General features: G+C 36.9%; 7 protein-coding genes across 8 annotated transcripts; 2 read left to right on the plus strand and 5 right to left on the minus strand.

Annotated features, from left to right (window-relative positions):
- Nucleotides 1-373: 373 nt before the first annotated feature.
- On the minus strand, nt 374-43,366 carry sec14l8 (SEC14-like lipid binding 8). Its single transcript, XM_022667297.2, has 12 exons — nt 43,208-43,366; nt 41,651-41,726; nt 28,803-28,846; nt 25,056-25,118; nt 23,739-23,927; nt 21,722-21,817; nt 21,428-21,488; nt 19,690-19,773; nt 18,016-18,122; nt 4,688-4,827; nt 3,624-3,793; nt 374-3,513 (listed from the first exon to the last, which is right to left on the minus strand). Exons 1-12 carry the CDS (start codon nt 43,259-43,261, stop codon nt 3,368-3,370), a joined length of 1,230 nt encoding a protein of 409 aa, XP_022523018.2. The 5' UTR covers nt 43,262-43,366; the 3' UTR covers nt 374-3,367.
- A 2,230-nt stretch (nt 43,367-45,596) lies between these two features.
- On the minus strand, nt 45,597-63,850 carry tctn2 (tectonic family member 2). The gene is made up of 18 exons (XM_022667292.2): nt 63,712-63,850; nt 58,806-58,919; nt 58,326-58,399; nt 57,069-57,261; nt 56,287-56,387; nt 55,589-55,788; nt 55,361-55,481; nt 54,491-54,629; nt 54,312-54,392; nt 52,533-52,673; nt 51,863-51,937; nt 50,991-51,080; nt 50,763-50,880; nt 49,060-49,163; nt 48,642-48,792; nt 48,338-48,481; nt 47,085-47,173; nt 45,597-46,063 (listed from the first exon to the last, which is right to left on the minus strand). The coding sequence occupies exons 1-18, from the start codon at nt 63,791-63,793 to the stop codon at nt 45,942-45,944; spliced, it is 2,139 nt and encodes a 712-aa protein (XP_022523013.2). The 5' UTR covers nt 63,794-63,850; the 3' UTR covers nt 45,597-45,941.
- A 975-nt stretch (nt 63,851-64,825) lies between these two features.
- Nucleotides 64,826-69,131, minus strand: ccl19a.1 (chemokine (C-C motif) ligand 19a, tandem duplicate 1). Its single transcript, XM_007229424.3, has 4 exons — nt 68,882-69,131; nt 66,274-66,397; nt 65,747-65,861; nt 64,826-65,167 (listed from the first exon to the last, which is right to left on the minus strand). Exons 1-4 carry the CDS (start codon nt 68,955-68,957, stop codon nt 65,129-65,131), a joined length of 354 nt encoding a protein of 117 aa, XP_007229486.1. The 5' UTR covers nt 68,958-69,131; the 3' UTR covers nt 64,826-65,128.
- A 2,819-nt stretch (nt 69,132-71,950) lies between these two features.
- LOC103044943 (C-C motif chemokine 14-like) lies at nt 71,951-74,910 on the minus strand. The gene is made up of 4 exons (XM_007229423.4): nt 74,715-74,910; nt 73,598-73,718; nt 72,772-72,868; nt 71,951-72,301 (listed from the first exon to the last, which is right to left on the minus strand). Exons 1-4 carry the CDS (start codon nt 74,773-74,775, stop codon nt 72,275-72,277), a joined length of 306 nt encoding a protein of 101 aa, XP_007229485.1. The 5' UTR covers nt 74,776-74,910; the 3' UTR covers nt 71,951-72,274.
- A 23,006-nt stretch (nt 74,911-97,916) lies between these two features.
- On the plus strand, nt 97,917-106,620 carry ube2l3b (ubiquitin-conjugating enzyme E2L 3b). The gene is made up of 4 exons (XM_007229422.4): nt 97,917-98,065; nt 101,939-102,034; nt 103,542-103,728; nt 104,762-106,620. The coding sequence occupies exons 1-4, from the start codon at nt 98,039-98,041 to the stop codon at nt 104,914-104,916; spliced, it is 465 nt and encodes a 154-aa protein (XP_007229484.2). The 5' UTR covers nt 97,917-98,038; the 3' UTR covers nt 104,917-106,620.
- A 1,593-nt stretch (nt 106,621-108,213) lies between these two features.
- ydjc (YdjC chitooligosaccharide deacetylase homolog) lies at nt 108,214-116,793 on the minus strand. 2 transcript variants are annotated; one of them, XM_007229421.4, is made up of 6 exons: nt 116,689-116,793; nt 115,192-115,370; nt 113,364-113,520; nt 111,520-111,619; nt 111,182-111,359; nt 108,214-110,034 (listed from the first exon to the last, which is right to left on the minus strand). In XM_007229421.4, the coding sequence occupies exons 2-6, from the start codon at nt 115,353-115,355 to the stop codon at nt 109,692-109,694; spliced, it is 942 nt and encodes a 313-aa protein (XP_007229483.2). In that variant the 5' UTR covers nt 115,356-115,370; nt 116,689-116,793; the 3' UTR covers nt 108,214-109,691. The 2 variants fall into 2 exon arrangements, with proteins under 2 accessions (XP_007229483.2, XP_007229482.2); XM_007229420.4 differs by having other exon boundaries at nt 115,192-115,367; nt 116,689-116,791.
- Nucleotides 116,794-118,455: 1,662 nt separating this feature from the next.
- sdf2l1 (stromal cell-derived factor 2-like 1) lies at nt 118,456-121,779 on the plus strand. Its single transcript, XM_007229419.3, has 3 exons — nt 118,456-118,775; nt 119,940-120,136; nt 120,960-121,779. Exons 1-3 carry the CDS (start codon nt 118,598-118,600, stop codon nt 121,236-121,238), a joined length of 654 nt encoding a protein of 217 aa, XP_007229481.1. The 5' UTR covers nt 118,456-118,597; the 3' UTR covers nt 121,239-121,779.
- Nucleotides 121,780-144,179: the final 22,400 nt, after the last annotated feature.

Consider the following 144,179-nt stretch of genomic DNA (forward strand, 5'->3'; position numbering starts at 1 on the left):
GTAATGTGAACAAATCTGTTCCTGAATCACCTCACATGCGCACATTGATATGTGTATAAACATCTTCTTCTTCATCACAACAACAAAAAACGTCATATTTGAGAGACGAGAGACGTGTAGCTTTATAAAGGGAAATGGATGCGTTTGTTAGCAGCTCATATGTGGAGCATCTTTTGCTGAAGTGGAGAAACAGTAAACAGCTGGTCTGAAGTTAATGCTCAGGTCGAGAAGGAGAAAAAAGGTCAGGTGGTTTGCTTTTGCTGTTTTTTTTCCGCAGCTATAGCTGCACAGCTGCACCAAGAGATGTGTGATGTGTACGAGAGAGAAGTCCGTAGCACTAATGCTAATGGGTAAAAGCAAAAATATGCATGAATTCAGATTTGACCGTTTATATTCATGTCACATGTTCATGGATCAGATACATTACCGATTTAGGACCACATATAAAAGTGACTCAAATCTAATTTGAAGAAAATCAGGCATGTTCACACAACCATGGAAAAATCAGATCTGAGCCACATTGAGCAAAACAAAAAACAAAAAACAGATTTGAATCACTTCAGTCTGACAATGTGAACATAGCCTAAGACACAAGGCTTTTGTATGTAAGTGACATGAACGAATCAGCTTTTTGTTACTTTTAAAACTTTGCTCTGCATTAAAGCTTTGAAAAAAAAAAAAAACACAACAAAAATCTAAAAATTTGCATAATAGAGCTGCAGCTGTGTTCCAAAGCCTAGGCTGCAGCCAACATACAGGGCAGATTCTACAAAGGACTGTTTTGTTAATGCAGCTTGTGTTATACTCCTATTGTATATTAGACATATTAGGCTTAAACTAAAAAGATTTTAGTCTATGTCACTTTTAAAAATGTTTTTTCCCAAATTGGGCTCATTAGGGCTCCCCTTATAATTAGCAATGCCCCCAACTTGGCCTGTCACTTTAATTACATTACTGACTTATCATACAATAAATGGACATTACCTCAATAACATTTTATATTGTGATATTGTCTACAGTGTCATGCATGATCAGTGCTTCAATAACTGCGACTCAACATACTGTACACAGTGTGCACAAACTACAGTAGTTCAAGAAAAAAGTATAAATTGTCCAAATTAGGATTAATTATGGCATTTAAACATTTTTAAAATTACAGCAATATTGTAGGGCTGGCCCGAATAGCGTTTTTTGAGCTCCGGATATTCGGCACTGATTCGAAGCGAATATTCGAATATTCGTTTTTAAAAAAAGAGGTAAAAAAAAAAATTAAAAAAAGCAAATCACGGCCCCTTTAATCCACTGAAAAATGTTCAATTTGCTCTGACCGACGAGACATATTCACCCCGGATTTTTGGTGTTTTTATCCCCCATATTTTTGTGTTTTCACCCCATATTTTTTCTGTGTTTTTAGCCCAGATTTCTTTGTGTTTTCATCCCGGAATTTCTGCTGCCCCACACCGCGGCTTATCCGCTGCGTAAGCAGGCTAGGAGGCTGCTGCTGCACGGTTTCTCCGCTGCGCAAGCCAGCCCAGTAAATTGCTGTTTGTGTTTTCACACTTAGGCTATTTGCTTAAAAAAACAAACAAAAAAAACGTTTGTTCAGGAAGTATTTTATATTCTTAAACATTGTTAATTATATTAGAGGACAGTCATTGTAAACTGTACTTGGTCTATTTCGGTTAAAGGATTGTGCAGGGCATATTACTGATTTTGTATTTTTGCACTTGGGCTATAAGCTCAATATTAAATATTTCGTTTGTTTAGAAATTATTTTATATTTTTAAACCATGTTAAATTATATTAGAGTAGAGGAAAGTCATTGTTAATGACGTTATTGTACTTGGTCTATTTCGGTTTAAGGATTGTGCAGGGCATAGCCGTATTACTGATTTTGTATTTTTGCACTTGGGCTATAAGCTCAATATTAAATATTTCGTTTGCTTAGAAATTATTTTATATTTTTAAACCATTTCAAATTATATTAGGTAAGAGGAAATTCGTTCAGACATCATTTTTGTAGGCCAGGCTTTTGTAACCGATTTAGCCCCTACTGTTGCCACATTACCCCTTACGTTTTATTATATAAATCAGTTTCGAAGAGCCTGCATTTTTTTTATCATGTATAATAGAGGTCTGTGCGAGACTGATTTTTAAACCCACTCTTCCACGCTCCGCGTTTCTGTCTCGTTACCGCTCCGCAAAAAAATAGCTTCTTTTAATCCCGCGGCCGCCCGCCACATACACATTTCTGCCGCTCCCGCCCCACGTTCCTAATATAAATTAAATAAACTACATTTAATGCTTCAAATTTACTTATATATTTATTAAAACAGCAGCGCTGAATAGTGCGGTCCCGTTCCTTACCCCAGTCCAAACACCATCGGTGTGTGCGTGTGTGTGTCGGTCCATCCTGCGCGTTGAGAGTTTTCTTTAGGTTTTTTTTTTTTTACAATTATTACAGTTTTCTTAACTATTTATTAATTTGCTCCCGCATCGTCTGGATTAAACTCCCGCTCCAGCCAATAACAGTTCAGTTCTGTCCCGCGCGCAAGATATTCTGACGGGACCCGCGAAAACAGAAGTGGTTAGAGTGAGGTGGAACTCTGGAAAGGAGAAAAAAAACGAATATCCGAATACCAAAATTAAAAACCGAATACCTACTCAACGAACGAATATCCGAAAACCCGAATATTCGGGTCCAGCCCTACAATATTGTTTATCGCAATCATTTCTGGGACGATATATCGTCCACAAAACTCGAAGAGGGTGAAGACCAGTGCATGCCTCCTTTGATACATGTGAAGTCAGACTCCGCCTCCTTTCCAACTGCCACTGATGCAGCATCACCTGGTAACCAGGGCGCTTAGAGGAAAGCTCAGCAACCCAGCTCTAATTCATCAGCTAACAGATGCCTGTGCTGACTGATGTCACACTAGGAGTGATAAATGATAAGTGAGAAACAGCGCCACCTACTGCACGCACCTAGAAACAGTGATATTTTTTTTTTTGGTCCATTTATCTTTCATTCTGTGCTAAATGTAAAGAACAACTGCCAAAACATGTATATATAGAATCATCAGCATTAGCATTAGTTGTATAGAAATCCCCTCATGTCTGAATAAACACCAGGTATATGGAATGTACTGATGGGAATCCTGTGCTACCAGGGTTTGTGCAGAATATTAATTTAAGCTGGATTTTACAAGAAATGGCTTCAGCTCATCCTCTTTCTTACAGCAGCATTTTTTTCTCAGTTCATCCACTCTGTAGTAAATACAGCTGTAGTAATAAATCTCCTTCCTGTGTTACGTTGAGTAAATGTCAGGCTGTTCAAGTGCTGGCAGGTAGTCTCTGAGCATAATTCCTACAGGCTGCAGGAGGACTCTTGTTCCGACGCTTTGCTCGTCTCGGGCTGTGGTTGGCCCTCAGCGCTGGGGAGAAGAACCTCCACAGTGAAGCTGACTTTTTTGGACTGAAAGATGCTGTAAGTGTTGTCAAATCGTAGAACATCTAGAGGATAAAACAATAATTATATAAGTAAAATATCTATTAGTAAAACTATTGATCTAATTCCATCAGTTCAGGCATCATCAATGTATCTGTTTTATCCTTCCACTCACACACTCCTGCTTCCGCACAGGTGAGGGTTCCATCCTCAGGTACCAGGTGTGCATTGTAGCGCTGACTCGGCACCACCTCCTGCATCTGACCCGCCTTCATCCACTCCCCCAGCCTCTTCTTCAGGAAGACCCCAAAGCCCACGTCTGCTCCCTCACAGCAGAACTGCCACCTGATGGAAGGATTAAAGAGAGAAATAGGCTCAACTCATTTCAACTCAAATTACCTCAGATAAATTCATCCCAGTTCAAATCAAGTCAACACAATTTATTTCAGCCCAAAACACTTCAGCTTAGCTCAGTTCAATTGAACTCAACTCAACTAAAGCAATGCAACTGAGCTCAACTCAATTCAGTACACCTCAGCTCAGTTCAACTAGCAAGTTCAGCTCAACAGCACAGCACAGCTCAACTCAACTCAACTCAACTCAGCTCAGCTCAGCTCAGCTCAGCTCAACTCAACTCAGCACAGTTTACCTCAACTCAACTCAATTTAACTCAGCACAGCTCAACTCAACTCAACTCAGCTCAGCTCAGCTCAGCTCAGCATAGTTTACCTCAACTCAACTCAATTTAACTCAGCACATGAGCGCTCAGCTCAACTCAACTCAGCTCAGCTCAGCTCAGCTCAGCTCAGCTCAGCTCAGCATAGTTTACCTCAACTCAACTCAATTTAACTCAGCACATGAGCGCTCAGCTCAACTCAACTCAGCTCAGCTCAGCTCAGCTCAGGTCATCTTGGTTAAACTCAGCTTAGCTCAACTCAGCTCAGCACAAAGCAATGCTACTGCTCTCAGTTGCGCTCTGCTCAACTTAGCTAAATTCAAATTAACTCAATTGGGCCATCTCAACTCAACTCAACAGTTCGACTTAATTCACTGAACCCCACTGAAGTTTGTCACATATACAGTCATTTAAAAAAGATACAGGGTAAAATGCGTTCAACTTTGGATTAACACAAACCAAAAACAACCCAAAAAATAGATATGACTCATACATTTAAAAATAAACTAAATAAATATATTTTTTTCTTTAAAAAAATTATTGGCATGCAGTGCCGTCCTCACCTGAGCACACAGCCAGGTGCCAGAATCTCGTACTCCATCTGGTGTGAGGAGCCACGGCTGATGGACACACTGTGGTCGTACTGCACCTTAATGAATTCCCGTGCGTAGTAAGACTGGGGCACCAGCCCTCCCTGTTTAATCTGTGCAGAGAAACAGGTTTTAGGTTTAATAAGGTGAACTTTAAGCTCAGATCAGACATAAGAACAAGTTCATGATAGGAAATGAAAGAAGAAGAGAAAAAAATGAAACTTACTGAGAAGACAGGAAGGTTAGTGGTAAGAGTGTGGTGATAAATGTGATAAATTGGAGATTTTGTAGCATTGTGGATGATTTTGTTTGCATAATGACTAAAGTTTACAGTCAAGCTGTACTGAGTCAAATTCATAGATCATGATGCCAGATCACCTTTGGTCTTCATTATGCTAATAAGGTCCTGCATCCAGTGGCCAAACCTTTTCTAAAGGCACAATATGGTGCTTTATTCCAACAAGACAATGCTCGTCCACATGCTGCTGCAGGTATATCAAGACCTTGCCCATATATACTATACCTCTACCAGAATATCTGTGTTACACATGCGTTACACACTACTTCTATAGGTGTGGCTCAATAAATATGACCAATTTATAAGCATTTAGTGTTCCGGTATCTTTTATTATCTTCCTTCTGAATAACATCTGAATCCGACACTTCCTACTGGGTGCAACCATATTTCTGCAACCATTTGTTTGAAAATCAGTTTATACAGTATTATAGTAGCATATACAGGTGCATCTCAAAAAATTAGAATATCATTGAAAAGTTACTTTGTTTCAGTAATTCAGTTCAAAATGTAAAACTCATATATTATATAGATCTATTAGACACAGAGTGATCTATTTTAAGTGTTTATTATTTTATTGTTGATGATTATGGCTTACAGTCAATGAAAAAACAAAAAACTCATATATTATATAGATCTATTAGACACAGAGTGATCTATTTTAAGTGTTTATTATTTTATTGTTGATGATTATGGCTTACGGTCAATGAAAAAACAAAACAAAAATCAGTTTCTCAGAAAATTAGAATATTATATAAGACCAATTGGTACTTTTTGGCAGTGTGGGCAGTGTGCCAAGTCCTGCTGGAAAATGAAATCCTCCTCTCCATAAAAGTTTTTCTGGGAAAACACTGCACTGACTTTGGACTTTATATAACACATAGGATCAACACCAGCAGATGACATGTCTCTCCAAACCATCACTGATTGGTGGAAACTTCACACTAGACCTCAAGCAGTTTGGACTGGGTGTCTCTCCACTCTTCCTTCAGACTCTGCTCCCTTGATTTACAAATGAAATGTAAAATTTACTGATGATCAGTGATGGTTTGGAGAGGCATGTCATCTGCTGGTGTTGATCCACTGTGTCAGTGCACAAAATCTTACAGCACTTCATGCTTCCCTCTGCTGACAACTTTTATGGAGATGCAGATTTCATTTTCCAGCAGGACTTGGCACACTGCCCACTCTGCCAAAAGTACCAATTGGTCTTATATAATAATCTAATTTTCTAAAACACTGATTTTTGGGTCTTAATTGGCTGTAAGCCATAATCATCAAAAATATATATATAAAAAAAACACATTTTGAACTTTATTACTGAAGTAAAGTAACTTTTCAATGATATTCTAATTCTTTTAAGATGCATCTGTCCTTACAGTCTATCTAAACAAAGCCTGGTGAAACAAGCATTTCTATTTCTGAAGAAAACAGCAGACCTTAGCCTTTGCATAACCTGAGAATTATATCAGAGTCCATAAATATCTAACACTGGATTAATTACAACATTTTTATCCACTAAAATCTCAGTCCAACAAAATTGGGCAATCCCAAAGAGTCCAGCAGGGCTTCATAAAGACTTCTGCTCCAGTCCTGCAGGCGGCAGCATCCTTACCTATGTACGTACGGACAGACAGCAGGTCAGATCATTACCAGGCCGTGACAGGCATGATGCTACTACTGCAGTGTCTAATAGCGGCTGAATAAGAAGCGGCAAGCTTTAAAAAACCACACAGCCTGAGAGCTCTAATGAAGCATTTGAGGCTGCAATTCTGGCCTAAAAAAAAGCTGGTATAATCAGGGATTATAACAAGTGAGTGATTACTAAACCCACACCAACCCATAATCCTGACTGTGTGCAGATTTTCTCCAGCTTTCTCATGTTTCTCAATACAGAATATCGTTCAACTGTAAGGCTTTCTGCATCTCCAAAAAATATATTATAAAATAAGCTGAACTGAAAAGAATGCCAACAGTGTCAACAGTTGGCACAGTTCAAAATACGTCAAAAGTAAAAACCCACAAAAAAAAAAAAATAGACGAAATAACAAGAAATAAGGCATATAAAGAACCAGTAAATAAATAAAGTAACTAGAAGTTCACTAATAACAAAACAAATTAATTAATTAATTATAAATAGAAATAGGGAGTATAAAACACCCAAATAAACAAATTACAAAACTAATAATTAATAGCAGAAAAAAATAATAAATCAATAAAAAGGAGTATAAAACACCAGTAAAAAAAAAACCATTAAATTAATAATTAATAACAAGTATTACTAACAGAAAAAAATACAAAAGAAAAAAGGAGCATAAAACAACAAAATAAATAAATTAATAAATGAATGAATGAATGAATGAATGACCCTATAAATAAGTAATGAAATGAAGAGTATACACTCACCAATTAATAAATGAATTAATTCATATGGGACAAGAACCTTGGGACTATAATAACTATACTATTTTTCAGTCTGTTTCTTTTCTCATCACATAATTTTTGCATTTACTGTGTGTACACTTCTCTTTATCTATTTATTTATTTATTTCTGTATTCCGTATCTCTTCCTTTGTATGATAATGAAGGGGTGTGTTTTTTTACTTTTAGGTTTAGCAACACAGACTAGAAAGGGAGCGGCGAGAGGAAGCTGCTGGGGTCAGTGATATGGAGCAATACAGCAATAAATCAAATGTATTTTGAGCAAGTATGACAGATGACAAAGTATGCCATAAATGGCACTGTTCTGTTATGATGAATTTCTTTAATTTTTTATGTTTCAGCTTTTATTAATGATAATTGTCAGTAACAATACACTGTATATTATAGAAACTGCCAGCAATAGAGTTTATCCAGAATCCCTAAAGAGTTTCCAGACTGTCTGGTATTGTAATACACTACCATCTGCATCTATTACAACCCCAAAAAGCATCAGCTTAGAGCACTTAATGGCTACTGCCCCCATTACAAAGACCCTCACATCCACAGCTTTATCTCCCAGCACTGACAACTGATAAGAATTCTTAATCACATTTCTTTGTATTTTATTGCTGGTTTGACATCATAAAATTACATAAAAAAAAATATATATATATATATATTCATTACTCATTTTGTTTGGTAATTTTCTTACGGTCCCTAAAGTAATGCATGATGCTGAACATGCTTTACTGTGCCCTAATCATGGTCATTATATAGTAATAATAGAAACAAGTTCAGTTTAGTAATATAAATGTCATGGTGTGCACAGAATACAGACACTCGCAGATGCAGTAAAACGGGTTGTTTATTAAAATAGCAGGTAGAAAAAAGGGTAGTCGTACAAACAAAGTTAGAGCACCGGTAAACAGAAGCAACGTAGGGATAACCATACCATGAGTGAGATACAGTCCAGAGTTCAAACACAAGCAGGCCAACATCAGAGGTAATCCAAAATCAAAAAACGTGAAACAGTCCAGGTCATACACAAAAATATCCACAATCAGAGATAATCCAAAAATCGGCGTCGAGAAAAAACAAAACAAGGTCATACACGAAGATAACAGAGACAATAGAGAGTAACGCTTAGTAATGAGGAAAATCCAACAATACCCGGCACAGAAGTGTGTGAGAGGTGTCCTTAAATAGTGCCAGACTAATATTCGGGGCTTCCTGGTTGGAGCAGGTGAGGTGACGTGTGACTGGGTGTGTGCGTGTCAGCGGGTGGTGCGTTCTGGGTAATGTAGTTGTTAGACTGAGAACCTCTGTCAGAGCTGGGTGCGTGAGAAACAGAGGAGCTAACAGCACCAGATGTGACAGTACCTCCCCCCGAGGGAGTCGGAACGGGAACGGAACGAGGACGACCACGACGACGACCACCCGACGGACAGGGAGTACCGGCGGGAGGAACAGGAGTAGCCACAGAGGTGCCGGACAGGCGGGGGTTGCGGAGCTGGGAACCCCGATGAACCGGAACCGACGAGGAAAGTGAGCGCTTGGGACGCCCACGGGGTCTAGGAGCAGGTTTGCCCGGATGACTAGCATGAAATTCAGCCAAAAGAGCCGGATCCAGCACATCACTGGCAGCAACCCAAGAGCGCTCCTCGGGGCCGTAGCCCTCCCACTCAATGAGATACTGGAGCCCACCGCCGCGCCTGCGAGAATCCAGCACCTCTTTCACCGCGTAGGTGGATGAAGCCTCCCCCTCCACAGCCGCGGGCGGTACGTCATCCGGAAGACCCTCTGCGAGTGGACCTGGGACAAGAGGTTTCAGGAGAGATACATGGAATGAATTATGGACTCTATACTGGGCTGGAAGTTCAATCTTATAAGTAACTTCGTTAATTTGAGACAAAACCTTGAAAGGCCCAATATACTTAGGCAGAAGTTTCCTGCACTCCCCCTCAAACCTCAAGTCCCGGGTGGACAACCACACTCGATCCCCGGGTTGATACTGGGGGGTACTGCCTCGGTGTCTGTCGGACTGCTCCTTGTATTTGCGTAACGCCTCCGAAACCTGCTGGTGAGTTTCCTCCCACACCTGCTCGCTCCGCTTCATCCAGTCGTCCACCGCAGGAACCTCAGAGGACACGGCTGTCCACGGAGCTAACGGAGGTTGGTAACCCAGAACGCACTGAAACGGTGTGAGACCAGAAGTGGAGTTAGTGAGAGAATTCTGCGCAATCTCAGCCCATATAAGGAACTGAGACCAGTCAGAGGGGTGCTTATAACAGTACAGACGGAGAAACTTGCCTAATTCTTGATTAACACGTTCACATTGACCGTTACTAGTGGGATGGAACCCTGAGGTTAAACTAACATGAACACCCAAATGTTCAAAAAATGCTTTCCAAACCCTGGAAGTAAACTGAGGGCCCCGATCAGAGAGAATATCCTCTGGAATACCATAATGTCTAAACACGTGTGTGTAAATGGCTTGTGCAGTTTGAAGTGCAGTGGGCAGGGCAGAGAAAGGAATAAACTTAACCCCCCTGGAAAATCTATCCACAACAGTAAGTACTGTGGTGTAACCCTCGGAGACAGGTAAATCGGTGACGAAATCTACAGCTATGTGAGACCAGGGTCTTTCTGGTACAGGTAGAGGAACAAGCTTACCGGCTGGAAGGGTTTTTGGGGTTTTGCATTGAGCACAAACGGAACAGGAGGAGACGAAAGCGTGTATGTCAGCTCGCATGGTTTCCCACCAATAGCGAGCTGATACTAGCTGCAGAGTGCGCGTAACGCCGGGATGGCCCGAGGTGAGAGCAGAGTGAGCCCAGCTAATAAGACGATCTCTGAATTGTTCAGGAACGAAAGTTTTGTGAGAGGGACACCCCTCAGGAGGTGGTGAGTGCGCTACACTCTGTTGAATGAGATCATCTAATTCCCAGCGAATAGCTGCAATTTTGACGGCCGGAGGAAGAATGCGTTCAGGTTCGGAAGACTGAGATGCGCTATCCGGAGCAGTATAGACTCGGGATAGCGCGTCTGCCTTAGTGTTACGGTTGCCAGGGCGAAACGAAATAGAGAAATCGAATCTAGAGAAAAATAATGACCAACGAGCTTGGCGAGGATTAAGACGTTTGGCAGAGCGTAAATACTCGAGATTCTTGTGATCAGTGATAACAGTAAATGGGTGCGCGGCCCCCTCCAGCCAGTGACGCCATTCTTCGAGAGCCAGTTTGACAGCAAGAAGCTCTCTATCCCCTATGCCGTAGTTGCGCTCCGCAGGAGACATTTTTCGTGAAAAGAAGGCTATGGGATGCATTTTAGGCGGAAACCCACTACGCTGTGACAAAACAGCCCCTACCCCAGTATCAGAAGCGTCGACCTCGACAACGAACGGGAGTTCGGGCTTAGGGTGAGCTAGTATAGGCGCGGACACAAATGCAGCTTTAAGCTTATTAAAAGCTTGCTCAGCTTCGGGGGACCAATTCAGGATCTTAGTGGCTTTCTTGGTCAGAGCAGTAAGAGGGGCAGCTATACCACTGAAATTGCGGATAAATCGCCTATAGAAATTTGCGAAACCTAAAAAGCGCTGGAGATCCTTAATAGACTGCGGAACGGGCCAGTCAGTGACAGCTGAAACTTTGGTGTCGTCCATCAGGACGCCTTGGGAGCTAATAACATAGCCGAGAAAGGAGACTTGTTGACGGTGAAATTCGCATTTCTCTGCTTTGGCATAAAGGCTATTCTCCAGTAAGCGTTGGAGAACGGAACGTACGTGGATCACGTGAGACTCAAAATCAGCTGAATAAATCAGAATGTCGTCTATAAATAGGACGACGTATTTCCCAATCATATCCCTAAATATGTCATTCATGAATGACTGGAAGACTGCCGGGGCGTTAGCGAGACCGAAACTCATCACTAAATATTCGTAGTGCCCATTAGTAGTGGTAAAGGCAGTCTTCCACTCGTCACCCTCACGGATACGAATTAAATTATACGCGCTGCGTAAGTCTAATTTCGTAAAAAAGGAAGCTTCACGAAGTTGCTCGAGAGCGCTGGGTATGAGGGGTAACGGATACGCAAATTTCTTAGTTATGTCATTAAGCCCACGGTAGTCTATACAGGGTCTCAACCCCCCGTCTTTCTTCTTGACAAAGAAGAACCCTGAACCAACCGGAGATTTAGACGGGCGGATGAAACCCTGAGCGAGTGCCTCCTCAACATAGTCTGCCATAGCCTTCTCTTCATCGAGGGTGAGGGGATAGACTCTAGCTTTGGGCAGCGTAGCTCCCTCCACTAGATCTATAGCACAGTCATAAGGACGGTGTGGAGGCAATTTAGTGGCATTGGCTTTGCTAAAGACATCAAGAAAATCAGAGTATTCAGAGGGGATAACAGGAGTATCTACTGCGTCAGGACTTTCTACCGAGGTAGACTGTAAAGCTAACTCATTAAGAGCTAAACAATGTTCATAACAAGAGGGAGACCAAACCGTAATATCACCATCAGTCCAGGAAACCACAGGATCATGAAACTTGAGCCATGGCATGCCCAAAATCACCGGGTGTTCAGAGCAGGGAAGCACAAACAGGGGCAGTTCCTCGTGATGCAGAGCGCTGGCTTGAAGAGCGACGGGAAGTGTCTGACGAGTGATAGCCTTGGAGCGTACAGTTTTCCCATCCACCGCGTGAATAGAAATGGGACGGCGCAGGTCACGGGTAGGGATGCCATGTTCCTTGACCAGGTCCCAACTGATGAAGTTCCCCTCCGACCCGGAATCTACAAGCGCTGGGACACAGAACATACCAGTGGGTGAAGAGATAATAACGGGTAACGTAAAACATTTAGCTTTGTGATTAGAGATAGAATTACGTACCACGTTAGCGCGTGGAGAGCCCCCCACGCGCTTTCCCAGGGCTGGAGCCTTCACGGATCGGGTCAGGAGACCACATGCAGCTTTGCGATGCCCAGCCTCTCCACAGTAGAGACAAAGATGGAACCGAATGCGGCGTTGGCGTTCCGCTGGAGATAATCTGGACTTTTGAACATCCATGGGTTCCACTGTGGAGTCTGATGAAGCGTGAGGTAGCTCTGCTGGAGTGGGTTGTACGTGGAGGTTGGTCTTGGTTTGGCGAGAGAGCAGCTGGTCTAACCGAATGGAGAGGGAAATCAGCTGATCCAAGGTAAGGGATTCATCCTTGCATGCTAACTCCTTCAAAACTTCAGGGTTAAGTCCATTCTTGAACACAGAGATGAGTGCAGCGTTGTTCCAGCCACTGCCAGCTGCCAGAGTGCGAAACTCCATGGCATATGAAGCAACAGTTTTTTGACCTTGTTTTAACGCCAGTAGAAGCTCTCCAGAGGATTGTCCGTAGCGTGAGTGATCAAAAACTGCTCGAAACAAAGTCAAAAACTCCGAATAGCTGGTTTCAGAAATGGTGTCCCAAACCGCCGTAGCCCAGTCGAGTGCTTTACCAGACAGCCTCGAAATAATAAAGCCGATCTTAGCTTTGTCTGAGGCGGGAGAAGCGTTACTAAAAAATACGGAGCATTGTAAGAGAAATCCGCTGCATTTCTCCGGGGAACCATCAAAATACTCCGGCTTGCACACCTGAAAGCCGGAGACAGGAGAGCTAATGGTGCTAGTGTTAGCTACAGGGCTAGCGTTAGCTACAGCTAAGCCCTTGAGGTGCTCGAGAATGCTAGAGAGCTGCTGCTGCTGGTTAGCTTGCTGGCTAGCTAACTCAGTAACAGCGTGGGTCACACCGGCGAGTGTTTGCTGGTGCTGACCGAGCAATCTGCCTTGATTAAACAACCCTGATCTTAGCATATCCGCATCTGCTGTCTGATCGAGAGAGGCCGGGTATTCTGTCATGGTGTGCACAGAATACAGACACTCGCAGATGCAGTAAAACGGGTTGTTTATTAAAATAGCAGGTAGAAAAAAGGGTAGTCGTACAAACAAAGTTAGAGCACCGGTAAACAGAAGCAACGTAGGGATAACCATACCATGAGTGAGATACAGTCCAGAGTTCAAACACAAGCAGGCCAACATCAGAGGTAATCCAAAATCAAAAAACGTGAAACAGTCCAGGTCATACACAAAAATATCCACAATCAGAGATAATCCAAAAATCGGCGTCGAGAAAAAACAAAACAAGGTCATACACGAAGATAACAGAGACAATAGAGAGTAACGCTTAGTAATGAGGAAAATCCAACAATACCCGGCACAGAAGTGTGTGAGAGGTGTCCTTAAATAGTGCCAGACTAATATTCGGGGCTTCCTGGTTGGAGCAGGTGAGGTGACGTGTGACTGGGTGTGTGCGTGTCAGCGGGTGGTGCGTTCTGGGTAATGTAGTTGTTAGACTGAGAACCTCTGTCAGAGCTGGGTGCGTGAGAAACAGAGGAGCTAACAGCACCAGATGTGACAATAAAAGCCAATTTCAGTATATACTGTCAAATATTTAGAATTCTACAAAGTGGTCACACAGTTTATATTTATATCAAAATATATATATAAATACAGATCTAGATGAGGGGTGTCCAAACTTTTTTTTGTTGGGGGCCAGAAGGAGAAATATATTTGAAGTCACGGGCCACAGACTCTGTAATCAAACAAATAATGAAATATACCACTTAAATAATAGATTTTCCTGATTATTTCATTTACACACCATTTTACTTGACTTGCTCTCTTTATCTATCTCTGACAGTGTTGTGTAAACTAAGATTTTTCAAACTGATGTTTCATTTCATGATGTCTCTTAATATTAAACTCCTATTTACGGCAACTTTAGACTCTTTGGCCCGTTTTTCTGCGCTACAACTTCACCCTCTCCGCTTTTATACTCTTTGGCCCGTTTTTCTGCACTAAAACTGCACACTCTCTCCGCTTTTATACTCTTTGGCCCGTTTTTCTGCACTAAAACTGCACACTCTCTCCGCTTTTAGACTCTTTGGCCTGGTTTTTTGCGCTACAACTGCGCAGCCTCTCCACTTTTAGACTCTTTGGCCCGTTTTTCTGCACTAAAACTGCACACTCTCTCCTCTTTTAGACTCTTTGCCCCGTTTTTCTGCACTAAAACTGCACACTCTCTCCGCTTTCAGACTCTTTGGCCCGTTTTTCTGCGCTACAACTGCGCAGCCTCTCCACTTTTAGACTCTTTGGCCCATTTTTCTGCGCTACAACTGCACAGCCTCTCTACTTTAAGACTCTTTGGCCGTTTTTTCTGCGCTAAAACTGGGCACCTACTCCGCTTTCAGACACTTTGGCCCATTTTTCTGCGCTTCAACTTCACTCTCGCCGCTTTTAGACTCTTTGGCCCGTTTCTGACACCTAGCATTAAAACTTTGAATCTCACATTATAAAAACCTGCTTAACAGCGGGCTAACTTTCATTCTATTTCTAAAATACCTCGCGGGCCGCTCCAAAAAAGGAAACGGTCCGCAAGTGGCCCGCGGGCCGTAGATTGGACACCCCTGATCTAGATGAATAGTTCTGTCTAGAGAATGTACCTTAATGATCTTATGCAATTGAATTTGAATTGCAAAGATTATGGTTCATACTGTTCAACAAATAGCCTCATACAAATGGAGCCCAGTCTGAGAAGATGTTCACAAACACCACTGCAGAGAGATAACTGATAAATCACCTGATCACTCCAGTGCATCAACGCCATCTATAACACACAGTGAAGCAACACACTGGGCTCTGCTCCAGGCAATACCGTAATGCTCTATCTCTCTATCTTCTATCTGAATTTCTGTCTAGAGATAACAATAATCGTATGCAATAGAAAAACATTTCAGAGACAGTTTATACAAGCTAGTCTTGCAAAAGGAAAGCTCAATCTGAGAAATGCTTGCCCACTAAATGCAACCTCAATCTCAAGCTAAGGAAGTGGTTGGTGTTGCAGAATCAGTTTGGTCTGTGAAACAAGGAAGTGTTACTTTATTACTTTACCAAAGGCAAATCAAACGCTCACAACACAATTTCACTAAATCTATTAGGACAGGAAATGCAGTCCTTAAACCTGTTAATTGATATCCTCTTATTTAAGGGTGCCAAAAAAATCATGCATTTATTCAGTATTTAAGTTTTTTTAAATGTATTTTTTAGGCATAAATATAAATGTGACTTTAGCTTAGGTGAAAATGCTTACATGTGGTTATAATAAGCCTACTTACCACTGTGTTAACTCTGTTACCTCAGGGTATTTTACTAAGGGCTTGTGGTAGGCCTGTTACAATAAGAATATATTGTCCTAAAAATGATTGCCATAAACTAAATTTTTATTGTACTATATTTTAAGACCATTAAATGCCACTGACATAATGACGGTATTGTAGAATAGTGTAACAAAGCAGTTATACACTTTTAAAGACAACAAATTTGTAATGAATTCTGCAGTCTGTGCACACTGTGTTCACAGAGTTGCAGTTATTGAAGCAACAACGCAACAGACAACAATATTAAAATTTTCCAATATTATTGAGGTAACGTATATTTATTGTACGATAAGTCGATAATGTAATTATCGTGACAGACCTAACTTGTGGTTAAACATATTGTGGAAATATGATGGTTAATGGCAGTATTACAGCCCACAGCAGCATGACCTAATTATCTAGCTAAAGCATTTTAACTAGAGTCTGGTATGGTTAGCATGGTTAGCTGTTAACCTAGTTCCCAGCCAGCTTCATAAAAAATATACTGTTTTTTTATTTTTTATTAAGGGCTTTAGAAACAAGAAAGACACATGCTATGCTTTTATTGACTGGTGTACTTTACCACAAGGGTCCACAGCAATAGCCTAGCCCTTTTTTTTGGTTAGCTAACTGAACAGACTTTACAAAGGTCTGGCTGGGTTAGCCTTTACCCATCCACCAATTAAATAGCACCCATCAAGCTCCACCAGCTTACCTAGTTTAGACTTTTCCTGGCTATCTATAGCACCCAGGCAAGCGTCATCAACTTTCCCCAAAGCACAACCTACCTGGTTATCTAGCATTAGCTTCTAGCCTATAAAGTAACTTTTGTATGTAACATCAAAGGCTTACACATGGCCGGATGTATGTCATTTTTGGGTCATAAATATAACAATACTGTTACATCATAGTTTTGGGGTTTTGTAAACAGACCAGGCTCAGATCTCTGTGAATGGGGAGAGACCAAAACACTTGAAGCTGAAGTTTAAATTGCTGTTTCAAAATCACAGTGAAATCTGATACAACATTTGGCTCAATAATACACAAAAGGAAGCAAATCTTTAGTTTTTTTCTGGCTACTTGCATCTGTCCCTTCTAGCACCACAATATTGACGTCTCTCAACACAGTAGTGTATCGCAACACTACTGCGACGGACCGTACACGCTTGCAGAGAGTGGTAAAGACTGCGGAGAAGATCATCAGGACTCCACTGCCCTCTCTGCAGAGCATCTACCACCAGAGAGTCCTCAGGAGAGCTGCCTCCATCCTCAAAGACTCTACCCACCCACAGCATGGACTGTTCACTCTTCTGCCTTCAGGACGGAGGTACAGAAGTGTGAAATGCAAAACCACCAGGCTAAAGAACTCCTTCTTCCCCACTACTACCAGACTCTTGAACCTACCTCAGAAATAACCATGCACCTTACTCTCTACACGTTTATATGTCAAGGACATTTTACAGAGGCACATGCTCACTTTACTGCAAAATGTTATAATTGCACTACTGAACCTTTTACACTTTTATCATATTCCACTGCTGTAGATAACATGTACTTACTTGTAAATAATATCCATACCCCATTACTGCTTTCATGTATATATTTCCATCCTGGATGTAAATTTAACACCAATTTAATATTTATATTTAGTTAGTTTATTTCTTTCTTTATTGTATATTTTTCTATTTTTATCTTTATGCGGCATACTTGGCGAGGGGCAAAGAAAGAATTTCATTGTACGAGGAAACTTGTTTCTTACTGTGCACATGACAATAAACTCTTTGAATCTTTGAATCTTTAAATTCTGAAGACATATGATAAAATACACCCTAAAGTAAACTAGTTAACCAGCAGCAGCTAGGTTACTGAACTTTAGCGATCCTGATGACGTATCGGGTGCTTGAAGAGTTGTCCCAATTCTTAGGGGGAGGATTTCACACTTTTCTTTTGTAACTATGTTGCAAGGGAAATGGTTACACTCAAAAACAAGGGGTAAGAGTTAGTGGTAGGGCCAAGGGGTGAAATGGGATTGGGCCTTAGTGACTGTTGTTCAAACGTTCAATCTTAGCTTCATATTTTGTCATGCCACAGGAGCTGTAGACTGGATTTAAGAACACATGTTACAGACTGAAACAGAAGACACTCAAAAGGAAGTAGGCTACCTGTTGCAACTTCAGCTGATTTTCAACACCATTCAACACCAGTAAAGAGTAGCTTTTTTAGCACAGGATAATGCATGTAGCACTTACTGTCAGTTACTTTTAGCATGCTGCCTATGCATGCACTGATACATCTAAGCACTATTTCACTAACAAGCTGAGGTCTCATAGGCCGGGATGTGATGTTTGAGACTTTCTTTACTCACCCTGGTTCTGCAGCGGGGGTCACCATCAGGGTCCGTCAGTTTCCCCCCGTAAACCGCCGGGAGCTCCTCAGGGTCGATATACTTTCGTAATACGTCCTGCCAATTTGCTAAGAAAAAAAAAATGATAAATTGATAAAGCGGATAAAATTGAAATGACAATATGTGATTAAACTGTGGGTACTGAATACTGAATTAAAGTAATACAACTGCTATTTAAAGTTACAAAGTTATACACAGATTTCTTTGAGTTAACTTAACTTAGTTTAGTCAAAAGTTCCACTAACTCACATCTTTCTAGTTGTGCATCTCACTTTCCCAGAAACATTAATATTCAGCTGGGAAAAAAAAATAAGACACCACTTTTTCAGTGATTTTTACCAAACTGAAAACTTCTGGAATATAATCAAGAGCCATCAAACCAAGCTGACCTGCTTGAATTTCTGCACCAGAAGTGAAATAAAGTTATCCAAAAGCAGTGTGTAAGACTGGTGGAGGAGAACATGCCAAGATGCATGAAAACTGTGATTAAAAACTGAACTCTTAAAACTTTATGAATATAAACTTGTTTTCTTTGCATTATTTAAAGTTTGAAAGCAATGTACCTTTTTCATTATTTTGAACAGTTCTCATTTTCTGCAAATAAATGCTCTAAATTACAATATTTTTATTTGGAATTTGGGAGAAATGTTGTCTGTAGTTTATAGAATAAAACAACAATGTTCATTTTACTCAAACATAAACCTATAAATAGCAAAATCAGAGATACTGATTCAGAAACTAAAGTGGTCTCTTCATTTTTTCCAGAGCTGTATGTGCTTTAGTTAAAACTGGTTAAATATTGTATTATATGAAATGTAGTTTGTGGCTCCTCCCCCTCAATTTGTGTACTAGCTACTTCTATCTGCATGTTAAAACCCATCCTATTTTATTGGGGAGTCCTGATCATGGAGTGCATTCAAATGTATTATCCTACTTGACAAGCAGATAGTTAGACAGTTGCTCCACTCAAGAGCTGTGAACCCAAGTCAAGTATATGGAGTAAAGGACACAGGCCACATTGCCAATTATTTAATGATCCTAAATGTAGTATAGTTACCTAATATTTCTCATTTTGAGATTATTAATGTGATGTTATAGAAATTAATAACTTAACTTAATTCAGGAAATTCTTAAAACAAGCAAATATATATGCCAGTGGAATGATACACTTTCAGTAGATTAAATTACTTAAAAAAAGGAAAAATAAAATATAAGTCAAATATTCTCATAGAATTCTGACAACAATGCAAAAATGAGAAAGGTAATTTTTTAAGTAGATTTGGAGGATATAACTTGCTAAGATGCTTGTTAAAATAAAAGTTCTTATGTTCTAAGCAGTGCAGTGTGAAACCAACTGAACCTAAACTCCAACCTTGGTGTGAACCGTGTTCCAGAAAACACCCTGAGATGCAGAAGTGAAAAATCTGAGTTAGGAGAACATGTGACTAAACTTCATAAGTTTAATAAGTAAATAAAAAAAAACATTCTGCAATAAAGTGTAAATTTATTTAAGTATTTTTAAAATGCTGCAGATGTACTGGTTGTGCTGTACTGGTAAGTACATTCATTCTTAGCCATAGTCATCTGAGCTCCAGGGTCAGTTTAGATATAGAGGGAAGTGTTTGTTTATCTTACATCCCAGAATCATAATCTTGTGTCTGGTGTCTTCGCTCAGAAAGTGCTTCACCAGATTATAGGCCACAGGAAACAACTTTGGTGCTGCAGAAACACAGAAAACGCAGCAGCATGTGAGAAATCACACCAACATGTTACAGTCTATCAGCAGAATATATTCTAATATATTACTTAATGATGCTGAGAATACTCTGTTCATTAGGAGTGGGTGATTTAGCCCTAGACTCTGTAATAAAACAAATAATGAAATATACCACTTTAAATAATACATTTTCCTGATTATTTCATTTACACACAATTTTACTTGACTTACTATCTTTGTCTTTGACAGTGTTGTGTAAACAAAGATTTTTCAAATTGATGTTTAATTTCATGATGTCTCTTAATATTAAACTCCTTAATTACGGAAACTTTTAGACTCTTTGGCCCGTTTTTCTTCACTAGAAATGCGCACTCTCTCCGGTTTTAGACTCTTTGGCCCGTTTTTCTGCACTAGAAATGCGCACTCTCTCCGCTTTTAGAATCTTTGGCCCGTTTTTCTGCGCTAGAAATGCGCACTCTATCTGCTTTTAGACTCTTTTGCCCCGTTTTTCTGCGCTAGAAATGAGCACCCTCTCCGCTTTTAGACTCTTTGGCCCGTTTTTCTGCGCTAGAAATGAGCACCCTCTCTGCTTTTAGACTTTTTTGCCCCGTTTTTCTGCACTAGAAATGCGCACTCTCTCCGCTTTTAGACTCTTTGGCCCGTTTTTCTACGCTAGAAATGCGCACTCTCTCCGCTTTTAGACTCTTTGGCCCGTTTTTCTACGCTAGAAATGCGCACTCTCTCCGCTTTTAGACTCTTTGGCCCGTTTTTCTTCACTAGAAATGCGCACTCTCTCCGGTTTTAGACTCTTGGCCCATTTTTCTTCACTAGAAATGCGCACTCTCTCCGCTTTTAGACTCTTTTGCCCTGTTTTTCTGTGCTAGAAATGAGCACCCTCTCCGCTTTTAGACTCTTTGCCCTGTTTTTCTGCGCTACAAATGCGCACCCTCTCCGCTTTTAGACTCTTTGGCCTGTTTCTGACACCTAGCGTTCAAACTTTGAATCTCACATTATAAAAACCTGCTTAACAGCGGGCCAACTTTCATTCTATTTCTAAAATACCTCGCTCTTGGAGATATGAGAAAACACTAATTAAAAAATATATATATATTTCAAGAATACACTACTGCAACAAAATGAAAATTACTTTTTATTATCGCAACCGATATGATATAGCACATCCCTAACTGAGATTAAAAAAAATATAAGAATTTTATCAGATTTGTAACATAAGTAAATGATCCAAAATGTCATGATACTAATAATAATGCACTCCAAATATCTCCATATATTCAGGATTAAAGTAAAATAAATGATACTCGACAGATATATCCAGTCTCTAGTGGATATATAATGGGAAATGAGAACAGTGTGAATTTTTGCTAAAAACAGTAAAAATAAATAAATAAATAAAAATAAATAAATAAAGTAGTAGTAACCTGATGTGATAATTAGGGTTGGGTGATATGGCATGACATTTTAGCATATAATATCATTCACAATATTAAAAAATGTTGGCGATATTATCGCATACAACACGATATGGCACACCCCTACTGTTCATATACGTTAGCTGTGTAGTAACATAATCATCATTTATGTATAACCTCTACATTTTGTTTTAATATTTAACAAATTGTAGATATTAGAACACACCTTTTATTATCAATAACCTCTTCAGACCTTCTGGATAGTTGTCTTCGAACATGGTGAGAACCTGAAAGAAACAAACGTCAGCTGATTATTGGCTAAGAGTTCTGTCCCATCCCGAAAAAAAGCTTTTTTTTTAAAGCCTTGTTCGAGAAAGAGGTCAAGACATGTAAATATTTACACATTTTACAAATCAACAGACACAAGACTGAGGCAAAGCAGAGAGCAAGGTCAATAGAGCATACACACACACACACACACACACACAAAGATATGCTAAACACACAAATACAACACTACCTCTCCATAGAGATCTATAGCAGGCTTCCATAAATGCTTCAGACCCAAACCCTCACAGTCGTAGATCATTGTAATGGACTCCACGTTCTTCCCCAGCTGATATAAAAGAGAAAGAAGGGCACTTTATATAAACAATAATATTAAGATATAATATAACCAAATAAAAACATGTAATTTGGCAGTTCTTGCTTTATTTACTTAATATAGACTGTGGGCCCAATCTTACACCCTGCAGAAGATGTGCCACAATGCTCATTGCAATCTTACACCCTGTCAACAGTCTATTTTCAAGACTTTTGCCTATACCGTTTAAATAGTAATCGAGTTTAGGAATAAACAGCTCTGAAAAACAAGGGTTTCTTTGATTTTACCAAACGGAAAACCTCTGGAATATAATCAAGAGGAAGATGGATGATCACACGCCCTCAAACCAAGCTGAACTGCTTAATTTTTTTGCACCAGGAGTGGCCTAAAGTTATCCAAAAGCAGAGTGCAAGACTGGTGGAGGAGAACATACCAAGATGCACTAATTGAGGTTTTTTTTTGTTATTTCAGCCATATCTCATTTTACTCAAACATATACCTATAAATAGCAAAATCAGAGAAACTCATATCTTCCTGGCAGAAAACACAGGTGTAGGTCAGTTTTCTCTGCTGAGAAGCGCAAAAGCGCTGCACTGTTAAAATCCGCCAAAGTCAGAGCTCACTGTTTAACATTACATCCAAAAGATAGCAAAGATACGCTGACACTATGTGCAGTTGTCAGCTTGCATATAGATCGCTAATATAGGGCCCTACATAAATATGGAGAAAGGATGTTTGAACACAAACACACACAAACCAATTTACCAGATTCAAAAACATCCATATATAGGAAAAATGATCAGGACCCTATAGCACCCCATAGGACTACAGAGCAGCTATTATTATAATTTGGGTGGTGGGTGGTTACGCTCAGCAATGCAGTGATTAGCGCTGATGAGCATGGTGGTGGTGTATGTGATGTTAGTGTGTGTTGTGATGGAACAGTGGATCAGATACAGCAGTGCTGCTGGAGTTTTTAAACACTGTGTTTAATCACTCACTGTCCTCCACTCCATTATACACTCCTACCAATAGCAGCTCCAACTTGTAGATAAAGTAAAGTCAGAGACTCAAACACAGAAAGTTCTTTTGAATCAGGGTGAACTTTTGTAGTAGATAATAGTATATCTTCCTATTATAAAGGTGCTGTCAGCACCTGTTCTGCTTGTGCAATCACTGATATTAGCCTGTTAACCACCTGCTGACCCACCCACTGAACCACACGTAGGACAGGTAAGCTTAGACGACTGTGTAGAGCAGTTTTTAACAGATCCGTCTCCTGAAATCTTCTCAGTTTATTTAGATAGATTTGCTCTATCCCTATGTGTTGCTATTTGAGCTGTGAAAAACCCTGGACCATCTGTATGTATATTATGTGGAAACACCTGGGGACACCTGGAATATAATTAAGAGGAAGATGGATGATCACAATCCATCAAACCAAACTGAACTGCTTGATTTTTTTTTTTTTTGCACCAGCAGTAAAGGCATAAAGTTTTCCAAAAGCAGTGTGTAAGACTGGTGGAGGAGAACATGATGCCAAGATGCATGAAAATTGTGATTAAAAACCAGGGTTATTCCACCAAATATTGATTTAAGTATTAAAAAGTATCAAAAGTATTAAAAATAGATTTTCCAGTCTCTATTATCCATTGAAGGCTTTCTACTAGATTTTGGAGCCCCATCTCTCAAAGCTCAACAGCTCAAAAGTCATGGTGCCAATCCAGTAGGTTCATTCTCATCTATTCTAAGAGTCATGTTCTACTGGCATTGTAATCCTTCTCCACAGGGACTAGGAAAGCTGTGTGTGTGTGTGTTTGCATTTGCACATCTGTGTCAGCAATGCAACAGGTGCAACTGAATGTAGCTGACTACATTAAAAAAAGTGTCCACAAACTGTTGGACATACAGTGAACTGTACTACAGAACGTACCCGCTGGCTCTGCTGTTCACACTCCTTCTGCAGCATCTCGCAGTCTCGAACTTTGCACTTGATGAAGTCTTGCTTAGAGGCCGACAGCAGGAGACCCTTGGGGTCCACAGGACCGATGACGTCGTACCACACAGGGCTGCCCTCTCGGTCATATCCACACATGCCTCCAGAGAGGTATTTATCTATCGCCTGCACAGAGAACCACAGCAACAGGTAGATTTAGTTATTAATGCTGTTAATGTTTAGCTATTCAACAGCAAATCAGGTCTGAAAGGTAGGCCGAATACAAATTGTATAGCAATAATAGGAAAAACAGGCTCATGTAACATTAATACATTTGACAGATTGGACAACATTGATAATGCAATATACAGCTCTAGAAAAAAATAAGAGACCACTTCAGTTTCTAAATTAGATTTTACTATTTATAGGTTTAGGTTTGAGTAAAATGAGCATTGTTGTTTTATTCTATAAACTACAGACAACATTTCTCCCAAATTCCAAGTAAAAATATTGTCATTTTAGAGCATTTATTTGCAGAGAATCAGAAATGGCTGAAATAATAAAATAAAGATGCAGAGCTTTCAGACCTCAAATAATGCAAAGAAAACCAATTCATATTCATAAAGTTTTCATAAAGAGTTCAGAAATCAATATTTGATGGAATAACCCTGGTTTTTAATCACAGTTTTCATGCATCTTGGCATCAGGTTCTCCTCCACCAGTCTTACACACTGCTTTTGGATGACTTTATGCCTGCACTCCTGGTGCAAAACTTCAAGCAGTTCAGTTTGGTTTGATGGCTTGTGATCATCCATATTCCTCTTGATTATATTCCAGAGGTTTTCAATTTGGTAAAATCAAAGAAACTCATCATTTTTAAGTGGTCTCTTTTTTTTTCCAGTGCTGTATATATACAAGTAATTATGAATTGAAAAGGAAACAATACATGGTTAATTTTGTATTTTTTTAGAAATAAAAGTTTCTCAAATAAACAAAACAAATCTATTTTTTAAGGCACTGTATTGGGACTTTCTCTCTCATTCCATTTGAAACCAATGATCCAACATATCACAATATTAATATAATAAGATTGGAGTAAAATAATTTATTGGATCTTATAAGATCTGTCAACATCTGACCCTAAAAGAATTATCATAGAAAATACTGTTAGCATGACGTGTTTGATTTAAGTTGCTGTACATGATCGTACTCAACCTGTGATGTAAATACTGGGCAGGAACACATTGTGATGATGAGGATAATGAAACGTGTGAACTGTGTAAACCTGGTGTCCATTAGGTGTGTGCATCATACCTCAGGAGGCTTCCAGTCAGCAGTGATGGTGTCGGCCTTCATGTGTTTCCGGAACTCCAAATGCTGCAAAGTAAAAGGAGACTGTTTCAAACCCTGTTTTACACTTAAATAGAAGCTTTTTACTGTGCAGTGCAGTGCACAGTAAACCATCTGCTGGATGTAAATGTAAATGTGAATAATCCTCCTAAACACCAGAGGACCTGTGTGTTAGCGGCACCACAAAGACTGTATTCAAATTTTAATGGAGGATGTTTAGAATAACGTCTCTTTTTACAACAGGAGCCGTGGAAAAACAACACAAGCTGTGTACTATTTCCCATTAAACTGTAATGGGTGTCTCTTCGAACAGGTGGAAGCGTTTTCTGCTATTCTGTGTGTGTGTGTGTGTTTTCACTGGTTGGAGTGGTTTTTCACAATTAGGCTGACATGCTAGGACTTGAGATCATTGCTGCCAACAGTGTCAGGCTTTACCTGTGTCATTTTTATCAGTTTAAAGTAGTAAAATTGTTGTTTCCATTGTGGATTTTACAATTAACACTTTATTTGAGCCCCTCCAACAAATAAAAAAACAGCTACTTCTCTTTATGGAAGAAAATCAGTTGTTTTATTTTAAGTTCCTTCATTAATGAACATTTAAGTCTAAATAAAGCACTTTTTATTTTTTTGTGTAAAAAAACTATTTTTTTCACAAAGGTTAGAAATGCCTGATATTTCTAGTTATTCACTAGAAAAGCTCATTTGTTGAGACCATAGGTTTTAAAAGCATTCACATTTATTACTCTGTAGGTAGTACTCTTTAGGTTACAGTGTTTTAAAAATTACTGGTTTTAAAACTAGTTAAAGTATAAAAATAAAAGTAGTGTAAGAGGAAAAAATTAAAGCCATTAAGAACAAAAACATTAAGGTTCTATAGTCCACTACCGCCCCTCCCCAAAACACATTTTTCTAAAAGCTATAATGACTATATTGTTATATTATTAAAATGTTAATTTTGATATAATACTTTGAGATGCACTAGGCTGCTTATATATGCCCATTGAAAATGAATGTATTTTACATACAGAAGAATGTAAATATATATTAAAGAAGTTTAGTTTGACTGGAGTTTGTCTGGAGTTCTCTTGAGTTTCTGTCATGGATCATCTTCATACTAGACTACATACTTCTGCTATGTTCTTGCTGGAGTGTGTGTGTGTGCGTGTGCAGGTGTGATGGATCACAGTATAAACCAATAGGGTGTCAGAATGCTATATGTTTATACTTCTCTACATCCAATCACCAATCAGATTCACTGGAGAGATCTGGATAAAGGAGAGATTTATCTGGATAGGGGTTTTAATTTTGAATGGTTAGAAGCCGGAATGAAAACGAGCTGAAATAAAATAGGAAAACAAAGTTATTTTGTAAATGTAAAGAGTAGAAAGTTCAGATAATTGTGTGAAAATGTAAGAAGTAGAAGTAAAAACTACAGTATTGTATAGATAACCAACATTTCTACTTTTTGAAATACGTGAGAATCACGCAGGGGTGAGATAATCCTGCCACCTTCTCTGACATTACAGGATGTGAGAATATGGGGTCAGTGGGTTATATAATCCACAGATACTCTGGAATCAGCAGAAACAAATCAGGAACAAGGTCATAAGAGCTGCCGACTTGTGACTGACTCATCTCTGACTCACTGAACAGATTGTGCTGCGTGAATCTCTACCCACAGTTCAGTTCACACCACACCCTCAGTGCCATCTCCCATCACAGGATTACATACTGAAAACACTCCTAACAGATCAGTTAAATTCTGTGCATTGTCACATTGTGATAATAGGTCACCAATTATTGGGTGTTAAAGCAGGTGCTGTTCAAAAGCAATCATACTGGAAACAGAAACAGTCACAGCAAAAGCAATATAGTATGTTTAAAGCCCTGTCTGGAAGGAATTAGTTTCTCAGGGGGTCCTTGGGTAATTTTCTCTTTTATTCCTGTCAGGAACTGCCATGTATGTGTTTTTTTCTCAGATGTCCTCTGACAAAATTACTTGCTGAACTCTTTTTGTGGTCCTCCAGAAATTTTTTTCTCATCCAGACTGACATCTCTGAGTTTCGTCACCTTGCGTTTAATAAAATAGCTATTTGTCCACTGCCGCGCATCGTAATTACACTTCAGGCAAGCGTTTCCACGGAGATCCGCGTAAAAACACAACAGCGAGTGGAAATGGAAATGGCCATTTAAAGAAACAGGAAACACACTATAATTAGAAACACCTGGGGAAGGGGCGGAGCTACAAATGAGACACAGGTGGAAAAGTACTGAGACGGGAGACACAGGGGAGCACAGGTCACGTGGGGAAGACACACAGAGACACGAGATGAGGCCAAGATGTGACACTGATTGGTTTGTAGAATGTTTGTCAGTTTGTTAAGTTGCCTTTTGGGGTGTTGTGCCAAATTCTAACTTATGTGAGAATTGGCAGCAAAAGGGCATTTTTTAGACCAGCACTATTTGGTCCAGTTAAAACAGACTCTGATTTATTTGTACACTTAGTGCGATTTGATTAAGCAGGTGTGAAACCAGTAATCACACTCAGTCTAGTCTTGGCCCAATCCCAAACAAACTCTGGAGCGGTTCGCTCGTGGTAAGAACGCGATCCGGTCTCAATCCGACCCAGCTACCAAATATACTTATTTGATTTGAGCTAAACTGCTGATAAGCCGCAGTTTAATTTGATATATTAGTCAGATAATGCTAATTACCACAGATATGAACTAACGCTTTCTCTGCTGCTCCACGCTGTTTACACTGTGCTGCGTTCACTACTCACAGCTGCACGACTCTGTTTACTACGTGTACATCTGCACTGCACGTTCTTGTGCATATCTTTACACTGCACAGATATACATGCTAGATGCATCACAGATTCTTCTCGCTATATTTACGAGTACTTTCTTGCTCCCGTGCAAGACAGCTCTGACCAATCAGAGGAGACAATGTGCTTGCGTGGTTTATTGGTGCGCATTTTGGTGTGTTTAGGTTTGTGCCTGTGTGAAACCAAACCAAACCAAACACAGGGAGTAAACGCTCCAATTAAACAAACTCATCAACTGATTCAGACCATACAAACAAACTACAGATGTGAAAACGCCCTAAGGCTTAATCTACAGTTACAGTAGATACAGGAATCACCAGTTTAAGTGTTTGCATCCATGCAGCTGCATAATGTACCTGCACAACATGGGCAGCCAGATTTCAACACAACAACAGTTCTTTTTCTTCTTCTATAGTTTAATGGCTGATAATAGCCTGCCTCAACTTCCAGTAATTGGTAAGAACGTTTGAACCATCTAGAAAAGTGTTTTCAAGCTGCAAAACAACATGTGGACCATAGTTCATTAGATTCCGGATCAAGAGCTTCTGGTTTCTGGTCACTTGGTTTATTATGGTTCATCATGGACCAAACTGAGGCAGGTACAAAAGCACCCCTTTAGAGCAGCTTTTTCAAATATTCCACATCACTAACCATAGAAAAACTTCCTTCTTTACGATACACAGTTTGTGTTTTGTTCATGAAATTCTTGCCCAGACTTAAGTGGGTGGGTGTAAATGAGGTGAGTAGCATTAGCAGTGAATTAGCAGTGACTGCTACTCTGCTTGCAGCATTTATACACAAACTGGACTAGCAGTAATCCCTCTAATGCAAGACCACATTCTGACATGTTTCATATGAAGAAATATAAAGAAAAGGAGCTTTACCTTTCGTAGCATTGCTTCAGATTTCTGAACGTTGAAATTTCTGGCTGAAACAGAGGAATGTAATAAAGAGAAGGTGAGCAGAGCAGAAAGGGAAAAGGAGATATAGGTCAATACTGAAACTAATCAAACAAAGATACAAAAGCTCTGATGAGATTTTAAAAATCCTTAAAACAAAAGCTTTAAATTAATTGTTTGGGTGAATCCTCTATCTCTCTGTTTTTGTGTTAAAGTGTAATGATAAACAGACCAATAGAAATGGCTCAAAAATATATAATTTCTATTGACAGTATTGCAAGATTTTCCAGTTCTGCTGCATTTTTTAAACCAGTGGTGACTATATGCACTGACATGCCAAAAGTCACGGGACAGCTTTACGCAGGGGATGGCTTGAGAACAGCAACACCTGTATAGGTTGTGAGGTGTTATCTGGTGAGGTTGTACATTGGCCAGCATGCTCATGGCAAGGCAGAATTTAGAAAAAAAAAAACTTGGAGTGAGGACTGAAAGTAGGTGAAGATGGATGGGTCATTCTATCTATAAGTGTACAAGGAATACATAATAGAAGGTTAATACTAGGGGTGTTAAGAATTATGACCAGCCGTGTCTGTCTAGATTTGTCCATACACACAGAAAAGCGATCAATATATACAGTAGTTATGTAGAGTTAAAGCATGGGTCCACATATGAATAAATGGATATAGTATAAATGCTGGATCACAGCAGATCATACATGAACTTGGTCAGGAATGCTTTGGTAACACATTAACCATCAGTTCTAGAAAAGAACTGAAGGAGTGAAGAGTTCACTCAGCCTTGTATTGATAAGAACTCTGTGCTCATGTTCTGCTGATAAGATTTTGCAGCAACCACTGATCACACCATACTGATGCAGAAAAAATCATTCAAATCAAGCCTTTACAGGAGAGCCAACTTACAGCAGCAATAATATAAACCACTGCATTCTTACATAGAACTTATTTAACTAGTATTTTATTAGTAAGTTGTCATTAAATACTGTATATGCTTTCTTAAAGAAGATAGGTCACTTCAGTTTCTGAATCAGTTTCTCTGATTTTGCTATTTATAGGTTTATGTTTGAGTAAAATAAACATTGTTGTTTTATTCTATAAACTACAGACAACATTTCTCCTAAATTCCAAATAAAAATATTGTCATTTAGAGCATTTATTTACAGAAAATGAGAAATGGCTGAAATAACAATAAAAGATGCAGAGCTTTCAGACCTCAAATAATGCAAAAAAAAAAAACAATTTCATATTCATAAAGTTTTAAGAGTGAAATAATCCTGCTTTTTAATCACAGCTTTCATGCATTTTGGCATGTTCTCCTCCACCAGTCTTACACACTGCTTTTGGATAACTTTATGCCACTCTTGGTGCAAAAATTCAAGCAGTTCAGCTTGGTTTGATGGCGTCTTCCTCTTGATTATATTCCAGAGGTTTTTAATTTGGTAAAATCAAAGAAACTTATAATTTTTTTAATGGTCTCTTATTTTTTTCCTAGAGCTATATATATATATTGACTTTTCTATAGCTGTTAGCCTTGTGCTAACATGCTAAAGTTAATTGTCAGGTTATCAGAGCATAAAACATTACAAAAGCACAATATTTAAGACGTGTTATTAGTTCTGCCTACTTAATATAGACTAGTTTCTTTCCAAAATATAAACAGTATAGCTACAAAACATGTGTTTTGTAGTTCCCCAACACCACCTAAGGTTAAAGAAAAAGAATTTTTCGGACGGTATTATAAGGCGCACTATTAAAGAAAGTCTATTTTCTGGCTAGCCAGTCGCAGTTAGCAGAGGTAGTCAGTCGTAGGTGGTTAGCGCTAATAAATGCCACCCGATAGCGGTAGATTAAGGTGTTCTGAGTGTTTCCGTAAGCTAGGGCACTATCAGCTAGTGGTTTGTTTTAGCTTGTTAGCTTGTTTTAACACTGTAAACACACAGACTACACCTCCGTTCACCTGTGAATGGCGAAAGAGCTAGTGCTGCGGTTAGCAGCTAATGCTAATACTGCTGCACGCTGGAGAACCTAACTAACAATCTATTATATTAGCCCAGAATCCATGCATTAGATATGATAACACAAACTGTTTCATTATGCCATTGTTCAATTTCCATTCATCCATCCATCCATCCATCCATATAAACAAATTGAATTCTGCCGTGATTTGATCAGTCGTGTTTTTAGGGCTTTTTCAGACAGCTTCCTCTTACAGCGTCCACAGTTAGTCCTGTTGGATGTGGTTGGTCCTTCTTGGTGGTATGCTGACATTACCCTGGATACCGTGGCTCTTGATACATCACAAAGACTTGCTGTCTTGGTCACAGATGCTCCAGCAAGACATGCACCAACAATTTGTCCTCTTTTGAACTCTGGTATGTCTCCCATAATGTTGTGTGCATTGCAATATTTAGAGCAGAACTGTGCTCTTACCCTGCTAATTGAACCTTCACACTCTGCTCTTACTGGTGCAATGTGCAATTAATGAAGATTGGCCACCAATTTATATATATATATATATATATATATATATATATATATATATCAAAATGCAGTTTTACTGTACCAATCAAACTCAATGCACAGGATTCCTCTCTTTCCTCCCATTTTGGCTCTTTGACATTGTTTATAATTATATTAAAGAGCTTCTTCTATCAGTACCCATTTTTCCAACCACAGAGGAAAACAATTTGGAGTAAAGCCTAGTAATGGGATACCCCTTTCCATGCAAATAACACTCAAATACTCAAGCAGTATTTGCACTAGCCCTGCGTGTGTAGCTGAGATTAATGTCACCTCTCTGTAACCCATTCACACATGACTGACCCGGTGACAGGTCTGATCCACAACCACTCACACACACTATGTCATACAGTAGTGTTTAAGAAGTGTTTAATACTCAGGGATTATATTTTACAGCTGACAGTAGCGGTCACTGGGCTGAGACGGATCTAAAGCCTGCCTCCAACCAATCTCAGCACACGTACAAGGGGTCAAACCGTGTCACAGACGAGTATAACGAAGCAATAAGCCACGGAGCATCATGAACATGTACAGTATGTGATTTTACCATAGTATAAAAAGAATGTAAATAGGAGTTACATAAAGCACAGACAAAATTACTATAAACTATATCAATATTTAATAAAATATGTATTTAAAAAGTTAGGACTGCCACAATCGTTACTTTGTCAACTAGTTATAAAATATGTAGACATGAAATTTCATTGAAAGTTCATTGTCTGTTAAATTGGTTTTATTGCATTATTATGACATCAGTAGCATTAAATTCATATAAAGTCAATATATATTGTTTAATACGAGTGTGCCATACCGTATCCTACACAATAATATCGCCAAGGTTTTTGAATATTATTAACGGTATTATACCCTGAAATATCGTTCCATATCACCATCCCTAATTATCACATCAGTGTTCTACTTTTTTGCTGTTTTCAGCAAAAGAGAAATTCACACTGTTCTCATTTCCCATTATATATCTACCAAAGACAGATTAGATCTGTCCAGTATCATTTATTTTACTTTAATCCTGGATACATAGAGATATTTGGAGATGCATTATTATTATCATAAAGTAACAGTAATCAATGCCATGCAACAATTGTTTGCAGTGTTGCTAAGCCAAAGCTATAAATAATTCCAGTGTTTCCATTAAATTCCTTTTGCAGTGCCGTCCCGCCACTTCGAAATGAATGCAGCCGCTGCTTCAGAATGTAATGAAGGTCATAAAATCGCAATACAAAACTCTGCAGAGGGGAGGTAGTGGATATGCCCACAGGCGCTCCAGCCTGTCATGCTGCATTTTAAAGCCGTATCGATAAAACAGAAAGCAACATTAGATCACATGTCTTTTGATAAACAAACAGATTTTAAGGCTAAGCTAAGTGTCATGCTGGCCAGACACACAATAGACACATATGGATGTCAAACACACTGTTTATTAATAAAGGGATAAAGTCAGGAACAAAAATGACAGCAATAGTAAACAAAATATCAGGGAGAGAGCAGGAAAAATTTATCATACACGGGAGATCCAAACAAGAAAAAGGCTAGGCAAAAAGAGTAGTCAAAAACAGAAAACAAGGGTCAGCCACGAGAAACAGAAACAGGGAGTTATTTAAACAAACAGTAACAGGTGTGGGCAATCAGAAGCTAGGTGAGATAGAAAACCGTAGCATCACTTGATCATCAAAGTCTGGAGGGTTTAGTGTAGGTGTATGCTGGCAGTTGGACTCTTTTACGTGCATATCAGAGGTTATGGCAGACAGACTGACAACGTCAGGACTTAGTTAGCTCAGTTAGCTCTGCTAATGTTACTATCCTAGTCCTGTACAGCTAGCATCTTTCAGCTGGAAAAAAGACAGTTTCTGAAGAAGTAGTAAACCATGGAGCAACATGGTTGTACAGTATGAGATTCTATAATAGTTCCAATAAAACCTTTAAACTTTATCAATATTTAATTAAACAGGTATTACCAATTACTGGTATAGGCCTGTATTGATCTTTTTTTGAGAGCGATATTTTGTCTCAGAAATAATTGCGATAAGCGATATTGTTGGCATTTTTAGACCACTAATTTGGCATCAATAAAACGATAACATAATATCGTAACAAAGGAATCAACCCTTTAAAAAAAAATCCGGAACCGTGTGTCTGCCCCACACCATGACGTACGTCCCCGGTCTGTCCCAGCTGGCATGCGTTGAACCAGCTTAAAGACCCTGCCTCAGCCTTCACTCGAGAGATATGCTGATTATTATTAAAATGATTGAGGTCATATCCATTTATTGTACGATAAGACAATAATGTAGTTATTGTGACAGGCCTAATTACATAAAAATGAATTTGGTCAATATTTTAGCAATTCGCAAATGACCAATGCATCAATAATGGCACCTCCGTATAAAGGGAGCTGACTCCCTTTTGTGTTAGGAGACAAAAAAAAACTGTGTTGGTCCTAAAATGACAATAGTATTTAATATTGTTATTATTTCTGGGTTAATATATATAGTCCAATAAAAAATAGCTATTTTGACAGGCCTAACTAGAATATACAGTGTACTTATACAGAGTATAACTGTAGCAACTGTAGATGCACTGATGTAACAGTAGATAATCAATGCAATACAACCATATATAAACTAGACATTTTCCTTTATCAAGTCCAATATTTTCTTTGGGTATGTTTTTCATTGTTGTGTGCCTTTGTTACTGATCAAGAATTATGTTTTTGAGAAGCCAAAGCTATGAATGATTCCACTAAACTGCTTCCACCCACTTCAAAATGAATGCAGCCACTGCTTCAGAATGTAATGAATGTCATAAAATCGCAATACAAAACTCTGCAGAGGGGAGGTAGTAGATATGCCCATATGGCCCCGAGCAATGCAAGCCTGCCAAGCTGCATTTTAAAGCCGTATCGATAGAACAGAAAGCCACATTAGATCACATGTGAGGGAAATTTACACAGAGAAGGGCAGTCAGTCCTTTAGTAAATAAACAAACGCTAAGGCTAAATTAGGTCACGTTACCATAATTTACCATCCCAGTCCTACACAGCTTAAATCCTTCAGCTGGAAAACAGATTTATGTAAGGAGAGTGCAAAAAACGTATTGTCTAAGTTAGCTCAGGTCAAGTTACTATCCTAGTCCTGTACAGCTTGTATTATTCAGTTGTATTATTTTAGTACAGTGTTTTTTATCGACTCTCCCTGTTGGCAATATATGTAGAATAGGAGTTTGGTGGGCCTGCCGCCACTGCTGAAAAAATCCTAGAGGAAACACTGCACAATACATCTCAAAGACAGTTTCGTAATATATTTTACACAGTACTAGTCAAAAGTTTGCACAACTTAAATTCAATGGTTTTTCATAATTTAAAAAAATTCAGCATTATAGCTTAATAATAAAGTCCTATTTAGAATAACCCAGTAATGTTCGAATCCACATTATGGCAAAACTACACAATTAAGTAAAGAAAAAGAAATGAAGGTCAGTCAACCTGAAACATTTCGAGAACTTCGACAGTGTCCTCAAGTGCAGTCGCGAAGACCATTAAAAATGCTATGATGAAACTGGCACTCATCAGGGCTGCTTTTAAAATTAGCAGCAGGGAGGACGCGAGGCAGACGCAAATGCAGGTAATAAGGTAAATTATTTATTAAACAAAGAGCGAAAACAAAGAAATAACCGAATAAACTAAGAAAAAACACCGGGAAACATAAACAAACAGGGAGGCTAACAAAACAACCAAGGAAACTAAAACTAAACTTAAAAACAAGGAACAAAACTAAAATAAACTAGGGAATTAAACAGGAGAGTAGCGCGAGAAAATAAACGAGACGTGAAAGAACATATAATCAACAAAGACAGACAAAGTAAATGCGGAATCACTGGAGTAACGAGGTAACACAGGTAACAAGGGGGACGGAGCTACAGATTAGAGTCATGTGAGGGTGGGAAACATAGGTGAGAACACTCAGAAAGAGTCACAGGGAAAACACAGAACACATGCAGGAACGCATGGGAAAACAAAACAGACAGGAGGGCCGAAATAAAAAAGACAGGCTAAAAAAAAAGACACAGAACAGGATCAGAACATGACAGACGCCACAGTTTAGGAGGAACAAGAGTCTCCTCTGTTGCACAGGATAAGTTCATCAGAGTTACCAGCCTCAGAAACTGCAAGAATACAGGAAATGTCAATATATATATAGGTATACGCCACAATAATCACCACTGTTTATCTTAACTCAACGTAATAATCACTGACACCAAACAATGATATCTGATATCTGCAATGCAAACTTAGCACAGTTTACCTCTGATCTGTCTGTCTGTGACACGGATGACCTGATTTATATAGAGCTTAATCTTATCTCGAATAAAGCGAGATGTAAGATAACTATTGGGAAAGCTCACTGGCACTGAGCATGAGCATGTGAAACTCACAGTAAATTACCCAAATCCACTCTGACAAATGCTACATCAGAAACACCATTAAAAAAATCAATATTACATCCATTCTAAACTCGTAAAGCTGTAAAGCAGCTCCTCAAACTGGATTTCAAACTCACAGTACATCCAGAGCGTCTAGATAAAAGCACTGCCATTAGATCTCCATGCCCTGTGCCAGGCATCTGCTTTACGGGTATAAAGTCCACAGCACTGGGCTGTGCAGCAGCAGTGTAACCTTATATTCTAGAGCGATGGAGCTCAATTCAACATCTTTTAACTGAGCTGGAATGGTCTTTGTGATCCAGACTAGAAGTCATTAGCCTTTGTCATCAGTACCTGATCTTACTAATGTAGTGTAACTTGTAGCTGAATTCAATCAAGTCCTCACAGCAATGTTCAATTGTGGTCTGATTAAATGCTGCATCTTGCCACAAGAAGACATAAAGAGCTTCCCTTACTGCCCTATAGGGGTGTGTCGTATCGTATCATACGCGATAATATCGCCAAAAATGTTGAATATCGTGAACGATATTATATCCTGAAATATCGTGACATATCACCCACCCCTAATTATCACATCAGGGTTCTACTTTTTGCCGTTTTTAGCAAAAGAAAAATTCACACTGTTCTCATTTACCATTATATATCTACTAGATACAGATTATATTTGTCCACTATCATTTATTTTACTTTAATCCTGGATATATGGAGATATTTGTGCATTACTAGTATCATGACATTCTGGATCATTGACATCTGTTACAAATCTAATAAAATATATATTTTTTAATCTTTCAGTTAGCCATATCATATTGCATGCAATTAGTGCTGGACGATATGGCCAAAATTTATATCACGATATATTCCTTAAATTTCGGTCGATACGATATAATTTCGATATCGATAAATACTTTGAAGGCCTCAGAAAAAGAATCCCTGCAATCTCTGCAGCTTGCACTGCAAATTTAAATTATTATTTAACTGTGTATTTGCACTTTTTGTATCAATCTATCTAATGGAAATCTGTACCTACTACTGTATGAAAATGTTTTTTAAGTCTTTGAAACCTCCTTTCACAAAAAAAAAAAGTAGTCAAAATAAATCAATGCTCAATTTTATTTGCATATAGCAAAATAATAACATGACATCCCTGTCAAACATAAGCCTATATAACTATTACAAATAAAAATAACTTTAAATGACAACAGAGGCAGAGCTTCTTATTCATTGTAAACAAATTTAACAGATTAAAACAAAAGTGTTTTAACTAGGATATATAATACAAGAAGCCTTTATATACATAAAAGCAACAAGATTTTCCCGTCAAATAAACAAACCTATAGGATTTTTCAACTATAAATAACTTAGTGACAACATAATCTATTAAAGTGCTTCAGCCAGAATACAAGAGGTATTCAACATGATATCAACGGCAAATAAACAAACCTAAAGGATTCATAAACTTTAAATAACTTAGTTTCAACATAATCTATTAAAGTGCTTTAGTCAGAATACAAGAGGTATTCAACATGATATCCACGTCAAATAAACAAACCTAAAGGATTCATAAACTTTAAATAACTTAGTTTCAACATAATCTATTAAAGTGCTTCAGTCAGTATAAGGAAAATATTGTATGTAGTGAAGATGCTTGAGGTGGTGGAACAGATTAGATGTATTAACGTTACGCTGCTTATCGGCTCCACTCACCGGCACAATTTGCAGCAAAGCGGCTGGGCGAGCGGACCCGCGGCTGGGCGAGCGGAGGCGCGGATGAGCGAGCGGAGGCGCGGATGAGCGAGCGGACCCGCTGCTGGGCCAGCGGAGCCGCGGATGAGCGAGCGGACGAGCGAGCGGACGCGCGAATGGGCGAGCGAAAAAGCGGCTGACCGAACCGAGCCTACCCTAGCCTTGGATCCGCTCGTCCCGGCTCCGTTTCGAGACATTTTAGATGCGTAGCGGAGCGGACCTGAACCTAACCTAGCCTAGCCTAGCCATTTTAACCTAGCCTAGCCTAGCCTATCTGGCTACGTGCCTGTGTGATTGCGTCATCACGCACTGAGGTAGCACAGCTATGGGGGCTGAATGTGTTTGGCTCTGCGGCGAGCTGACGCCAGTAAAAAACGCCTGTCCGTGACAGATTCTGTACATAATACATATCGATATACCACAAAAGTGATATCACCGTTATTGAAACATTTCTTATCGCGATAAATACCGATATCGAATTATTGTCCAGGCCTACATGCAATGATACAATTCTAAATCATTTTTCAAATTCAGTGTTTTGTCATATCGCCAAAGTATCGTTATCGTGAAAATACCTTGAAATATCGTGATATTATTTTAGAGTCATATCACCCACCCCTACTGCCCTACAAAAATGCTCTCAGAGGCTACTTTTGGGTAGTGTACCTCCTGGTGAGAGCTTGTTAACCCCAACCCTAACCCTAATCTGTTAACCCTAGAATGCTAACGTCAAGTGATTTTCACCTTTCATGTGTTTTTCATTGTGTTGCTGCTGTCTAAGTTAAATGGGACTTTGAGGAGTTTCAGGGTGCTCACTGATGTCATTAACCCTTTGAACCCTAGGCTGTTTTGGTGTGTTTTTTCTTCGTTTTTGTCAGTTCCTTTTTCAGGTCTTCTAACACAGTAATTATATCAGACAGCCACATGAGCCCTGAGCTCTTTTACTCCAGAAGCCATACGGTGTAAAAGAAAAAGAAAGCAGATTTGTTATATTTTCTGCTTTATGGTGCCTGTTTTTTTTTTAACTTATTTTTGAATGTGTAGGCTTTACATATATTCACACCTAAGATATCTTTTCAAAAATGGCTAGACTAGAGTATATATGAGTTGAATAAGACACACATAAGAATATTGATGATAGTTCATTACATGGCTTATTAATTATTACTTTGACAAAATACATGGAGAAACAGCATCAGGCGGAGTTATTTTTCTTGATAATCAATAATCACACCTCTAGGATACATGTAGATACTAAAAACCTGACACTCAGAGCAGCCTATGCCTTTCAGTATTTTGATCAAGAAACACACAAAGAAACACACAAAGAAAACTATAATATATACAAAAATGTAATCTTTTTTAGTCTAAATAAATAAAAATGTTTAGTGCAAAATAACTACTTAGTAAAAATGTGTGAGTAAAATAAAAACTATATAAAGTAGAGCCATACCTAGCTTTAGTTTGAGTAAAGCAGGTAGTTTCACACTTTTTCTGTGACTACTTTTACTGATATTATTTGGTTTGAAACATCATATAAATATATAAATCGAGAATCGAATCGAATCGTGACCCTAAAATCGGAAATAAAATCGAATCGAGGATTTTACTGTGAAGTCAGTCACACCTAGTAGTGGTATGAGGGACACTAACAGCTCAGTGAAATGTACATGACATCATGTGGCCACACAATCTTCTGGTATTTTTCAGCAGGATAATGCTCGTCCACACACTGCAAGGGTTTCCTACTTTTTCTTGATCTGTCGGGTCACTGAGTGTATTTTAGTAGAAATACTGCATAAGCCTAAGACATGTACTGACATACTGTATAGTGATAGTGTTATCTTAGAATGCTGATACTGTATATTGCTGGTCCTTCGCTCTCTAGTAATGCTGACCAATATATATTCAGAGATTTTAGGGCTGCTGGATCTGAACACAGACATCTTATGCCACAGGTCTGAGTCTTCTAGGAAAACGCCTTTTGTAGCTTTATTTAAATGATCCCTGAAGCAGGTTAAGGTGGAATTAATCTACTTTACTGTGTGTTTACATAACAGTTAACACCTTTAATGAAACAGATAGGATTTAAATGATTTACTATCATGTGTCGACTACTCTTAATACACATATATTCTTAATAATAGCACAACTACTACAGTCAGTAGTTTTGACAGCCATACCGTATAACCGTACTTAACTCAACACACAGGTTTTTGTTTGACAGTTACTAATCGGATTACAGCTGAGATTAATCTGGTTCATTCTGCTCGCTGCTGTGTTAGAACAGAACAATGGATCTAGTCACTGTATGAGTCTATGTGCTACTGTTTTAGAAATTTAATTTGTGTAACAATGCATGGGCCACACATTACCTTACAGAGTTCAGTGTACGGGTACTAGTCCTCTGGGCTACTAACATAGTAACTAAGCAACTCCCAGAGAAGAATATGCCAGTTATAACATGCTTATAAAACTATGAACATGAAAACACTGTAGTCCCACTGCTAACATAGTACACTCTCAATGTTATAAAGGCTTATAATACTCTAAACATGAGAAAACTGCGGTCCCCCTATGAACACAGTATACTATCACTGTAATAACATGTTCACAAAACCTTAAACATAAGCAATCTGTAGTCCCTCCCACTAAAACAGTGAACTATCACTGTCATAACATGCTTATAATACTCTACAAATGAGGATACTGCAGTCCCCCCACTAACACAGTGTACTATCACTGTTATAACATGCTTTTAATACTCTACACATGAGGATACTGCAGTCCCCCTACGAACACGGTGAAATTTCACTGTTATAACATGCTTATAATAATCTAAACATGAGGATACTGCAGTCCCCCCACTAACACAGTGAACAAACACTGTTATAACATGCTTATAATAATCTAAACATGAGGATACTGCAGTCCCCCTATGAACACAGTATACTATCACTGTTATAACATGTTTACAAAACCTTAAACATAAGCAATCTGTAGTCCCTCCCACTAAAACAGTGCAATAACACTATTATAACATTCTTATAATACTCTAAGCATGAAGACACAGCAGAGTCCCTACTAACACAGTGAACAATCACTGTTATAACACACTTATAATACTCTAAACATGAGGATACTGTAGTCCCGCCACTAACACAGTGCACTATCACTGTTTTAACATGTTTATAATACTCTAAACATGGTGATACTGCAGTCTCCCCACTAACACAGTGCACTGTCACTGTTATAACACGCTTATAATACTCTGAACATGAGGATACTGCGGTCCCCCTATGAACACAGTATACTATCACTGTTATAACATGTTTACAAAACCTTAAACATAAGCAATCTGTAGTCCTTCCCTACTAACACAGTGAACAATGACTGTTATAACATGTTTATAATACTCTACACATGAGAATACTGCAGTCTCCCCACTAACACAGTGTACTATCACTATTATAACACACTTATAATACTTTAAACATGAGGATACTGTAGTCTCCCCACTAACACAGTGCACTGTCACTGTTATAACACGCTTATAATACTCTGAACATGAGGATACTGCAGTCCCCCTACGAACACAGTGAACAAACACTGTTATAACATGCTTATAATGCTCTAAACATGAGGATACTGAAGTGTCCACATACTTCTGGGCTTTGCTGTTTATCTAGCACAGTTGTTACTATTTTGATGCTATTCTTATCTTCTTAATCTCCTTGTCGCCCTCAGCTATACTGAAAACAAGCTACCAAGACACAGATTACGCCAACACTGGTTCAAATGTGTCAGTCCCATGACTTTTGCCATGTCTCATGAAAGCTAAAGAATGCTGTCACACACTTTCAGGCCTCGCTGTAACTCCTATAATCCACACTGGTCAGTGTTTAGCCTCACTCACAAGATAGCACCTACAGTAGATAGCACACCCAAGCCATCCCTTGAGGTAACACCTTGTAATCAATTTTCATACTGCTGTCCCATGACTTTTAGTATGTCAGTGTATAATGAAACGTTTAAAGAAAACACTGATAACTTATAACAGCTTTAATTTTAAAAGTCCTGTTCTGTTCTTACCTCTAAGCCAGCGCAGTAAGAAGTGATCAGTCTGAGAAGGACACTGTGGGAGAACATCTTGAATCTTCTCACGAAACTGCCCAATAAAAAAAAGAGAGAAAAAGTCAACAAGGTGAAATCACTGGCATCATCTTACATAATTGTTGGATAAAATAAATAGTAAGCATCCCTAGATAGTAAGTCATAACTATGAGATAGTAAGTCACTATTATGATATAGTAAGTCATAACTATGAGATAGTAAGTCACTATTATGATATAGTAAGTCATAACTATGAGATAGTAAGTCACTATTATGATATAGTAAGTCATAACTATGAGATAGTAAGTCACTATTATGATATAGTAAGTCATAACTATGAGGTAGTAAGTCATTATTATGTGATAGTAAGTCATTATAAGAAAATAAGTCATAATAATGAGACAGAATGTAATTGTTTCCATAGCAAGTCATACTTAGGAGATAATAAGTCATAGTGAATCATTATTGGATATCATGAAATCATGATTCTGACTTACTTATCTCATAACAATGACTTACTATTGTAACAATGACTTACTATCTCATAATAACTTACTATCTTATAATAATGACTTTCTATCTCAAATTTATGACTGACTATGACTTAGTGTGTTATAACAATGACTTACTATCTCATATTTGACTTACTATTACTTAGTATCTCATAATAATGACTTAATATTTTAACAATGACTTACTATCTCATAATAACTTACTATCTTATAATAATGACTTACTATCTCATATTTATGACTTACTGTGACTTAGTGTCTCATAATAAAGATGTATTATTGTAACAATTACTGTCTTGTAGTAATTACTTATGTCATATTTATGACCTACTATCTTATATGTATGACTTACTATTGTAACAATGACTTACTATATCTTATTTATGACTTACTTTAACTTAGTGTCTCATTAATAATGACTTACTATTTCATATTTATGACTTACTATTTCATATTTATAACTTACTATGACTTATTATCTTAGAATTATGACCAAGTATCTCAATATTATGACTTAGTGGAGGACCCTAATTATCCTAATTCTCTAAAATCAGGTAAGCAGCAGGTGACCTGCTATAACTACCATATACATGTTTACAATTGTCTGCAACACACTAGGTTTCTGTAGTAACAACATGTGTATTTGTAACTTTCAGTATGTGCTAGTTCTGACAGCAGCTCCTGGTGGGACATGTATCTAATCCAACCCTAGCTACATGATTCAGCACAACACCTCATTATAAGCCTCATATACAGCAGATACAGCTTTATAACTTATAACAGATATAACAGCGTATAAACCCGGTATAACCCTGATATTACACCGGACTCAGGCCCAGCTCTGCTCATAAACACTGTTGCTTATCCTAAACTCGTGCATAACCCATCTCACACACGCAGCTCCAGCCTGCAGTTCACGCCCCGGAGAGAGACATTGAGAGTACCGGGGACCCGCGCGCGTTTCCCGGGTTAATAGCGGGATCTGCGCTTCTGAAACCCGGTATAACCCACTGAAATCACCCACCTGCGCTAAAGCCTCCGCCTGCCGGGCGCTCAGGTCTCCCACGCGGCCGCTCATCTCGCCTTCATCCGCTGAGCTCCGCTACAGGCCCGGAGAACAGAGCAGCGGGGGGATGATCTCACAAACACACGAGCTCAGCCGCTTCCTCATCCCTCCCCATCATCCTGCTTAACGGGGGCTGGAAGGGAGGGGCGTACTGCACAAGGCCCGCCCACCGAGATAGCCACGCCCTCCACAAACACGCCCAACACGCTTAAATTGAAAATAGAAAACTGGGTATAAAACTTCATATTGTTTCCATTCAGTATAGTGAAAATAAAATGGCTTTTCATTCAATATGTCAATTATTTTTAATATTTACTATTATGATTTTCCTTTCAGCCTGTCACAAACAGAACAGATATTTTCTTGATTTACAGATTTGTCCATTTTTGTGTCTTGTAACACATATCTGATGTTATAATCCAACTTGCAAAATGCAAAAATGAAAAAAATCAGAAAATAAAGAAAATATTTTTTTTTTTTTTCATTTTTCGTGAAATTTCAAAAGTCAAGAGGCTTTTATTGTCAGTACAACTGAGTACAGGTACACAGTGTATTGAAACTACGTTCCTCCGGAACCATGGTGCAACATGGAACAACTAGCAATAGACAACATAAAGTGCAGGAGTGACGACAGTGCAACATAACACTAAATACAACAAATACAATAAATACAAAAGACGAGACAATTTAAAAGACAGGACAGTGCAGTACCGATACGGTATAATAAAGTGTATAGTGAGGATAAGGTGCAGAGATGTGTAACATACTGTAACATATAGAACATATATAATCACAGCAGTTACTGAGGTAGAGAGCTTATAGTTATTAAGAGTGGCAGCAAATATTGCTGATAGGAGTAAAGACATGTCAGCCTCTGTGTGCTGAATGGGTGAAGTTCAGTCTTTGTGTGTGAAAGGGGGGGGGGTGGGGTTCAGTTTAGTTTGGTGTGAGTGTGTTGGGCGGGTGGTGGGTGGGGTGGGGTTCAGCTCTGTCTCTGTGCTCTTGAGGAGTCTGACTGCCTGGTGGATGAAGCTGTTGCAGAGTCTAGTAGTGGAGGCTTGGATGCTCCTGTATCTTCTGCCAGATGGCATCAGAGCGAGGAGTTCGTGTGAGGGATGGGTGGGGTCGTCCACAATGCTGGTGGCTTTGCGGATGCAGCGTGTGGTGTAGATCTCAGTGATGGAGGGAAGAGAGACTCCGATGATCTTCTCAGCTGTCCGCACTATCCGCTGTAGGGTCTTGCGATCTGAGGTGTTGCAGTTCCCAAACCAGACGGTGATGCAGGTGCTCAGGATGCTTTCTACAGTCCCTCTGTAGAACATGGTGAGGATGGGAGGTGGGACAGGTGCTTTCCTCAGTCTCCGCAGGAAGTAGAGGCGGGTAAGAGGAGCAGAGCTTAACAAACTAAAACTGGAAAAATGGATGAAGACTTATTTCTTGTACACTACACTACATTAAAAAATGTGTTTTTAAATCCAATTTTCAAATTTTGCATTGGGGGTGTAGAGGTTAGGTGAATGATAAGATTTCAGCTCTTGCTCATAATTATTTATACATGCAAACACATCGCCTCAGACTGGCTTATAAAACTGACACGAGGAGGCACAGACGAGACGGACAACAGTTGGAAACTATTTAAAATAGACATTTTTACACTAATAACTTTACAATGTCATATGTTACTTTGCAACATGTGTAATGCTCTGTAAAGTCTTAAGAGTGTCTGTAAAACGCAAAATCCACCGGAGATCCAATATAAACCTACAGTTACTTACACAGAGGTGGGTAGTCCAGGTCCAGAAAGTAAAAATCCACCCTGGATGTTAGCTCCTATCTGACTGACGACTTTAGCTCTGCCTGTGGTGCTTTTTGGGATAGATTCGTTTTTCTGAATATTTTCTTTTGTTAGCTACTGCAGACAATGCAGGTTTAGGAACAGTTTCATGTGCAGCATCATATACAACTCAGAAAGACCTATAGTATTTCACAAAGAACAAGAAAAAGTGGATTTTAGCGTAAGGAGACCCCAAACTATATTGATTTCCATTAATAGCTGAAATGTGTTTCTTTGAAGTAATGAAATGCTTTTACTGCAGTAATTTTCGCCTTTGCAGCGCCCTTTCAGGTTCAACCGTGCTATAGGTGAGGATGATGTGACCCTTTTCTTTTAGTACGCAGACACATCAAAATATGCAGATCAATCAACCTCCTGCCCTGCCCCTAAACCCATACATCACACAGTGCCCTTCCCCAAATACCCCAAACTACTAACCTGACTTTAAGGAATGGAGCATTTATGTAAAGCTGCCCCTCTATAGTAAATGGAATATACAGATCACAGACAGGATTTTATTTACAGTTTATTAACCAGTGTATTAGTAAACATAAACAAACAAAATAAATAATATATACATATATACACAATCCTTACCACACATCTCTTGATAAAACTTTGACAAGGTTATCAAAATAGAAATTTACAATAGATGAGAAAACCTCCATTTCTGTAGTAACACAGTTACAGCATGTCTGCACCTTATCAGCTCCATCAAGAAGCAGATTATTTTCTATCTCTTTTCATTCTTTTTTTAATATTCTTTCACACCATAAACTAACTGACCTATTTTCCCAGAGACAGTTACAGCATATTCTCACCCGAGCCTTATCTGTGTCTCACACACTCCCACCCTCATCAGAGTGAGGTGTTACTCCACGCCTGTCTGATCTGCCTCCACGGTCTTCCTAACACAGAAGCCATGATGAAGAAGAAGACGAGGATCAGTCCTTTAGCCAGAGCCTGAGAGTACGGCTCACCTGCACACAGACACATCAAACCTCCTATTAAATAATCCAGATATTATTGTATATAAAACCCTCACTATCCCTCACCTTATTACTCAATTATTAAATTCATACTCAATAATTTATAAGAATTAGGTAGTAACTCATTAGAAACATATGCAAAGAGAATGGAAATACTGGCTGTATTGGAGCATATATATATATATTTATATAATTGTCTTAGATCTCACCAGAATTTAATATGTCATGATTACATGTACCCAGGACTGGAGTAATAGAAATTAAACTGGGTAAATATAATCATTTAGTTTGATTCAGCGACTTTTTTTTTTCAGATTATAACTGAAAGACAAATATTTAATGAGGCATTTACTGAACTTCAGAACAGCAGAAAGCTAAAGTGATGCTGGGCTTGTACTGCATAAGTAGTAATTGTATTAGTGATAGTAATTACTAATTATTTGCAAGTTATTTTTATCTGTATTTTATCTGTATTGTACATATGTACAATATTTCCAGGAAAATACTAATACAGGAGGACGGCTGGAAAGAGGGGTAAAATACGGAAGTTTCCCAGCCAAAACAGGAGACTTGACAGGTATGTCACTGCTGCTGCTGCAGCTCAGTGAATTAGCTCTCCCTCCTGCCCCACCCCTAAACCCATACATCACCCAGTGCCCCATTCCAAACAACCCCTCCCATTTTTTAGCCTTGCTCAAATTTGAGCCTAGGGTGGAGTCAGCTAAAATCAGGGGGTTTAGTTACCCTTTAAGACATGTTTTAGGGTTAATTAATTTCTCAGTCAAAAGTTTGGACACACCTTAAATTTAATAAAAATAAAATCCATATTTATTTATGGAAATAACTCAAAAAAAACTTTAGGAAATAAAGGTCAAAAAGTCAATCGGAAATAAAACATTTGACGGATGTTCAAATCACACGTACACACAATATTACAGTCCCAAAATTCCCATATTTAGCACATCCCCCCTGATATGATCATACATTAACAGCTGAGAAAATGTTCCCTCACCAGTGTAGTAGGGCGTCAGAGGGAAGGCGAGTTCAGGCCAGCACACATCGTTCCTCTCACAGTCGAAATCAGTGAAGTTAATGCGGAACCTGCAGTGAGAAAGACATGATGAAAAAATAGTATCTATAACTGAAGATTCCACAATACGATATCTTGAGAATTTTTTTTTCAATGTTTTCAGTGACATTAACTGTATAATTCTGCAATAATATGTCAAGGTCTTTTATACACTGCAGAAAACAGAAAAGCAAGTGAAATTTTCACATTAACTCATATGTCAAGACAATACATATAATTTTTTTTTTCTAATAAGAATTTTTTGTCTTACCAATTACATTATTTTGCTTATTTTTGCACTCTAAATAAGACGAACTGGAGAGGGCTATTCTAATTACTCCACATTTTCAATATTAATTTTTATCATTGCTTTTTAGCTAACAATAAACACAGAAACTGGATTAACAGAAAGGTTTATTTATCCTCTATACAGAAAACCAGCCTATTATCTGAGGTCTGAGGATGAGGTGAATAACACATGGTGATACTTGATATCTCACAATATTGGTGAGGGATTCCATATCTTGCCTTATACTTAAAATCTATTTCTGTGTTGTTATTATTAATACTGTATAATTACAGTGTTATCCATTCTACACCTTTCCACACCATACCACACCTATCATTAAGTACACAGTGACAACAGTAAGAGCTATCAGCAGTAGTAAGAGCTGTGATAATGATAATTGGGAACACTAATATGTGTTTACCTGGCCCCTGCCAAAGCACTTTTATACTTCACTAAACATTATATATATCAATATACTGATTATAGTGTCAATTTAATGGTGTACTCACACTAGGCACGGTTTGGTTGAATAGTGCTGGAGCACAGTTCAGCCCCTCCCCACTCCCCCAGTGGCCTGCACTCACATTACGTTTAAACAATCCGTGCCCAAGCCCGCTTACATCATTTTACTTACTGTTCAGTGGGCAGTGCGTGAATTCAGCAACCCCGCCATGAAAAGTACCCTCTCTCGGAAGCGCGTCTTCTTCATAAAAGCGGAGATAATCTGTTTTAACCTTTTTAGAAATACGCTCCAAAAGTCATGGTATTTATATATAGCGCATGCTCCAGAGAGGGGATGATTTTTCTGACGGGGTGTTGAATTCGGCATAACACCGCCTTGTTTGTTAACAGGAACGTTGCTTTGCTAAAGTCATCCTGTTCTGTGCCACTGCATAAAAGGGCTCACCTGGGCTTAGGTGGTTGTGTACTGATGGGTATGTCAGTAAAGGTCACTGATGACATCACAGGGAAAGACTGGGTCAGGTCTGAAGTCACACAGGGGTTGCCATTGGTTGCTCCACACTCCAAAGTCCATGTGCTTTCTTTAAAACTAAAAGATAGTTTGATTAATTATACATAAAATGTTCATAACTGTACCTTTATCTTTATGAACTTTGGCCACATACTGTATTTATCATCATCCCAATCAAAGCATATGATAAAGCCAGGCATGCCCAAGCACAAGGTCCAATAACGTATATTGACTCTACCTCAACTCCACTGCTTGGATCATCTTCTGTGGCACACCTCCCACTGTCCCGAAGGAAAAGCTCCTGATGTGGATGTGCAGATGGGCTGGAATCCCAGAACACACTCCTGCGAAGCCCCCTGCAGGCTGCAGACTGGAGTTCTGCACTACAGCTGCAGAGAATACAGAACAGGACTGTTCATTAGAATAAAAAAACACTTTAAAAACACAACAAATAATAAATAGAATAAAAGATATTAAGACTGATTTAACTGTAAATTAATAGTGTCAAATACTGTATTTTATAGGTGTCAAAAATTAGTAACACTTTAGAACGTATACAGTATTTACACAATTAAAGATTTCAAAAATGCCAAAAGATTTAGAGATTTAGTGCATATAAATCAGTAAAGATCAAACCAAGAGAAGAGATTACTCACTGGTGATTTGGGTCCAGTTGGACAGCGAGAAGAAATCAGGCTTTCCTGACCAGGACACCAGTGTAGCGGGTACCAACCCAGACAAAACAGAACGCACAGTTTCTCTGTGGCAAAAGAAAAGTATCTGTTATATCATTTCAATCTTTCCTACAATTTATGACAGAGTGGTGACTTTTATTATAAATCAAAAAATACATTGTGACATAAATTCTGCTCATATTGCCCAATACTAACTACACCATATGAACATTTTTTCATTGTTTCCTTTGAAATCAAAGATTTTAAAAAGACTTTATGCTTGTTGGAGTAACTTAATCCCCAACACCATATTTAACTCAACCCAAAAGTGTTGAATAAAGAACCATCATTCAAGAGAACAGACTATATACTCTTTAAGCTTATGCCCAATATTAAGCATAGTGCTACAGGTCTGATGTTTATCTGCTCTAAAGTGTGCAGATAAACGTATTGTATTGTCAATACCTCTTTGTAGGGACTAGACATGTTGTGTTTATGTATTTTCACATCTGTGTCAGCATTGGTTGCAACTTAAATTAGCTAAACACATTTATTAGGATGGGTGTCTTTCAACATTTGCATACATAGTATATCTGAACAGACAGACAGACAGACAGACAGACAGACAGATAGATACTTAACTGATGCCAAATGAAATATTAGCAATATTCTGAAATGTTAATGATGTCATAAGATTTCTTTATTTTTCTGTGCCACAAACTACGATTTTGAGCGAGAAAAACTAGACATGATATTATTTTTTTTAATCAGTCCATTTCTTGCTACTCTAATGAAACAAATAATAATGATCCCTTAATTGTACACATGAATTTAATTAAATGAATGCGCTTAAAATATATGGTAAGTGCATACTCTGGGGATAAAGGTCATGCTTTACAGTTACACATTAATAAAATGCGTTATAAAAACACCATTACTGCTAAAAGAAGTGAAATGAAAGACAGCAGTTCAGTGTGTTTGTGGCCTGTGACCGTTGGACACTTCTGAATAATGCAAATTTAAATTATACTGTTGTGAAAATGCAAATATCAGTAATAGTCAAACTTGCACATTGGGGTGAATTCAATGTACACTTAAATTTGACACACACTTTGTGTGTCTTTGCTATCGTAACGACAGGAAAAGTATTTCATGCCCGATTTGAAGCACTGTACTAACAGTACTAACTGTCTTAACTAATCATGGGTGTGTTTTGGGCAGAACATGAAAAAAACCAGCAATCAGTATGTCACTTGCCATTCCCTTCAAAAGCCAGGACTTTGGTGGATTGGTATTTTGACGGTGCAGTGTTTCTGCGCTTCGCAGAAGAGAAAACAGAGCTGCTCATTCACACTATGCACAAGAATGTTAATTTATTGTGTATTCTGTTTATTATTAATGTAAAAGCTGCATTGGCAAGATAGCAATGAACATTTGACTGGTAACAAATCAGTCAGTGCTCCATGGAACACCTGTGTTTTCTGCTGCCAAGATAGCAATACTCCAGAAATTTTCCTGAACCAGTGTAGACATATAAGAATGAAAAAAAATGAGATAAATTGAAGATTGTTGGTGGGGTGTAAGATAGCAATGAGCATCACGACATACCTTGCACAGGGTATAAGATAGAGCCCTAAATGTGTAGAATACCACATGTACCTCAGTGTGGAGCCAGATGAGCTTACCTGAGCTGGCTGCACTGGGTGAGATTGAGCAGTCTGACAGGTATCAGACACCCAGATGTGGAGTTTAACCCATATAGAACTGGTCTCAGGCCTGCTGAGGAGCAAAGCCCATCTCCCACTGCAAAAAGGACAATAGATACAGTAATAAATTTTAAAAAGAGCTGCCGACAGTTTGATCAACATGATTAATAAGCAATTCCATCTGCTTGCAATATATCTCTACTTCACCTGCTTGCCAGAGGCTAAATGAAGCTCTCTCTATGACTCCAGTGGTAGAGTCCAAAATCCCACCAATCACAGGCCTTCCCTCTAGATAACCTGTTAAACAAACACAAAACACAGTACTTCATGAGACAAGTACAGCTCCTACATGCCAGGCATTAAAGATTATCCGCTCCAGAGAACAAAAACAAGACATGTGTGTGTGCATTTGTCCATCTGTGTCAGCAATAGATATAGTGGTGTGACATATTGTATCATACATGATAATATCGCCAACATTTTTAAATATCATGAACGATATTAAACCCTGAAATACTGTGCCATATCACCCACACCTAATTATCACATCAGCTGTTCTTTTTTGCTGTTTTTAGCAAAAGAAAAATTCACACTGTTCTCATTTCCCATTATATATCTACTAGAGACAGACTATATCTTCTAGTATCATTTATTTTTCTTTAATCCTGGATATATGGAGATATTTGGAGTGCATTATTAGTATCATGACATTCTGGATCATTTATTTCTGTTACAATTTTTTTTAAATAATATCTCAGTTAGAGGTGTGCTGTATAATATCATATGCAATAATAAAATTTAATTCTCATTTTGTTGCAGTAGTGTATTCTTATAATATGTTTTTTTTAATTCTGTGTTTTGTCATATTGCCAAAAGAATCGTTATGGAAATACTAAAAAATATTGGGATATTATTTTACAGACATACAGTTTAAATAAATTTCCAATGTAATTAATGAAAAAATTATCATGCAAATGTTTATTAATATTTGTGTACTGCAAATATTTACCAAACCAACAATAATAGCTGTATTCTAAAGTCTTATTGTGAGAATGTATGAAGTGAAGAGGTAGTCAGACCTGGGTTGCCAGAGTTGGGCTGAGATGTTACATTTCCATTTACAAACACTGCAGAATATCGGGTGCTCAGAGTCACTGAAAAAGAGAGAGAGAGAGAGAGAGAGAGAGAGAGAGAGAGAGAGAGAGAGAGAGAGAGAGAGAGAAAAGGAAATAGAAAAAAAGAGACAGAGAGAGAGAGAAAGAGAGAGGAGGAGTACAGAAATGAGGGGAAAGAGAGAGGGTAAGAGATACAGAGAGAAAGAAAGAGAGACACAGAGAGAGTGGGTGGGAAAGAAAGAGATTGAGAAAAAAAAAGAAAAAGGGAAAGAGAGAAAAAGAAAAGAGAGAGAAATAGAAGAGAGTAAGAGAGACAGTGAGAGAGAGAGAGAGAGAAAGAGAGAGAAGGAGTACAGAAATGAGGGGAAAGAGAGAGGGTAAGAGATACAGAGAGAGAGAAAGAGAGACAGAGAGAGAGAGTGGGTGGGAAAGAAAGAGATTGAGAAAAAAAAGAAAAAGGGAAAGAGAGAAAAAGAAAAGAGAGAGAAATAGAAGAGAGTAATGGAGACAGGGAGAGAGAGAGAGAGAGAGAGAGATGTTAGAGTATTTATTATGCAGTGTTTCAGCTGGGAAAATTGCACAGGAAGAAACTATAAGAGATAATAATTAGGATCAGGCTAGGATCTATCCTCACCTGCTGGATTAAGTGTGATGTTTCCAGTATGGCGGGTCACACTGATCCCAGTAAGGCCGTTCTCTTTCCAGTAAATGGCGTAACTCAGAGCAAGCACCACATTTACACAAAGCCGTCCCTCAGACACCTGTACAGAACCCACTAAAACAACACCACCAAACAGGAGAGTCAGACAATCACAGCACTGATCACATTCAGCTGCCATTAATTATCACACAAAGCAATCCAGACTGTTCTCATACAGAGTTCCCCAATGGTGGATCAAACTACCTTCCACTACCAGATCAGGAGAATCTCTCACTATCTTTAATAAACTCCTGAAGACAGAGCTCTTCAAAGATCACCTACTCTCCTAACACCTCTACCTAACTAACAACTGCTTTTAACCTCTTTTCCTCCTTCACTCCTTTATCCCATTATGTCCCTTTGACCTCCTGTAGGCCCTATCTAAAGATGTTTTTACCTTTAACTTCTATTACTTTTGTACTTCACTAATGTAAGTCGCTTTGGACAAAAGTGTCTGCCAATTATAATGTAATAATAATGAAATATAAATTATCTTATTGACTTTTCATTCAATACGATATGATTGAGGTGCGACACACTGCTACATAATGAAAAGAAAAATCTTCTTGCATCATCATCAACTGAGGCAAAGTTACAGACATCAGATTTGCATATCGTCTTAAGGTTTTAAAATGCAAAAGTGAAATTTACCAGAATAATTATAGTTATTTGTTATTGGAATTAATGATTGCATTAATAACTAATGGTGGAAATCCCAGGGCATCTCGCAATAAAAGATTATCCAGATACGTTGCTCACGATAACAATGATATCATGATAGTGTAATTCTGCGATACTCAATATATCTCAAGATAATTATTCAATATATCTGTGTTACTGAAGAGGATATAATACTCATTAATAAGTAAATACCAGGAATTATGTATGTATTGGTGTCAGTTTTACAGAATTAGACAACCAATATTCTGCACCTTACTTTTACTCTATTGATTTGAATATAGCGCCACCATGTGGCGTAATGAAAGTCATTTTAGTAAGTTTAATTGGAGGCCAGTTTTAGGGACTTTAAAGGATCTATGTTTCAAAAGAAATATCCATATTTTACATCACATTTTGATAACTCATCGCAAAGGAAAATGATACAATATATTGCAATATCAATATTTTGAGTTGAAACTGTGTTCATTTGGGGTTATAAGTGTCTATTAAACAATAATAATTAAAACTTATTTCATATTTAAAATGGAGCCAGAACAGTGTATTAGCCACTGTATTATTATGATATTATTCTAGCAATATATCAATAGAATGAAATGAATGTCTTAAAATGACAATAATATAGTTTATTGCAATTATTTCAAGTCAAGTAGTTTTATTGTCAGTACTGCATATGTATAGGACATACAGAGAATTAAAATTACGTTACTCTCCTCCTAATAGATATATAATATAAAAGAATAGGAGACACTATATGTACAATACAATAAGGACACAGTAGACATACGTAAGACAGAAGACAATAGTGCAGTAGTGATGGGGGGTGATTAAGATGGGATGACAGTACAAGTATAAACAGAACCCGTATAAACAGTAGTGCAAACATGCTATAATAGCTAAAGGCTGGTAAAGTGAATGAGTGCATAAAGTTCTAAAAGTTCAGTTTTATGGGAAATTCAGTCTCAGTATATCTTGTTACTATGACATGAATAAAGGTGATGAGAAATGTCATGCAACATCTTTTCAGGAACTGACCTGATGGAACTTTAGCAGGACTGGACACAAATGAGGTGATATCTGATGTTGCTTCATCCACAACACTGACTGTGACCACTCCTGAAATACACACAAGAACAGGAATACATATATTAATATATACCAGTATATAAAAAATACAGAGTATATCACAAACAATCAGCCTCAGGTAAACCCACCTCCCAGCCCGTCTCTCACTGACACTGCCAGATCCGCTGGTGCAGCAGGACAGTCCTGCAGAGTCCTCGTACACACAGACTCAAAATCCTGCAGGAACGCTACCGGAGCATTCTCCACACACTGACCCACCATAGACACCTGAACACAGACATATACAGAATATATAAGTGTGATAAACAGGGATTAGGAACAGTACAGGTACAGCTGGGCAATATGTTGAGAATTTATGGTATAATGATAAATTTAAATTTAATATTGACAACATACCTTTTAAGCATAATGAAGGTATAATCAGTGCTTAGAAATCACTAACCCAACAGTATATTTCATTACATAGGATGTGATCAGTCCTGTTTGCATGGAATATTTTTGAAGAGGAAAATTGTTCAATTTCCTTTTAACAACTAAAATAATCATTCATGCAAAATCCTTGTATCTTCAATACAGAACATTTACGAACAAAGGAAATAAATTTGTAAAAAAAAAAAATCCATATGAAAGATTTAAAATTATTCTGAAGCATTTTTATTGGTGCAATTTTGAAACAATTATGTCACTTAAAGAATTATGTCATTAAGTGTACAAGACGTTTGTGTGACCCAACTGAACAGAAATAAACCCATTATGCATTAAATGTGATAAATGTGCCAAAAACAATAAAAACAAATTAATAGTTCTGCTATAGTAACATGTGTATATTTGACCTATTAAGACAACAATATCTCCAAACTAGCAATTGTTTACTGTATTATAAAATAATTAAATATTATAAATTATAATAATAATATAGCAGCCTAATATATCATAATAATGCAATAATTTAATATAATACTCAAATAGTAGTATAGTGTAATAGCGTACTATACTACCTGTGGGATGGTAAAGTACTGGTTATCTGTGGTAAAAATTGGGTCCCCCTGGCGGTAGTTTGTTGGAGGTACAGGAGCTGCTGCCTGCTGAGCTTGGAAAGATGGAGCAGCCTTGGGGGTACTGGAGGAGAAACCATTAAACATATACTCATTACAAATCTTAAAAAAGAAACAATTCTTATATACATATTAAATATATTTATAGACTCAGTAGAAAAAGAAACCTACATGGTCTGGCCGTGGTAGAAAAGCCCTAAGAATGGACTGTTTTCAGTGGGGGAGTTAACACAGAGGAAAGGGAACCAATCAGGAGCATTCTCAGCAGACTGGGAGGAGCAGTCATATTCAGGAGCCGGAGTGACGCTCCCTCCAAATGGACCAGGGAGACAGTGACCAGTAAAAAGCCACAGCAGTTCTGGAGTACAGTCCTGTAGGAAACGAACACATGGGCCTATTCAACCAGACTGGCTATCTTCAAAATTGTCTAGCTAATATAAAAATTGTCAAACATATAAATACAGTCTGAGTGGCTAAATTGAGATAATTTTTGGTTAAAAAACATTTTTCCCTACAAAATCAAGGAATACAGCTTAAAATACATTTTTATTTGGCAACGCCTGCTGTCTTGGGAGTCTGTCACACACGTCATAAATGATGTAGATGGTGGAAAACAACCCAAGAAGATGATGCAAAATTATCTGTAGTGCTCACTCCTGAAGATTAAAACAACTATGGGATGTGTAAAGCTGGTGTTGAGCTGTATTCAGCACCCCCGCCAGGAAAAGCACCCTCTCTCGGGTTTTTTATTAGTGAAATGAGATGTATTCAAGTTTATTTGGTAACAATAAACAAACTAATATCAGCAGATTGTCCCGTGGCGGTGGGTGGGGGAGTTGACTTATCGGACTGTGTAAAATTAAGCGTACCTGGTCACAGCAGCATCGCACATCACATTCTCCTGGGGTCAGATCACATGGGCAGCGTCCCAGGGGCTGGAACACTTGATTAGGGATAACGGTCTTATTTTCTAAAACACAAGAGAACCAAAAAACCACAATGCACCTCACAAGCCATGAAAAGAATCCCTATAAATACACAGTAGTGGTCAAAAGTTTTAGAACATGTTGCCATGTTTTCTCCAGTTTCCAAGAGTCTTTTGAAGGTGTAGGAAACTCTACAGTACTCAGCACTCTTTGGCTTCATCTGTAATTTCTCTAAAGCAAAGACTTCTTCTTTTAATAGTTACAGTTTTTAAGAGTTCTTTGTGTTTCTGTGTCTTTATCTAGTTATTATGATGAAAGTGTGAATGTGCTGTGAGTGTGTATGTGTGTAAATGCTGCAGTAGAGTATCAGCAGTAACACCATCTGTTCCAGCACTGATTTACTATAGACTAAGGCTTTTGGAAATTTTGGGACATTTTTTAAAATCCATTTACAAAACTTAGTGTATTTTCATTGCTACTTATCAACTGTAAGCTGTTAACCAATTTGTTGTTTGCTAAAAATCACCCCCTCTTTTTTTAAACAATATATGAGTTTTTCAGGTTTTATATACACCAATTTATATTTGTTTTACAATACTAAAATTATTTACTACAATCAAGTGATTTTTATAGGTAGTCCTAATTTTTCACATGTCTAAGTTGTGTATATTATATAAAACAGAAATAAAAATATCTTCATATGACAGAAGCTGAAGGTTCCTTACCTGACACAGGGCCAGCAGGGGGTAGCAGAGCATAGATCTGAGCCTGAACGATGAGTGAAGCCAGAGGATCTTCACCACGACAAGCCGATACCCGCACAGTCTCTGCCACACACAGCGGCCTGGCACAGCACTCCGTCTCATTCACACACAGCTGCAGACTCCGGTTCAGGCTCAACCGCACCAGCAGAGCACTCTGATACACAACCAAACACCAAACCAAACACAAAGATTACTGTTTAAACAAGCCAACAGCCCTTATATGAATGAGAAAACTCTTGATCTTCCTTTACTGGGGCGGTCCTGATGAGAGCCAGTTCCAGCACAATGTTTTTGATGGTCTTTGTGACTGAACTGAATACTTTCAAAGTTCTTAAAATGTTTGGATTGACTGACCTTCAGTTCTTAAATTTGAGTTTTTCTTGCCAAAATATGAATTAGAACATTACTCAAATAGAGCCATTCACTGTATACCTGTAACTCTACCTCTTCACAACTTTATAACTGACGCTCTCAAAAGAAATTCAAGTAATTAACTCTTGATGAGTTCAGCACAGCTGTTAACTGAACGCCTGAATTCCAGACTCTACCTCATAAAGCTGACTGAAAAAATCCAGCCAAGATGTGCAAAACTGTCTTTATCTAAGCAAGAGGAGCTACTTTAAGAAGAATCTAAAATATAAAACATATTCTGGTTTGTTTAACACTCACTTTTTTGTTTACTAAATAATTCCATACGTGTTCCTTCATAGTTTGGATGGCTTTAGTATTAATCTACAACGCAGAACATTTTAAAATGAAAAAACCCTGCATTTAAGGTCTGTCCAAATTTTGACTGGTTCTTTATGAGTGTTCATATGGCCACATCTGTTTTTTTATACATATTGTTACAAAACACTGTATTTGAAAAAAATTCGAAGCATTTCTTATGCTTATTCACATTTTTGACATGATGTAAACAACTGACAGATTAAGATAAGTTTCACATCACCAGGGTGTCACTATTTATATTAATGGGAATTCACAGACTTATTAGTATTTTTAATTGATTTAATTTTTTGTGTGTATTCAACAAAATTAAAAGTTCTTTTCAGTTTCAACCTGAATAAATTCTGTTAGCTATCTCACAGTCCAGTTAGGTGTTAACAAGAAACTCAATGTTATATTGCAGCTTAAATACTGTTACGGTCCTGTATGAATTATTTTAGTTATTTTAATTATTTTACCCAAGGCTTAATAGGCAGTATATACAGGATTTACCTTTCCCATCAGCTCTTGTGACACATTCCACTGACTGGGAGCAGAGGGCCTGCAGGACGGAGGAGGCAGGCGTCCTATTGGACAAATGAGTAATTATGTCATAAAAGTAAAAAAATAAAAACAGTAGTGTTGATATAGTGGCTTTATTTACAGTGTATACTGGCCAGTAATAGTGAAATAAGCAAGCATGACTCAGGTGAAGTCTAATGAGCTAACGATTAACCACATGATGTTTACTGATGCTAGAGAGAGGGAGGGGATGCAGAAGGAAAGAAAGTAAAAGAAAGTAATAAACTAAAATGAAAGAGAAGAGACAGAATTAAATAAGAGAATCCCAAAGGACTTCGGACCACAATGAATTATTTAAACAAGAGGAGAAAAAACAAGAGAAGAAAAAAACCCACACACTCCCCCATGGCAATACCCAAACATACCCCTGTGTAAATTGGTCGAAACGAATCTGGAATATTCTGGTTATACCTGTTGTGTTGGAGGGTGTGACACTGCTGATGGTCAAATAGATATCCGACACGTTTCCAACCAGAAAGGCGGAGGCTCTCGGCCCAGATGTGACGAGAAACGAGGGCTGAAACACTGTAAAATACCCAACAAATTACAGGCTGTTACATCATGCAGCAGGTATCAGGTTGAGATCACTATTATTCTAATTTCTCAGAAGCAGCTCTGTCAACACGTTTTTTTCACGGGTTTCTTTCAGGTTGCCACTTATTCTCCATTAAATAAATTAAACTTTTTTTTTTAATAAAAAAGAATTAAAAGAATTCTACAATATTTATTGAACACTTTTTTTATATTTCATATCCCAGCAGACATGCCAACAAAGCACAATACATATAAAAAATATTAAAAGATCACTTCATTTTCTGAATCAGTTTCTCTGATTTTGCTATTTATAGGTTTATGTTTGAGTACAATTAAAATTGTTGTTTTATTTTATAAACTACTGACATTTCTCCAAATTCCAAATAAAAATATTGTAATTTATAGTATTTATTTGCAGAAAACAAGAAATGGCTGAAAAAAACTAAAAATATGCAGAGCTTTCAGACCTCAAATAATGCAAAGAAAACAAGTTCATATTCATAAAGTTTTAATGGTTCAGAAATAAATATTTTGTGGAATAAACCTGTTTTTTAATCACAGTTTTCAGGCATCTTGGCATGTTCTCCTCCACCAGTCTTACACACTGCTTTTGGATAGCTTTATGCCATTTCTGGTGCAAAAAAATCAAGCAGTTCAGTTCATCCATCTTCCTCTTGATTATATTCCAGAGATTTTCAATTTGGTTAAATCAAAGAATTTCATAATTTTAAGTGGTCTCTTATTTTTCCTCAAAGCTGTATAATTACATATTTACTTCTGCACTGTAATGTTCGACTTTTGAGAATGTATGTAACCGTATTTAACTTGAATAACATCATGCAGCCCATGACCCATTGCTCATGGGCTGAAAAAAATAAGCAACAAGAAAATATAGAAAGTAAGAAAGAGAGAGAAAGGTAGAGAGCGAATAACAGAAAGAACCTCAGAGCCCAAAGAACACTCCTAAAGTGAAGAAAAAACCCAGCATGGTAATACCCAACTAAACCCATGTTTACAGGACACACCAAGAAGCCTGGAAGGTGCGGGGGTTTTACTGCAAACTGCAAACATTATGACCAATTAAAACTCACGTTGTGCGTCACTGTGGGGGGTTTGAAGAACCAAGGTATTGAGATAACCCAACAAAAGATCAAATATGGTCAAAATAATGTGGGCCATTATAAAACATGCCAAGTGGTAATATAAAATAAGTCCTAATACCTTGTCCATGTTCTCCTCCACCAGTCTTACACACTGCTTTTGGATAACTTTATGCCTTTATTCCTGGTGCAAGAATTCAAGCAGTTCAGTTTGGTTTGATGGCTTATGATTATACATCTTCTTCTTGATTATATTCCAGAGGTCATCAATTTGGTAAAATTAAAGAAACTCATAATTTTTAAGAGGTCTCTTATTTTTTTCCAGAGCTGTATCACCCATTTTCCCACAATATACCCAGTTTGTAGTGAATCTCATGGAAAATCTTTTGTATTATCCCACAACCTATTTTTAGTCTTTCTTGCAAACTTTAAATAGTTACTATCATGTCCAGGTGATTGTTCCTTTATTGAATATTGGTTCCTCTTAGTGTTTCTTATAGAAGAATTGAGGAAGTTTTTCCGGACACTGTGACCTTCAGTTTTGGGCTGTGGAGAAGTAGAACTAGACTAGTGATGGACGTCCATCAAATACGTGTAGATTGAGCTGAACTACTGGTCTGTTATGTTTCATCGCTTGAGCTTTAAAGTATCATCAGACTTTTAAACAAAATAAATTAAATAATGTAATATCTGGTGCACAAATGGTCAAACTAACAATTAATACACTAAATTTCAATATAACATTGATGAGGAGATCATTCCTATATAATTCCTATGACCTATTTTTAACCTTTTGCAAACTTGAATGGCTACTACTACTGGAGGCAGGTGATGGTTCCTCTATTGAATCTTGGTTTCTCTCACTTTTTCTTGTTCGAACATTGAGGAAGTTCTTCCTGACACTGTGACCTTAAGCGTGATGAAACCCCCCAGCCTTGGCCTGTAGAGCAGTGAAACTGCACTATCCAAAGTGTGACTGTGGAGTAGTGAAGCTATTAATACTAATGAAAGCAGAAGAAACAGGATGAGCAGGTGTCTGCAAACATTTTGCAAAAGTTAAGGATGGTATAGGGAAGATGTTGGATGATCATCACTCCAAATCATCATCCCAAAAGTATTGGATGGAGCAAATATCATTCCAGAGGACATAACAAAAAGTAAACTGTTGTCAGTGTACAGCATTTATAGTAGTATAGATTAACTGTATTCTGAAAACAACAGCAGTCTTCGTACAGCCTAGGCCACAGTTGTGGAGAGAAACAATCTTTTTCATCAAATCCTCAGAGAGATCTTTACCATGAGGTGCCATGTTAAATATCCAGTGGACAATATGAGACTATTGTACCCGATGCACCAAACTTAAAAAGCCATGCACCCCATTCACACCTGGAAACTAATAACGCTAACAAGTCACATTATATAAATGTATGTTTTTACATTAATAATTCGTCAAACACCTAATTTGGTAAAAAATAATTAAACCAACAACAACTTTGAGGAGCTAGTTGGGAACTGAAAGAACCGTCTCTCTAAATGACATCTCTCTAAAAGAAACGGTATTCCCATTACTAGTAGTAAAAGTACTTTAAAGTGCAGGTTAAAATTCCTCTATATTTGTAATAATGTGTTCATTTAGTGTCAATCTTAAAAATGTATTAATATACAGTGTTTGTATTACATTTATAAATCTTTGCTTCTACACAAAAGTCACATTAAGAGTCTAGGCCCGTATACAGGCTACAAGTGTAGATAATATAATACCCTGTTTTTCTGCAATAACTCTTGGAGGACACTTGAAGTTGAAGTTGCATGTCCACCCTCTACCCCATTTAATTTTAGATTAATAAAAGGAATCAACCCCTACATTTTGCATGTTTGAAAACAAAAATAGAACCTAGACAACTGTAATGAAACTAAAGATTTGAAGGACATTAACTGTTTGATTTGTATTTATCAATATAGTTTGGAAGGGGCACCGGTGATGTATGGGTTTAGGGGCAGGGCAGAAGGGAGAGCTAAATAGTAGTGTGTCTCTGATAGCTATAAGACGCAGATGGTTGGACGTCTGCATGTTGTGAGTAATATGCAAATACAACTGTAATGAAACTAAAGGTCTTGGGCACATAAACTGTTTTATTTATATTCATAAAAACACGGATTTTAAATTGCATTCAAAGCCTCTTTACCTGATTTTAGCTGATTCCACGCTCACCTCAAATTAAAAAAATGCAGGGGTTGTTTGGGAGGGGCACTTGATAATATATGGGTTTAGGGGCGGAGCAAGAAGGAAAGTTGATTGGTTGTATACAGGCTACAGGTGTAGGTGATACAAATCCCCTTTTCTCTGCAGTAAAATAACTTATTTACATTCTGAAAATTTGAGGGCTTTGAAATATCATACAGGACACTTGGAAAAGCTGCCTGTTCTCTCTCTACTCCACTTAATAATTCCAGATCAGTAACAGGAATTAACCTTAATTCTGCATGTCTAAAAATAGATGTTAAAAATTAGACAACCATAAGGAAATGACAGCTTTGGAGGCCATGAACTGGTTGATTTGTATTCAGGATTTGAATTGATTTCAAAATGAGGTTCAGAAAAGAGCCTAATTTTAAGATTTTATTCATTATATTTTGACAGTTGTAGATTTACTTGACTATTTTTCTATACTTTCTTTTATAATTACAATTATGATTTTCAGTAACGTTGCTTATTAAACATGAAAGCTTTTTATGTAATGCTTTATATATATATGCTTCTATAAATTAAGTTAGAACTACTAAACCAGGGGTGTCCAAAGTATGGCCTGCGGGCCATTTGCGGCCCGTTTCCTTTTTTAGAGCGGCCCGTGAGGTATTTTAGAAATAGAATGAAAATCGGGCCAAAGAGTCTAAAAGCGGAGAGAGTGCGCATTTCTAGCGCAGAAAAACGGGGCAAAGAGTCTAAAAGGGAAGAGAGTGCGCATTTCTAGCGCAGAAAATCGTGCCAAAGAGTCTAAAAGCGGAGAGAGTGCGCATTTCTAGCGCAGAAAATCGTGCCAAAGAGTCTAAAAGCGGAGAGGGTGCACATTTCTAGCGCAGAAAAACGGGCCAAAGAGTCTAAAAGCGGAGAGGGTGCACATTTCTAGCGCAGAAAAACGGGCCAAAGAGTCTAAAAGTTGCCGTAATTAAGGAGTTTAATATTAAGAGACATCATGAAATTAAACATCAATTTGAAAAATCTTAGTTTACACAACACTGTCAAAGATAAATATAGTAAGTCAAGTAAAATGGTGTGTAAATGAAAGTAATCAGTAAAATGTATTATTTAAAGTGGTATATTTCATTATTTGTTTTATTACAGAGTCTGTGGCCCGTGACTTCAAATATATTTCTCCTTCTGGCCCCCAACAAAAAAAGTTTGGACACCCCTGACCTACACTGATATAAACTGACTCTCGGTAGGTTACAGCATTGAGTCAGTTCAAAAACATGCCTCAATCAAACAGAATAGCTAGCTTAGTTAGCTTAGCTACCTTGTTAACATGTATTGCTCTGTTTACACTGGGCTGACCAGACTAAGGTCTCCCTGGCAACGCGGGTGCGTTGGGCTCGTGCTAATATGCTAACGTTAGCATGCTAGGTTAACAACACGCGCACAGACAGATCTTGTGCCTCATTCAGTATTAATATATCCAGCTTACCGGCACTGCACGCGGCCTCTTCTGTAGAAAACAGCGCGAGGACGAGTACAGGTAGAGCATTTAACCAGGTAACTGAGAGCATTGTTGATATTTCATTAGAGGTATTTGGTGTTTTTCTTCTGTGAATCACTGGCAGCGCTCACAGACACAATCTCCACAGTATATCGCCTCCTGCAGCCTGGAGCCACAGAGACACATCTCCAGGAAGAATCCATAATTCATTAGTTAATAGCTGATTTTGCTATTTATAGGTATATATCTGAGTAAAATTAACATTATTGTTTTATTTTATAAACTACAGACAACATTTCTCCCAAATTCCACATTTCACAAAGTTAAAGAGTTAAGAAATCAATATTTGGTGGAATAACCCTGGTTTTTAATCACAGATTCCTGCATGTTGGCATGTTCTCCTCCACCAGTCTTACACACTGCTTTTGGATAACTTTATGCCTTTACTCCTGGTGCAAAAATTTAAGAAGTTCAGCTTGGGTTGATGATTGTGATCATCCATCTTCATCTTGATTATATTCCAGAGATTTTCAATTTGGTAATATCAAAGAAATTCATATTTTTTTTAGTTTTTCACAGTTGCGAATAAAGGAATCAAAGACTTTAAAGAGCCAATAAACCCATAAAGCTTTTTTTTATCAATAGCTAAATGTGTTCCTTTGAAGTAATAAAACATACCAGACATGCTTAAAATGTTTACACTTTTACTTGAGTAAAAAGCTTGAGTTAATACTTTAACAATTATTTTAAACACTAGTGTCTATACTTCTACCTAAGTAATTATTATGCATATGTTTCACACATTTAACCTGATTCAGTTTAAAATTAAATTAGATTTTAAATTGTGAACTTTAAACTCAACATCAACAATAATTTATGTGGTGTTTATGTATTTTTATTTTATTTTTTTGCTGTTTGGTTGAGTGTATTATTAATATCAAGTTTGATCACATCTGGTAAAAAATCTGGTGAAAATATATTTTTGTTTTTTTTATATCGGAATTTATATCTGTAAAGTAAATGATCCACTAAGGTAAGAAGGTAAAAATATAGCAGTACAAACATGTAGTATTTAAACAGACAAGAAAGAAGACACTACGCATTGTTCACACTTTAATCATTTATTGCTTAATCTACAGTAGGTACAGAACAGTAAAAATGAAAAAATAAAAAAATGAAAAACGTCTTTGGTTTTTTTTTTAAACAAACAATAAAATATATCAAATTGGATAAAAAAAAAGCTTATTCATATTACAACATAAAGTGGTTTGTTGCTGTGAAGAACAGACACTGAAAAGAGCAAGTCATTTTTGAAAACAACATGCGGTCATAATTTAGCTGTTTAGCTGCCGTGATCGGGTTGACCTCCTGCTTTTATTTGGTACTCATCATCTTTAGGTTCTTCTCAGTCGTACTTGAGTTTCATGCCATGGCAGCGTCTCCCCTGTAACACAGAGAAACAGTGGAGTGGAGAGTGAGCGAGCTGAGTGACGCGTGCTGTTAGAAAGTATTCAGTAGTAAGACGTTATGACTTGTGGTCTGCGGTTTTAGAGTACAGTGGTTTCTGGGTGAATGGTGTTGAGTCAGAGTCATAACAAGGAAAATGGAAACAATGGGGCAGATAATCTTCTGTAAACATAAACCAAGATTTGGCTTAGATAATATCAGCGGCATATGACTTGTTCACACCCAGAGCTCTATTTTCTGACACATCTGCTTTCTTTTTCCAACTGGCATTGCTACCTTTGGACATTTGTGGTGTTTTAAGGGTCAAAAACCACCCGCCACCATGTTTAACAGCAGAGAAAAAAATTAAAAAGCATTAAACATCCATTACCTGATCCACATTATACAATACAGATACAAATCATGTGGTAGAAACCACATGTACATATCCCACATGTCATTGCAGTGTTCTTTAGCTACTATAGAACATGGCAAAAGTCATGGGACACTATACTAAAGATATATGGGACACTTTACTTTCTGTTCTATTTCTGGTTATAGATGCTAAAGTATATACCTTGAAGTTGTTCTTCTGGCACTTGTGCAGAATTCTGTCCACTTCAGTCTTCAGGTTGTTGACCCATTGCTCTCCACTAGGGGCACACAGATATTTTCCCTTCTTGGTCACAAATCTGAAAAAGATTAAAATAACACCATTTAGAATGCATCGAATAAAAATCTTTAACACTGGTGTGTAGATTGTAGATGTGTTACATGTGGCATTTGGTGCATTTGATTCATTTCCCATTTCTGAGGGACATTAGAACTTTGCTCTTGATCAATACTTCTGAAGATAATAAATTATCCAGTATATCCTGTAGAGCTGTGTATTTGCAAGAACCTGGCTAGATGATATGTATCATTATACAGGGGTTACGATTCAATATAATAAAATGCCAGAGTACAACATTGCTCTCTATAAATTAACCACTTCTGACACCAATCTTTATATGTAAACTAAAAAATGTTTTGCTAAAAATATTGCGATATGATACAATATCAATATTTTCCTATACCTCTTATAGTTTTGCATGGTATACTCACATGACAGCACTGATGGGGCAGCCTTCGCCTTTGACCTGGTCACGATGGCGCACCACAATGTTGGATGGAATAACCTGATGGCTGACTGACAGGCAGCAGTCCATTGCCTGATCTCCGAGGGACACTAATAGAGAGAATAATAATAAAAATAGTGTTAATAATAATAATTATTATTATTATAATAAAAAAGTTAGACTTGCCTAGTAGCGCATATTCTAAGAAAAAAAGATACAGGAGCAAATACATTAAAGCAACATTAGATTACATTAGTGTAAGTGGTGTGTTTTTGCTCAAAAGCTCCCCCTACAGTTACACAGTGTAATTCACTATTACTCCACTACTGTCAATACAAATCAAAGTAAGCAGTCCTTCATGTTACAGCTATATATATAGAACTTATTTTTGTCACTTAACATATAAATGTCCTTTTTAAATATTTTGAGAAAGTATTAGCTTGAGATACTGCCTTATTATTCTGAGATAGTAAGTCATTATTTTAAGATACTTCCTCAATATTCTAAGATAAGTCATTTATTGAGATATCTCCACAACATTCTGAGATGAGTAATTTTTTGAGAAACTACTGCAATATTATGAGATACTAAGTAATTTTTCAGATACTACCCAATATTCTGAGATAATAAGTCACTTTTTGAGATACTACCGCAATATCCTGAGATATGAAGTCATTACTCATACTCATTGTTTTGCAATGATATTTTCAGTCATTTTTGGAGATTAATAAGATGAGAAACGTATTATTTTAAGATACCATATCATAATTTTCAGATAATATTGTATTATTTTAAGATGCTAAAGGTAAACCATTGTTTTAAGATAACAACTCAAGATCTTCAAATGTTATATCATTATTTTGAGGTAATATTTCATAATAATAAGCAGCTAAAGCATGAGTTTGGGATTGAGTTTCATTTTTGCAAGATACTTTCTCATAGTTTTTGCATTGAAACAAAACATTCCAATTTAGGTGTTAGGAATGGTCTTCCAGACCTGTGCACGTGCATTTGTTGACAAGCTGTCACTTAACCTTAAAGGGTGTACTGTATGTGTACTCGGGCGGTAGAGTAATATTACAGGATTTTTCAATAGATATGGCTCGGGTTACACTGCAGAAATGTAAGGATAGGTAAGGATATAGAGAGTGCTAAATGGAGAAAAAACAGGAAGAAATGAAAGTAAAAGAAAGAGAATTGAATAGAGAGAGATAAGCAGTGAGTAGAGTATGAGTGGTGTGTGGTCAGAGTTATTTTGAATGTATGCTAAGCTGAGGTCAATTTATCTAAATTAGATACTGCCTGCTGGTTTCTAAATCACTGTAGGCCATTGAAAACGAAAGTGTGTCTTGGCACTGTTTGTGTGTACACATGCGTAGGCGTGTGTGTGGGTCCCTCTGTGTGTGTGTGTGTGTGTGTGAAAGTGTGTGTGTGGTCAGTGATTTTGCAGTACTATGAATCTTAACATCTGCAGTGCTGACTAATGGAGAAAAAGCAGCAGCAGCAGCAGCGACTGTTAAAATCAGAACTGGATTTCACTGCACTGAAATTACACAGAGCTTGTGTTTCAGGATATATAACCACAATATTGCCTAACCTATGGCTCAGGAATTACTGCAGCGGGATGTGAAAGTAGACTCCCATTCAATACAGTACAACGTCATCTGCTTTAGTACACAACATTAATCATATATTGAGAATATATATACCTACATACCTATTTATAATGCAAAATTAGAGCATGTAATCCACAATATAATATAATATAATATAATAAATACATAGGTTTCTGGGACAATACATTTGCATAATGGGTTTGTCCTTCAGTCACTGACACTTACCATCAGTGTCATTCCTCAAGGCTAATTTAAGTAAACTTGTAGATAAAATATTAAATAAAATAATAGGCTATAAAACCAGGCATTATGTTATCATGTTAAAAGCTTCATTTTCTTTTTCCACTTCCTTCATCTCCTTTTTTTTTCCAAATGTTTTAGTCTTTCAAATCTATATTTTAGTTCAATTAAATAAAACAAGAAGACTAAATGCAAATCTCTCATATTCACTTGAATTACTTCAAAGTGTTCAAAGTGTTACAAAAATCCACTATTTAAATTAACTTATATATAATAATTAGGCATAACAAGTGGATGTTTTATGATTAATTAACACAAGTTTTCAGTGAACATTTCTTGCATATTTTATACACTAATTTATTTTTTAACAATAATTTCTGTACAGTTACAAAAAATATTGCTGCTTAGTTTTTTAAACCTATTTAAATACTACTACCTAAATATATCTATTTTACATTTAGTTCAAACATTTATATTTATATTAGTTCAATCTATTATTTTACAGAAATCTAATTCCACATAGAAATAGACAGTGTGAAATGGCTTGTAAAAAAATCGATAATATAAATCTAAAAAAAACATTTGAAACATATAAAATACAAACTAACAGCATGTACTACCTAAGAGAATAGAATAGAATGGAGTATATGAAATAACATTACATTACATTACATTTTGTATTAAAATAAATATATTATCTATATATCAAATATATGCATTATTCACATTAGACCTTACCTTCCACATTGCTGCTGATGATTATAGCAGTGATCCAGAGAGCCACACACAGACTGCGCACCCCTGATGGAGCCATCGCTGCTGGAGAATAAAAGAGGATGTTGTGACTGGAAGAGAGTGTGTGATAAAGTGTGTCTGGATTGCGTCTGCTGCTGCTGCTGCTGCTGCTGCAGAGGGTGTGAATGAGCCTCGTGTGGGCTTATCCTGTCAGAGTTCCCTATCTGCCTCTGTACCCTGTCCCTCTGCGCCTCTGTCACTTTATAGCACAGTGAGTTTCGTTTTGACACAATGTAGGGGGTTTCCACACTGGAGTAAAGGACAAGTATTAAGAACAATAGGTGGCAGCTCATATTCTACCATCCATCTACCATCTGTTTTGTGAATATACACATAATACTGAACATAAATACACAACAAAGGCTCTCAGATGTTATATATAACTTTTGGGTAGCGCACCTCTTGGTGAGAGATCACTGGCTATCAGACATGCCTCTACTGTGCACTCAAATAAAATAAATTGCCCAGTTGACAGAGGGGGGCGCTTTTACATGCACTAGATGAACACTTTCTCAGAAATGTGGTTTCATGTTAGAAGATGCAGACAGCAGCATCCACCTGTTCACATCCACACATTCCTGCTTTTGTGATTTAAGTGTTGCAGATACAAGAATTTACAAGCATAAATGTCCTGGCACTGGGTGTAGAGCACTTGCTGGGTGTAGGGCACTCATTGGGTGTTGGACACTCACTGGATGTAGGCTGCTTGCTGTGTATAGGGCACTCTCTGTGTGTAGTGCACTTGCTGAGTGTAGGGTTCTCGCAGGGTGTAGGGTAATTGCTGAGTGTAGGGCACTTGCTGGAGTTAAGGTATTGAGTGTAGGGCACTCACTGGGTGTAGGCTGCTTGCTGGGTGATGGGCACTCGCTGAGTGTAGGACACTCATCTGGGGTAAGGCACTCATTGGGTGTAGGGTACTCACAGGGTGTAGGGCAGTCACTGAGAGTAGCGCACTTGATCGGTGTAAGGTACTTACTGGTTGAAGAGTACTTGTTGAGTGTAGGACACTCGCTGGGGTTAGGGTATTTGCTCGTTTTATTGTACTCATTAGGTGTAAGGCACTTTCTTGGTATAGGGTACTAGCAGGGTGTAGAGCACTTGCTGAGTGTAGGGCACTTATTGGGTGCTGGGCACTCACTGAGTGTAGTACATTCGCTGGGATTAGGGTACTTGCTGGATGTAGTGTACTCATCGGATGTAAGACACCTGTTGGGTGTAGGGCACTCGCAGGGTGTAGGGTACTCATTAGGTGTAAGGCACTCGCAGGGTGTAGGGCACTTGCCGAGTATAGGGTACTTACTGGGTGAAAGCCACTCATTTTGTATAAGGCTCTCGCTGACTGTAGGGTACTCGCAAGGTATAGGGCTCTTGCTGGGTGTTGGGCTCTCGCTAGGTGTAGGGCACTCGTTGTGTGTTGGGCTCTTGCTGGGTGTAGGGTACTCGCTGAGTGTAGGGTATTTGCTGAGTGTAGGAAATTGACTGAGTGTAGGCTACTCGCTGGGTGTAGGGTAATTATTTGGTGTCCCACCTGAAACTTTCCAACCACGTCAGTCCCACATGACCATGTTGGCTAGGTACTTTCTGGACACCAAAAGGACACGTATACTATGTCAGTGATCTTGGTGCCATGAATGGATTCTTTCCATCACAATCAGGTGGCACAGGTGCTTTTCTCACATTCTATTGAAACCTGTCCAAGTCTGTACAGTAGCCTATGCTTTCATTTTCTTATTTTCTCTTAGGGTTCTCTTCAGACATGTATTTCCGCTCTGTAATCATCAGCTGTAATCTTGGTTTTGGCGCCAGACTCTATTGTGTCTACACCTTTTGATTAAAGATTACACTTATTTGATTTTTGGGAAGTGTGTATACTAGATCTTAAAGGCCATTACAGGAATGCTCTATACTCTATATGAACAAAGGCACACCTGGGACACCTGATTGTGTAGCTTCTTTTAAAATCAAGTTTCTTTTGAAATGAAGGCTATTAATAAAGATCCACCTCTCCTCATCCCGAAAGTACTGGATGGAGTACCACCATTTCAGAGAACACAGTTCCTCTCCAGCTAACAAATCTTGGTTAAAATTTGCATAACATTCTTATATCATTCTCTATTTTACATTATTTCAAAACAGATAGCTAAAGGACTTTATCGCAAATGGTTTGCCCATCAATTGCCTGTGTTTTGTTTGTGTGAATCCAGCCAAAATATGCTTCACTTTCTATGCTCCACGTCAGCATTGTTAGCAATATCCCAGATTAGCACTTGTTAGCAATACCAGTTTACAACAAATAATATGTTTAAAAGAACTTTAAAAGTGGAGGAAGTTTATTAAAACACTGTTTATACACAAAGTACCTTTAAGTAGTTCACTGGGTGCCACCATACAGAAATGAAATCAGTGTAAAAGGATGAAAATTATAGAGATATTTTCAGCAACAGCTGGAATTCATTCATTAATTTAGCAAATTATCATGTTTTAGTTCAACCCAAGTACATTTCACACCGGACTTCTCCTTTAAAGTAACTGAATGCATCCATTAGAATGGGTGTCTACAAACCTTTATATAATGTATAAAATATAACATATTTCTTACCACAATGCAAAAGCTGCAGCAATTTCTAACATTCTGACTAATATTCTAATATATTATACAATATTGTCTTTTTTGTTTGTCATTTTTTGTACGTCAGTTTATGTCAATATGTTGACTGGCTGATCTGTCAATTTTAATTGTAGTTATTTTAGAAATATTTCTTTTGTGTCTGTAAGGATAAAGACATTTTTTACGTAAACTTTTGTATTATTTAAATGTTTAGTTTTGACTCATGGGACTTTAACCGTCATTCATTAGAATTTTAATTTTTAAAATATGTTTTGCACTCATTTTTATACAGATCTTGCTGTGGAAAATTGTTGTAATTCATTATATTGAATATATGTGTATATTTGTGTGTGTTACTGTAAAACAAAACAAACATTAATTAACAAAAAAAATTAAACAAACAGTTCTGCACATTTTTTGTTTTATTTATAAATACATACAATACATTTATAAAATTCATAATATAAAACAGACAATTATTCAGCAGCACCTAGATCTAACTATGACAAATAAAAAAATAAAATAAACATACAAAATAAAACAGTATAAAATGCCCTGCTTGTGACCAAGGGCTTCTGTGTTTTACTGTTGAAATGTTGTTTGAAATCGTAACAATTAGAAATGTTTATATTGTAAAAGAGAAATCAGTGTGTGTAGCTTTTATGACATGAAGATGATCGCCTGATGAGCATCTTGACACTCAGCTCAGGCAGGCATGTTGATCCTGTTCACTTTTCAGTTTTTTTGCTCGCCTCCTAGACAAAGAGAGAAAGAGAGAAATTTAGCACCATTCTTATTGGTCGATTCACAATGATTTACTTGGTTGATTTGGTCAATATATTTTTATGTATATTTCTTGTATATAACACTTTTGTCCTGTCCTCTACACCCCTAATATCAGGCATGAGTAGGAGATCTAAGATGGTTTATGCATCGCCTCCTAGTGCTGGGGTCTTAGGTTCAAGTCCCTATCTGTGTGAATTTTTTCTGTCTCGGTTTCCTTCAGGGACTGTAGATTTCTTTCCTTTCAGGAGAAAAAATGAATACTCTAAGTTGCCCTGGTGTGTATGACTGTATACACAGATATGGATTGGCCCTTTTTCTGGGTCTATGCCATTGTGCCCAATGGATAGTTCTTTCCGGTTGAGATTACGCAGTACACGATTGGCTGCTGTAAATGATTGTGATTGTAAAGCGTCCTTTGGATGACTAGAAATGTGCTCACCTCTGCCTGAGCATCCAGTTGTTTGATGAGATTGGCAACCCATCTGCTTTCTTCTTTAGGGGGAGAACACAGCTTCTTGTTTTTCTTTGTGATGAACCTTAGTGCAGAGAAAGAAGGAGAAAAGTGAGTTTTTCATGTACTATAGTAGATAGAAGCATCTTCAGCGCATCTAGCACACATAATCTATATTAGAAAGGCCTGATTTAGGGCCTGAGATTCGCTTTAAATACAGCTGAACTGAAAATCCATCGTACAATATTTTAATATTGTCTCTGTTGATTCATTACCATCGACATTACTATTATCTTCATGTTTAAGTTCAGAAATCAATATTTGGTGGAATTATTATTCACAGTTTCATGCATCTTAGTATGTTCTCCTCCACCAGTCTTACACACTGCTTTTTCATAACTTTATGTCACTCCTGGTGCAAAAATTCAAGCAGTTCAGTTTGGTTTGATGGTTTGTGATCATCCATCTTCCTCTTGATTATATTCCAGAGGTTTTCAAATTGGTAAAATCAAAGAAAATCATCATTTTTAAGTGATCACTTATTTTCCAGAGCTGTACATATGGATATGACCTCATTCATTTTTTGCTGAGCCCACTAAAGCCCAATATAGCAATTTATTTAGGACACTATTAAGAATGTTTAAAGATGTTTATACATTTAATTTTTTTCTCCCTAAAATAATGCAATAAAATAAAATTAATAAAAAGTATTTTATCATGATATCACTGGAATAAAATACTGTTAAAATTACAATATTATCGAATAAGTTTTGATACAATATATCATGTCAGGCAGATATTTAGAGATACTTACACAGTAGCTGCTTTGTGACATCCATTGTTTTGGACATGTTCGATGTAGGATACAATGAGATGTTTTGGAATTTTATGTGGTGATATGGTCAAACAGCAGTCAGCGGCAGCATCGGAGAATGCTAGGAAAGAGACAGAGAGACAAACATTGCATAAGTTACCAAAGAAACCAAATGATAATGTAAAGTGATAATGTTTCGCATGAAAATTTTGCAGAACATTGTAAAAAGTTGAAATAAAAGCGTTAAAAATGTTCAGATGACGTTTTACTAACATGAACTGTGAGTTGAGATGGTTTTCCATTGAAAGGGCTGATTGGAGATCAATGAGTTGATATGATATGCATAAAAAAATTCAAGGCACTCAAGAGAATGAATTAAACGAAACTGAAAACTGCACAATTCACTTCCTTGTTTTCCTTATGGATTTAGTGCATTTGGATAGATTTCTGGACAGCTGTGTGGGATTAACTGGAAACCCATCTGCTGAAAGGCCCACAGAAGGGTCTTTGAGAACACAGCCAAGGTCAGGACATAGAAATGCTGTTGACCTTTCGTACTGTAGTTTATTCACATTGTGCACAATAGAGCTTCAGTTTAAAATACAGCAGCCAGTACATACAAGCTTGTGCAATAGCAGCTACATGCATGCATGTATGTGTATCTGGGCTGCTCAATATATCGTTTCAGCACTTTTATTGCAATGTATTTACCAATACGTGATATGTAATAACTGATGTTAACTGATATGAACACAATGAAATAATAACATTTTATGCTACTAATATAATGATAATTGAAAGGCATAATAATGCATTTACATCTTTTTTAAAGGTGTTATAACCATGGTATTCTAACAGATTTTGAGAATTGAATTATAGAAATGAAAATAAAATAAAATCATTATTTTAAATATACCAGCTAAAATCGAAATACAAGTTAATTCATGCTTTTCAGTTGTAAGGCAATATTGAGGTCCAAAAAAATGGCCTACAAGTTTCTATGCTTATTAGCTAACAATATGTTTTGCATGCAGTCATGTGTGTATATGTATATATATATATATATATATATATATATATATATTTATATATGCATGTCTGTATATATATATCCTACCTTCTGTACTGCCCCAGATTGCTACTGCCATGAGCAGAAACGCAGCCACTGCAGTCGTCATGCTGTTCTGTGTGTTGGTCTGTCTGATCGTCTGATGGTGCAGGAGATACAGGTGAAGCTCCTAGAGCAGGTGTGTGAGCTCAGGTGTTGCACCGCTGCCATATTTATACACCTGCAGGAGGAGCGGAGTCTTTCACTTTCATAATCTCATAAACGGCTCTACCCTGTGGCCATGTGAAGATTTCCGATTGCTTCCCGTCACATTCCCTCCCCCATTCCCCTTCCCCATCATGATTGGACGCAGTTCAAAAATCTTACTTTAAAAAAAAACATACTTTTGACAGTGTGTGTGATAATTTCATAATGCTTTCGATTTCTAAAAGCTATTGGCAGACAAAACTGGAAGGCCAGATTCTGTTGCATAAGACTGTGAACAGCAGCCCAGAGACATACAATATTGTGCGAATATTTCATTTTTTTATATGTATATATACGTAAATACAATACTGGTCAAACATAAAATTTTAGTTGTGCATGGCCCAGAAAAGCTGCTTTTTTATTTTTTTATCTTAGCAATACATTTATTACTGCACTTCTTCACCTATCAGATCTCTAATTCTTCTCTTCACTGCAGAAACTATAGAGTTAGGCCATTGTTAATCATGTTAAATTAAGCCAAAGACTAAAGCTGTTTCCATGTGGGTCAGCCAGACGTGACTCTTCCTGTACCATTTTTTTTCCAGTTTCCAAGAGCCTTTTGATGGTGTAGAAAACAAAACTCACCGCTCTCTGTCTTCATCTGTAATTTCTCTAAAGAAAATACCTCTATTTTTAATAATTACAGATTTATGTGTTTTATCTGTGTTTTTTTCTAGTTATTATGATGATGAAAGTGTGAATGTGCTGTGTGTAAGTGTGTAAATGCTGCAGCAGAGAGTGCAGTAACACAATTTGTTCCAACACTGCTTTGCTACAGACACTACAGGCATTTTTTTTTAAATACATTTCCAAAGCTCAGTTTATTTACATTGCTACTTTCAAGCTGTACTAAATATTGTACTACATTACTAAAATGACTTCAGTTTTTAGTTTATTAATTTTCCTCAAATGCCCTGGTACATTTGTGCACTGGATTTTGTACCATTTCTGGTTATTGACTGCACCTGAAGAGCTTAAATGAGAACTCTGGTGTAAAATGGACTTTTGGTGTAGTAAAACTTGATAAAAAGTACTTAACTTTGATGAATAACACCTTTCAGACTGGGTGATAAATCGCCTTTTCCACCGTTATCCAGCTCAAAGTAGCTCCACACCTCCTTGCTAGAATCCGAAGAGCCCTGTGAGCCTGGATAACGGTATAAGAAACGATTTATCGGAGCAAATTATGCCCCATATCACTCAGTCTGAAGGGTGTTTAGACAACCGGTTAAAATTTCTGGATCTCAGAAAGTTGTGGGAGAATGGAGGTGTGCTATTCATCAAAGGTAAGTACTTTTTATCATGTTTTACTTCAACAGTTCACACCAGTTCTCCTTTAAAGACACAGGTACTATGCCATGGCCAGCCTCATTGCCAGACCTATCACTGTTTGAAAATAACCCCACATCAAAAAACACACAGTGGAAATTTAGGTCCTGAGATGGCAGCACAACAGTATACCAGATCGTTTTTTTGGGAAAAAATTATGCTGTGAGAAAAGCACATTGATACCTTTTAAAATTACTACTTTTTCAGGGATGTCCTTTCGTTTTTCAACAGAGCAATGGCGAACCACATGCTGCACACTTTAGAAAGCAATAAATCTAGAAGAAGAAGTGATTTCTTCTAGCAGTTGGGAGGTTTAACAAAACATTAAAAGAACCACTGTTTTCTAACAATCTTTGCATCTTAATTATTATTTTTAAAATAAATACAGCCTATCCAAACATAATATTGTGATAATGTTTAATTTAGCAAATTAGCCACCACAAATTTTATTTGCACATGGAATAGGATGTTTGCTGAAGTCAAACATAAAAAAAAAAACATTTTCTGCTTCATTTGGACTCCAGGCAATGTTTTTTTGGAGGGAAAATCTACAAGTTGCATAGATTTTCCTTTTTCATTTTGCCATTGCTTATATCTGCAAAGTTGCATTACAGTGGATTTCTCAGATACTCTAATGGTTTTGGTTGTGCACATGACTGTGCATAGGCCCCACGTTTCAAATCATCCCTTTCAGCCCAATCCAGTAAGGAGAAGGTCAGTCAAATTCTTCAGAAGCGGCGGTAAATTCCCAAAAAGGTACTATTGGTTCCTGTTATTGTCCATTTTGAACAGCTAAGCATTTCAGTGTTGCTTACCAGACATAACAGCTCTTCTGCTACTTTCGTTTTTTTAGAAATTCCTCCTTCCTCTCCTGTGGAACCTGAATCTGGTTTAGGTTTAGTTCAGAGGAATAGTCTAAGAAGTTATACAACTTCCCTTATAACTAATATGTCAATGTCAACAGTTGAATATGCATCACATGCTTGAATGAAACTGCACTGAGGTGTATAAGGTTTTTAATACTGTTATTAGTTAAATGCATACAAAGTATATATAGTATAGAGGCTTCATGATGACTGCTGAGTGCCAAACGAAGCCAGAAACAATAGTGAGGTATATTTGAGCCTATTTACTACATAAAACCAGGTTTGAGACTGACTGGTGAGGTTAGTCTTAGTCTCTAATGCATTAATAAAGTTTCTAATACATATTTTATTTTAAGCTGCAACAAGTTGCAATTAGACTAAGGCACTGTCACTATAATCCAAGAATCGCTGCTTTAAATCCCAGGTTAAACTGCTTTGCCATCAGCAGCCAGAGTCTGAGAGAGCAGACATGGGATACTATTGCCAGCAATATTGCCAGAGTTATCCCCGTTTGCAGTTTTTGCATGTCAGTCAGTCAAATTACCTTTTCCTGTAAAAGTAGTCAATTTTTAGTCTCATTAACCAACAAAAAGCACTAGATTTGCCCTACTTTATAATACTTTATAATGTCTCTAATAACTTTGTAGTTACACATTAACAATCTATACGATAACAATGTAGTGTAAATACCAGTAAAGTACACCATAATACAGATTTATTACAGTTGTACTTGTTATGTAATTGCAGGTGTTTGTCTACATAAATTTAATGCATCTAGTGGTTAAAATGTAGAAAATCACATTATCTATGTTTTTGCATTGATCCACCTTATGATCACCATGCCACATTGGACTATAAATGCTATATTTTTATTTTGAGCATCCTTAATCATCTGCACAGCCAGAAACCACATAAAATATTATTTAAAGCTACTTAGATCCAAACCATATTTGAAAGTGGCTTTATAGGACCATTAGGATTGTATTTTTTGTAGTAACTCGTACCATGATCAGGATGTAACATCAGATATTAAGGAAACACACTAAGTTAAAGCATCAACAGCTCTTGTTGGCAAGAGCTTTCAGACAGTATTTTATTATTACTGTGACTGTGTGGAACATTCTGGGAATCTGTGCAGATTTTAGCCACTGAAACTGCCAACTTTTATTCATTTCCGCTATTTATTTCCTCTACTCCCATTTCGACGCTCAGAGTTTCCAGGTATAAAACACTACAACACGCAAACAGTGTGCTGAAGCCATAGTAACAGGTGAGCTGGCTGTTTTTTCTGCAGAACAGGTAATCACTGAACTTCAGTCAGGTTGACTCATCATTGCTTGCCATTATTAGTCAGTCTGGCAACTTTATACAACATTTTTTACAGTGTTTGAAAATTGGACTCTTGTAGTCTTTTCACACGCTCGTTCTTATTTATTAGTAAGTGTTCCTTTAATGGGATTGCAAACAGAAGAGGAAAATGACTGCAATCATTACATCACATAGTGACCACATGCCATTTTGGTCGAAAAGACATTTTTTCATTTTGAGTTCTGCTTTCAATTCAGTCTTTGTCAGCAGAATTGGATGCTTGGTGGCATTTAGGGTAAAGGCTAAAGAGAGCACTGTTCAAAAATCTGTATTTCATCCAGATGGCTTACAGTCAGATCTGATAACGAATTGCCCACATCAACAAGCGCTTGACATTATCTTGACAAGAACCAGAACATACCTGACTAAACCACAGAGTCTGGCATCATCACAGAGGTGTGTGTGTTTCTGTGAAGAATAAACCAAAAGCAATACTTTCACCATGAGCTTGACTAACCACAAAGGCAGTGGATGGAGCTTCATGACTCCAGAAATAGCAGTTCCGTTGTGGCTATCATGGCCTTTAGATTGGATTGTTTATTTCCTTTATATCAGGGGTCTGCAATTAAGTTTCTGCAATTTTCCAAGCCATTACATGGTGGGCCACAAAAAAACATTCTGTTTTGGAAAATGAAGTGTAATGGGATAGAGAGCTACAGACTAGTAGCTCTCCAGCCCAGAGGGTTGTTGAACCCAATTGCAGAAGAGTTGATCTCAAAGCAGGTAAACCCAAGAAGAAAGCAAAAAATAAATAAATAAACACAAACAAACCCGTGTTGTCAGGGTCGTGGTCCAATACATATAGTTTCCCCAGCTAGTGAATTGAGACAGGGCCGGGGAAAACGCCCTTATAAGGAGATAGGGAGCCCAAGAACAGGCAGAAAAACAAGAACGGGCTAAAACTAATGTCACGCCAAGTGCGACAGAAAAAGCTCACCAGACAAACATTGATTTTTTTATTTTACTCATTATAGTTCATTATAGTTCAAACAACCTCACGGGCCAGATGTTTCATGCTTGTGGGCCACTTATTGCCGACCCCTGTTTTATGTATTCATACATCGCTCTTCCAAATCCACAGAAGATTGAATTGATGTGCATTTAAGTTGCTTAAAGCAATTTTTTGCTTTAAAAGTTTAAAAGATGGCAAAACACTATATATACCATATAGACAAAGGTATTGGGACACACCTCCTAATTAATGAATTTAGTTGTTTTATTTAGTATCACGGCTAAAGGTGTATAAAATAAAGCCCTTTGCCATGCTGTCTGCCTTACACACATTATTGAAAAAAATAAGGTCTCACTAAAGAGCTCACTGAGGGTTGCACGACTGCAACTGCAAGTTCTACCATCAGCTGTAAGTGTTCTTATTGAACACTGGAAGGATCCTTCCCAGCAAAATGCTTATTTCATGAAGGTAGCACCATGCAACCACTAATAGGTCAACTGAGCACTGAGAAACCAATCAGGATGGAGGCTGATTTACGCTATTGCTATGTACTTAGGTTATGTCACACATCTCGCTTGAGCTTATGCGTGCAAGGCCGATATATTATTTATGTAGATATTGTTCAGCATTTGTAGGTTTCAGAAAGCTGTGATCAATATGTGTGAAATTTCTGCATGTTGCAGGAGAAGTGGGATGTCTGCTGTCACAATAATTACATTATCGATTTATATTTATTGTGCAATATATTAAGGATGACTTCGATCATTTTTGTTGACCTCGATATTTTGCCCATTATGTAAGTTTGGGGTTGCTACGTGTTGAGAATGCTACTATGGTGCATAAAAGCCTTGAACCATGCAGCTTAGCTACAAAGAGGGACTGACTCCACACTAATGTCAATGGATTTAGGCTGAGATAAAAGCTCCTGTAGCTGTAGTACTTTTGTCTATATAGTGCACCTAAAATGTAAATACAGTACAGGCCAAAAGTTTGGACCCACCTTCTCTTTTTCAATGCGTTTTCTTTATTTTCATGACTATTTACATTGTAGATTCTCACTGAAGGCATCAGAACTATGAATGAACACATGTGGAGTTTTATATACTTAACAAAAAAACAAACAAAAAATGCTTTTATATTCTAGTTTCTTCAAAATAGCCATCCTTTGCTCTGATTAATGCTTTGCACACTCTTGCCATCATTCTCTCAATGAGCTTCAAGAGGTGGCCACCATTTTTTTTCCAACAGTCTTGAAGGAAGGAGTTCCCAGAGGTGTTTATTAGCACTTGTTGCCCCTTTGCCTTCTTCACTCTGCGGTGCAGCTCACCCCAAACCATATGGATTGGGTTCAGGTCCGGTGACTGTGGACAGGCCAGGTACATAACTCCACATGTGTTCATTCATAATTTTGATGCCTTCAGTAAGAATCTATAATGCAAATGGTCATGAAAATAAAGAAAACGCATTAAATGAGAAGGTGTGTCCAAACCTTTGGCCTGTACTGTATGTGCAATATTGTACTGTATGTATGCAAGCATGCACGCAATGGTACAGCATGTACTTTCTCTCATCTCTGTTGCACAATAAACTATAATATTTAAAATATTGACATTTATAAAACTGTTTATTCTGCATTTCACCCATCAGTGATTGCATAATCTCTCAGTTGACAGGCAGAGAAACACGAAAGAAGAATACTCTGGAACGAGCAAACGGTTCTGAAAGTGCTTGTGTCATTTCACAACACAGAAAAAGAAGAAGATCCTCTAAAAGGAGAAAGCCCCTCTGAGTTTCTGAAGCTTCTGAGCATTTCTTGAACAATAGGCTGCAGGTGGCAATATTAAATGCTATAATGCTATAAGAATGGAAAGATTATCCACGTTATTATACTTAACAATGCTTCAGGAGTGGCCGATGATGTCCAGGCCGGTCCCACTGGTGCAGCATCTTATTCACAGGGAACAGGTTTTTTTAGTTCAGTTACTCTGCCTGGAAATGGAAACTATTTGAACTTCAGCCAAAACGCAGAAGTGAAAGCAAATCTGACCTTGTCATGGCTAAAGAAAATAAACAAGACCGCAGTAATCTGAGATCCACAGAAAAAAAGAACATCTACAGGTAGAGAGAAGAGGAAACATGATATACAGCAAGTATTACATTGAAACCCCATGTACCTGTAATCAAATGCAAAAAAGAGCAAAGCACTGGGGATACATGATAGGCTTATATGAACACAGTGCTGCTGAAAAGTAGCCCCTGAGGTGATATTTCAAAGAGGGTAATTTCATTATTAAACTTTTATTTTATAGTGGATGCATTAAAAAAAATAAGTGACCCGACCTGCTGTAAGAGTTGCAAATGGGGGACCGACTCCACACTAATGACGATGTCCTTTAGAATAGTACAGCACATAATGTGTAATGTGTAATCTATTTATACTTCTGTGTGGAACTTACACCGTAGCCTACGCATATCCAGCAAGAGTGTGCTACGCAGCGGAGAGCATTTATACGTCTGTGTGCGCGTATCAGCGGCTCTGCGTCACTATGCAGTTTTAACAACGAAGGCGGGAATGTGTGAAAGGGGACACAAGGCTCGGCGGACCAATCACAGCTGCATCTGTCCACGTCATGCAACACGTAGTTACATTTCCAGAGAGGTTTGCATCGGACTACGGCGTAGACATATACTACAACAACCTCATAATTTGCAAAACTCATATATTTGTTTTTTATTCTCAACAGAATTCCCAACTTGATTTCAGCAATGCATCTCGAAAAAAAGTGTAACAGGAGCAAGAAAAAGCTGGAAAACGAATAGGTGTGCGACTCAGGTGACTCTGTTTGTGGCGTGCTTGCAGAAATGGCTTCTTTCGCATCACTCTCCCATACAGCTTCTCCTTGTGCAAAGTGCGCTGTATTGTTGACCGATGCACAGTGACACCATCTGCAGCAAGATGATGCTGCAGCTCTTTGGAGGTGGTCTGTGGATTGTCCTTGACTGTTCTCACCATTCTTCTTCTCTGCCTTTCTGATATTTTTCTTGGCCTGCCACTTCTGGGCTTAACAAGAACTGTCCCTGTGATCTTCCATTTCCTTACTATGTTCCTCACAGTGGAAACTGACAGGTTAAATCTCTGAGACAACTTTTTTGCATCCGTCCCCTGAACAACTATGTTGAACAGTCTTTGTTTTTAGATCATTTGAGAGTTGTTTTGATGAGCCCATGACGCCACTCTTCAGAGGAGATTCAAATAGGAGAACAACTTGCAATTGGCCACCTTAAATACCTTTTCTCATGATTGGATACACCTGGCTATGAAGTTCAAAGCTCAATGAGGTTACCAAACCAATTTTGTGCTTCAGTAAGTCAGTAAAAAGTAGTTAGGAGTATTCAAATCAATAAAATGATAAGGGTGCCCATACTTTTGCACCGGTCAAATTTTGGTTTAATGCATATTGCACATTTTCTGTACAATAAACCTCATTTAAATCCTGAAATATTACTGTGTCCATCAGTTATTAGATATATCAAACTGAAATGGCTGTTGCAAACACCCAAATATTTAGAACTAAAAATGATTAAGATCAACAAACTTTTTTATATGACTGTAGGTTCACTGCAAAAAAAGGTGTCAAAAATTGCTGTACTTATTTTGTACTGGAAATCATTGCATGGGACCCACTCAGTAACTCTTCCAGAGATCAATCACTATTAGGAATCCACTGTAACTACAGTGTAATACATTGTAATTCACAAATGCTGCAAAGTTACAGCTGTATCTTGCAAAGAAAGCCATTTGCCAACACCATGCAGAAACAAATCCTGTTTTAAAGATACAATTAATTTTTTATTCATCTGTTTATAGAAAAGTTTTCCAAATGAGCTTTGACATATTATGCCAGAAAACAATATGTTTTACCCTTTATTTTCTAGCTTTCATTGGTGGGGTTTAATTAAAATGTTATGGGTGCAACTATAACACGTCAATACTGTGATGTAACAGTTTGGGGTTTTTAGAATCGACCTGTTTTCCAACTCTGTTTTGGTAATGGTGGGTTTTCTTTTGGAGGAAGTTCCATGTATCGAACTCTCATAACTCAACTTCCCCAAAGAATATACAGGGTTTTTCTTCTGCTTATGTTTTAAAAGTAGCCTAATTACTCCTATTTCATTTCAGCTCGTTTATTTATTCCGGCTTCTCAACGTTCAAAATAAAACCCCTATCCAGATAAATCTCTCCATCCAGATAGAGAGTAAATCTGATAGTGATTGGATGTAGAGAAGTATAAACATATACCATTCCGACACCCTATTGGTTTATACTGTGATCCATCACACCTGCACATGTTCCCCCCCCCCCACCCAAACTCCAGCAAGAACATAGCAGACGTATGTAGTCTAGTATGAAGATGATCCGTGCAGAGACTCAAGAGACAAACTCCAGACAAATGCCAGTCCAACTAAACTTCTTTAATATATATTTACATTGTTCTTTATGTAAAATACATTCATTTTTAATAGGCCTACAGTATATGAAGGGGATAAGCTTTTGTTCTTAACGGCTCAATATTTTCCTCTTACACTACTTTTACTTTTATACTTTTAGTAGTTTTGAAACCAGTACTTTTTTAAAACACTTTTACTTAAAATGCTTGAGCTGATACTTCTACAACTTCTACAGAGTAATGAATGGGAATACTTTTAAGACCTTCGGCTGTGTCGCCTGGAGGAGGATTAGAGTTCATTCAGTCCCCACTTCCATCTCTTTTTTATGTCTCATGTTTCATTTGAGCTGCTGATAATTATTTCAATTTGTAGGGACTGTGTACACATCTTCTGATAGTTTCTCAGTTTTTCAGTCACTTGTAGTGACACATGAATAAGGGTTCATCAGATATGCGGATCATCTTGTCAGAAGACAACGATTTATTCTGTTTCCAAAAGGCATTAAGTGATGATGCAAGGCTCACTTTCTCTTCTTGTGTTCCCATGTGAACCCAGTAACCGCCTGCGGCTGTGTTCAGGAGGCGGCCCTCAAAACAATCTGCTTACTGTAAGTCTGCAGAAGGGATTTTACACTTGATTTTCTTGTTTTCACTATCAGGGCACTTGTGGTAACTCGAAAATGATTGACTGAAGTGATAAAAACAACAACGCTTGGTGGCTAAGATGATCTTCCAGTAAGAGTTATAATTATTATTTAAAGCTGTGTTGTTTTATAAACTGGAACATGCCGCTATAATAATCAGTCCAGCAAGTGATAATAAATAAAAAACAGCAGTCAGAGTATGAGTGTTAAATAGCTGCTTCTGTATTATTGGCAAAATAACCAGCATTACCAACATACAAAAAAATGCCTTTATCTTCAATTGCAGCATGCATTCACTGTGGCATTGTTTTGATAAGCTTTTGCAATGTCACAAGGTTTCTTCTTCAATCCAGTGGTGCATTAATTTTTCACCAAAATCTTGCAGCAGCATTGATGATGGTAGAGTCTGACCTCTGCACAAAGCAGCTCTTCTCCATCCAGCACATCCCAAAGATTCTCAATGAGGTTAAGATCTGGACTCTGTGGTGAACTCTCTCTCAATCCATGTGTGAAAATGATGATCTCATGCTCCCTCAATCACTCTTTCACAATTCCAGCCCCATGAATCCTGAAATTGTTATCTTGGAATATGGCCGTGATCACCAGGGACGAAAAAATGGATCCATTGATGGAATAACCTGGTCTACATTCAGTATATTCAGGTAGTCAGCTGACCTCATTCTTTCAGCACATACTGTTGCTGAACCTAAACCTGCAGACCAACTGCAGCATTAACCAACACATAATTTACTTACTTAAATACAGGCAGTGTAAACTATTCTGGTCTTGAACTGGATTCTGCACCAAAAATACATCATTATGTTTTTAACTTTGCAACCTTAGCAGCAAGCTGGGGAAACATTACAACAGTTAAAAGTTTTAGAAGAGTCTATAGCAGTCTAACTAGCTGTGAAAAAAGTAGTGTTGGGAAACTTGCTCATTTGTTGTGTCTTCTGAAATAAAAAGAAAGTTGGACATTAAAGCATTTTATAATGTTAACATTTTGTCCCGTTCTTCTTGCAAACACATCTTAAAGAAGAAATACGATCGTTGAATAGCCCACCTCTGTTCTCCCCCAGCATTCCCAAATACAGCGCTTTTAGTCAATGCTCCCAACAAACAGGCTTGCAATGCTAGTGATAGGGGCATAGAGTTGCCTATGCAACTATTTCACTATTTTTATACCATTAACAAACTCAAAGTAGCTCCACACTTTACTGGTAGAACTCTGAGAGCCCTGTCATTTAAAATGAGGCACTGAGAAACTTTGAAAATGGACAGATTATTATTAAAAATTTAATAAAAAGACTGTTTATACACACAGTACACTTCAGATAATTCTCTGATAGCCGCCATCTTGAAATTAAGTCACAATAAGTTGTCTGAAGAGCTTGAACAAATAGGTAGACTAGTGGAACAGATTGCAAAATTAGTTCAGAGGAAATGCATAAATATTATATAGTATTTTTAGCAAGAGCTAGAATTAATACATTTCTGCAGAATTAATTTTACAGTCTATTCCTCTATCCTCTCTATTTGTTCGTGCTCATCAGTTGACTTATCTGGACTTAATATCAAGATGACAAGATACGATTATATCTGGCAGAAAACTAACACAGTATTTAAACATAGATGTTAAACATGGTGGTAGTAGTGTGATGGTCTGGGGCTGCTTTATTGCTTCAGGGCCTGGACAACTTCCTGTAATTGTTGGAACTATGAATTCTGTTTTCTACTAGAAAATCCTGAAGGAGAATATTGGCCCATCGGTTTGTGACCTCAAACTCAGGCGTACTTGGGTTCTGCAGCAGGACAATGACCCAAAGCACACTAGAAAAGGTTCACCTCTGAATGGCTCAAAAAAAAAAAACTGGACTGATTGAGATTCTGTGGGATGATCTTAAACAGGCTGTTTATGCTGGAAAAATTCTTCAATGTGTCTGAATTAAAACAATTCTTTAAAGAAGAGAGGACCAAAATTCCTTCACAGAGCTTGATTGCAGTTGATGCACAATTATGTTATTAGGTTTAGGGGGCAAATGCTTTTTAACACACGGTTAGGTTGATTTGAATTTTAATTTTCCATTAATAAATTAAATTATCATTTAAAAACTGCTTTTTATATTTACTCAGGTTATCTTTGTCTAGATTAAAATGTGTTTGTTAATCTGGAAAATGTAAGTATGAGGTAAGTAATGCCCTGAACTGAACTCTGGAATGAAGTCTGGTTCACACCAGGAAAGAGTGAGCACTTTCTGTGATTTTCCTGTCTGTCTACTGTGGTCTGCATGGCTCCTGTTTAACCACAGGCTCGCTTGTGGGCTCAGAGGATGTGTAATGAACAAAGTAGCACGTGTTTTTTGCCTAGAGTGGAAAATATGTTTTCCGTTTCCATATAAATCACTGGAACTATTTTTTAATAAAATGCCCAAATGTTTAATATATTCACAAATAGCCTAGAAGGTAGATACAGTGTAAATAAGATGATATGGTGTCTATAATAAGCATCAATTCTTATAAAGCCATGAGATCAACATGATACGGTTGGAAATTTTTACACATCCCCCAAAAGCTGTAATTTTACTGTCCCTATGAGCTCATTTACAGTAGAGCTACTGTAACAGCATTTTGTACATCAGCAGAGCTTGTTTTAGTAGGATTGCCGTAGGAAGTGTAAAACTAGAAAAAAACTGGTGATATAGACTCATAAGCTCTATCCGGACGGAATCAGTTTCTCAGGGGGATATTTAACACTTCTACTCAGTGATAATGTTGCATCCGGACTGCAATTGAAAAAACAGGAGCAGCAGTGAGTTCTTTGGCTCGGTCACATGACATCATGTTCAGTAGCTCCTCCATTTCCACTCACTGTTGTGTTTTTACACTGATCTCCGTGGAAACACGCACCTGAAGTGTGATTACGGTGCTATTTTATTAAATGTGAGGTCACAAAACTTAGAAAATTACTGGAGGACCATGAAAAGAGCGAAAACACATACATGGTCGTTCTGGTTGGCAATAAAATCACAGAGGACCCCTATAAAAGAGAAAATTACCGCAGGACCCCCTGAGAAACTAATCCCATCCAGATAAATCTATACATGTTGTTGTTAACAAGGACTTCAGCTGGTATTATTAAAAACCACAGCACACTCCTTAATGCTAAACCATAAATCTGGGCAATCAGTCCCCAACAAAGTTAAAAGAGAGCTGCCACTGAGCATGCTGGGAGCTCCCTTAAACTTCTCAGGATTATTTCTAAATTGTATCCTGTTTTAATTAAGATTTTGGTTATATATATTGCTTTGCACAATATGGTCACACTGTAATCCCAGATACATTGAATTTACTTCATTGAAAAAAATTTAAGCAAACCGGTTGCCTTAAAAAAGTTAAGTAATGGGTAATGAAATCTTAAGTTAACTTAAAATCAAGATATTACAACTAAAAGGGGAAGTTGATTGTTTTTGTTATACTGTAAGACTGGATAAGTTGAGTTTACTTAACTTTTTAAGGCAACCAGTTTTAAATTTTTTAGTTTTGCTATACCAATTTATTAACCCAAAAATTCTATTTAGTATCTTGTGTTCCAAATAAATAAATATGTCAATTTCTTCTTACTTTCCTTTTGAATTCCATTTTGCTTCAATATTTATTTTATAAATATTCAGTTATTCTAAGTTGACTTAACTTAGAAACTTAGGAAATATCAAATTTTACATAAAACAGACTTAATTTGTTTGATTTCAAAATTATTATGGGTTTACAGTGCAGGTGAATAAAAAAGGTTTTATTTAGTCTTTTGTTTAATTTAATTTAAAATATAGATTTGAAATAGACAGAACAGTTATTCATAATACATAATCTGCAAGTTTACCTGAGGTAACCTGGAGGAATCACTACACACCGATGGTAAATGTCAGCAGCAAAAAGAAGCGGTCAATGTTGAGAGAATGTTAAACTCAGTTGTTAAGTTAGTAAGTTGATTCACATGATAAATAAATATGTGGATTACTTCTTACTTATCTTTTGAATTCCATTTTACTTAAATATTTATTTTATAAATATTCAATTGTTTTAAGTTGACTCAACTCAAAGATCTTTGTTTGAATGTATATGTGGTTGCAAAATAGTTGAGTATTGTTTGGAAATATCCAATTTTACATAATTTTGACTTATTTTATTTCAAACTAATTGTGTGTCATGTCCTGTCTGTTCTCTTGTCTGTATGTTCTCATGTGACCCGGCTCCTCTGTGTTTCATTCCCAGTGTTTTTCCACTCACCTGTGTTCATTTGTAGCTCTGCCCCTTCGTCCCAGGTGTTTCCTGTTTCCTGTGTGTGTGCACCTCTATTTAAGGTCCGTGTTCCATTTCCCCGGTGTCGATCCTTGTACGTTTATCGTCTGTCAGTGCTCTATGTGTTCCCCAGTTTCCTCAGTCCTGTTTTCAGTTTATTCCATGTGTATTTTGTATTTGTTTTCTTTAATAAATCCTTTTTGTTTGCATTTGCGTCCGCCTCCGCGTCCTTCCTGCACCCCCACCTGACATTGTGGGTTTACAGTGTATATTTGCATAATTGCCAACTGTAGCACTCTGTCAACTCAAACCATAAACTTATAAACTTAGAATTTAACATTATTTCCATTGCTGCATATATAATAATAATAATAATATATATATATATATATATATATATATATATATATATATATATATATATATATATATATATATCATATATAATAATACATTTTTAGAAGCATGAATTGACACTGTAGTGTCACTGTTTTCTAAATTCTTCTTCGTGTACATGGCAGACTGGTTGTGTGTAGATAAATGAAGTGTGGGAGGTGCTCTGCCAAGGAGCTGTTGTGTGAATAGTAAAATATTTAGAAAAGCATTTTTATACTTTTAATAGTATGATCACAAACTGTATGTGATTTTTGATTAAAAGGTTGAAGGCCTTCCACAAGATCCAGTTATTCACTGTTTTTTTTTTCACTGCTGTTATGAAAAGTGAATCTGGATGAATTCTGGGAAGTAGTACTTTATAAACTGACTGTAACTGTTGTTTAGTCTTTGCAGATTCTCTTCTCTTGACCTTGTGAACGTAATGCATTACTTTCTGTAGAAGAAAGATCTACAGACCCCTGCAGAAGTTATTTACGAGGGGTTTTCCACTCATGTATTTCTCCTTTAAAGAGTGCTGCCCAGTAAGGTAATGGTACAGCAGTTTCAGACTGAGACTTCTAGAACCACACTGGCAGGTCAAAGCTGCATTTAGAGGTCAGACTATGACTCCATCCATCAAATTCCAGTGAAGGTCCAAGAGAAAATAGCAAACATATGTGGAATATTCGCAGCTTTGGAAAAAAAATTAGATTCTGAATCAGTTTCTCTGATTTTGCTATTCATAGGTATAAGTTTAAGTAAAGTTAACATGTTTTATTCTATAAACTATGGACAACATTTCTTCCAAACTCCAAATAAAAATATTGTCATTTAGAGCATTTTTGGCAGAAAATGAGAAATGACTGAAATAAGAAACAAAAAAGATGCAGAGCTTTCAGATCTCAAATAATGCAAAGAAAGAAAACAAGTTCATATTCATAAAGTTTTAAGAGTTCAGAAATCAATATTTGGTGGAATAACCCTGGTTTTTAATCACAGTTTTCATGCATCTTGGCATCATGTTCTCCTCTCCACCAGTCTTACACACTGCTTTTGGATAACTTTATGCCTTTACTCCTGATGCAAAAATTCCAGCAGTTCAGTTTGGTTTGATGGCTTGTGATCATCCATCTTCCTCTTGATTATATTCCAGAGGTTTTCAATTTGGTAAAATCAAAGAAAATCATAATTTTTAAGTGATCTTTTATATTTTTTTCCAGAGCTGTAAGTGCTTTATACAGAAAGGAGTTTCATCCACCCTGTGAAGCAACAACAGCTTAAACTTTTCTGGGAAGGCTTTCCACAAAGATTATGAGTGTGTTATGGGAACTTTCTGAAGACCTTTTGTGAGGTCAGACACTAAACTCACCAAATCCTGACTCATCTATCAGATTGCCAGATGGAGATGCTCTCTATAGGCACTGTTCTTGAGATAATCTGGTTACAATTGACTCTGCAGAAAGTTGGTGAACTTTGTGCACTATGCTCCTCAGCATCCGCTGACCCCGCTCTGTTATTTTACACAGACAGAGCACAGAGTCACTGTCGTTTCCAGTCTCTTCCACTGTGTTATAATATCACTGACAGTTGGCTGTGGAATATTTAGTAGTGAGTAGTGAAATTTCACGACCAGACTTGTTGTTGCACAGGTGCCTCATCCTATCACTGTACCACAGTGCTGGAGTTCACTGAGCTCCTGAGAGCCTGAGACCCATTCTTTCACTAAGGTTATGTTTGTAGAAGCAGTCTGCAGCATTTCTAGGTTCTTGGTTTTATACACCTGTAATCATGGAAGTGATTGGAATACCTTTGGCAGTATAGAGTAGATCTGTTATAATACATGTTATATGTTAAAATACTATAAAAGCATGAAATATGCTTCTGGTTCTAAAAAAGGAAGAATTGGGATAGCGAGGCCCATTATACTGCAGAACTGAATCAGCTTTAGACGTTCTTTGGAGAGAGGAACTTAGTTTTCAGACGTCAGTGATGTTCCTGTTAGAGTTCTGTAGAATGGTGAATTTAACAAATGACTCAGTTTGTGTTCTTTTTTCAAGGCAGCGTTCCTCAAAAACATTTTGTCATGCTTTGCCAAGTAACATTATTATTCAAATGTAATTAAAATCTTAACCATTCCTTTCACTTTTATTTTTGCTGTTTCTGCAACTTCCATTCCATTGCATTTTTAAACATAAAGAAACTTGTAATATTATAACATTTGGAAATACTCCAAGAACAAAAAGGATAATTGATAATTGAATCTGTGCAGAAGATAGAAGAAATCGTCACTGTTTATTTCAGTCATTTTGAAGAGTTTCTATTGGTCCCTTCACCAAGAAATTTTGGCACAGTGTAAGGCACAATTTGTCTATTCAAATTATGTAAAAAAACAAAAAATCGACAAAAATAGAGATTGTTTTTCATTGGACAAAATAAGTTTTGTGGTGATTAAAGGAGAACTCTGGTGTGAAATGTACTTTGTGTTTATTAAAATGTAATAAAAAGTACTTACCTTTCTTACATAGCCCACCTCCGCTCTCCTGCAGCTTTCTGAGACCCAGTATTTTGTGCACTTTGCCCAAACAAGCTTTTAGAATAAGTGAGATGGGGCATGTCTTGCACCTGTAGATAAATCGCTTTTTATTAGTAATATTTACAATAGGAACTGTGTTAATATCTCTGTCGTCCTAATTTGCTAGGTCTCATATCGTCAGCTGCCAGTTTTTAGACATTAAATATAGACACTGGTCTTTCTCTTTTCTAGTATCAACCAACTTATTAGTTGATTATAACAAAGTTAGTTCTGACCCTGCAATGTGATTGTCTGAGAGGCGTTCTATGAGTGCCGTTATCAGCAGGTAATGCACTGTAATCGAAGCTCTCCATGTATTACTCCGCCAAATACAGGTAACCTAGCAACAATGCAGCGCTTACAAGCCAAACAACACAGCTACAAACAGAGCAGCAATGGAACTATTTTAACTCGTAGAGGGTTTATAACCAAACAGATCGTATTTTCTCCTCCTCTTTAACTCAAAATCTTTTAATAAACAGGGATAATGGAACTGTGGTATAATCGCAATAATACACTCAAGGGTTTGTGCTATAACTTGCAATATTGGCACTACAGTGATGCCCTGCGGCAGGTCAATATTACAGTGCCAATATTACACGTTATAGCAAGAACCCTTGAGTGTATTACTGTGATTATACCACAGTTCCATTATCGCAGTTTATTGAAAGATTTTGAGTTAAATAGGACGAGAAAATATGATCTGTTTGGTTATAAAAACTCAAGAAGTTAAAATAGTTCTATTGCTGCTCTGTTTGTAGCTGCGCTGTTTGGCTTGTAAGCACTGCATTGATGCTAGGTCACCTGTATGTTTTGGAGTAATACATGGAGTGCTTCCGTTACAGTGCATTACCGACTGATAATGGCACTCATCTAACGCCTCTCAGCCTCTCCCAGTTACAGTTAAGCTGTTATATTCACATCCACTGGAGTCATTGGCCACACTTTGATAATAATGCATATTTTTGTTTCTTCATAAATCCAGTCAAAAATAATATCATCTCTATCTTATTAAAGATATTGACTGCCCATCTGCCAGGCCTGACACTGATGGAAGTTTTTGGAAGTGTACGTGTGTGTGTGTGTGTGTGTGTGTGTGTGATTGCATGTGTGTGCCCACACCATTTCTGAATTTCTGAATGAATAATAACAGGCTGAGATTAGACAGAGCTGTTCTTATCAATAGCTGTTTTTTCCGACTAGCATTAAGTGTTATTAAGCTGTCATCTCTGAAGAATTAAACAAGCATAAATTCTCCTGTTTGCCTGCAGGGCTCTGAAGCCTAAACAGGAACCTGGGATTGCCCCAGTTACCTGCTGCACTGGAAATCAAAACCTAAAGAATCGGAAACCTAGCAGGTAGTTTCACCTCCTACACTAAATAGCTGTAATAGATGGTTACTGTCCTGCTATTATCATTGCATTCAAGGTGTGTAACGAACCCCCTCGCCCACGCAAATACACACACACAAAGAATCAAAAACACGTGTGAGGTGTGTGTGTGTGTGTGTGTTTGAGGTGTGTGTGTGTGTTTGTGTTTGTGTGCAGAGGTGGGGGAATTACATTCACTATTTTGTGACTCTTTTCAAAACTTAATTTATTGTTATTAGAATACCTGTACTTACAGATGGCACACCTTTTTGCATTATCTTCATTGTACCATCATTGTTTTTAATGGTTCACCTTAAATATTTGGCCACCAAAAATATTTGGTAATCGAAAAATATTAATTCAAAATAGACAGAAAAAGCACATTCGAAGTTCGGCCAAATAAGGTTTCTTCAGCAGTTGCAACATATTTAAAAAAAGAAAGTCAAAAAAGCAACATAAGGTTTTTAGTTTTCTGCCTTCTGCCAATTTCAAACATTCAAACATTTTCATTTCAGTGCATTTAAAGCTTTTTTCCGTTTTTTTTTTTCATGTTACCTCATAAAAGTCATATTATATTATCTTTTCAAAACTCAATGTATAGTTAATAAAATTTGCAAAAAAAACAAACAAATAAGGGAATAGACCAAATAATTTATTCTAAATTTCTTTAAGAAGTGGCAAAATTAAGGGCAATGTAACTTGGCAAAAAAAATGGCAGATTTAACAAAAACCTGCAAGAAATTTGTTAGGTATTTGAATTGTTTCGTTTGATTTCAGTTTTGGACAAAACTGTTCATTTCAGTGCATCTCTACCTTGTTTCCTTGCTTTTCTCATGTAGTGCAATTCCTCAAAATGAATGAATATTGTGTTTTTCTCAGTCCAGTGATGCTCGACTCTCAGAGTCTGTCAACTGGGCAGAATGTTAAAGTTTGTTGTCTGGGCCTGCATGTGTAGCAGTCAAGTCTTTCACCAGGAGGTACACTACCTGAAAGTTACCTCTGAGAATCTTTTATAGTGAAGGAGGGGTGCACTTTACATTTTTTACGTATCTGCCTGCATTTACAGTGTAGTGAGATGTTAGTGAAGAGTTGGGAGACAATTAAAATGCATGTCAGAAGTAGCAACATCAGCTTTTCACTGCCCTCATCTACAGTTTACAATTCATACAGAAAGAAACACGCAGGAATGTCTGTTCATGTTGTGTTTAATCACATGGTTTAGATGAAAATGAAACTGTGTGTGTAAGTGTGTGTGTGTAAGTGTGTGTGTGTAAGTGTGTGTGTGCTTGTGTGTACAAGGAAAGCTTAGCCCAAAAAAAAACATTACCCATTCAGTAGCATGCATAAACAAACAACACTGGTTTCTGGTAAAATGCTGACAGTAATCTGATGCCTCTAGAAGCCCTCCTCTGATGTCTTATGATTAAATAAGGCAGATTATCAGCATATTTCTGTATGGGGGTATGTGTGTATGTGTGTGTGTCTGTGTCTGTGTGTGCATGCGACCAGGGGTGCCAATGCAATATGGGTGAAAAAATCTGACCTGAAACATCAAACAGCAGATAAACTAAGATAACATGTTTATGCAAAATTGTCAACTAGCCATAACATTAAAACCTACCTCCAACAGCTGGGACCTATCCAGGATGCTCCTCTCTTAAGGTGTCCTGCTGTTTCTGGTCTAAAGATTGCAGCAGCAGATATAATAAGCTTTAAGATATAATAAGCCGATATAATATACCATTTTAATTAGTGTTAGTTTACTAATTCATGGCATCAAAAAATTGTATTTGGTCATTTTTACATTAAAGAATTTAAGTGTTTTTGGGGGCATTTCATGGCTATTTTACAACAATGTAATAATAATAATAATAATAGCTTTATTTGGAAGCATTGTAGTTGTGTGTTAAACAGTCACAAGCTAAGCTAAGCTAATTTAAGAGTATTTTATCTTCTTCAGTAACCGTGAAGTATCGTAGAGAATTGTCTTGCGATATATCGAGTATTGCATTGTCCATATGTCTAATAAGATAGCCAATGAACTGCTGGTACTGTGGTCCTGCTGATTGCACCTGATCACTCAGGTGTGTGGACAGTAGAGAGTAAGGATGGACTGATGTCAGTGTTTTAGGGTGCCCTCATGTCTATGTTACCTTCTGGCACCCTCTCTTTATTAGTTTGGCCCTTATAGTCAGATCTGCTGGAGTTTTTCTACATATACACTCCTAATCTGTTCACATCATTTTAATATTATTACTCCACATAAATCCAATCAGAAATAATTATATCTCTTTACTTTTCTCTGAGTTAATGATTGTCCTCTTGTCTGGCCTGACGTTTTAAAAAGTTACGCTCTTTTGTCATCTGCCACAGACCAGCTCCACACCTTACAGCTTATGCCACCTACCCTGGATTAGGTGCCCACTCTTTATTACTGAATATATTGAAGAATACATTGTGTCTGATGAGTAATTTTTGATGAGTAAAGTGTTGCTATTGCTACTATTATTATTTAATTATTTTTTAAGCTGTATTATTACCATTATAACAATTATAGTACTCGTGTAGACAAGTACTGCCAATACTATATTGACTATAAGACTTTCTGTAGAAGATAAACCAACATGAACCTATTGTTACCATGCTTAATTAATGCACAGGCATGGGCTAGCTACATTCTGACCTTTCTAACACTCTTATAATCACTGACGTCTATCAAAGCCTAACAGCAAAGCTTTAAAATCTAAGGGAAAGCCTGCAACAAATGCAGGATAAACTCTTTTTCTATTTTAATATCCATTTTTTGACAGAAACAACGAATGAGCAGGTGTCCCAATACTTTTGTCCACATAACATGGTGTGCTAATTCTGGGAAAATGTTGATTGAACACATTCTGGAAACTTTAGGCCCAAAATCAATGCCAATATTTCAACAGCCATATTGAAAGTGTATCTGTTTTTGGGATGACTGAGAGTTGACTAATCTCTGAATGTGGTTTTGGTGGTTTTACAGTAGTGATGATGATCACATGTTCTACACTTTATTCTGAAAAAAATATATATTATATATGTAAGTCAGAGAGCTCTCTGAGACTGCAGTGACATCTTGTGGTCATTGGCCATCTACCTCTTCTAAATCTTATAGTAAGTGTTATTACTATACAAAGATATAACAGTCATGGCAGCTATTCGTAACATAATCATAAAGTGTTACCACAGAGAATGGCTTGGGAATGCCAAGGTGTTATCTTGTGAGTGTGGTTGAGCAGTGGACATCAAAATGTAGTTAGGGTATTGTTGGTGACCTTTATCACTATAATGTATAAATTGCTGCTGAGATACTGAATGTGAAACTCCAGTGTGATGCCAGAGTGACATCTTTTGGCGACACAATGGAACTCAAATCATCATGCTGTGGTTTCCTCCACATCACAATGCTGAGAAACAGGTTAACTCTGGATCATTGACTTCTCATACAAATCTGATAAAAATCCTAAATTCTCAGGGGTTCACAGGCCTTGGAATGTATACAGACTACAGGTGTAGATGATACAAAACCTTTTTTCTGCAGTAAAATACAGAATTCACATCTGAAAACTTTGAGGGCTTTGAAATCTCCCACAGATTTTTTGGAGAAGCTGCTCTACTCTACTTAATAATTCCAGATCAGTAACAGGAATTAAACTAACAAAATCTGCAGGTAACAAAACAAAAGGTTTGGAGGACATGGAGTGTTTGATTTGTATTCAGGAAAATAGTGATTTTAAAATGAAGATCAGGGAAGTGCCAACTGTATGATTGTTATTCATTATATTTGTTGCAGATTTAATTACATTTTTTTTTATATTTGCGAGATATCGACTCAGTTCCAACAATAAAAAGCTTGTATACAGATTTTTGTATACATCCGATTGGACGTACATTTTGCATAAAAACTTCGTTTTAAGTTTTTGAATGAATGGGGAGAAATTTGCAGGCCTGTGTACATCACAATTTTTGAGCTATGAAGACTCAAATTGGACCGCCTATAGAACTTAATGCATTCTTTCTGAAAATATGCTGTACAAAGTCACACGATGTATGGTTTTCGTACAATTGTTGTACAAATTTGCCCTATAGGAATGAATGTGGACCCAGCGATTTAGCGAATCTGTGTGCCCAGAGCTCCAGTACTGTGTTTGTATGGAGGAGCTATTGGATAAAGCAGCATTAGGTCAAAAGTTTGGACACCCTACACGTCCAGAGCAACCTAGACTCTATAGGCATGCTCAAAAGTTTGAAGCAGCTATTCAATAAACTAGCTATTGGTCAAAGGTTTGGACACCTCAGAAACCAGATACCATAGCAACACTATAGCAACCAGCCACGAATCAGCCCTGCAATCACACTCGCAGTTTCTAAAGTTTTTAATCACAATTCGAATTTGTAGTAACATTTATTGGCAAACATGAAAGCTTTTTATGTAATATTTAAATATTAATCTTCAAGATTTTGGTGTGTAATATCAGGCAGAAAATTGACAAAAATGCTGACCTGTTAAGCGGTTAAGGATTTGTGGTCAATTTTGCTTGGGGGCCATAAATGCCTTGAAATGGCTGTGACTGTAATCCAAAATATATTAAAAATATTAAACCAACTAACAAACACTAGTTATTACATCTTTTTATTGCTTTATTGCTTTGTAATGGAAAGTACCCACAGTCCCAGCTCAACAATCAAGGGGTTAAAATAAAAGAGAAACCCTGCAGAAGAAAAGTGAAACTAGATAGCTGACTGCAGATTAGAGGATAAAGGTGAAACAGAGCAGTTGACTGCACTGAAGGCGAATTTTAACTATTTCTTTATTAATTCCTGAGACTGAAAGACCTCACTGCCGCGCTGCACTGTGGGAACAGTACGGTCCAAGATGGCTGCGAGCAGGAGGTTGCACAAGGTAGAGGAGGCTTTATTTGGTGATTTAAACAGGGAATTTAAGCTGTAACAGGGGGTTGATTAGGTATTTCTAATAGAGTAAACGTTGAAGAAATTAAGTGTGCTGTGTGTGGGGCTGTTTAGACCTTTATTGGTAATTTAAACGCGTTTAAAAAGTGTTTGAGTGTCTGTTGGGTTAGTTAACGCTAGCTAAACACTTCCAGATAGAGACAGTAAGGAGAAAAGCCGGGTTTTCATGGACCAAAAACACTGTTTTAGTCCAAGCTCCAGAGTATTTAACCCTCCTGATTTTAAAAACGATTAGTTAAAGTGTGTAAAATTGGGTTAAAAGTACGAATACGTCGCTTATTTATTAAATAAAGGTAACTATAACCGCTATTCTATATAAGCAGTGTGAGGCTGGAGTGTTCTGTCAAGTTCAGCTACCCGTGGATATGTGCTTCCTACTTAACTGCGCATGCGGTACATAGCAAGCTAACTAACTAACCTAAGCTACATGTTTTTAGCTAGCTAACATGTTTTAATGTGTGTTTTAAAGGTAACAATTCTGTTCACATCTGATTCCTAATAGAAGCTAAACATTAACTGGAGCTCGATTTTAGCGTGTTGGTTAATGCTATCCAAGCGCTAGCTACATATGTGGAAATGTCTTATTAATCCAAAAAATGAACTTGGGCTGATTATTTAAAATAATTAATAATATAACCAATTGAGCTGTAAGTAATTAATATTTTTCCTGTTTTTAATATTCTGCAATAGAACGTGTTTAAAAACTAGTTAAAATATATGTTAAACTAGGGTAGCACGTTTTGGCAAGGTATCACAACTCGTCAGAACACCGGTGTCGGTTTAGTTCCCATGACATTTAGTTAGCGTTAGCTGGCATGCTAGCTCTAGCTCTGTAGGTGGTTAAATGAGGTATTTATAATAGAGTAAACGTTGAGGAAGCTTAATGCATTGTTTGTGGCGTTGTTCAGACGTTTGTCCGTAATTTAACCGCGTTTTGAATGTCGGGTTGAGTTAGTTAACGCTAGCTAAACGCTTCCAGATAGAGACAGTAAGGAAGAAAAAGCCGTGTTTTCAATTTTAGAGTACTAATCCTCCTAATGTGGAAAATGATTAGTTAAAGTGTGTGAAATTGGATTAAAAGTGGTTATTTGCTATATAAGCAATGTAGTTGGGGAGCAGAGAACCTGGTTTTCAGAACAGGTGTTCTGTCGAGTCCTGCTACCGGTGGATATGTGTTTCTTAAGGGCACTGCGCATGCGCTGATCCAACCTAACCTAATCTAGCTAGCTACGTTAGCTAGCGCTTCATGTGTGGACATTAAACCTTTTATATTATATACTAATTTCTCTTAAGTGATTATGACATCCATATATTTTTCTTGGTGATAATTGTTCTGCAGTGAGCTTGTTTATGTGCTAAAATTTTGCTACTTTATATTGCTAACCTACGTTAAACTAGGGAAGCACATTTTGGCAAGGTAGCACAATTCGTCATAACACAGTGTCAGCTCAGTTAGCTGGCATTCTAGCTAGTTAGCTAATAACCTCAAAAATGTATGAGCAATTTCTTTACAAAGAACTTTTATATTTATAATTATAAAACGACATGTATTTTCATTAGCCTCATTAACAGACTGTATACTGATATAATGCTCTCTACCCATAAGATTCAGATTCAAGACAACTCTAGCCCAGCTACATTTCCCTGTTACTTGTCTAACATGAATTATAGTTTGAGATGTTTTAACTACTAACTAGCCAACCTAGCTATATAACTACTTATCCCATATACATACTAGATTTTAATTCTTGAGCTTAATAAAAAATAAAAAAGCCCATACCTAGCTTTAGCAAGGTAAGCTAGGCTACCTAAGCTAGCTGGCTAACGCCCTTTTAGTAAAAAACGAAAGTGCAAGTTTGGCTTTGCTTAAAAAGGTTTCACTTTAAACAACATTTTAGTTTTAAGCAGTTTTAGCCTAAAACTGACATTAAAAATACATATTCACAAGACACAACTCAAATTTTACTGATAAAAACTCAAGTTCAAGACGTTTACAAGTAATGATATCAAATCTACAGACCTGTAAAACCATCCTGACTGGGGCACACCTCTTCTTCTCATTCTATGTGTTCTTTTTTTTTCAGATTTTTTTTTTTACATTGTAAAATTCAATATTATTAAGACAATATTAAAACTCTACAAGAACACATGCTGAATTATTCTGTACAAAAGTGTTAAACGAACCAGAATATGTTTTATACTTTAGCACATTTATCTTTGAGGACAGATCTGCACACACTTGGTATTTTAATCTCAGTGTCTTTATGAGGGAGAGTCACCTGGAATAGTTTTCTCAGCGTCTTGAAGGAAGGAGTTCCAGGAGGTGCTGAACAATAATCATCCCAAATCATCTCAAATCACCATCTCAGTTCATCAGGTTTAGATCAGGGGATTGTGGAGAACGAACACTTTTTTTTAATACTGTTTATAACACATTTCTATATGTGTCCCTTAATTGTTTTCTTGTCTTAAAGTACAATATTTAACAAGAGGTTCTACTAACAAAAACTACATTACAAATACCTGTATTTTTGATATTTTAATTGTTAAAACTGAGTTAGTTGTACTGACTTGTATTGCTTGTATCAATTCTTATTGCTTGACTTTCATTTATCACCCACAACAGCCATGCTGGTTAATCCTTAGTTTAATGTGTGTCACAAATTAATATATCTTCATTTAGCATTTTTGTGGAACCTGCTCTGTAAGTTAGAGTACTTTCAGTTGTTAACACAAAACAGTGTCAGAGTTGTTCTGTGAGGAGAACAACTTCCTCATCTGATAAGAAAGGCTGTAACTGCTCAATTAATTCTTTGTAGTGAGGAGGGAAATCACTAATCACGAGATTATCTGTATGAGGGGATCACAATTTATACACTATTTATACACTTCTTTTCTAATGTTACTAACAGGGCTGCTAATACTGATATATACATCATAATATTTGAGTGTTATGTTCATTCAGACTCCGTCATGTTTATTATAGGGATAATACATAGGGCAAAACATATCAGTACAAAAACCTAATTTCTCCAAAATGGCAACTTTACAGAGGAAGGAAGTGACCTTTCTCAGATGAAGTGGAAGTTGTAGTAGAATTTCAACTTTGAGTATTGGTCCAATTATTTGGATAATTATTTTATTTTTAATTTAATTTAATTTAAATTAATTTATTCGTTCATTTTTTCATGAAGTTTCATGGTTTTTAGGCCTGTTATGATTGATTAGTTTTTGATGATATCTTGTCAGAGAAATAATTGCGATAAACAATATTATTGGCATAAAACCAATTGTGCTACTGATATATTGATAATAAAATAGCATGATAATGCATTTACACACCACTATAAACCTGAGCTCAAAAGACATTTAGTGAATTCTTTATGTAAACACTGATATTGTTAATAGTGGTAGGTTGAGAGTTCACACATTTACCACAATTGATATACTAGGCATTATTGAGATTTAGAATCAACCAATATATTTTTTTTGTTATTGGAAAATGTCTATATTAAAAGAGCAGAATTATATGATGCCCCCTCCACACACACACACATTTTTATTGTTGTTATTATTATTATAATACAAAGCATTGCTGAATTAAAAGTAGACATTTTTAACACTTTTTTCATCACAGTCTGTTGCAAATTATACAGTAAAAATGTGAACAATTATTCTGTTATATAACATAACTTCAATGAAGGTAATACAAGACTGCGACGAATGATTTCTTTTCTAATGATTTCTCTTTAAAGGGCTTCTATTAACATTCCAACCTTTCTGTCCATTCCCTTTCTGTTCACAGGAGCTTGAAGAAATCCGCAGATCTGGAATGAAAAACTTCCGTATCGTTCAAGTTGATGAATCCAATATATTGGCATGGCAGGGCCTCATACTTCCAGTAAGTCACCTCCTTTTTCAGTGGCTGAATTGTTGTTGGGCGTCCCATTTCTGTGTTTTATTGATAAGAGAAATTATCTTCTGCTTTGGTGAGACTTTATTGTAGTTTATAGTTCATAAACTCTGTCCACTTCCCTGTTTTAGGGATTGTAGTTTGACCAGAACTTAAATGTAAATGTAATCGTAGTCCGAGTCAGGCTGCATTGTTGCCAGGAGTTTCACTTCCAGTTTGTGAATGCCGCACTTCTGTAACAGGAGAACCTTATTGTTTTATGGTGAACATTTAATGCATGTCTCGTTTTTTGACTTGTGAAATAATATAGGAGTTTTGTCTTCTTGTCCGATTGTGTATTGTTATTTTTGATTAAATAAATAATCAGTACTTTATCTTAATCAGTATTAAGCATGATCAATATGTTATCCAGATTTACTATATAATCTCTGGTTCATTATTTTGAGTGATTCATATGAAGCCAAGATCACCTTTAGGGCGTCTTGTTGGAGTTGGTATAAAAACTGTACATTTAACTAGTATTTTGTGGACAATCTGAGATGTGTGTGAACTTCATAAGCGTTGTTTATCCATTTTAACACCAGACAGAAACCTGTAGCACCTGTTTTAAGATTAAGAAGAGTTTTAAGAAGAGGCTAATCGAACAAGTTGAGACCAGTTATCTTAGGTCAGGTCGACCTTGAGGATGTACACCACTCACTTGTGATTTGTGGAACGTCAGGCAGGTGATGAGGTCTGTTTAATTAAGGCATAAAAAAAATTGTTCAGAACAGACTGGAGTTTAGATGGGGGGGGGGCTGAAATAGGCAGGAAGAGGCCAAGGAAATACAGTCTAGTTATTTTGTATTAATTAGAACTCTGAAGCCATACTTTTTGAGTTAGGACTGGACGACATTGGAAAACAACAGTAATCGGCCCTTTAATCAGGCATTTAAATGGCTTTTTAAAAGGTAAATAAGAGTGTTTGTTTTTCTGGGATTAAAAGCGTGAATTCAGCTGTAACTAGAAATATCTGCGCAAAACTGTGCGGGACTGAGGTGCACAGCTTTCGACACGTGCTCACTTTTACAAGCACGTGCCCAACCTTCTCAGGCAGCAGCAGCCTGTCACTAACACTGATACAGAGACAGCGCTTTGTATCTACTTCTTGTGTCAAGAAACCATTGCAACATGGCGTGTTTGATTGAATTGCCTTAGGTGACGTTGCGCGTCCTTCGATGTGACTATTGCGCTTGCGCACATCACGATGACTATGCTTAAATGATAAATCGGCAGCCCTAGTTTGAGTATCCTATTATTCCTTAAACTTTTAATTAATTCTCCTTTATTTTTATTATCCACTGCATTCCAATAACCCTGTTTTGTCTAGAAGATTCATAGAATAAACCGGTATTTAAACTGGTATTTATTTATTTTTGTGATGTTGTATCACACCAGAAATGACATAAATCAGGATCTCATTTGACTAAATCTTTCAACTAAACTCGTTTTTTAGGATAACCCTCCCTATGAAAAAGGGGCGTTTAGGATCGAGATCATCTTTCCTGCAGAATATCCTTTTAAACCTCCAAAGATCACGTTCAAGACGAAGATCTACCACCCCAACATTGACGAGAAAGGGCAGGTCTGTCTGCCAGTGATCAGTGCAGAGAACTGGAAACCAGCCACCACAGCTGAGCAAGGTGAGTGAACCCGCTGCCCTGCTGATGAGCTTTAAGCATCAGATGCTGAGCTATAAAGCAGCCTGATTGGTGCTGTGTAGGGCTGGACCGTTGAATGTGAAGCAAAGCTGTTTATTAAACAGTTAAAGAATCTTAAGGTTGTTGATAGTGATGTCCCCGATCCCATCATGTCATTTTCACGTGAATTGTGATTTTAATACACTTATAAAAAAAAATTTAATTTAAATATACACTTAAAAATGTAAAATCTGGTAGGCCATGTAGTTTTCACCTTTGTGCACTGTTCAATGTTTGTTTCAAGTAAATAAAAAATGAAATACATTGTTTTCATTAATATATTTGGTATACAGTAATCCTGTATGAATATGAAGTGCAGGCTAGTTTATATATATATATATATATATATATATAAACACACACACACACACACACACACACATTGGATCGGGACTTGGTATTAGCAAAAAAAAAATGACCGGAACATCTGTAGTTGATGAAGTTCAAAGTCCATTTATTTTATTAATTTCTCTAAAAATAATTATTGGGTCTCCGAGTGGTCGCTGCCACTATGATTGGGAGATCACTGGTTCGAATCCTGGTCATGCAGCTTGCCATCAGTAGCCAGAATCCGAGAGAGAGCACAATTAGTCATGCTCTCTCAGGGTGGGTAGATGGCGCTCTTTCCCCACATCACTTCTAATGTAATGTTGGTTAGCTTGAGGTGTCATTGAGCTGATGTATCAGAACTGAGTCGCTGTGCTTTCCTCCAAATGCGCTGTGCTGAGACGATTACTCACCTATGATTTCACATGTATCAGAGGAGGCGTGTGCTAGTCTTTACCTTCCTGATGTTAGGACATTGCTAGCTGAGTGGGAGGAATGACCGGCTAAGCTAAAATTGGGTAGAAAAGGAGATAAAATAAAAAAATATATATAGTTGTTTGTCTCAGTAATAAGGGAGTTCTTGCATCGTTGGTGTTCCTGTCTAACTCTTTGTATTTGTCTGTTTTTTGTTTTTTTTTTTGTTTTTCAGTAATTCAGTCGCTCATCACCCTGGTGAATGACCCACAGCCAGAACACCCCCTGAGGGCCGACCTAGCGCAAGATTACATAAAGAACCGTAGCAAATTCTTTAAGAACGCAGAAGAGTTTACAAAGAAACACGGTGAAAAGCGGCCTGTGGACTAATTATATCTGACAAGTGTGTAGCAGCCCCTTTTCCCTCCCCTATCGCCTCCTTTCTCTTTCCCTTTTTCTCCTCTTTTTCCATTCCTTTCCTTCCTTCTTCCTCTCTCTCTCTCTCCCTGCAGTTCTCTCTTCAACACACGAGTCATTCTTCTAGTTGAGCTGGAGAATTGCACCACAGCTCCTGCAGCCTCCGTTTTTTAAGCAGGACTCCGTGTGGACGGATCTCTCTCATCAGTTCCTCTGCCTCGTGTTAGCTTGAGGCCTCAACTAACTTTCTACTGTTCTGTTGTTTATTTTTTTTTCTTTTCGCTATGTCTTTTTTTTTATGTTGTTTCATGGTGTTCTTTATTTTTAAGTTTAAACGTTGAAATATGTCAAGAGAATTGGATATGGGGGAAATGTAAGACTGGAAAGCTGGTAACTGAATTATAAATTGTATTGGGATGTCTGGATTTGTGTATATATAATGATTGCTGTCTGACTCTGTGTTGTTCTGAGTGAAATTATCACTGCATAAGTATGCACTAATATCTACTAATATGTTTTGTTTGTTTTTTTCTTATATTTGCTCTTAAACAGACAAGAAAAAAAGTGGAAATTGTTTGATGAAAATAAGTGAGGTGATGGAAGATACACAGCTTAATTGATTGATAGATTGATTGGTTGGTTGAATGATATCGGAGGAGTGTGGCAGTGATTTCTTTTCATACTGATTTTTTACTTTTTATTTTCTCTGCACTTCTCGAGTTGCACTGTATTCTGTGGGACAGCCTTCTCTCCGTCCCTTTACCAATTAATCCCTTGGATTTGCAGATCCAGTGAGTTGTTAGCAACAAATAGACACCAATATTTTTTTCAATTACTTTGTTTCACAAATGAAAGGGAAAAAAATTAAGATACGGAAGGAAAAACACGTTTCTTTGTGTGACTGAACATAGTTACTCTTATGCTGGTGATTTACTCATTTTAAAAACACGTTTAACATATGATGCATATGTTCCACAGATGCATCTTGTTCATGTGTTCATTCTTTTGGATTTAGGCTATAAATGGAAATAAAAAAAAGATAGATCTGAGTTGCTCATTCCTATTAACACAAGAAATAAAGAATAGAGAAAGTGTAGTTGGCAGAAGAGTTTTTTCTAGAGTAATATTCATACTCTCTCACAGTTACTTTCACCTTCAGTTTAATATCAGTTTTTTAAAACATACTGTTGTTGCCTATCGTTATCGTTCTCAGATTTTTTTTTTATCATTTTCTCATCATTCCAACTAACATACAGTTAATGGTGGAGTGAGTATTACAGAGGACGTGTGATTTTTGCACTTTTTTATTGTTAGTATGGCCTGGAAGTAGAAATCTTGGTTAAATATACACATTCTTTTCCTGCCTCTGGCAACTTGCCCCTCTATCTAAGCCACTTTGCACCTTTCATACATACAGTACAGTACAATATCAGCAGTTCCGAGAGTCGAGGCTTGTCTGTTTCTCTCCCGTTCTCATGAATTCTTTGTTTACAGACACGTCACATATTTTGTGTATTGAAAATTAAAGCAGAAAAAAAAATGCAGAAATGGAAGACCAAATGTACAGTCATGAGAATGATGTTATATACAGAGCGGCTGACTCCGATTGGTCACTCTGAGTGTGCTGACTCTCTGATTGGTCAAAGATTTCCTAATAAAGCCAGCTAACCAACGAGACTACTTGTCTGGGGTTCTCCTGTAAATGCTAAAAAAAATAAAGTTAAAGGCATGAATTTTAAGAATGTTAAGAAAATGTCTCAGATATTCATATAATATACAGCTCTGGAAAAAATTAAGAAAGCACTTCAGTTTCTGAATCAGTTTCTCTGATTTTGCTATTTATAGGTTTATGTTTGAGAAAATGAACTTTGTTGTTTTATTCTATAAACTACAGACAACATTTCTCCCAAATTCCAAATAAAAATATTGTCTTTTAGAGCATTTAAAAATGAGAAATGGCTAAAATAACAAAAAATGATGCAGAGCAATCAGACCTCAAACGATGTAAAGAAAACAAGTTTATATTCATGAAGTTTTGGGGTTTTTTTTTTCATCTAGGTTTTAATCACAGTTTTATGCATATTGGCATGTTCTCCTCCACCAGTCTTACACACTGCTTTTGGATAACTTTTTGCTACTCACTGAAACTGGTGTAGAAATTCAAGCAGTTCAGTTTGGTTTGATGGCTTGTGATCATCCATCTTCCTCTTGATTATATTTCAGAGGATTTCAGTTTGGTAAAATCAAGGGAAAACAAAAAGTGGTTTCTTATTTTTACCAGAACTGTTATCTGCTGCCACCATTACTACTGATAAGTTATAAGTAATTATGTAGGGTATAAATGACAAGAATGGAACTTGAAAGATGATTAAATACACACACATTATATTATAAATTAATTTATAATTGTATAATATGTTTTCTAACTTTATAACTAAAATTAATATATTTAATTGATCTTCCATGTGAAACCACAAGGTGGCAGCATTAAAGAGAACAATTTCTGGATTCTAGGCTATAAACGATTTCCGTTTCCTGAACACAGATGAATGAAGAATGTATCCTAATTACTTAATATCGGTCATAATTAGTACTTTCTAGTTTTTGAGTGTGTAGTATAGATAATAGTGTCAAAGTTGTGTATACTCAAATTTCCTGCATACAGTATTCAACACATTCTCATTTATTGTTTTTAATTTATTTTCTACATTGTAAATTAATACCAACGACATGAAAACTTCTAAAGCATACATATAAATTTACGTAGTAAACAGTATAAAAAGTGTTAGTCCTCCACATTAATCCCCTGATCATAACCTGATGAACTGAGATGGTGATTTGAGGTGATTTAATTGGGATGAGCTGAAGCTTCACAGCTTGAAGGAAAAGCAGCAACTATTGTTCAGCACCTCCAGGAACTCCTCAAAGATAAATGTGATACTTCTAGAAGAATCTAAAGTATAAAACATATTCTGATTTAACAATTTAATAATTCAGCATGTGTTTCTGTATAGCTTTAATATAGTTTTTAATATTAAATTTACAATGTAAAAAATCATAATAAAAAGCAAGAAAACATATTGAATGAGAAGAGGAGGTATGTCTGAGCAGATTTCTAGACCTTATTCTAATCTAGGAGATCAGAGTAAACTGTTTACATAAGTACTTAAATAATGTTCTCTAATCTGATTATAAACAGATTTCTAAATGCATATAAACACACATACTAACATTTAACCTCATAGACAATTAAATACACCAAACCAAATATTCATGTGCAATAAAAGAAAAGACTTTAATTCAAATTATTTTACAATTAGGATATCATAAATACATTTGTTATGTGTAATAAAAATATACAGTACATATTGTTTTAAAAATATAGAGTAATTGCTACACGCTCAGTTATTCACTGAAATCTACATGTGCAACATGATCACAAATCAGACCCAGTCCCAAGTGATGGAAACTGGCCTGGTTTGTTTAAACATCATTCAAATTTCCAGTAATGGCTTTTATTAAGAAATAATAATAATAATAATAATAATAATATAAATATATAAAAGAACCGTCACACTCTTTTGAGTGTTTATTTGTTTTTCTATTGAGGCAGTTTGCTAAAAAAAAAAAATAATAATTATAATAATAATAAAAAACCTTCATGTTATAATGAAGAGAATTTTTGGAAGCTTGACTCCTGACTAAAGCTACGTTCACACAGCAGGTAAAAGTGTCCCTAATTAAATCCGATCTTATATACTTTTTTCAATTTAAATTGGGTCACATCAATATATGTGAGATTGAACATCTGACATCTGATACAAAAATCCAATTTGTGGTAACACTCAGATTTGTCAGTGTGTGTGTCTTGTAACACATCTGATGTTATTATCCAATTTGCAAAATGCAAAAATTTAAAAATCAGAAAATCAAAGATTTTTTTTGTTTTATTTTTTTACTGAAATTACGATAGAGAGGGGCAGAGATGAAAAAAATGAAATTGGAAAAATGGATGAAAACGTATTTGTTGTACACTACATAAAAAAATGAAATAATGAGTTTTTACATCCAATTTTATATTTTTGCATTTAGCCTATTAATTAACGTTACACTGACCTGTACTGACTTATCTATACCAATCCAATTGTTAATGCTTCTTTCAAACAACCTCAAAATGTGGTTTGCATTTAATTTGCACACAAAATTTAAAATGGTCTGTGATGCTAAAGAAAATGAAACCGAAACTTCACGTGAAGCGCTGCTTTTCTTTTTTGAGCGTGTGAACTGTACATAGAATAGACTAAAATGTGAAAAGAGTCGCATTAAAAAACATTAAAAATGTAAGAAAGAGTGTGAACAGCTAAAAAACAGCATCAAATTTGGTTTAAAAAAAAAAAAAAAAACATAATTTAGGCCACTTTTTACATGCAGCTGTGTGAACGTAACCTAAGAGAGGACACGCCCTTCTGTTACACAGTGAACAAAACAATAATAAAAACAATGAGTGCTGATGTCGCCTCTAACCACAGATCCCGGATCAGTCCCCATCTGCAACATCGGATCCGAGCCTAAACACAATACTAACGCTCTTCAACACAAGATGATACAAACATCTCATTTACCTTCTGGCTAATTGATGCCTTGAGGATTCTGGGAAACCCTCGTTAGTGAAGACAGGTGTTACATTCCTGGTCTCTTTAAAAAGCCCGCGGGGAGCGGCAGCACCTGTGGACCCACTGCAGTGGATGTTAAGTGTTTAAGTGGTTGAAGGCACAGAGGAGGATTCCCTGCTGCTTATAGTATCCGAGCAGCGCCGGGTCCCTCAGCGTGTTCAGCTCGTGCAGGCGGTCCGAGGACTGCGAGAAGTCGTCCGGCCCCTCGCCGCAGCCGCCCTGCAGAGGGTGACTCGGGTATCCGGGATGCACCATCAGCTCCACTGTGATTGGCTGATTGGAGTCTGTGGCGCAGATGTTATCCGACTGTGCTGTTGAGGATGTCCGCGCCTCCAGAGCGAAGCCCAGCGCTCGTTTGAGGTTGGTGAGGGACATGTTCTGGCCCATCGTGCTCAGACCCAAGTAGACGTCTGGCCATCTGCAGATAGATATATATTAAATCACAACAAAATGCTGTGATTAAAGGCGATTAATCGCATTTGTTCTTCTTTAGACGCAAAATTTTATAGTGGATATTTCAATGTAAATAAAAGAATGAATGTAAGAAATGTAAAATGCAATTATATGTATATTAGTGGTGTCAATTAAAATAATAGTATATACTTGTATGTTTAAGGGGAGATAAAATCAACGTCAGTTGCTGGAATAAAGAATGCATGATAAATTGGATTGTAAATGTCTCAGCTTGAGAGAGAGAGAGAGAGAGGAAGAGAGAGGAAGAGAGAAACAGAGGAAGAGAGAAACAGAGAAAGAGAAACCAAACAAAGCTCTCTAACCAGGTTGGAGCTGGAAGTCTGAACTTGAGTGTTACTGCTGGACACCGTAAGAGCAGGACATTCAATCATTCAGCTGGATTAGTTTCTCAGGGGGTTCTGGGGTAATTTTCTCTTTTATGGGGGTCCTATGTGATTTTATTCCCGTCCGGAACAACCATGCATGTGTTATTGTCAGAGGTCCTCTGAAAAAAATTACAGGCTTAATTATCTACAGTTTTTCGCTGAACTCTTTTGGTAGTCCTCTGGTAATTTAAGTCCCGTCCGGATCCAAACCTCTGAGTTTTATCACCTTGCATTGAATAAACTAGCTATTTGTCCACTGCTACACATCGTTATTACACGTTAGGTGCGTGTTTCCATGGAGATCCACGTAAACACAACAGCAAAAGGAAATGGAGGAGCTACTGAACACAATTTCACGTGACCGAGAAAGCCAAAAAAACTCACTGGTCCTACTGTTTTTTTATTTGCAGTCTGGATACAAGAGAATTATCACTGAGCAGAAGTGCGAGATATTTTTCACAGCTGTCCTCCTGAGAAACTAATCCCATCCGAATAGGGCTTCAGACAATTTCAGTGTTGTATCAGTAAATTTAGTTTTTGCAATACTATACAGATTTTTAAAAATACAGTATAACAGATTTTTACTAATTAGTGTACATGTAAAGATTGGTGTCAGAAGTGGTTCATTGGGTCTAAAGTGCTGCCACTATGATCGGTCAATTGCTGGTTCGAATCCCGGTTACACAGCTTGCAATTTTAATAATGTCACCCTGTAGCCCCACACACCTGATGCCATGCCGATGGAAGACCTCCACAGACTGGAGGGCATCTTTCTCCACCTGCAGGTAGAAGTCTCTGAGATGGGGAGGTAGAAAAGTACAGGAGTGCAGGCCAGGCTCCACCGGGACGCGAGTGTACGAGATCCCGAAGTCCGAGAGAACCTGTGCAAAAACATCTCGCACCTCTGCAAAAAAATAAAACAAAAAGAGCAACATTTAGAGCTGAGGAACACATTTACCAGGATCTGTATTTAATCTGATTTTTCATATTTAAGCAAATTTTATAGCAAGACGTTATCTCTGGCAGGTGCTGTTAAGATGCACCTTGGCCCTGCTTGCTGTTACCTGGCAACACGTGGACATGCTGGTGGCCATCCATGTGACTGGGCAGGTGACCAGTGAGCTCGCAAAAACGCTTAACCTGAGCCCTAAGCTCCGCCTCCACCTGTCAATCAAATCAGAGGAAACAATGAGTTTTAATGGTATATAAGTGAATGCAAAATTATTTTTGCTTGGCTTTAGTTTCCAAATCAAGAGTTCTGATCAAGGACTGATTGTAAATATCATATTATATATTTTCATGGGACAACACTGAAGATAGGATATTTTGTCAGTGTACATCTTTTATTACAGTGTTTTTTGCTGTGCCCTCAAAATAACTCAACACACAGCCATTAAAGGAGAACTCCGGTGTAAAATAGACTTTTGTTGTAGTAAAACAAGATAAAAAGTACTTACCTTTGTTGAATAGCACACCTCCTCTCTCCTACAGCTTACTGAGATCCAGAAATTGTGTGCTTTTTCCCCAGCACTCTTTACAACAGCCACTTCAGGGCATATTTAGCCCCTATAAATCACTTTTTACACTGTTATCCAGGCTCAGAGTAGCTCCACCCCTTATTGCTAGAATCTGGAAATCTCTGACATTTAAAATGAGGCATTAATTCATTAATAACTTAAAAAGTGCAGAAGAAGCTTATTAAAACCACTGTTTACAACCCATAGTGTTAGCTTCAGCTCTGGGCGCCGCCATCACTGTACTGATCATGACTTGGCGCCTAGAGATTAGGATACGTTATGGGTTGTAAACAGTGGTTTTAATAAGCTTCTTGTGCACTTTTAAAGTTCTTAATGTCTCCTTTTAAATGTCAGAGCTCTCCAGATTCTAGCAATAAGGTGTGGAGCTACTTTGAGCCTGAATAATTGTTTATAAAGCGATTTATCTGCAGGAGCAAGTGGATACCTCTAAGCAGCCATTGTAAAGAGTGCTGCGCAAAAAACACAAAATTGAATGGATCTCAGAAAGCTGTAGGAGAGCAGTGGTGAGCTATTCAACAAAGATAAGTACTTTATCATATTTTAGTTCTCCTTTAATATTTAAACCACTGGCAACCAAAGTGAGTACAACCCTAAGTGAAAATGGCCAAGTTGTGCCCAAAGTGTCAATATTTTGTGTGGCCACCAATATTTTGCTGCACTGCCTTAACCCTTTTGGGAACGGCATTCACTAGAGCTTCACAGGTTCCCACTGGAATCCTTCACCACTCCTCCATGAAGACATCACAGAGCTGGAGGACGTTAGAGACCTTTGCGCTAATCTGCCTTCTGTCTGAGGATGACCCACAGATGCTCAATATGGTTTAGGACAGAAGACATGCTTGGCCAGTCAAGCATCTTTACATTAAGTGTTTTTTTAGCAAGGCAGTGTTCATCTTGAAGGTGAGTTTAAGGTCAATAAAGGGTGCAACTTAAATGAACTGATTGAGATAATCAGAAAGGGCGTCCATAAACATTTGGACAAATAGTGCCGAATCTGGGAAATAGGAAAGTCACACACAGCATCCCTTGAGCAATAGTAAATTCTGTGCTGTATTTGAGTTAGTCACTTGTGTAAATCCAGCTTTACATCTTCCCCTCTGATGTAATGTTTGTTAGTAACTTTGATCTTCTGTCATAACCAGGTAAACCAACAGTACAGCGGCGTACTGAGAACCGAACGTGCGTAAATCACTCATCCCACAATGTGTACCTTTGTTTTCTGTGTGAACGCCCAGCTGGACTTTATAACCTGCTAGGTGACACCGAATCTTATCCAGTTCATCTGAACTGATATGATCTTTGTCAAAACAGCATCTCTCTGTGTTTGCACAGTATGTTTGTGTATCTGCGCATCAGCCTGTAACTCATACCTCTGCCATGTTCATCTGTCCGCTCTGTAAAACCTCTCTGAAGCCCATTTTGCCATGAAAGAAGCCATCTTTGTTGAGGAGTGTGGATCTCTTCAGCTCCTGACACACAGGGGCACCCTCTGAGAGGTTGGCATGGAGTCCAATAGGAATGTGATGCCTGGAGGGAAGAATGCAGAGTAACAGGAGACAATTGTATTATTAATGTGGGTGATAAAAGAACCACATTCCAGTACAAACTAAATCTTGCAGGTACTGTAACAAGATTTGGGAGATGTAAGAGCAAAGAAAATTTGTGAACTTTAGGTTTCATAATAGAAACATTCTTAGAAAAGTGGAAATCCTTATCTTACTTACTTACATTTACACTTATATAGTGTCTTTATATATTACTTACAGTACATAACTCAGGGACTTTTACACTTACATTAAATAAATTACACAACCAACACACACCGGTGAGAAGCGGCAACCAATTGAGCGCAGCATACTCTCAACCGGAAACAACCGTCCACCTGAAGAACTGCACTGAGAAGTTAATCCACCACAGAGATGCCAATCAATATGCATATCCATATCCACTTACAACCACATACACTATTTTTTCCTGGCCAATTTAAACTACCAAGTTTACCCTTTTCTCCATGTTTTTGGACTGTAGAAGGAAACCAGAGTTTTTAGTGCAAACCCCCGCAGATATGGAAACTCCACCCAGATAGGGACTTGAACCCAGGACCCCAACGCTGGGAGGCAAACACGCTAACCACTAAGCCCCCATGTCACCAACTTACTTACACAATAAAACTAAACTAAGAGCATTGGATACACTAAAAGACTTTTAAAGTGTGAGCAGATTATAAACTGACTAGACATATTACGCTACAACACCGTCTCATCAGCTCATACACTACACGACTGTCAGCTCCATCTACACCAGAGCCTGCAGACTAGAGCCAACTAGCACAAACTCACCACAACTGAAAATGTGGTTAAAATTGGGCTAAACGTTGTGTATTGTAACTCCAGCTTAAGCTGCAGAGTCCTTCGCACTGGTTTAAACTGAAATGCTACATTCTAGAGGAACTTGCTGAAACAGAATCATTCAGAGCAGTGGTGGGAAAGGAGACAGATGTCTAAACCAGGTGTCCTGATAAGCTCCCTACCAATAGATTGTGCAAAAAGCCATAGAGTGTTTTACAATAGTTTTACAACAGAATTTAAGCTTAAAATGCCCATTTTTTTAATATAACAATCATCAGTATCAGCCGATTTGGCAGATATTTTTAACTGATACTCGCTTAAGTATGTACTGTACGCAGAAAAAGGACCAAGCACTGCTGGACATGTTACTACAATTGGCTGACACTGACTGGGCTATTTTAAAAGTCAATGATTTAAGCTCCTTTTTATTTATTTTTATTAGTTTCACTCAATTTATTTTATTTAACCTATTAATTAAAAAAAAGGGTGAAGAAATATTTAGATAAATAAATGTGAAACCAAAAAATCAGAAAAAAAAATATCAGGAGAAACCCTTTCATTTTACTGTTTGGATACAGTAGGTTAAAAGCTAAAATGTAGAGCAAATAAATATTACATTTGTTTCTAAAGTTATACAGGGTGTAATCTCTCTGCAAATTATAAATGTGTATATAGTCATCGGCAGATATGTAGCTACATGTGTAATATCAGATATCAGCATTGGCCCAGAATACACACATCGGTGCATCCCTAATTTGCCTGGTAGTTTAATGTTAAAAAAACATAAAAATTGGCAAAAATTAGTTTTAAAAAATAGTTTAACCTGCAATATAGAGATTTGAGTTTTTACCTCTTGGCCAGTTCGGCTGCATCTTCAGCTGAGACTGCGTTAACCAGCAGCGACACGTTGGAGATCCCTCCAGCCTGAAAGCAGTCCACAATCCCCCGGTTCCTCCTCTCACAGTACCCGAAATCATCTCCCGTCACCACCAGCTTCACTCTGGGCTGAGGCATTTTCACTGGGCACTGCTGAACGGCAGGAACACCAGCTGTTACTGACTGACTCCATCAACACCAACAGTTACATAATGACCATATGACAACCAGTAACGCAGATACATTAGTTTTTTTTTTTAGGTTGTTTTATAGAGAAATTAATGATTATACACGCACAGTGGCAAAATCAGCATTGTAATGCAATCAATATAGTATAACATTACGGCAGCCAATCACGCACAGCATACTCTCAACTGGAAATGACTGTCCACCTGGAGGACTGCATTAGGCACTGAGAAGGAGGGCACAAAGGTGACTAAGGGCTAAGCTGACTCCTAAGAAATAATTTAAAAAGTAATGTCACCTGCTGGAGTAACGTCACTCTGAAGGAGTGCTTTTCCTAGCGGGGGTGCTGAATTTGGCAACATTGAAGTGCTGAAATCTGCACCCCCGCCATGAAAAGCACCCTCTCTCGACACTGTCTTCTTGAGAAAAGCACTTTAACTTCTCTTAGAAATACTACTTTTCCTGGCGGGGGTTCTGAATTCGGCACAACACCGGTACCAATCCATATCTGGGCATAAATTCATATACACACCATATACACATCAGGACAATTTAGAGTATTTAAACTGATCTAACCTGATGTCCATGTTTTTGAGCTGTGGGAGTCCCCAAACGAAACCCAGGCACACACAAGCAGAACATGAAAACTCCACCCAGGTGAATTTGCTAGTTAACCACTAAGACTTTACAGAGGTTTTGATCTTGATGCTGTTTTTATGTTTGTGGTACATAGGTGGCAGTTATCTATTTTAAATATGAGTATTTTTTGATCATATCTTGAGGGGTAAATCGCAGTGACGTTAGTTTAACTAGCTACTGATGATACAATCGTTTCCTTTAACGTCCAGTCACGATGAAAAATGACTGAATGAATGACTGGTGGATGACTGAGCTGGTTACAGATAATACAGCATATGTTTATAGCTCTGAATCAAACTGAGATGAAACAACAGCATGAAGAATTAAACTAATCAATACGATTAAGGTAGTTAAATCCCTTACTTATCCAGACAGCCTGTCTAAGCAGCATGTTCTATCAGTCAGCTGATTCTGAGCCTGTTCCTGAAAGCTACAACTACACAGAACAGCCAATAAAGTATACAATTAAACGCCCTCTGCCAGCATACATCTCCATAATCGACACGTTATCGATCGATTTCCTCTGTTTAATAAGCAGATATCCCAAATACACGCCTCCATTACCATCGACCAGCTTCCCCACACCAAACCACCCCCTGTATTTGATTGTATACGGACACAATCGATCAAAAAAAAAAAAACTCACCCATTTTATAGCCAGATCTGTGCCATTAGAGCCGCCAGCTTGACTTGCCACACTGTAATAAGCTGCAGTGTCCTCCACTGCCTGTTTTTCCCCACCCACTTCAAGATAAACCCCGCCCCCTGCCCTCTGATTGGCTAGTTTCTCATCCTGGCAAGCAGCAGTTGGTGAATATCATTAAGTTTGAGAGGAGGGTAATATAACCAACCAATCACAGAGCATCTTGTGGGGAAAAAGCTTGACGTCAAAATGTCCAACCCAATATAGGGCGCCTAAAATAGACTTCCTCTTATATACAGCGCCGCCTATCGGTCATACCTAGAATTGACTCAGATCTCAGAGCTCTAAGAAAGCAAGTAGGTTAGGTTATTTATTTGAGTATGCAAATGTTTATTTAAATAAGGTCCTGATGTAAATAAGTGATAGTATGGAGGACAGTTCAAGTTTTAAAATGCTAAACAACAATCCTGAATATACTATTTAATAATATTTAATATATTGTCTAAGTATAATAATAATATATAATTAAAATAATTATTATAATAATATTGACTATCCACACATTTTTATTACTTATTGGAACTTGTTGGAATCTTCATAAATGCAGTAGATGTATAATAATAATTATAACCAAGCATCCCTCAACTGTAAAGAAAAAGGGTTAGTTTTCTGATGCTGACACTTTATATTTTCGAGCTTTTATGGTTTTATTTTAAATCAAAACGTCCTTTAACTAATGTTTACGTTTTTAAATGTAATTTTTCCCCTTAACATTATTTTAGTCTATGTAATCCACATTTGAAAAGGTATCACATAGAGGCTATCATTCATCTGGAGATTTAACCAGATTTCACTGTATTCCTGGAGTTACACAGGTGGGCAAATATGTGCCTTTCCCACAGGCTTTTGGGTGTTATCTTTAAACCCCTTTAGAAGTATGTATAATATTTAGCAAAACCCATTATTCTGTTTTCTCATGTTAAAGGAATATCCTGTATAAGTAGCTATAGTTATACACTATTTTTATATTATTTGACTTTGGACTTGATATATCACAGTGGACCAACACCTGCAGATGACTCTCCAAACCATCACTGATCATCAGTAAATTTTACATTTCATTTGTAAATCAAGGGAGCAGAGTCTGGAGGAAGAGTGGAGAGACACCCAGTCCAAGCTGCTTGAGGACTAGTGTGAAGTTTCTACAATCAGTGATGGTTTGACATAAATCTGCTGTCATCTGCTGGTGTTGGTTCACTGTTTTATATCAAGTTTAAAGTCTGTGCAGTGTTTCCCCCCAAAAGTGTTTTCCTTCATGCTATCCTCTGCTGACAACTTTTATGGAGATGCGGATTTCATTTTTCAGCAGGACTCGGCACACTGCCCACAATGCCAAAAGTACCAGTCGTATATAATATTCTAATTTATATATATAAAGACAGATTTTCAGGTTTTTACTGGCTGTAAGCCGTAATCATCAACAATAAAATAAATAAACGATTAAAATAGATCACTCTGTGTGTTATATATATATATATATAATTTATGAGTTTCACATTTTGAAATGAATAACTGAAATAAAGTAACTTATATTCAAGTTTTCTGAAATGTACAGGAGGGCAGGCTCTCCATAAATCGGCTTTGTAGAATCAAAGATCTAGGGGGCGATTTGAGGGTGACTCGTTATGCAGTATGGATATCCGTGTAAGACGCGCCCTGGATTTTACGTTGACTCGTTTCGCCTTCCTCAGCCAATCAGCGCCCTCCGTGTGTGTGCGCGCTGCTTCCGTGTTTTCGGACTTGTCGAGACGCGATTGGTCCGCAGCTGGCCGGTGTGTGAATGCGGCTGTGTGTATGGTAGCGGGTGAGCGGTTATGTAGAAACTCTCCTTTTGCGTTAGTAAATCCGCAGCATGGAGCCGCTAAAACCCCTCAGCCTGTGTTTAGACCTGGTCTTACTGCTGCTGGTGTTTAGCACGGGTCAAGCCCGCGAGCCCGACACCGCCTACGTTACCTGCGGATCTTTAGTGAAGCTGCTGAACACGCGCCACAACGTCCGGCTGCACTCCCATGATGTCAAATACGGCTCAGGTAGGTCAGCTCCACTGCTGCTGCTGCTGCTGGACAGGTGTGGACAGGTGTAGACCAGTGCACAGGCACGTGCTAGCATCATTGATTATATATATATACAATGGGAAAATTTAAAGATATTGGGGTTAATGTTGGACCAGCCTGCTGGGGTAATTGGCCTGGAAGCCAATAGCAGCCTAACAATAGACCTACAACAGTATTGTGTTTACTCTATTTACATTTACAATATGTTCAGTATTTTAGATCCCTCAAAGTAGAACATATCTGGATTTTCTTAGTCAGTTTTATGAGGTAGAGTCACCTGGAAATCAGGCTTTCAGTTAACAGCTGTGCTGAACTCTTCAAGAGTTAATTACTTACTGAATTTCTTGTCTCTTAATAAAGTGTTTAAGAGCATCAGTTGCAATGTTGTGAAGAGGTAGAGTTACATATACTATATACTGTGAATGTTCCAATTTGAGTAATGTTCTATCTATAATCCATATTATGGTAAGAACTATTCAACTAAGTAAAGAAAAAATTAAGGTCAGTCAATCAATGCAATTACAAGACCTTTAAAAACAATTAAATTATGATTAAACTGGCACTCATCAGGACTCCCCAGGAAACGAGAAAGAGAGAGTTCCCTCTGTTGCACAGGATAGATTCATTAACACTTAAGTTACCACATGATTCTGATAATCTGGATCACTTCATTATTCATGTACAATGTAGGAACAACATATAAAAAGCCTTGAATAAGAAGGCATGTGCAACCTGGTACTGTATTTCAAACAATTGCAGTACATTGCAGTTTTTATGTATTTTATAAATGTTATATACTGTATATTTATTTATTTTATACCATATGTGTATAAACAGAACATAATTTCAGTTGTAGAGTAAGTTTCTAAGTATTAAAGTCTCTCCTCAGTTTTTCTCACATTTTAGCAAATATTTAAATTGATCTTTTCATTGGAAACACTGAAGATATGACACTTTGATACAGGGTAAAGTAGTCGGTGTACAACTCGAATGATATTGTAATTTTTATGTGCCTTCAAAAAAACTCAACACACAGTCATTAATGTCTAAACCGCTCTTAACAAAACTGATTACATCTCTAAGTGAAAATGTATTGATCATGTTTGTTAACGTTGTGTTCCACTGTAACTCCTCCTGCAGGTAGTGGGCAGCAGTCGGTAACGGGTGTGGACACAGCGGATGATGCGAACAGTTACTGGCGGATCCGTGGGAAACCAAATGAAACGTGTCAGAGAGGAATTCCCATTAAGTGTGGTCAGGCCATTCGATTCACTCACATGAAAACAGGACGCAACCTCCACTCGCACCACTTCAGCTCTCCGCTGTCTAACAACCAGGTAATTTGACTGTTTCTCTTTAACCCATCCCACACACACACACACACACACACACACACACACAAAAGGTTGAAATCTGACCACACCTGTCCTCAGCCTCGGGCGACACTGGCATTCTTTTTTAAATCCTTATTTCCATCATTATAAGTGCTGAGCTGTGACCTATTAAATATTATTAATCATAGCAAAGTGCCATCAAAAGCATGTTGATTATAATACACTTGATTTTGGAAGAAACAATGAAGACATATATATATATGTATATTATCTACAAATAGCATTTATATACCCCTAATAAAGAAGTGCGTTCGGGCACTGAGTGATTCAGCAAACTAAGGTGCTGCTACTATGATTGGGAGATTGCTGGTTTGAATCCTTCTCATGCAGCTGGCCATCAGCTGCTGGAGCCCTGAGAGAGCACAATTGGCCTTGTTCTCTCTGGGTGGGTAGATGGTGCTCTTTCCCCTTGCGACCCATAGAGTAATGTCGATCAGCACAAGGCTGCGTCTGTGAGCTGCTGTATCAGAACCGAGTCTCTGCACTTTCCACCGAGCGTTAGTGCTGTGATGCTACTCTGCAATGTTGCATCAGCAGCTGTTCAAAAAGAGGCGGAGACTGACTTCACATGTATCGGAGGAGACGTGTGCTAATCTTCACCCTCCTTGATGTGGCATCCCTAGTGATAGGGGATCTACAGCTGAGAAGCAGCTGAATGGATTGGGAGAAAAATAGGAGAATATTAGAAATAAAATAAATAAAAATAGCTCATGCATGTGTATTTTCCCTGTTTAAAACCGATGTTGTGTTTATTTACTGTACGCAGGAGGTCAGTGCGTTCGGGGAGAACGGAGAGGGTGATGATCTGGACGTGTGGGCGGTGCAGTGCAGTGGTACGTACTGGGAGCGTGAAGATGCTGTTCGGTTCAAACATGTCGGCACCAGCGTCTTCCTCAGCATCACCGGAGAGCAGTACGGCCATCCAATCAGAGGCCAGCGGGAGGTCCACGGAATGCACTCTGCCAATCACAACAACTACTGGAAAGTGATGGAGGGAGTGTTCATCCAACCCAGCAATGAACCTCTTTATCACGACGAGCTCTGATGGTCCAGAGCGCACTGTACATCCAGCCCGTGAAGACTGTTCCACCCTTTACCACTCACTCTTTCAGTTCTTCTCACCTGATCAGCCAGTTCATCTTTCACTCCTTCACTCTTCTAGTTCATTTCCTGAGTTACTTTTTAAAATTTTCTTAATTTCTGTGCTCCATGCCTGTTTTGAACACACACACCAAATGAAATCTACTATAAAAATGATACTTTGAATTAATTTCTTTCTGTATTTGTACTGAAGGAGTGGATTTTGTGTCTTATTTTGTGTTTATTTGATTGTTTTCGTAAATGTATGAAACACAAGACTACTAGATGTGTTTGAGGGTGTCTGACGTCTCAGAAAAAAATTTATTTATCTGTGGTATCGCAGTGGCGTGACCGGCTGTGTGAAGGACTAAAGGGAAAAATTATACTGTAACAGGGTTCATATGTTGTTTTTACAAACATGGAATTCCACATTAGCTGTTATAATGACATCAGAGAAAGAGAAAAAGCTTCTATTAAATAAAGTTTTGTTACATTTGTGAGTCTAATATTGTTTATCATTATTGTTATTTACACTTACATGACAAAAGTAATGGGATAGCAGTATGTAAATTGATCATTAATTGTTGCATATAAGTGACTCCATAGTCAATGGAGCCCCCACAAGCATCACTTGCAAATAAATGGTTAAATTATTTGATATTAATAATGAACATTTAAACCCAGTCAGTATTAAGATCCATTCATCTCCTTATTCATTTTTCTGGATCAGGGTCACAGTGGTTCCAAAACTACAAGATATAGGATCCAGTCCATTACTGGCTACTTAAAACATATTTTACACCTAATTTATAGAATCAATCTGAAAGAAATGGTAAACTAGTTTGAAGATCCAGGCTTGGTTCCAGATTTATCTTGATTTATCAAACCACCTGTAGATATAATGATAACTATAAATAAATGCTAGACTCTGATTACTTTGTTAAGGTTATTTAGAACAGGAGTATATTTCACATCTCTCAGAAAAACAGTTTTATATTTTTTTGCTCCCCAAAAACAACCTTTATTGAATAGAAAATAGAAAAAAAGAATAATAAATTAATATATATATATTTTGCAATAGTGAAAATAGTTTAAAAAACACATAAATGTTTAATTATTAATTTACCTGTAAAGATGTACAGTAGAAGTCAAAAGTTTAAACACCTTAAATATTTTAAACTGTTCTACAGACAGTAGATTAATACTAAAGTCATCCAAACATTAAATTATTAAGTAAACAAAAAAATTGTTAAACCAGAATATGTTTTATATTTATCACATCTTGGCTGGATTTTCTCAGTCAGCTTTATGAGGTAGAGTCACCTGGATTTCAGGCTTTCAGTTAACAGCTGTGCTGAACTCATCAAGAGTTATTTACTTACATTTCTTGCCTCTTAATGTGTTTCACAGAGTTGGAATAAAGTGAAAAGCTCTATGTGAGTAATGTTCTAATCCATATTATAAAAAGCAAGAACTACTCAACTAAGTAAAGAAAAGAATACTGTAAGAAATGAAGGTCAGTCAATATGAAACATTTCAACAAATGACTAAGAAAGTGTCCTCAAATGCAGTCGCAAAGATGATGAAACTGGCACTTATCAGACCGGTCGGTCCAGGAAAGGAGGATCAAGAGTTTTCTCTGTTGTATAAAATAAGTTAATCAGAGTTACCAGCTTAGAAACAGAATATTTTGGTTTGTTGAACACTTTTACGTTACTACATGATTCCTTATGTGTCCCTTTATAGTCTGGATGACTGAGGGAAAAAAAAAAAAATACTCAATGAGAAAGTGTGACCAAGTGTGACTGGTCGCACTTGTTTTATTAGTTAATTTATTAATAAAAGGTAAAATGTGTTATAAATGTTTCTTGTAACCAGGTGTTAATAGTCACTGTATGGTTAGGTCTGAGTCAGATCTCCGCTAGGTGGCGCGCTGACCTCACGTTGAGGTGAATCTCTGGCCATGTGGGAGATAGCGAGGTCCTCCATGTTGTGATTCAGTCTGACCGGGTTACTGAGGGTGATAAAAGTTTGATGGGTTGATTATCCTCTCAAATTCGCGTCCTAATGTTTAGATAAAACCATAAATCTCCGAATCCGGCTGTTATTTTTACTGTAGCTCAGCTGAAGCAGCTACTGTTTCATCAGAGCCCCCAAAACTGTGAGAATCCAGAGAAAATACATCCAGTAACAACATCTAGTTACTATAGATAATTTCCCTCACAATGATCTATAAATAATCAATAAACCAGCACATATCTTATTCTTATTTTTAGATACCAGATTAGCAAAAACATCTTTAAATAAACACCTAATATCTTTAGTATCTCAAAATATCAAATTAACATTTAACATAACACCTTAATATAATGAGAATCTCAAAATAAGAAATAATATCTCAAAACAACAACTAATAAGATAGCGTTTCTAAATAATGAGATAGCGTCTCAAAATAATTACTTAGAATCCCAAAATAATGATATAGTATCGGCAGATTTAGATAGTCTCAATATGACTTAGTATCTCAATTTAATGACTTAGTATCTTAGAATAATAATTTATGGAATAGAATCTCAATATAATGAGATAGCATCTCCAAATAATTACTTAGTATCCCAAAATAGTGGTATAGTACCAACCGATTTACATTGTCTCAAAATAATTACATAGTATCCCAAAATGATGACTTAGCATCAACAGATATAGATTGTCTCTATATGATGACTTAGTATCTTAATATAATGACTTAGTATCTTAAAATAATAATTTCTGAGATAGAATCTCAATATAATGAGATAGCATCTCCAAATAATTACTTAGTATCCCAAAATAGTGGTATAGTACCAACCGATTTACATTGTCTCAATATAATTACATAGTATCCCAAAATAATGACTAAACATCAACAGATTTAGATTGTCTCAATATAATGACGAAGTATCTCAAAATTACGAGATAATATCTCAAAATAACTCATGAGATATCATTTCGAAGTAATAGCATCTCAATATAGTTACTTAGTATACCAAAATAACCAGATAGTACATCAAAATAACAATTTATAAAATAGGATCTCAATTTAATGATAGCATCTGAACATAATGAATTAGTACACCATAAAAATGACATAATATATGTACAAATTTAGACAGAATCTCAATATAATAATAGCATATCCAAATATAATTACTTAGTATCCCAAAATAATTTAACAGAATAAAAAATATAGAACCTCAAAATAACAATTTATGAGATAGTATCTAAATATAATGAGATATCTCAAAATAATCACTTGATATCCCCAAATAATGACATAGTATGGACAAATGTATATAGTTTCTCAATATAATGACTAAATCTCTCAAAATAATGAAATAGTATCTCAAAACAACAATGAGATAACTTACGAGATAACTTGATAGGGTATCACTTTAAAATAAGACTACCACTATAAAGGATTTATAAATGGTTTACAATTAGTTTATTAATGGTTACTAATTAGTTTGTAAATGCCTTATAAATTATTAATAATCAATTATAATACATAGAAAGGGCAACAATATAGATGGCTGTGGGTTCACTATTTGGCAAACAACAGGTCATTGTTGCCCTTTCTAGGTATGTGTTATAACTGATTATTAATGACTTTTAAGGCATTTACAACCTAATTAGTAACCATTAATACTAATACTAATTGTAAACCATTTATAAACCCTTTATAAAGGTAGTCTTATTTTAAATTGGTACCCTTGATCAACCCTTGTCTCAATATAGATAACATCTTAAAATAATTACCTAGTGTCCACAAATAACTTACAAAATAGCATATCCATGTAATGAGACAGCAACTCAAAATAATTACTTAGTACCTCAATTATAAATTGTATATAAGTAGTTCTCCAGGCATCACCATATTGATTAATTAAGTCACGATATGTCGACTGACGAGCATGAATGAAACTATGATAAATCAGGTAAATATTAACAAATACTCTGTGCAACAGGAGGTAAAAAAGAATTGCAAATATTGCAAGGATTGCAAAATATGAGAACAGTTCAATTAATTCCCCTATTCTACCTATTTATTTATGTTCATCACTTGAATTATCATCTTAGAGTTAATGTGACAAGCTTACAGTAATTGCATAAGTATGCTGTTATATCGTGCTGTTATGTCAGTGGCATAAAATCTTAAATCTTAAAATTACAATAATATTGTTTATTGCAATTATTTATTGGATAATGCTCAACATATTGTCCATACATGACGGGACTAGTAAATAAAAATTGAACAAATGTGCACAATTAGACATCAAAATATAGATAAAATATATATAAATAAAACAAAGAGACATTAAATGTATCTTCTCAGTGTTTATATTTTATTTAGACATATACAGAATACATTTCCCTGTACATTAAATATGATTTTACATCACAAAATCACAAACATTCCTACATACAATACTATGGAACATCTGAAGTCAAAAACAAACACACACATAGATAGGACAAGGACATATATGCGTATAAGAAAGTGTGTGTGTGTGTATATATGTGAGTGTATATATGTGAGTGTGTGTGTTTTAGTCTAGTGGACTGATGCCCTTTCATTATTGCACTGCTAGCTGCATCTCCCACAGTAGTGCAACAGAGAAAGAGTGTCAGGCAACAGACGACTACCGGCCAGCGGATACAAGATCCATTCCAGACACACACATACAGACACACACACACACATGCGCACACGTGATCTCACATTGCTCACACACATACGCACACACACACACTCTCACTCTCACTCTCTATGCATACACACATACACAGATCTTTACCCTGCTGTCAAAAATGTATAGACAGGCTATATGGGTCAATATTAATATAAAATGTGCCTTTTATATTCGTAACAGCTATTTAAATTATATAAAAACACTGCAAAACAATACCTTTATCAACATTTACTCTGAATAAATTACACACTTTAATAGATATAAAGTACAGAACGTTCTATAACTGATAACTAACTATTCATGTTAATGTAGAGAATTCTGTGTTTATGCTCTGAGTTTCTTTACATTAAGTTTAAATTGGTTTAAATGGTTATATTGTTAGCTGTATTTACGCTCCTCTGGATAAGCTTCAAAGGCTTTGAATGCATTTTATCTCTTTTAGAACGGAATTATTATTTCCAGTAATGGGAAAACAAATGTAAGAATGCAGTTTTCTGCCTGTAATGCACAAAAAAGACGACTCAAAAATCCTATTATAAATTCTGCATAGCAAATAAATCCAATTAAATCAAATATTTAAAAGTTTTTTAAATGCCCATTGCATTGGAAGCCAGTGTGTAATTTTTTTTCTTCATTTCATATTGACCTTGTTCATAAATTCATAAATCATCCCTAAACAGTAGAAAAAACATGATTAAAAGTGGTCTAGATCACAATAAATTAGTAAAAAAAAAAGAAAAGAAAAAAGAGCTACTTTGCTTCAATGGCTGTAGTACTAACCTACTGTTTTCCAGTGTTTTTGAAGTGGGCGGGGTCGAGTTACTGTTTCATTGGTTTATAAACTTTTTTTAATTGGCTGGTTCATGGTCTATTCTGATGCATAACAGCTCTTAAATAGTGTTATGCAACAAAAACAACAGGACATATGTGAAGTCAATTGTAATGGTGCAAGGTCTGAAAGGATTAAAATCAATATTTTACTGAATACAAATCAAACAGTTTCATTGCAGTTATCTAGTTTTTTATGTCTGTTGATAAATATGCAGAAATTGGGGTTGATTCCTCTTATTAATCTGACATTAATTGGGGTAAAGTGTGGATAAGCAGCTTCTACAAGTGTCCTCCAAGAATTACCGCAGAAAAACAGGGTTTTGTATCAGTTAATACCCTACATGTGTAGCCCTGTATACAGACCAAGGTCTGTTAAAGCTTTGCACTTGATTTTAGAGGGTTAGTATCAGTATATATAGCCTCAGCTAGCTATTAATGTGATTTTTGTGTCTTGGCATAGTTGTTAAAATTGCATACAAACACTGTGTATTAATACATTTATCAATACTGATTCTGAATGAATACTTTTTACACACATAAAAGACTTTTAACCTGCACTTTCTGTATATTTCATACAGTATTTTCACTTAATCTAATATTTTGTGTGTCTGTATGTAACCGGTGGTTACAGATGACACATTCTGCTGTGTATTTGTACTGGGTTTTAATCTGATAAACGGAAATAAACGTCTTTGGCTCAGGATAGTTTGGCACCTCTTTTCTCCTCTCTTTTCATTACACATCATGTACAAAAGGGCCATATTCAATATATACATAGCGATTTACAGGCTCACACGCTAATAAACCTAATAATAGAGTAACATATATATAATTTAGCATTTCATAGGTTAAAACATGCTCAAACTAGCATAACTAGCTTAGCTATTTAGCCACTTAGCCTAACCACTCTACACAATTTTGAACACATATAAAATAAAATAAAAACTCAATACCAGATATAGGCAAACATAAGGAGAAGAATTTTGGGGAATTCTAACAATAAAACATGTTTATTTGAACTCTGTTACATCTACATATTAGGAATTATGATTCTCAACACTGTAACCTATACAGAGTCTGTTTAAATTAGTTCCGTAGTTTTAGCTGCATTTATACTCCTCTAGATAACCTTTAAAGGCTTTTTTGGCTTTATTTATACTTGATGTTGGAGGTTCAATATCAGTATAGGTAGCGTTAGTTATCTAGTTAACTAATGTATCTTTTATATTGGCAGCAAAATTGTTTATTAATACATTTCTTAGGATTTCCTCAGAATGAGCACATTATTACATATATAAAGAATTTTTTTTCTTTGATGTTAATCATTAATTTAAATGGTTAAATGACTTTTTAAAGGGGCATTTTAAGGGCATTTAAAGTAATTAAAAATAAGTTGATAAAATATCAATCAATCTATTTAAACATGTCAGAGAATTCACTGTCCTCCTTGTCATCTTGAGATAATCCTGCCCCTTTAAGAGTATATAAGTAGCATTTGACATCGGTGAAATCACAACTTCATACTGTTTTATTATTGTATTTTTTAAGGTACTGAAGACAATGGCTGCTGCTAATGCATATTCAGCATAAAATAATATTAATTTCTCTTAATATTTCTGTATAACTACATATTATCTCTATATTTAGCTGAGGTAAAGCTTATGCTGTCCACCCTGAAATAGTAAAATATCACAATTAAAAAAAAAAAAAAAAAAAATTGCAATATTTACTAAAATTGTCCACCCGCTGATGCAGCTTGCTGTGACAGGGTGGGCGTATCCATGATCAAATAAAAAAAAAAAGGTCAAAATAAAAAGTGATTAAGGTGGAAAAAAATTCTAAAAGTTTTGATGACCTCAGAAGAGCTCAGAGCTATAGAGCACATTATAAAAAAAGTCATGTGATGTGACACATAGCACCAGTTACTGCCATATATTTTTTTAAAAGTGTGATCTGTAAATTGTGGTTGAGATATTAATGACTGATACAATCTGCTTAAGTTGGTTATAGTACAGGGCTGGACAAAGCACCTCTGGAAAAAATAAGATACCACTTAATGGGGTTTTTCCTTGATTTTACCGAATTGAAAACCTCTGAATATAATCAAGATATAAATCAAGGAAGATGGATGATCACAAGCCATCAAACAAAGCTGAACTGCAGGGTGGCGTAAAGTTATCCAAAAGCAGTGTGTAAGACTAGTGGAGGAGAACATGGCGAGATGCATAAAAACTGTGATTAAAAACCAGGGTCATTCCACCAAATATTGATTTCTGAACACTAAACTCTGAACTTAAAACTATGAAAATGAACTTGTTTTCTTTGCATTGTTTGAGGTCTGTAAGCTCTGTTTCTGTTTTTGTTATTTCAACCTATAAAAAGTTAAATCAGAGAAACTGATTCAGAAACTGAAGTGCTCTCTTTTGTTTCCCCCCAGAGTTGTATATATTGTTTCAGCATCATCCCTGCAATATATAAAAGCTTAATAATTACAATGCAGGACATGCAATATTTTGTGCAATGTTTTTTGCTACTTAATACAAAGAAAAATTCACACCGGTCATGTTTTACAACATTTTCATGTTGACAGTATTTACTAGATCAGAGTTATCTACAATCAATGATTAACAGATTTCATTATTAATATAATAACAGAATATGCTAAATCATTAGTTTCTGGCAAATTTGGGTGTTTATTCCTGTATTAAAGAATAAGAAATATTGCAATATTTATATAGCTGAGCAAAATATTGGTTAAATTTGTTTTTCTCCAATGTCATACAGCCCCAGATAGTTATTATTTATTATTATAACTTTCCGTTGGTTTCTATTGAATAAAAGTATGAGAGAATTATTATTTTTTTTTTTTTTACGAAAACTCAACGTATTGCAAACAAACACTTTAAAGTGTTACAATACTGAGAACTTAAATGTCTTTTAAATATGTTGAGAAAATACATTATTTTTAATGCACATCGTGGTTGCACCACATGACATTTTGTAAAGCTACACACAATCTATCTAGATCATCACTTAATCTGCAAAATAAGCTCTTAACTTTACGATTTTGAAAACTAGCCTGTAAAAAAAAACCTTAAAAGTCTTACTGGCAGAAACCACTTCCCATATAAAACAGTTTATCAACAACCCAATTGTCCAAACTGATTCATAATGATAATCTTGGGCCACAAGTTCAGCTTATAGACCTTCTTCATTCAGACCCAGCCATGTTTCAGTAGCCCCTACACACACCAGCTCTCATTTACAGCCTATAATTGTGCGGCCATTAATCACGAGAGGCTGCTGAAAGATGAACAGTGTGAAACCTCAGAGATATGAAATATCATGTGCTGCGTTTCATGTCGCACCGGAAGAGGAGCTTAAATCCGGCTTGTGAGGAATTAACTAATCAAATCATTTGAGGAAAAAAGGGGAAAACAGCAGGAAAACATGGAAATCTGTGTACTATTAGTCTGGGCTAGACTCTAGAGGTTCTGTAGTAGGTCCAGGTCGTCTGAAGGGTCGTATGTTTTCAATCAGAGAACTACATTAAGACTAGATTAGTTTATTAATTAGCTACTATTACTGTAAATCTCTGACTGATTACTGTTTTACTCAGCAATTCTAGTGGAATTTACTGTAAATACATATATAGTATGGCTCTACATTTGATTAGATGCAATATTCCGAATCAAGATATATTAGTTTTTATGCACTCGTTTTTAGATATATTTTACATAAAATCTCCATAAAGGTATATTAATTAAACTGAAAATTATTTACTTATTTTTATTTACAATGATAAGATTTAATAAATATATGATCTGTTGTCCACAGTTTATTAATTAGCAAATATTACTAAATCTCTGATTGATTACTGTTTTACTCAGCAATTCATGTAAAAAAAAAAACTCCACTTTCAATATGATCTCAAATTCTAATTAAAAATATATATATTACTTTGCATTTTTTTTTACAAGGAATGTAGATTTAATATGCAAAAGCAGCTTTACATAGATCTGGGTCTACACCTGTTATTTATTTATTTATTTATTTTATATCAACATAAAAGGTAACAATCTTAATGGAGGTCAATGTATAAAAGATTTAATTCCAAGTAATTTCAGCTTTCCATTAGCATATTCTTAATTGAATTCGGACACAATAAAGAATAAAAAGTACTTCCTTAATGAAAATGAATGTGAAATGACTTAAATAAAATACGTAATCTTAAAACCTTTCTATTGGTCAATTCATCAGGAAATTTGGACAAAATATATAGTATAACTTAACATTCTTAATGGAAGTCAAGATAGAAATATTTAATTTTGAGTCATTTCAAAACCTTTCTATTGGTCAATTAATCATGAAATTGCATTAGAAATACAAGGATCTTGTTCAAAAGCACGGCTAATCAATAGTGAGTTAATTAAATTAAATGTCATGAAATGATTAACTGAAAACTAATTCTAGGAAATACAAATTTCCATTGAACAGTTTTATTTATCTATTTTTCTTTTTTTTTTACGTTTAGCAAAATATATTTGAAAACTCTTTTGTGTTAAAGGAAAATTCCCATATTCTACATAACCTACTTTACAATGCCTTTGTTGGAGAAAAGCAATGCAAAATCTCTATAGGTATAAAAAGTCTATGTTTTCATAGTAAAATGTTATAAAGGGACAAAACATAGAACATCCTATAACAGAATAGAATAGAATATATTCCCTGTTCTTATTTATTTATTTACTTTGCCTTACTCTCACTATTAGCTTCCTTTAAACATTTCACATTTACAATGATTTATTTTAGACTCAGCCTACACTCTAAGATTATAGACTGTCTATACTGTTCAGTGTTATGCTACATATGGTTGAAACAGAATTATGCAGCTTCTGCTGCTCCTGTGTTTGTGGGTGGGGTTATTTTGGTGACTATACATGATATAAGCAAAGCTTTTAGAGAACATTACGTCATTGCAGGAAGTGTAAGGTCATGTAAGGCATTTTAATTTTCATTTATTTAAACATTTAAACATTGCAACCCTTTAAAAACTTAAGCTGTTTTTAGTTTCTATGAAATATCTACCAAATGCATATTTAATTTAAACTAATATTGGATAGACTGAGTGTATTATTAATATCCTGACATGTTGGATGATGTTGATTTGTGGTAAAATCTAGTGTAAACTGCTGTAAATACATATATGATATGGCTCTATTTTTGATTAGATGCAATATTTCAAAATAAGATTTAAACATTTAAACATTAATTTCTATGCACTTATTTTTAGATGTGCTTTTGCTAAAATCTCCATAAAGGTATATTAATAAAACAGACATTTATATACTAATTTTTATCTAGTGTTAAGATTTAATATGAATATTTGCTTTAATTTTTTATAATCCACTTAATAAATAAATGAATAAATAATACATTTACAGAAAAAGAAACTGAATTAAAGTTTCCGATGACACACAAAAGAACCATATAAAAATCCCTAATGGTCCCAGTCTAACCACTGGGGTTAAAAGGTAACTGATTGCATGGGATTTTGTTTGCTTTTACAGTTACTTCAAATCACACTTTACCCTTTTCTATGTTGAAATCGCTCCATCTTTACGTTTTCCTATAACCTGCCATAAAAACCAGGCAGTAAACCTCAAAGGCCTGATGAAAGGCTTGATGATGGGCTCAGGACATCATTTCTGTGAACCCCCTGCAATCTTATACCTTATATACTGCTGAGCATGTATATAATTAAATTCAAATACCGTAACCCTCTGAACAGATAAATCAGAAATTAAAATAAACATTTTCAAGTCAAAAACATCACAAACCAATACAGCATTGATAGTGGGGCACGTCATGCACTACATTTTTACTGCAGCTTTTAACACCAAGACGTCCTCAGGCAAACATTATACTGGAGATTTTCCTCAAAGTCAAGACCCTATAAGCAATATTGCACTACTCCAGTTACAGTTCAAAAAGCAGAGGCAATATTGATAGGGTCTCGCCTGCAAGGTGGATGAACACGGGGTAGTAAATATAGATACGTAGAACAACAATTTACGGTAAAGAGAGAACTGGGCATTTATTATTTATGAGGGAAAAAAGGCTACAAAAAGACCAAATATGACTTTAAAAGACCCTTTTAAAGCATGAATAAAAAGACTTTAAATGTTTAAACCACGCCCCTTTCCCACCACACACACACACACACACACACACACAGTAACCAACTATAGGCTTCATTACTTTAATCTAAATAAATATTTCAGATATACTAAACTAATATGTTCTACTATAAAGCAACATTATGTAATGAAGTAATTATAGTCAGAATATACAGAACACAGCCCAATAATCTTACAAAACAAATAATTAGTAATTAAAAAGCAATCAAGGCACATATACAGTGAATTGTACTGCAATAAATGATTGTTAAAAATAATTTGAACACAAAAAAGCAATTTAAACAATTAAACAAAATAATAATAATACATTTAAAGATTTTACATTTAACTCTAAAAACACACATATAGAGAACATTAAAAAGCAAAGCAAAAAGTGATCAGATATGACTTCAAAGACCCATTAAAAGGCATAAATAAAGCGATTTCAATGTTTAAACCACGCCCCCTTTCCCACCACACACACACAATGTAACCAACTATAGGCTTCATTACTTTAATCTAAATAAATATTTCAGATATACTAAACTAATATGTTATACTATAAAGCAACATTATGTAATGAAGTAACTGTGGTCAGAATATACAGAACACAGCCCAATAATCTTATAAAACAAATTATTTGTAATTAAGAAGCAATCAACGCACACATACAGTGAACTGTACTGTAATAAATGTATAAATGTTTGTTACAAATAATGCAAACACACAGAATAAACAGATTAGATTACAAAAGCAATTCTACTGTAATTTAAACAAATTCAAATCTCAAAAACACATTGAAATATAACCCTAAAACACAGATATCTAGAGAAAATGGAACTAGTAAATCAAAAAAACGACCAAATATGACTTTAAAGACACTTTTAAGAGACGAATAATAGGCTTTAAAGCATAAACCACGCCCCCTTTCCCACCATCCACACTGCAACCAACTATAGGCTTCATTATTCTAATAAAATGTGATATTCTGAACTAATATATACACTTATGAAGAAAATGTATGTCATGTAATATAATGATTAATATGATTAATATGATTAATAATTAATATGAACAAAATATTAAGCTATTTGTAATTGAAAAGCAATGTAGGCAAATATATATTGGTAAATACAGTATTTTTTGTTAAAAACAATACAAAAGCAGAATAAACATAAAACACACAAAACCAAAAATAAAACAATGTGCATTAATCTCAACAGCATATTTAGGTGTAACTATGTGAGTAACAGGTAAAATGTAGTTAACATTAAACGGCATAATGAGACTAAACAGGACTTTAAAGACCCTTTTAAGAGAATGGAAAAGAGCTTTAAAGTTACAACTACACCTCCTTTTCCACCACCCACACTTTAACCAAATATTAGGCTTCATTATTCTAATCAAAATGTGGTATTTTGAACTTATATGTTCACCTATGAAGCAAAATTACATAAATGTGACAGTTATGATAGCAAATTAAGTAAAACATTTTATATTAATTCAAAGCTTAAAAACTTATTTAGATGTAAGAATGGGAGTAATAGATAATATATAGACCACATTAAAAGGCATAAAGAGACCAAATATGACTTTAAAGACCCTTTCAAGAGAAAGTAAAGGGTTTTAAAGTTGAAACCACGCCCCCTTTCCCACCACCCACACTGTAACCAACCTATAGGCTTCATTATTCTTATAAAGCAAAATTACATAAATGTGATAGTTATAATGAGTACTTATCAGCAACCTATGCACATATACATTGATCTATATTTTGATAATGTTTGTTGAAAATGAGACAAAAGCTTAAAAACATATTTATGTGTAACAATGTGACTAATAGATAATATAAAGACAACATTAAAAGGCAGAAAGAGACCAAATATGACTTTAAAGACCCTTTTAAGAGAAAAGTAAAGGGCTTTAAAGTTAAAAGCACACCCCCTTTTCCATCGCCCAGCCTTTATACCCAACTATAGACCATGGAACACAGACACTGACCCACACTGACCCACACCAACCCAGCCACATTCACCTCACATCTACCAGCCTTATCAAATGCCTATGCATTTCTATTAAGCCTACTTTGCACAAGCAACACATTAGAACCTGCTCATCGTTGCGTATTCAAGTCCACCTGATCTATCCAACTGTCCTTTCCATCTATTCATCAACATAACACACTCCTGTGTCCTTAAACTGTACGTTCTGTATACTGTGAAGGTTAAATCTCCATGACCTTTCTCACTTTTGTCTGAGACAACCTTTCATATTCATCTAGAACAACTGCATGTTGTGGCTGATACTATGAAATGCTGATCACACAGTCATTTGTAGCCCTACAATTCAGATAATATACAATACATACACGAAAAAAAAAACTCAAAATAAGGTCACTACTATTAATATCACAAGAGTACATAACGTCCGCATATACAACAATTTTTGGGATTAATATAATGAAAACACCTTATGCTTCATTGAATTAATCAAAAGCTTTGAGATATACTAAACTACTATGTTCTAATATAAAGTCAAATGACGTAACAAAGTACACTACAGTAAAAGTTTGTTTAAAACAAATACAAAGGGACTACATGTTTTAAAAAAACAGTTTGTCACTAAAATGTAACACTAGAGCTTCCAACTGCAAATGTGCAATGGGATTTTCCCCATTTAAAAAAGTACTGAGCGTAATTTTGATCAAAATAAATGGACTAATTATTAAGCAAATGTAGTGATTTGGTTGTACCTTAGCCTCACATTTAAAACAATGTAACAATTAGTTTAGTAAAAGTCTACTTGTGAATGGAGTGACTAATGTGCCACTGTGCAATTCTGAGGTAACTCAGTAGCCAAATATCAATGGAATCCCTATGGAACATGTTTTATGGCTGTGCCATAACTTTACAATTAGTAATTTAATTATTTAATTTAACTTATACGCCAAATATTAACATAAATTACTAAGTAAACTATTTTCTGTTTGACAGGTAACTTCATATGCAAATTATTGTGACTGTAGTGTAAATAACAACACCCAAAAAAAACAATGAAATCTTTATGGAACATGTTTTCTGGCTGTGACATAACTTAGTTTCCATAGTAATTCTATTATTATTTAACTCTCTTCTGATTCTCACTCATTCTTTTTATTACATATCTTATTTTCCCCCCACATCATTATTGCACTATTGTCTTCTGTCTCACGTATGTCTACTTTGCCCTTATTGTATTGTACATATAGTGTATCCCATTTTTTTATATTACATATCTATTTCTGTACATGCTGTTATTTGAGAAGGAGGGTAACGTAATTTCAATTCTCTGTATGTCCTGTACATATGCAGTATTGACAATAAAACTACTTGACTTGACTTGATTGTGACCACTTTTATAAGCCAAATATAGCCAGTTATGTGGTGTAAATTAATACCCAAATAATAATGGAATCAATAAGGAAACTGTCTTTCAAATGTGCCACTGTGCATTTCGAAGGGAAGTTAGTGGCCAAGTAAAAACTTAATCCCTTTGGAATATGTTTTCTGTGACATAACTTAAAATTACTAAGAAAACACTATTCTACTTATGAAATTATGAGTAAAATATTGATAAAATCACTATATATAGTAAACTACTTTGTTTAAGGTAAGTTCATAGCCAAATTATTGTGATTGTGGTGTAAATAATAATATTACCCAAAGAATAATGGAATCACTAAGGAAACTGAAAGTCTTCTAAATGTGCCTTAGGTAACTTAACTTAGCCCAATAACAATGTAACCATTATGAAACTCTTTTTCTGGCTGTGAAAATTATTAAATACATATACTTATGAAATCACTTTAGCATACAGTAAACGACTTCCTATTAGTGAGGTAATGTCATAGCCAAATTATTGTGAATATGATAAATTATAATAATAATACCCAAATAATAATGGAATTGCAGTGAACACACAAATAACACAAATAAATGTACGTAAACGTATTTTCTGGTTGCGACGTATCCTACGTTCGTAAACTACTTTGAAGACAATAATGGAATCGCTAAGTAGCGTATTTATTTTTGCTGCTAGTAAAACCCGGCCAATTTAAAATTTAATCATTATGCTAATTAGCGTACTGTTTGATCGTGACGCAGCTTCGCCTCGCGCGTAGTTTAGCGTACCTGGCTCTTCTAAAATACGCATGTTTTTCAGTGTGAATCACATAAAGAAAAAGGCCAAAATAGTGAAGTTTCGTGTGGTTCCCAGTGTTTTAGTGCAGCCTCCTGTCGGTGCACTGCAATTCCACGCATACCAGCTTTTGCCTGCGAGCAAATGACATGCTCAAACAGAATGTGTGTGTGCTTTTTCCCCTCCCTTCTCTTTTCTTGGGGGATTTCACATTTGAGTTTAAAGCATGATGGTACTTGTCCCTGCCTGGCTGACGACTAGCTTGGAAGATACGAGGCTTTCTGCACTGGGAACCTGGAGCCGAACTGGAGTGAATGGAGATATAGGTATATCTAGGTTGTGAGTGGTGGTATCAATATGAAAACCTGCTATTTATATTGTAGTCAGTAACGTTAATAGAATATATACACTCCATTGTAGCACTTATAGTCATAGTAAATACACCAGCATTTTATTCCCTCTAATAAACACACACACACACACACACACACACACACACACACACACACACACACACACACATTGGCTGAGATAGACAGACAGACAGACAGACATACATATATAAATAGATATAATTAGGCTATAGCTAATTTATCTATTAGTTTAAAAAATAAATTAAAAAAATCTCAGCACAAACGACCTTTTGCACTTACCACGCAAAAAACACCACAAGTGTGCAAAAAACACACGCGCGCACACACTGAGGCCTAGTACACTACAGAAGAGCCTGAGCCTTGATCCCAACCAGCGGAAAGGTGCATGCATGCATGTATGTAGTAGCAGTAGGCTTGCCTACCCATACACCCACCCACCATGTGAGGGTGTTGCGCATGCGCACGTGGCGTTTGGGGGCCATGTAGCCAATACTGTGTGATGCTGCTGTCATTTCTAGCATGGCCATACGTGAGCTGCACCCCAAGTCCACCACTAACACACTGTATGTTGTATGCACGTTGTATGCACGGTATAAGGGGTGTGCTAGTATGCTACCTAGATGTATCTACATGCACGCACGCACTTGATTATAATGGACAATATATTTAAAAAAACGCTTTAAATGAATACTGCTTAATTTCTGCTATAACCAAGCTAAATCAACACTTCGTTACGCACGGGCACTGGCGTAGTTATAAAGGGCTCTGCGTACACGTGAAGATGCAATTAAGTAAAAGTTCAACCTTGCAGACACTGACCAAGAATAAAATGTCACTCTGGGTGATGTCCCCACCCCTCCTTTTTTTTTCTCCCCTTCGCAGAACCAGACCTGCCCCCTGCATTCCTTACAAATAGTCCCATCCCCCACCACAGACCTGCCTCAAATAGGAAATTTCATCCCTCCTCCACCACCACCACCTCCTCCTCCTGCCTCTTTTCTGTTCCATAGCCTTCTTTTACCATTTAAACCTTCAAAAAATATATGCCTTTGCTCATTTTCAGTATATATATATATATATATATATATATATATATATATATATATATATATATATATATATATATTATATATATATCTAAAAGCACGCAGTTCTAGTCGTCAATTCAATAACGCAGCCTTGACTAGTGTAACTAGTGCAGCCACCGTGCAGGGCGCACGAGGCGAGGTGTAAATCAATATTTCTAATATTTAAAGAGGGGGAAAAAAACATAATAATATAAGCCTTAAATTTATAAACCTATTTAAAATGTCAAGGCAAATGCACCACATACTGTTCTTTCGTTCTCGAAATAATTATTAACCTCTTATTTCTATTACGTAAGCTATTTTAAATTTAAAATGTGTGATTTTTTTATTTAAAACAATCACACACAAACACACATACACACAAATCGTGACCATAATATTGCCTAAAACACTATGGTTCTCTGAAGAGATTCGTCACAAAGTAATATAAAAAAACATAAGGCATGTGTTTAATTACACACTGTAATAATTAACGTGTAAACATATGGACGCGTTTTAAAGTTAAAACTTTAATAACATTTACCTTATATTATGTGCTCTACGTTTAAGCTACGTTTTGTGTGTGTGTGTGTGTTAGGCTCTCTGGCTATGCATTAGTGGCACGAGACACGTTCAGAAACGTGCGTAAAAGTTTAAAAAACTCACTTCAAAAGCATTGCTGAAATGATACTTAATCTAGCACGTGGGTGTTTTTTTCCTTCAGTGCAAACGAACGAAGACGACCTCTTAAGTCCCGTCGAACAAAATGTTCTTTCTGAGGAGGCGTGGTGTGGAGGCCTTTCCAGACATGGGCAAGGAGCGTTAGTTCTATAGGCTATAGTTGCTGTAGCACACACACACATCAATGCATGCATATACGTGGTGCATAGCATGTGGTTGCTCACACACATGGAGCATGGCTAGCTGTGCAATAGCTCTCTCTCACACACGGCGTATAACCATGATATGTGTGCTATGTCTAACACACAAGCACGGCGAATTCCTAACCGTGCAACACACACACCTCACATATATGGCGTATCTGGCTAGTATGTGGTATAGAGCCTACCAGCATGGCGCACGACGTAAGTGTGCTATATCTACATATATAATATGTACATACTGTGCATGGCTAGCCGTGCAACACACACGTAGATACAGCCCCTTCATATGGCTAATAATTGGCTAGGTGTGGTATAGTACTCTCACACACATACACCCAGTTCACACGCATGGCTGGTGGCACAGATCACACATGCTACATAATAGCTAGGTGTGCTATAACACACGCACGCACGCACATGGCGTATGGCAGGCTGGTCAGCTTGTGGCATATTTCTCACTCACACACACACACACACACACACACACCACATGCCTGGGTACGCGCATGTCCAGGTGTGTTGCATCTAACGCACACATACTTATTACACAGCACACGCATGTCTAGGTGTGTTACCACACACACACACACACGCATGCAGGTCCTACAGCTTCACGCACATGGCGCTTGCTCGCTTACACACAGGGCCTACCTCTCTCTCACACACGCCATGACTGTGACACACACGTTAGGCTGTTGGCTGTGCTACACACACACAATGGCTGTCCTGTTGCATACACACACACACACACACACACACACACACACACACACACACACATTACACTGCTAGCTGTGCTACACACACAGGGTTCATGGCTTTCCTGTTGCCCACGCACTCATACATAACACTGCTAACTGTGCTTCTCACACACACTACATTACTAGCTGTGCTACACACATGGGCCATGGCTTTAATGTCACACAGACACACTTTACACTGCTGCCTGTGCCCCATATACACACACACACACACACACACACACACAGGCCATGGCTCTCCTGTTGCGCAGGCACACGTTACAATGCTGGCTGTGCTATACACAAACGTTACACACTACGCTGGTGGCTATGCTAAACACACACAGGCCGTGGCTCTCCTGTTGCATACACACCTTACACTACTGGTTGTGCCCCACATACACACACACACACAGGTTACACTGCTGTCTGTGTTGTACACAGACACACTACGCTGCTGGCTGTACTTCATACACACACATTACACTGCTGGCTGTGTCCCATATACATACACACACGGGCCATGGCTCTCCTGTTGCTTACACACACACACACACACACACGTTACAATGCTGGCTGTGCTATATACACACACACACACACACACACACACACACACACACACACGGGCCAAGGCTCTCTTGTACCCATACACACACGTTACATTGCTAGCTGTGCGCTAAACACATGGGCCATGGCTCTCCTGTCTCTCTCTCTCTCACACACACGTTACACTGCTAGCTGTGCTACAAACACACCCGCACACACAGGGACCATGCGCACACACACACAGGTAATGGCTGTGAGAGAGAGCACATAGATTGCAGTTCTATATGCTCACACTCTCACGCACACACACGTAGGCTATAACGAGCACATGGCACATGCTAAGCTGCCATAAACGCGCACACACGTAGGCCACGCTTGCTGTGTTACAGCACACACTCTATATTCTATAGCAGTCTTATTATATTGGAAGTAAGGAAGTAGAGGACGAAGTGGATATTAAATAAAAATAAATATACCTCATTTAAACCAGACACACACACACATTCCCTGTGCTACGATCTGGCTCAAGTCGAATGCAATGACAATACTATTGCACTGCTTGATTAGATGGTTCAGTAGTGCAACATCGTCAAAGCAGAAGACCTGAGCACATTCTCACAGGGCAGCAGGTCAAAAGCATGACGTACATACTATACATGATAACATAATTTACTTATTTTAAATTAGCAATATCAGTGGTACACTCGTACATAATTAGTTTATGTAAACATTTATATAGGATAGTATATGTATACAATTACATATGATACACTAGGCCATGTCACAATGTTACACCAACACGTGCACATACTAAGCTTATATATGCATAGTGTATCATGAAATAGTGTGTATACACTACACATTATACCCATATTTACTCATTTAAAAAAAATAAATGGTACTAAACTCTTAATTAGTTATTATGGGCACAAACCCTGCATTAGTTAATATATACTACGTATTTATATATTGTTTATTTAGATTTATGAATTTAGACCACAACACAAATGTACACATTAACCATATTTATTTATAGTGAAGTATAATAAAACAGCACACACACACACACACTAGTGGTTTTATACGTGTTTTTTTTAAGTCTAAAGTGAAATCACGTGCTAAACCATGATTTAGTGGATAGTATGTTTAAATACATTGTTTATTTGTATGTATACAATCCCATTTGATTGAGGTAAAATTGTAGGCCTACTCAAAAATCAATACTAACAAAATAAATGAACACTTTAATTCTATATATACAAATCCATTAAAATTAGGTAATAAAACAAAATAAGCTATAAAGACTGTCTAAGTTATTTAAAACCATAAAACGATTTTTAAAAACCCTGTACATAATCACAATAATTGGGCGTTGTACATATAAAAAAGGGAGGGGTAGGTATGTGTGTTTTTTTGTCATCCAATGCCCTTTTAATATTGCACTGCTCATCTGATTTCACAGTAGTACAACAGAAAAAGGGCCCTGGTTAACAACAACAACAACAACAACATCAGCAGAAGCAACTAGAACCATCAGACAGACAAATCACTTAAAACAGCTTATTATTTTGTGCTCTTGTAATTGATACGGTTTCAAAAGCAAAGCCAAAAAAAGAAAGAAAAAAAAAAGAGACAAGGCAAAAACAGGGTTTAATTGTGGGAAAGGGAAACACTGGGAACCACAAATATAACTGAATAAGTCAAGCATTGTTAAGTTTTAACTGTGTTTAAAAAAAAGTTAAAACGCATGAGCAAAAAAAATCGTTCCAATTTTATGTTCACATTTAAAATTGTAATTCGAAGCAAAAAAAAAAACAGTTACAATGTTACGTTTTGAACGTTACAACGTTCGATTTAGGGTTTTAGTGTTTAGGGTAAATTAGAGATATCCAAACTGTGAAGCAACTCCAGCAGGTTTACATACACACACTCAAAATTCAGTTTATCCAATTTACACACGACCGTAATCAGACATTTCAGCAGCAGCAGCTGTTGCAAAAATTAAGGTACACACATTCGAAGCTTCACGATAGCAAACGAATAAATAAATAAATAAATAAAACCAGGGTAAAGAGCACATTCCGAGATACAATACCAGAATCCTTCATTTAATATGTAGCCTACTATTCTTATCCTCTTTGCCAAAGTGGCAATTTGAAACCCACCTCCTGGTTTTGGGGGGGATGCAGTGAGGGGGCGGGGGCTGCACAAGGCTCTTATTTTCACTCTTCACTATATAGCTCGAGCAGCTTCTGACCACTTGCAAAGCCAGTGGAGGACATTAATATGGCCTAAGCCTGTTAGTGTGCTAGGCCTTCGTTTGAATAGACTAAGCATGTATTTAAAACTTAAATATCTACTGTGTCATTTATTTTAACGCAGCTCACACACGCACGGTAACGTTACGACAGGTACGCTACTTTCTTGCTCATTTTTCCCCAGAAAAAATACAATTATTAAAAAATATATACAATGAGTATGTATAAAGTTTAGCTCAAATTTACAACTAAGCAATTACTTCTGCTTGAAAAAAAATAACCATTTTTTTTTCGTATCTTTGAATCTTATCACTCATCAAAATCACTCAATAGGGCCTAAAACATGTTGAATGTAATGGCTAATTCTCAATGTGATAGCCCAAGAAATTCCTGTTAGACCATAAAAAAGAAACACAAGACCCAAGACCAAAGTCTTCCAACAGGCAGGCCTGGTGCCCGTTAGGCCAATTAAACAAACCATAAAACACCAAAAAAAAAAAACACCAATAACTCCAATGTGCGATTTTTTCCCCCTTTTTTCTTTTCTTTTAAAAATTAGCCAGAACACTTACACACGCATAAAAAGCTAATTTAAGCACTTCACAATTAGTGAAGACAGACAACTCCTCTATTAAGACAAACTAGCGTTTACTAACTAAGTTAATTAAATAGACCTACAGTTCGTTAAGATTAAGAAAGTCCTTCTGCTTTTTTTTTTTTTTTTTTTTTTTTTGCTTTTTTTCGTGAGAATCCTTGAGGTGTCTTGAGGTGTGAAAAAGACAAACCAGTGCAGGGTAAGAAAAGAAAAAAAATCCCAACATCTTCAACCTTCAATCCCCAAACAAGCCAAGCTACAAACCATCAGAGGAGATCAGATCTTTCAACTACCTACCCAACCAACCCAACCCAACCAATCACCCAACCACCCTCGAACCCACCAACCCAAAACCACAGGCTCCAATGCTGCCGTTTTTTGCCTTCAGCTCCCGCCATTTCCACGGAATCACCCGGATGCTACTCACAAAACAGTAAGAGGACCCCCCTCTTCTTAAAAAAAAAAAAAATCATGAATGGTACCTGGCCAAAGGAGGGACAATCCTTGGAAAGCAGAAGAAACG

The sequence above is a fragment of the Astyanax mexicanus genome, chromosome 22 (genome assembly GCF_023375975.1).
Source record: "Astyanax mexicanus isolate ESR-SI-001 chromosome 22, AstMex3_surface, whole genome shotgun sequence".
Lineage (NCBI taxonomy): Eukaryota > Metazoa > Chordata > Actinopteri > Characiformes > Acestrorhamphidae > Astyanax > Astyanax mexicanus.

Bases quoted from the DNA above. Each gene is read 5' to 3' on its own strand.
- ube2l3b (XM_007229422.4), top strand. From the start codon at position 98,039: ATGGCTGCGAGCAGGAGGTTGCACAAG. The intron at 98,066-101,938 runs GTAGAGGAGGCT...TTCTGTTCACAG, and splicing joins CGAGCAGGAGGTTGCACAAG to GAGCTTGAAGAAATCCGCAG. The intron at 102,035-103,541 runs GTAAGTCACCTC...CTCGTTTTTTAG, and splicing joins GGCAGGGCCTCATACTTCCA to GATAACCCTCCCTATGAAAA.
- ccl19a.1 (XM_007229424.3), bottom strand. From the start codon at position 68,957: ATGGCTCCATCAGGGGTGCGCAGTCTGTGTGTGGCTCTCTGGATCACT. The intron at 65,862-66,273 runs GTGAGTATACCA...AATCTTTTTCAG, and splicing joins TGCCCCATCAGTGCTGTCAT to ATTTGTGACCAAGAAGGGAA. The intron at 65,168-65,746 runs GTATATACTTTA...TCTGTGTTACAG, and splicing joins GCCAGAAGAACAACTTCAAG to GGGAGACGCTGCCATGGCAT.
- sec14l8 (XM_022667297.2), bottom strand. From the start codon at position 43,261: ATGAGCGGCCGCGTGGGAGACCTGAGCGCCCGGCAGGCGGAGGCTTTA. The intron at 23,928-25,055 runs GTATGATGCACA...TTCTCTGTGCAG, and splicing joins CTGACTGGAAGCCTCCTGAG to GCGATAGATAAATACCTCTC. The intron at 21,818-23,738 runs GTACGTTCTGTA...CTTTTATATCAG, and splicing joins GTGAACAGCAGAGCCAGCGG to CTGGGGAAGAACGTGGAGTC.
- LOC103044943 (XM_007229423.4), bottom strand. From the start codon at position 74,775: ATGACGACTGCAGTGGCTGCGTTTCTGCTCATGGCAGTAGCAATCTGG. The intron at 72,869-73,597 runs GTAAGTATCTCT...CTCTGCACTAAG, and splicing joins TGTCACAAAGCAGCTACTGT to GTTCATCACAAAGAAAAACA. The intron at 72,302-72,771 runs GTGAGCACATTT...CTCTTTGTCTAG, and splicing joins AACTGGATGCTCAGGCAGAG to GAGGCGAGCAAAAAAACTGA.
- sdf2l1 (XM_007229419.3), top strand. From the start codon at position 118,598: ATGGAGCCGCTAAAACCCCTCAGCCTGTGTTTAGACCTGGTCTTACTG. The intron at 118,776-119,939 runs GTAGGTCAGCTC...CTCCTCCTGCAG, and splicing joins TGATGTCAAATACGGCTCAG to GTAGTGGGCAGCAGTCGGTA. The intron at 120,137-120,959 runs GTAATTTGACTG...TACTGTACGCAG, and splicing joins CTCCGCTGTCTAACAACCAG to GAGGTCAGTGCGTTCGGGGA.
- ydjc (XM_007229421.4), bottom strand. From the start codon at position 115,355: ATGCCTCAGCCCAGAGTGAAGCTGGTGGTGACGGGAGATGATTTCGGG. The intron at 113,521-115,191 runs GTAAAAACTCAA...TCTTCCCTCCAG, and splicing joins GCAGCCGAACTGGCCAAGAG to GCATCACATTCCTATTGGAC. The intron at 111,620-113,363 runs GTATGAGTTACA...TTTGATTGACAG, and splicing joins GACAGATGAACATGGCAGAG to GTGGAGGCGGAGCTTAGGGC.
- tctn2 (XM_022667292.2), bottom strand. From the start codon at position 63,793: ATGCTCTCAGTTACCTGGTTAAATGCTCTACCTGTACTCGTCCTCGCG. The intron at 48,793-49,059 runs GTGAGTAATCTC...TATTCTCTGCAG, and splicing joins CAACTGGACCCAAATCACCA to CTGTAGTGCAGAACTCCAGT. The intron at 48,482-48,641 runs GTAGAGTCAATA...ACTATCTTTTAG, and splicing joins ATCCAAGCAGTGGAGTTGAG to TTTTAAAGAAAGCACATGGA.